Source organism: Prionailurus viverrinus, chromosome A1 (assembly GCF_022837055.1).
Source record: "Prionailurus viverrinus isolate Anna chromosome A1, UM_Priviv_1.0, whole genome shotgun sequence".
Lineage (NCBI taxonomy): Eukaryota > Metazoa > Chordata > Mammalia > Carnivora > Felidae > Prionailurus > Prionailurus viverrinus.
Window position 1 is genome coordinate 189,147,480 of NC_062561.1, and position 114,603 is coordinate 189,262,082.

The 114,603-nt window shown below is 40.4% G+C and overlaps 2 protein-coding genes across 13 annotated transcripts; one reads left to right on the top strand and one right to left on the bottom strand.

The window, feature by feature from the left end:
* The first annotated feature begins 23,997 nt into the window (after nucleotides 1–23,997).
* PWWP2A (PWWP domain containing 2A) lies at nucleotides 23,998–59,720 on the top strand. 11 transcript variants are annotated; one of them, XM_047848875.1, is made up of 5 exons: nucleotides 23,998–24,652; nucleotides 42,724–43,688; nucleotides 48,463–48,550; nucleotides 55,036–55,221; nucleotides 57,559–59,720. In XM_047848875.1, exons 1-5 carry the CDS (start codon nucleotides 24,069–24,071, stop codon nucleotides 57,605–57,607), a joined length of 1,872 nt encoding a protein of 623 aa, XP_047704831.1. In that variant the 5' UTR covers nucleotides 23,998–24,068; the 3' UTR covers nucleotides 57,608–59,720. The 11 variants fall into 11 exon arrangements, with proteins under 11 accessions (XP_047704831.1, XP_047704848.1, XP_047704878.1 ...); XM_047848892.1 differs by having other exon boundaries at nucleotides 55,036–55,155; XM_047848922.1 differs by lacking the exon at nucleotides 48,463–48,550.
* Nucleotides 59,721–67,763: 8,043 nt separating this feature from the next.
* TTC1 (tetratricopeptide repeat domain 1) lies at nucleotides 67,764–114,307 on the bottom strand. Of its 2 annotated transcripts, none has more exons than XM_047848973.1 (8): nucleotides 114,253–114,307; nucleotides 112,486–112,850; nucleotides 87,910–87,970; nucleotides 86,382–86,494; nucleotides 81,501–81,537; nucleotides 78,587–78,735; nucleotides 76,020–76,074; nucleotides 67,764–68,387 (listed from the first exon to the last, which is right to left on the bottom strand). In XM_047848973.1, the coding sequence occupies exons 2-8, from the start codon at nucleotides 112,816–112,818 to the stop codon at nucleotides 68,254–68,256; spliced, it is 882 nt and encodes a 293-aa protein (XP_047704929.1). In that variant the 5' UTR covers nucleotides 112,819–112,850; nucleotides 114,253–114,307; the 3' UTR covers nucleotides 67,764–68,253. The 2 variants fall into 2 exon arrangements, with proteins under 2 accessions (XP_047704929.1, XP_047704920.1); XM_047848964.1 differs by having other exon boundaries at nucleotides 114,227–114,279.
* Between the last annotated feature and the right edge of the window lie 296 nt (nucleotides 114,308–114,603).

Here is a 114,603-nt window from a genome sequence, read left to right on the forward strand (position 1 = left end):
CCGCATCAGCTACTGATAGTGCAGAGCCTGCTTGAGATTCTCTGTCTCCCTCTCTCTCTCTCTGTCCCTCCCCCACTCACACACACTCTCTCTCCCTCTCAAAAATAAATAAATAAGCATTTAAAAATAAAGAAATGAAATAGCTCACTTCCTCTTTATCCCAGTCACTTTCTATCTTAAAACTCCCATTAATTTCTTTATAGCATGTATCAATATCTCTAAAATTTATTTGTTTATATTTTGCCTTTCTTCATTAGAATATAAGCCTTCCAAGGTCAGGGCCCTTGTCTACCTTATAAACCACTGTATCCTCAGTGGCCAGAACAGTGCCTGGCACATGGTAGGTTTTTAATAAATATTTGTTGAAGGTATGACTGAATAAGGAACTAAGTCCCTGAGAAGCCATGTGGTAACACATACCTCCTTATTATTTTTTATAACAGCTCTATTGAGATATAATTCAAGTACCACTTATCCATTTAAAGTATACAGGTTAGTGCTTTTTAGTATATTCATAAAGCTATGTGACTATCACCAAAATCAATTTTAGAATATTTTCATCTTAGAAAGAAACCTCAACTCATTAGCAGTTACTAGCCTTTTCACCCCAACCCCCCCCCCCCCCCCCCCCCCGACCTAGGTAACCATTAATCTGCTTTGTCTCTATGCATTTGCCTATTCTGGACACTTCATATAAATGAAGCCTTTCTATATGTGGTCCTTTGTGACTAACTTCTTTCAGTCAGCATAATGTGTTCAAGGTCCATCCAGGTTATAGCATGTATCAGTACTTTATGTATTAATGTGTGAATGTATATATGTTAAATTCCAGGATAGTTAACATACAGTGTTATATTAATTTCAGGTGTATAATACGGTGATTCAACAATTCCATACATCACTCACTGCTCATCAAGGAGCAGTGCCCTCCTTAATCCCCATCACCTATTTCATCTATCCCCCAACCCACCTCCCCACTGGTAACCATCAGTGTGTTCTCTATCTATGGTTAAGTGCTAGCATCTTGATTTGTCTCTTTTTATTTCCTTTGCTCATTTTTTTGTTTGTTTCTTAAGTTCCACATATGAGTGAAATCACATGGTATTTATCTTTCTTTGATTGACTTGTTTTGCCTAGCATTATACCCTCTAGTTCTATCCATGTCGCTGCAAATGGAATACTTCATTTATTTTTATTGCCAAATAGTATTCCATTGTATAGATATACCACATTTTATTTATTCATTCTTCAGTTGATAGACATTTGAGTTGTTTCCACTTTTTGGAGATTAGGAATAGTGCTGCTATGATCTTTCACATACAAACGTTTGTGTAGACATATGTTTCCATTTCTCCTGGGTATTTACCTAGGCTTGGAATTGCTGTGTCATATGGTAACTCATGTTTTAACTTTTGAGGTATGGCCGGATTGTTTTCGGAAGCAGCTGTACTTTGTTACATTCCCATGAAGAGTGTATGAAGGTTCCAGTGTTGCCACATCCTGACCAAAACCTATTATTCTGTGTGTGTGTGTGTGTGTGTGTGTGAGCCAGGTGCCTCATATTCTGTGTCTTTTAAGTATTAAAGCCATTCTAGTGGGTATCAGTGTTATCTTGTAGTTTCACTTTGCATTTACCTGATGGCTGATGGCATTGAGCATCTTTTCTGTGCTTATTGACCATGTGCATAACCCTTTCGGAGAAATGTTTACTCAGTGTCTTTGCCCATTTTTAAATTGGGTTGTCTTTTTACTGTTGAGTTCTAAGAGTCTGTTATATATTCTAGATACAACTCCCTAATCAGACATGTGATTTACAAAAATTTTCTTCTCTTCTGTGGGTTGTTTTTCACTTTCAACATGAGCTTTAAAATCAGAAAGAGTGGGTTCAAAATTTGGGTCTCCTCTTAGGCAAGTTACTTAATTTCTCTCATCTTCAATGTCCTTATTAGTAAAATAGGCATAAAAGTACTTCCCTTGCAGGCGTACTGTGAAGATAAAAAGAGATGAATAGTGCAAAGTAATTGGCACATGCTGGACACCGTACATGGAAACTTCTAGCATCATTAATTATAAACTAGCATCAACAAATAAATCAGAAAAGCAACAATACACCAAACTCCCAAAGGCTTCTGGTGCAATGGTTCCCAAATTTGTTTTGGGGACACCTAGCGAATTGTGTAAATATCTCTTAGCAGAGTTAAAATACATTTGTTTTAGATAAATGTAAACCTACTCCTGCATGCTCTAAAGGAGTCAGAGGAGGGGAACAGCAATGTGTTGGGAATAAGTAGTGGGGAAGAGAGAGGTGATAATTAGAAATCAAGCAAATCCACTTTCTGTCGGTGGCCACTGCCCAGTGAGCATCCTTAAAGGCTCCCCTCCTGCTGCTGTTTAGTCAGAGGCTCCTGAGAGCAGAACAGCGGCAGCTGCAGAAGCTCTTAAGGGGAGGTAGGGTTTTGAAACAACTCAGAAGGGTGTGAGGAGCCATTTTGAGCTGTGGGGACCATGCAGGGACTCGGTGGTAGGGCAAGGCCCATTCAGGAAGCGCTCGGGGAGCGTTGGGTTTGACACCTGCATTGCCGCTGTAAAGAGGTGAATGCGGATATGAATGTGAGGCCACACGAGGTGGACGGAAGTGTTGTAGAACCAAAATGGACTGTCTCAAGAGAAGGTTCTCAAAGGCAAGGTGCCCACTTAACTGAGAAAAAGATTTTCATTGGCAGCACTCAAAAAGACACTGAAGACCATCACCTAAGAGATGTTTTTTAAACAGAATGGGAAAATCAGGGCGTCTGGGTGGCTTAGTTGGTTAAGTGTCAGACTCTTGATCTTGGCTCAGGTCATGATTTCAGGTTCCTGGGATCAAGCCCTGCATCGAGCTCTTTGGAGACCGTGTGGCGCCTGCTTGGGATTCTCTCTCTCTCCCTCTCTCTCTGCCCCTCCTCTGCACTCTCTGTCTCTGTGTCTGTCTCTCCCAAAATAAATAAATAAACTGTTTTTTGAGAGAGAGAGACAGAGAGAGGGCACAGGTGAGCAGGGGCAGAGAGAGAGAGAGAGAGAGAGAAGTGGGGCTCATGGGGTTCATGTTTGACCAGAAGCAGGGCTCATGCTTACCCAAATAAATAAACTTAAAAGAAAAAAAAAATAATGGGAAAATCAAAGTGATTGAAATCATGACTGACCAAGGCAGTGGCAAGAAGAGGGGCTTTGCTTTTGAACTTTTGAGGACCATAACTAACTGCAAGGTTGTCATTCAGGAGCACCATACTGTGAAAGGGACACAAACTTTCAGTCATAAGATGAATAAATTCAGGGGGTCTAATGTGCAGCGTGGTGACTTTAGTTTACAAAACTGTGTTATATATTTGAAATTGAAATTAAATGTTCTTGCACACACACACACACACTTGGGGTGATGGATGTGGTAACCAACCTTAATGTGGTAAATATATATTTCACAGTATATATGTATATCAAATCATCACATAGTACACCTTAAACTTACACAATGTTATTTTTCGATTATGTCTCAAGAAAGCTGGAAGAAAAAGAGAAATACCATACTGTGAATGGTCACAACTATGAAGTAAGGTAACCCTATATAATCAAGAAATGGCTAGTGTTTCCTTCAGCCAAAGAGCTTGAAGTGTGGGAACTTTGATGGTGGTTGTAGTGGTGGTTTTTCTGTTTCTGGTTTTGTCGTTTTTTTTGTTGTTGTTGTTGTTTTTTTTTTTTTTTTTTTTTACATTTTTAAATGTTTATTTATTTTTGAGAGAGAGAGAGAGCACAAACAGGAGAAGGGCAGAGAGAGAGGGAGACACAGAATCTGAAGCAGGCTCGAGGCTCTGAGCTGTCAGCACAGACCCTGATGCAGGGCTTGAACTCAAGAACCGTGAGATCATAACCTGAGCTGAAGTCAGACGCTTAACCGGCTGAGCTACCTAGGCGCCCCAGTCTGTTTTTTCTTTTTTTAAGTTTATTTATTTATTTTGAGAGAGACAGAGACAGAGCAAGTCGGGGAGTGGCAGAGAGAGAGAGAGACAGAGACAGAGACAGAGACAGAGAATCCCAAGGAGGCTCCGAACTTGCAATGCGGGGCTCGAACCCACAAAACCGCGAGATCATGTCCTGAGCCAAAACCAAGAGTTGGATGCTTAGCCGACTGAGACTCCCAGGCGCCCTGACCCAGTGGTGGTTTTGATAGGCATTAAGCTTCGGTCATGAAGGAAATTTCAGTGGCTGAGGTGGCTTTGGTAGCAGTCATGGCGGTGGTGGTGGATATGGTGGCAGTGTGGATAGCTACAACATATTTGGTAATACTGGAAGGAATTTGGGAGGTGGCAGAAGCTGAAATGATTTTGACCATTACAATTAATCATCACATTTTGGTCCCATGAGAGAAGGAAACTTTGGAAGTAAAAGCTTGGTAGAGGCCAATAGTTTGCCAAACCACAAAACCAAGGTGACTATGGTAGCTCCAGCAGCAGCAATAGCTGTGACAGTGGCAGAAGGTTTTAATTTCAGCCAAGAAGTAAACTTCAGCAGCGAAGCCAGAGAAGTGACAGGGAAGCTACAGGTTACAACAGATTTGTGAACGCAGCCAACCATCGTGGTGACAGGGCTGCTACAAAGAAGAAGACGTGTTTTAGACAATACTCATGTGCATGGGCAAAAAAAAATCAAGCGCTATTTGTGACTAAGTATAAAACAGGTTATTTTAGTCTCTGCTCTGTGGAGCATTGCAATGAAGGGTTTTAATGTAGATTTTTTTTTTTTTTGGCATCCATTGATCCAACCAATCTATTGATTGCTAAATGTAAATAGCCTGATCATGACTCTGAATAAATGTGTCTTATAAAAAGTCAAGCAAATCTAACAGAGATTCATAGGTTAAAAAATGAACTTCATTGTAAACCTCATAGCTTATACCAAAGTTAAATCAAAATGGGTCATAGACTTAACTGTAAAATGTAAAACCATAAAACTTTTAGAACAAAAATAGGTGAGAATTCAGTATCTAGGGTGAGACAAGGAGTTCTTAGACTTGACATAAAAAAGTGTGATTCATGGGGTGCCTGCTGGCTCAGTCAGTAGAGAATGTGACTCTTGATCTCAGGGTTGTGAGTTCTAGTCCCATGTTGGATGTAGAAATTATTTACAAATAAAACTTTAGGAAAAAGAAAAGCATGATTCATAATAAGAAAAACTGGCACATTAGATCTCATTAGAATATAAAACTTCTGCTATATAAAAGCCCATGTGAAGACAATGAAAAGACAAAATACCCAGTAGAAGAAAATATTTGCAACCACGTATCTGACAAAGGACTAATACCTAAAATATAGAAGGAACTCTCAAACTCAGTAGTGAAAAAATAAGCAATCTGCCAATGAGAATAGAGGTAAAAGCTGTAAAGAAAAATCTCATCAAAAGTATATACAAGGGGACAAGTACATTTCATATTTAACATCATTAACTATTAAGAAATGCAAATTGAAATTGCTATGAGATGTCACTACACACCTATCAGAATGGCTACAATAAAAACTAGTGATGACATCAGATGCTGGTGAGGATACAGGGCATCCCGGTGACTCTTGCATTAGTGGTGGGAATGTAAATGGTATACTGACTGTGGAAAACAGTTTAGCAGATTCATAAAAATATAATAAAAACATTCAACTACCATATAACCCAGTGATAGCACTCCCAAACATTTATCCCTAAGAAATAAAACCTTTTGTTTACACAAAAAGCCAATATACAAGTGCTCATGGCAACATTATCCGTAATAGACAAAAACTGGAATCAACCTAGATGTCCTTCAATGGGGTGAACAGTCAAACAAACTGAAGTACAAACCCATCATGGAATACTATGTAATAACATAAAGGAATAAATTATTGATCCATGCAACAGCCTGGATGTATTCCAGGGAATTTAGGAGAAAAAAAAATCAATTTCAAAAGATTGCATGCTGCATGATTCTATTTATGTAACATTTTGAAATGATAAAATTTTAGAAATGGAGGACAAATGAATGGAGGGATGAAGAGGGGAGATGAAAAGGAGATGGGTGTGGTTACAATAGGGCAACACAAGGGAACCTTGTGGTGATGGAATGCTTTGCATCTTGACTGTGGTGTGGACACAGGAGTTTATACAAGTGATACACTGTATAGAGTTAATACACATACACAAAATAAGAGTACAAGTAAACCTGGGGAAATCTAAACAAAATGAGCAGATTGTGTCACCATCAGTATCCTGATAGTGATATTATACTATAGGTTTTTTTTTTAATTGTGGTAAAACACATATAAAATTTACCAACTGGGGGTGCCTGGGTGGTTCAGTCAGTTAAGCATCTCACTCTTGATTTCGGCACAGGTCATGATCTCATGGTTCCTGAGTTTGAGCACCTCGTAGGGCTCTGCACTGACAGTACGGAGTCAGTTTGGGATTCTCTCTTCCTCTCTCCCTGAGCCTCCCCTGCTCTCTCTCTCTCTCTCTCTCTCTCAAAATAAATAGGGGCACCTGGGTGGCTCAGTTGAGCATCCAACTCTTGATTTTGGCTCAAGTCACTGTCTTGTGGTTCGTGGGTTTGAGCCCTGCATCAGGCTCTGCGCTGACAGCGTGGACCCTGCTTGGGATTCTCTCTCTCTCCCTGTCTCTCTCTGCTCCTCCCCTGCTCTCTCTTTCTCTCTTTCTCTTTCAAAATAAATAAATTTCAAAAACTTAAAAAAATAAATTTCTCAAAAATAAACTTCAAAAATAAATAGCTTTAAAAAATTTACTGTCTTAACCATGTTTAAGCTTACAGTTCAGTAGTGTTAAGTACATTCATTCACACTGTTATACAACCAATCTCCAGAGCGCTTTGCATCTTGCTGAACCAAAATTCTGTACCTATTAAAGAATAACACCCTATGCCTCCTCTCCCCCAGCCCCTAGCAACCACCATTCTACTTTCTGTCTCTCTGAATTTGACTACTCTAGGAACCTCATATAAGTGGAATCCTATAGTATGTGTCTTTTTTGTGACTCTCTTATTTCACTTAGTATAATGCCCCCTTATTTTTAAGGCTGAATAATATTCCACTGTGTGTGGATGCCACATTTTGTTTATCCATCCATCCATCATTGGACATTTGGATTGCTTCTACTTCTGGGCTATTGTGATTAATGTTGTTACGAACATGGGTGGTACTAATATCTCTTTAAGACCCTTTCAATAGACATCAACAGAAAGCATCAATAGATAAGTAATTGCACATGCATGATTATTCAACTACAATTGTGAAAAGTGCCATAAAGGAAAATTACAGGCATGTAACATGGCTGGCCACAGAAATAGCATTGAAGCTGGTGTCTGAAGAATAAGTAGGAGTCAAAGCAAGAGGAGAAAAAAAATGACAGAAAAGGAAAAACCAAACAAGAGGGAAAATTCTTTTTGTGAGTTTTTCAATTTTGGGGGGTATATACCTATACTATAGTTTTGTAACATGCTACCATTGAAGTGTACAAAGGATTTTTCTATATTATTTCTTAACTGTATGTTAATCTACAGTTATCTCAATAGAAATTTGAATTAAAAAAAATCAAGCAAATTGCTCTCATCGTGTCAGCCCCTATTCCACAACCTCATGATATCTTTGCTTGATTCCAAAACCACATTCCCTCCACTTCCAGCTTCATGAAACCTTCCAGCCCAGCTCCTAGCCCACCTGAGGCCTGTTCTGCCACCTGGCTCCAATTCCAAGGGCTGTTAGCCTTCGTTTCATTTGTCTATATTTTATTTTTTCAGATAATTTCTGGAAGGTGTTTGATTTCTCCAAAGTGCTTGGCACAGGGACTTGTTATGATGACAACTCAGGAAAGCTTTGGGCTGGTTGCCAGAGCTTTTAGATCTTTGGCTGAGCCAGCCCTGCCTGCCCTTTAACCTCACCTCACCTCACACTCTCACTCTGTGAGGCCACACCTGCCTTCTCCCAGTCCCTCCTGCCAAACACCTTCCCTCTGCAGGGCCTTTGCATATGTTGTTTCCACTAGCAGGAACACTTTTTCCCTCTTGTTTTAACTCCTACACATCCTTCTGAAACCAGCTTAAATGCCATTTCCTTGGCCAGTCATATTATATGCTTGTGATTTTCCTTTATGATGCTGCTCACAATTATAGTTCAATAATTATGCATATGCAATTACCTGTCTATTGATGCACTAGCCTGTAGGCTCCCTGAGGCCAGGGACTGTACTTATCATGGTATCCTCAGTGTCTAGTCCAGTGTCTGCCACATGGAAGAAGCTCCATACATATTTGGTGATTGGCATTATTCATGAGAAGTGAAATGCTTGGACTAGGAGATCTGAAGGCATGTAATACACTGGGGGAAAGAAGACAATTATTGTGGGGCACCTGGCTGGCTCAGTTGGTGGAGCATGTGACTGTTGATCTCAGGGTCATGACTTCAATCCCTGCGTTGGGTGTAGTAATTACTTTAAAAAAGATGAAGAAGAAGAAACCAATAGTTGTACCCGAGAACTTGAGAACTGGGATGGAAAGAAGGCATACCTTTCCCTCTATTCTTCTGAGTGGTCTGAATTATTCATTATGTACATGCGTCCTTTAGAAAAATGTTTTAATCAGAAAAGAAAAAGAAGAGGAAACCAGGAGGCCCGCCTATAAGGAGAGGATATTTGAATCTAGGTCCTTGCCTGAGCTCTCTCTATACCCATCCTTCCGTTCTCACTGGTGCTTGGGAGGGACTCCAGAAATAAGTGGTCCATTGCCCTAGTAGGCCAGGTTCTGCTAGTTGTCTTCATTGCCAAGCAGGAAGTTTACTCAAACGAAGACACATGGGGAGTTACTTTTTTAAGTTTATTTATTTTGAGAGAGATCATGAGTGGGGAAGGGGCAGAGAGAGAGAGGGAAAGAAAATCCCAAGCAGGCTCCATGGAGCCTGATGTAGGTCTTGATCCCACAAACCTCGAGATCATGAACTGAGCTGAAATCTAGAGTCAGGTGCTTAACCTACGGAGCCACTCAGGCACCCCGGGGAGTTACTTTTGATTCTGATGTTTCCTTATGCTCACACATGCCCTAATAACCTGCTCCTCCCGAGACACTGTTCTTCCTAGTTTGTCATGGGTCCTCGTCAATATCAGGTCATCTGGAGTCCCAAACCTTCAGTCCTTTTAAAAACACTGACCTTTATCTAGAAAGAAAGGAAGGGAGGAAGGGAAGGAGGAAGAAGAAAAGGAAGGATGGAAGGAAGGACAGAATGAAGAAAGGAAGGAAGCAAGGAATGGAGAAAGGGAGGAAGGAATGGAAAAAGGGAGGGAGGGAGGAAGGAGGAAGGGAAGAAGAAAGAGAGAAAGAAGACCTTTTTCTCCCCGTTCTGATTCTGAGATGCTGTCAAAGCAAAGGGCATGGTGGGCCTTGCACTTATTGTCAGGACAAATTTGTTTCTATTGATTCTGTCCTTTTCAGCTTCCCCATGTGGCCACCTGCCCAAAGGCCCTGCACCAGCCTCCGCAGGGAATTCAGGGCCAGGCCTAACAAGTCTGTATCCTAGCTACCTTGGAAAACGGGAAAGGACCTTGATGAGAAAGGAGCTAGAAATAGCAGGGGAGTGTTCTTTGAGGGAGCAGGCAGACAGGAGCAGAGGACACAGCTGCCTCTGAATCTCAGCTGGAGAATGTGTGTTGGAAAAAGCTAGAGCCTTATTAGAATAGGTTTTAGACTGAGATGACAGAAAGAGAGATTGATTCAGGAAAGGAAACAAATGTGTGGTGGACCCTCTGCTGGGTATGATGCATCATGGTAGGCTGTTTCATGTATACTAGGTCATCTCATCTTCATAAGATTCTTGAGGGCAGCAATTATTAACCTATGCAGCAGATGGGAGAACTGGGGCCCAGAGAGGCAAGTAATGCAACTAGGATGCAATCTCAAGGCTGCTCCCAAAGCCTGTTCTCTCCCAGCGTACCTTGCACCTCTGAGGGCTGGTACTCTGGCCACGTTGCTGGGATACTCAGATCAGCCCTGTGGGGTCAGGCATTAGCTCTGGTCTCCAGCAGATGAATTGTGGGTGTGGTGGCTCCAGAGGCCGTTAATGAACCATCAATCAGTCAACCACCAGAACATGAATTAATCAAGAGTTTCAGCTTGGGAGTTTTACTGCTTAGGTTTGAATCTGGGCTTTGCCACAGACTAATTTGGTGTATTTCAGCCATTTAGACATTTAAGTGACCACTTAGTCTTTCCATACCTTTGTTTGTTCATCTATGAAGTGGGCATCAGGGTGTTGTAAGGATTCATATATACGAAGTGCTCACTACAGAGCTTGGTACATGGTAGGAGACCTGTAAAGGTCAGCTCTTATTTACTGAGTGCCTACTGCATGCTAGGCTAGGGATAGTGTTTGAAGGTGAGCAAAACAAGGCCTGGTCCCTGCTTTCTTTGGTCTCATGCAAGGGGAAACAAGTAAATAATCACACAAATAAACAGAAAGAGCTGTGTGTGAGGTACATAGTTCATATGATCAGGCAGGAAGTTGCCATCCGAAAGATGAATGGATGGAAACAAAGAGGCAAGGAGGAGGGCACAGGGCTCCGGGGTAAGTGAAAGACATGTACCTGGGCTGAGAAGATACTAGATTGCCTGACTTTTTGAAACCCTTTTGTTAGAATCCTCTGAGCCTGTGTGCTTTTGTCTATACTCTGCGGACAAAGTCTCATCCTGAAAGCTGATCATTGGACCAAAGCCTTCACAAAGACCATCAGTGGTTCTCCCAAGTAAAGATTCTTCTGGGGCAGACTGATTAGTACTGGATCCAAGGCAAGTGAGAAGTTAAAAGGTGGGTTTTGGGTTAAGACTGAACTAGGTCTAGGTCTTTAACTTTTGGTAGGTTTCAGGTCATCTGTGGAAACTTTTCAATACATCCCAGGGCCACACTCCAGGAAGTCCCAAGTTGGTGACTTTAGGGGAGGTCTAGAAATCTCCATTTTCTCATGCTTAGCCAGGAATGAAAACTCTAGTACTGGCTGAATCCTGGCTCCATCACCGACCCTCTGGGTGGCTCTGGGCAATTTATTTAACCTCTCTGAGACCCAGTTTCTTCAATGAAAATAATACTATCTATCTATAAGGCTATTATGAAGACGAAATGATATTAATACAAGAGTCCTTGGCATATAAACATTCCAAATATGGTAATTATTTTTATTAGCATTTTTGGCTAACAGTGGAATATTCTTTTGGTAAGATTGGCAGTGAGAATGATCTATTATGGGTGTACTGACCCTTTGTTGGCTGGCAATGATTCTTATACTGGCTGCCAGGCGGATCAAACATAATCTCAAATTAAGTTCTTGTCCTTCCCTTCTCCATTTCTCTTCTTTGGATTTACTGATTTTAAGTGAACCTAACAGCACTTTGGCCTTAGGGGAATGTCAGGGTAAGAGTGAATTTATTCCTTCTACAAATCTTTATTGAGGACTACCGACTGTCAGAGACTGTTCTAAGTGCAGGGGTGGGGGCAATACATAAAAAAGAAAAATTAAGGTCCTTGTATAATTATCAAATTGCTTTTCAAAAGGGAAATATCAAATTGCAGAGGTTTGAGTGCTTGAAAGAATGCTCATCTCACCTCACCTTGACTCATTTTTGGTATTATCTTTTTTTAAATCTCTACAGGATTGCTGGGAAGGGCATGTTCTCTCATTTTTATCTTCACTGGAATTTTGGCTCTATCACTTACCAGCTATGATGTGAACTTGAGCAAACTAACCACATGTTTTTTGTTTTTTTTTCTTTTTTAAAGTTTATTTATTTTGAGAGAGAGTCGGAAGGGAAGGGCAGAGAGAGAATCCCAAGCAGGCTCTGCATTATCAGTGCAAAGCCCCATGCGGGGCTCACAAACCGTGAGATCATGACCTGAGCTGCAGTCAGATGCTTAACTGACTGAGTCACCCAGGTGCCCCAAACTAGTCCACAGTTCTAACCTAGAGTCTGACAGACCAGGTTTGGGGTCTTAGGGCTCAGCCATTAGCAACTGTGTGACCTTGAGCAAGTCACTTCACTTCTTTTAGCCTCCGTTTTACCCTTTGTAGGGTGATTAAGATGGACCTTGTAGGTTGCTATGAGGACTGAGTGATACCATGTCTGCAAAGCTCCTAGCAAGTAATAGTCAGTATAGTCACAAAGCCCAACATGACTGAAAGACGTGATTATTATGGCCTCCCCTTATCCTGTAGCTTCAAAATGTCAGCTTCCCTAATCCCCCACCCTGCAAATCTACAACTTAGGGATTTGAATTTCGACTTGGAGAAGGTTAATGCTGAGAAGGTTTCCCCTCAGTTTTAGAAGTCAGGCGTGATCTCCAGGAGGGCTGTGCTACTGAAAGCTGAAAGGTGGGAGGTGACCAAGTCAGAAATGAATTGTAACTCACCCATGGGAAACTCGGTTCTAAATCCCCTCTCAGGTGGAAAATTGGTGGAGTAGAGCGATGACCCCCTCGCAGCATCTGGTGTAGATCAAGCTGTGGATGAGAAGGAGTCAAGCAGCCCAACTACAGCCTGGTCCTCACTGGACGTGGGGCACCAGGGCCTTCCCAGCGGGCTCAATTTGGTCTCCGGAGCTTGCTGACATTTTCCATTGAAAGAGAACATGAGAAGGGCTGGCTAGATAGAAATCCTCTTCCATATTCATGAAGGATGAAGGCAGATGTGTTGATTTCCTTTTAAATACCTGTGTCACTTCAACTGTAATTATCTTTTCCCAAATTCAAGTACAGACTGGGGTGGAGTTGAAAGGGAGAGGGTATGAATGTATAATAGAATTCTAAAAACAAAAACAAAAACACCTCATCAAATTTATAGCCAAATGCAAACTTCAATCACTTCCTGGGACTATTATGGGCAGGCACAACTGATGGAGAACAGGCTTTAGAGTTTATCGTATGTGAGTTCAAATCCTACAGTCCCCACTTATTAGTCGGTGGCTCTCAGAGCCTTGGTCTCCTTATCTTTTTTTTTAATGTTTATTTATTTATTTTGAGGGGGGAGGGCGGGGGGAGAGAGAGAATCCCAAGCAGGTTCAGTGCTGTTAGCATGGAGCCCGTCGTGGGTCTCGATCTCACCAACCATGGGGCTCCATCTCACTAACCACGACATCATCACCTGAGTCCAAATCAAGAGTCTTTGATTTTGTGGTGCCTGACTGAGCCACCCAGGTGCCCCATCACTCACTTTATCTTTTAAATGGGGATGATAATGGAACTGACCTCGTGGGTTTTACAGAACTGAAAAAGCTAAAGCATATATTAGCTCAGTGCCTTTAAAATAATAAGCTCTTAAGAAATGCCAGCTACTTTTATTACTGAGGGGGCAATGTACTGTTTGATGCAGTTGAAACACTGCACTGATGTTCAGTGTTGTTGGTATTACAAAGTCCCTCTCTTGTGGAATGATATTAGTACATAGTAATAGTGGGTTTGGTGACCTTACCTGGTAAAACGAAGGGTTGGCATCCCTAAATTTGCCCTTCAGGAGTGAAGTGTAAATAACAATATCTTCCAGACAATATTGTTGTAAGAATTAAAGGAGAGAGACACGGGAGGTGCCCTACACAGGTGGCCTGAGCTGGGATTCCGTGTTCTACCTGTAGCAGCTCTGTCTTACAGAAGCATAATGTTGAGCCACATACAGAACTGAAAAATTTCTGATAGCCATATTAGAAACATCAAAAGACATGGGTGAAATTAATTCTAAAAGTGTTTTACCATTTTTCCCACTAAGTCTTTAAGATCCGGGATGCATTTTATACTTACAGCACATCTCAATCTGGAGCAGGTGTATTTAATGTGTTCAATAACCACAAGAGGCTGGGGGCCCACCCTGTTGGGCAGCATAGTTCTGGAGAGTATTGGAAGCAAAGCTATAGAGAGACACTGAATCCAATTCCTCCCTTCCCTTCCCAAGTCTGAATCTTTTAGAAATGCAAAATCAAGCTATGAAAAACATCTTTCAAATTCATTTCCTCTCTTTGGGATGTCTTTTTTTCAAGTACTCAGTTCCTTGGCTGACACAAAGGAAGGTATTGGGCTCTGGGTGAGCCTGGATGTGGGATGTAGATTTTTTTCTTTTTGTCTGTGACCAGCAGTTCTAGTAGGAGAGTACTTTCTAATTTTGGAATAATAGAAACCACTTATTAAGTATCCAGTACAGTGCTAAGTGATTTCCGTGTATTGCTTTATTTGATCCTCACAAAGACACTGTGAAATAGGTGCTATTACGCTGTTTTTACAGATGGAAAATAGAAGCTCAGAGAAGTTAAGTAACTTGCCTAAAGTCACACAGCAGGGAAATGACAGGGACACTGGATCTCATTGAATTTGAACTCAGGGTCTATATTGATGAGCTTTTATGTTATTCTTTATCATTAGCAAATTGCAGAGTTAGGACTCAAATTCACCTCTGACTCCCTAGTTGATTCATACTACCACTCTGAAGCCACAAGTTTCTCAATTTAAAAGGGAATAATAGTAGTCACTTTGCAGGGTAATCCGGAGTATCAAATGAGCTAATTTACTTGCAAATCTGTACTGGAAATGGAAGTGCTTTGTCTCACTATCAGAGCTCTAGTTTTGGCCTTTCACTAGAGAGGTTCACGATCTGGTTATCACAAATTTTTGGATCCTTTAGTGACGGTGTCAGGAAGTGTGACTCCAGTGCTTGGCACAAAAGGCCAAGAAGTTAGAAAATCTGGGATGAGCCCGTGGGCCTTGCACGTCCCTGTGTGATGGAGTGCAGTGAGCACTGGGCCAGGAGTCAGGACACTTCTGTTCTAGTGGGGGCGTCTCTCGCAAGGCTAGGAAACTTTGGGCAGGTCCTTTCTCTGTAAACAATGAGAACAAGACCAGAGGGGATCTGAATTCCTTCCCAGCTCTGACCCTTCCCTTCGCAGAGAAGAGGACCTCGCAGTGCGCGCGCGCGCCTGCCCCCCCCCCGCGCGCGCGCGCGCGCGCGCGCACACACACACACACACACACACACGCAGAGTTTAAAGGCCCAGCGCATGAGCCACGTGACTACAAATGCACGTGGCGCTCTATTCCCCAGTGGGCGGAAAACGCAGGGGTGGCCTTATTATGAATGAATATCGAGCAAAACCCACAGAATTGAGGCTTCAGAGAGAAGTCACTATGGTGACCAAAGCAGAGAAAACGAGTGTGGGCTCCGAGAGCCCTCCAAGGTCTCCTGCCTTTCATTCCAGAACTCTGCCGGGCTCCCGGCACGGCAGGCTCTGCTGCGTTAGATGCCTCAAGGTCAAGGGAACAAAGAGAGAACAACTAAATTGGCTTGTCTATTCCCGTCTTCGTCAGCAACCACGGACCAGGGTGGGAGTGGGCTAAGCCTGCAAGGAATTCGGATTTGGATACAGGGGCCAAAAACTCCTACAGAAGGGGGTCACCTCTGAAGGTTCACTGCCTGGTGGAGTGGGGAGGGGTCAGGAGCTATGCCACCTCCAATTCAGTGCACCCAACACCCAGGTCTCCGCTTCCCGAGGAGAACTCCTTATGAATCATTTAGAGTCCCTGAAAAACTCTTCTGGGACTTGCTTCTCGCCTTCACCCAGCACGCACACCAAAGTAAAATATGTTGTGTGTTGTGACCCAACGGAGAAGGGCAGGCTGCTGACGCCTCTGGGATCTAGGATGCGGACTTTCTTATCCCTCCTCCCCATTAGCTCCTGGGCAACCCACTCAGGCCTGCTGCTCTGCACACCCTGTCCAGAGATTCCGTGTTTGGAATCCTCCTATTGGGAGGATGGCTCAGGTCATCCTGGGTGGCCCAGGTCCTGATTCCCCAGTTGGTGAGTTTCAGACCACCTAAGGCTCTGTGCTGACAGCTGGGAGCCTGGAACCTACTTCAGATTCTGTGCCAGTCTCTCTCTCTGCCCCTCCCCCGCTTGCTCTCTCTCTCTCTCTCTCTCTCTCTCAAAAATAAATAAATAAACATTAAAACAAACAAAAAAAGGAATCCTCCTATTAAAAGGCTACCCTAGGCTTTTTTAAAAAAATTCACTTAGTTATATATTTATTTGCTGAAGTAAGGATTTAAACATTTCTTAAATACATGTGCATTATAGAAAAATGAGAAAATTAGGATAACTGGGACATGCAGATGAGCAAAAAGAAAAGAAAACCCACATTGATTCTACCCCCTGGAAATAACTATTCACTTGCCTAGTCATTTGTTTATGAATTCTACAAATGTTTTTTGAAAGCCTGCCATGTGCCAGGCACTGTGCTACACATGCGAGAGATGCAGTGATGAACAAGACAGACATCACAAGGGTCTTTTTTTTCCCCCTAGGTATAGCTAGACACGCATTCCTTCCTAAACCATGTGAGCTGTTTTTAAAACAAACAAATACAAATAAAACAGAGTAGGAATTTGGCATAAGAATGTACCAAAGCAGTTTAGACCTATATTTGCATATGTAGTCAGAGCACTGGCTGAAGGTAAACACTGGAATAGCCCTAAAATAAATGCTAACACTAGTGCCTGGTCCCTGGCTTCTGGCTCAGAATTTACTTCGGATGAACCAAATGACTTCCATGCTCCCACCCAGGCCTCCAGACCTCTGGGAGGGATAATAAGAACTGTTACCACCTATAGACATGATCCAATTTAATGTAACCTTCACAGCAGCTATTTGAGGTAGAGATGATGATGATCATTCCTGTATTACAAACGAGGAAACTGAAACAGAGGTAAATAATGATGACAGAGGAGTAATTCTATCAAAATGATCTGGGGGTTGTGGTTTCTCAAGATTGGCCCTCGTATCACATGTACCTCTTTAGCTGACGTTTCCACCTATTTTTCAGAAATCTTCACATAAGGTCAGGGGCTCCTTGTAATCAATGAGCAAATAGGTATTGATCTCTGATGCCTATTTTTATTTTTTATTCTTTTTTATTTTTTTAGTGATCTCTGCACCCAATGTGGGGCTCAAACTCACAACCCCAAGATCAAGAGTTGCATGCTCTTCTGACTGAGCCATCCAGGCACCCCATCCGATACCTAGATGTGCCTCAGTTTCCTAATCTGTAATGGTGATAATTATGGAATGTACCTAATTAGGATATAATATGGTTTAAGTGATTTCATGCCGGATGAGAAGTAAGCACATGATAGAGACTAAATACCATTACTTGGATAAGCACTAGTCTAAGGAAGCTATAAAATGAAATCTTTTTAAGAGTCTCATAATCTAAGGGGCACCTAGATGGCTCAGTCTGTTAAGTGTCTGACTTCAGCCCTGGTCATGATCTTGTGGCTTGTGGGTTTGAGCCCCGCGTCGGGCTCTCTGCTGATAGCTCAGAGCCTAGAGCCTGCTTCGATTCCCTCTCTCTCTCTCTCTCTCTCTCTCTCCCCCTCCCCCGCTCATGCTCTGTCTCTCTCTGTCAAAAATAAATAAACACTTAAAAAAAATTTTTAAATAAACATTGAAAAAAAGAGAGTCTCATAATCTAAGACCTGCTACCTTTAAAATGATAGAAGAACCCAACTGAGAGAAATAATCAAATACATAAATGTTCTTAGAATTTTTTTTGAGAGGGTGGATACAATCAAGGTAGAATCTAAGGTCAGGTTTAACTTGTGGGCTTGCAACTAGAAGGCTGGACAAAAAATGCACACCGATATGCCTTTTATCCAAAAATCCTGTCCTGGAGGATGGTGAAGGAAATAGAAGAAATAGCCAAGAGATCAAAGTTGCCAAGAGCACATCTTTGGAGACTCAGAGACCTGGTGCCCATCCTAATCCCATTTTCCAGCTTTAGAAGTTTTCTTTGACCTCTCCGAGGCTCCCTTTCCTTCTGGGTTGTTGCAAGGATCAGCATTCATTTCTGCAAGACACCCAGCATGAATCCTGGCCAACTATCACCATTTGCCCAGGACTGTCCCACTTTTAAGCTGAATGTCCTACATTCCAGAAAACCCTTCAGTCCAGGCAAACCAAGATGGTCAACATAGAACGACTCCCTCTAAAGCAGTGTCCTTGAAGTGCAATTTTAAGGAACTATGTTGACATGGCCGCTGTTGAAAATATACAAAGAAGGGAGGGGGAGCATGTGAAAAAACACCCAAGACTGTAGAGGAAGATGTCTCAGGACAGTACCCATCTTTGATGTACTTATCGTCCCCAGGCTTACCTGGCTGCTGTCTACACCTGGCACATAGGAGGTACTCACAGATCAATGATGGCTCTCCTTATAGGGATTGTTCTCAATATTAGGATTGACCTTTGTAATATGATGGCCTCTTCCACCTGCCTATCTGAGGTGTGCATCTGTTACTAAGGGGCTGGTGGTATGGGATGTACAGCATCTACATAGAACAAGAGGCTTTAACACAGTCTGTGGATGAGTATGTGGGGTGAGGGAAGATTTAGGGAAATATATCAAATATTTTTCATTTTAATTTTTTTAAATCTTAAAAAAATTTTTTTAATGTTTAATTATTTTTTGAGAGAGAGAGAGAGACAGAGACAGAGAGAGACAGAGTGCCAGCAGGGGAGGGACAGAGGGAGAGGGAGACACAGAATCTGAAGCAGGCTCCAGGCTCGGAGCTGTCAGCACAGAGCCTGATGCGGGGCTTGAACTCACAAACCGTGAGATCATGACCTGAGCTGAAGTCAGACACTTAACCAACCGAGCCACCCGGGCACCTGTCATTTTTAAAAATCTTTAAATTGTGTGGTAATCAGCTCCCAATGATCCTTGCCTCTTGATACTCATGCTCTTGCATAATCTTCTCTCTTAGTGTTTGGGCTCAACCTACTGACTCGCTTCTTTTTTTTTTTTTTTAACACTTATTCATTTTTGGAGACACAGAGTGAGATAGGGCGTGAGAGGGGGTGGGACAGAGAGAGGGTGGGGAGACACAGAATCCGAAGCAGACTCCAGACCCTGAATTGTCAGCACGGAGCCCGACACGGGGCTCAAACCCATGAACCACAAGATCATGATCTGAGCCAAAGTTGGATGCTTAACCCACTGAGTCACCCAAGCACCCCTTGACCTATTGACTTGCTTCTGAATAAACCATAGCACAAGTGATGAAATGCCTATTCTGAGATTAGGCTATAAATGACTGTGACTTCTCTATTGCTTGCTCCATTTTTCTCTGATGAAGCAAACTGTAAATCATGAACTGTCATATGGACAGGCCCATGTGACAAAGAGGTGAAGGCAGCCTCTAGCCAGCAGCAATGAAGGAATTGACTCCTGCCAAGAATCATGTTAGTGAGCTTGGAAGTAGGCCCTTCCCTAATCTAGCTTTCAGGTGAGATTGCAGCCCCTGTTGGCATCTTGATTACGTTTTAAGAGAGACCCTAAACAAAGGATCCAACTAAGCTATGTCTGAATTTCTGCCCAGAGGCACTGTGATAAAATACATGTATGATGTTTAAGACACTAGCAGTAATAGATAACTAATATAAATCTATATACCGAAAAGCACACATAAGTGCATGGCTTGATGAACTTTTATAAACTGAACATTCCTGTGAAACAAGTAGGTAGATGAAGAAACAGAAAATTATCAGAATCCTAGAAAACCCTACTCATATTAGCTTGTAGTAGTCATTAGCTGAACTGTCCTGTTCCCCTTCCCTGGTCAAAAATAACCTCTATCCTGACTTCTGAGAGCATACATTTGCTTTGCTTGTTTTGGTACCTTATGTGAATGGAGTCATACAATATGTAAAATATCTTTTTTTGAGCAGATTCTCAGAGAGATCCCTTGATACATTTAGAACCACTGAGATGCATGGAGAGAGAGCCAATGATTGATATGTTTGTCAGTAGTTATCAATCACTGTCTTGATCTGAGAGTAGGTGATTTGATTTTAGAAGAGAAATATTGGTTACTGGACAGAAATTGTTCTAGAACAGGAGGAGCAATTCATTCAGTGACCATGGTTTTGCAGCCATGTGCAGTGAGTTAGTTCCTTTTGTGGTGGGTCTCTGCTCCCCATGCTATTTTTTGTCTATAATTTGATTTCCTGAGAAACCAAGCCCAGAAAAAAATAACCACAATTAGCCATATTTAAAACTCTCCATGAACCAACACCCCAGTGTTTGGGGTTTTATTTAGTCTTTCACAAGGTTGGTTAGTGGGAGTCAGAGCCCCTAGAATATGATTAACACCAGATGTAATAAGACTGAATATCTAAGGGCACCTGGCTGGCTCAGTTGGAAGAGCATCCAACTCTTAATCTTGGGGTTGTAAATTTGAGTCCCACATTGTGTACAGAGATTACTAAAGAAAATAAATAATAGTTTAAAAAAAAGACTGAATTTCTAGATCTAGTTGCTAACAATAATGGCAGTGTGCTTACTATAATTTAGGTTCTATGTTAAACACTTTACATATATCACTTAAAAACAAGCACACCCTTATGTAGTTATTATTTAGATATTTTGTAAATGAGGAAACAGAGATTAATCAACTAGTCTAAGATCATGCCCAGATCATATAGCTAGCCAGAGGCCAATGGGGGAGTCACATACAGTTTCATACACTTCCACGTTGAGTTTTTAGCTACTGAACTATAGTACCCCACAGAGCTCAAGATCAAAGTCTTCTTGTGACAGTGAAGATCCACTTGAGTAGTCAGCTATATTCCTTATCCCTGCCATTTATCTGTCCATCCATTCAGTGATCTGTTTAATCACCATTTATCTACTGCTATGGTCTGAATGTTTGTGTCCCTCCAAAATTCATATGTTGAAATCCTAAACCCTCATGTTGATGGTATTAACAGATGGGGGTCTTTGGAAGGTGATTAGGTCATGAGGGTGGGGCCCTCATGAATGAGATAAATGCCCTTGTAAAAGAGGCCCAAGAGAGCTCCCTTGTCCCTTCCTACCATGCTAGTATATCAGAAGTCTGCAACCTGGAAGAGGGCTATCACCCAAACCATGGTGGCACCCTGATCTTGTACTTCCAGTCTCCAGAACTGTAGGAGATACATTTCTGTTGTTTGTAAGCCACCCAGTCTGTGGCATTTTGTTCTAGAAGACTGAATGGATTAAGACATCATCCAACCTTTCAACCATCCATCCAACCCTCATCCATTCATCTAACCATCCATCTAATCTCAGATACCATGTGGCTATCCATTCCATAAACACCAAGGGCTTCTTCTATGCTGATTCTATGCCAGGAAGAGGCTGAATGCAGGGTTGACTAGGATACAACAGCTTAGGTTCCCAATAGACTTGAAACTCCCTGAGGGTAGAATCTCTTGTTTTTATATCTTCAGTAGATAAAATATGATTTGGCTCTGTATTCCTTTCCAGTCTTATTTCACCAAGCTATGTTCTTGCTCATTTCTCTTCAACAACACTGGTCTCTTTCTGTTTCTGGAATGAACTAAGCCCCCTTTGGCCTAAGGACTTCAGCAATTGCTGAAGTCATACAACAGTCAATAACTGGCTCTGTCTTATCCTTTGCATTTTAGCTAAAATGTTTTATCACCAGAGGGACTTTTTCTGACCACCTTATCTAAAGAAGACACTCTCTGCCCCTCTGCTAGAAATGATTGCTTATCACTCATCCTGTTTTTTTTTATGGCATTTCTCACAATCTGTAATCATCTTGTTTACTCATTGCTTATTTTCTAACTCCCTAATTAGAAAAATAAGCCCCAGGAGGCCAGGCATTAAGTTTCTTATGTTCTTTCTACATGCCTTCAGCCTGGTAAGCCCAGTAACTGGCACATAGTAGGTCTTCAATATTTATTTGTTGAATAAATGGATGAAAGATGCATGATTAGATCTTCCCAGTATTAACAAGCTTGAGGAGTACTACAAAACAAACCTGAAAGATAGAGGAGGAACAGAGAGGGCCTCGACAGAAAAGCAGAAGGGGTTACGCTTGATGTGAACATAGAGACCCAGTAGAGGCTCTTGGGTTGCAGGATGAAAACAGTGATTTAGAGGGAAGACTTGGTATGCAGCAGTCTGCCATAAATGCTTAATTTAAGCGATTCACTGCAGTATCTTGCGATGAATTACTGTAAGAGTTAATCAGGTTCTAGGACCTGAGCTGTATTTTTTTCCTTCTGAGAGGTTATACAGTGTGGGAACTCAGCATGGATCTAGGAGTTTTATAGAATTATATGTAATAATTAATTGACTATAGTGAATTATAGACCAAGTGATCATGGTGAAAACCCTGTAAGGTGGGATCCATGTCTGTTTACTGCAGGCATCTGGCCTGCAGGAGATAAATTATTTGTTCAATGAATGAGTGAGTGGAATAGTTGTGCACCTTGGCAGAGGTGTGTTAGATTGGACCTGCTGTTAGGTGTGTGACCTCTGAGATCTTTAACCTGGCTAAGGGTCAGTTTTCTCATCTGGAAAAGAGGGAGAGGATTTAATTCACAGGATTTTAAATGAGAGCTTATGGGAAAAATCTCTGACACAGACTGGACAGTCAGTAATTTCATTTCCTTCTGCTACTTTGGAGATGCTAAACCTGCCCTGACTAGGATTTCCTATTGGCTTTTCCCAAGAGCCCCGTGACTTGAAATAGTCAGAACATATGGTGATATTTAGTTTTTTCCATTTTTGGTCCTTTTCAATGTAAAATTGGAATTTTGTCTCTGAAATTTACTAGCTGAGTGACCTCTTTGTGCTTCAATTTATCTCTAAAATGGGTGTAATAGTACCTACTTCATAGAAGTAGCATAAGGATTAAATGAGATGCTATACTAAGGGTTTGTACTAGGGCCTGGTACACAGGTGCTCAATAATTGTTAGCCATGATTATTTAGAATTTCATTTTTTTACTCTCCTTAATACTGTCAACTTTTCTCTCCTCCCTCTGTTGGCAATCGCAGTGCCTACAACCTCTTCTGGAGAATAGGCTGATTCTGAGGTGCAATCTGAAATAAATGGCTTCAGTAGGCTCTTCTAGACGTAACAAATGAAGAGACTTAAAACGGGAAGAGCGTTAAGGTGGGAGCATTAGGACACTGAAAAGAGTTTTTGAGCCTGTGGCAGAGAGCCCAGGAAAGAAAAAGGTTTAAGCAAGGAACCAGGTGCGTCCACTTTCCAGTGAATTTGGAGACAGCAAACAATGTTCACATGTAAGCCCCTAAATGCCTCAGGACTGCTCTTTGGAACATTCATCAGCTGAACACAGTATGCATGGTGTCCCTCCTCTTTTCATCAGCATTTTCCTACTTTGAAAAAAGTAGGTGCATTGTTCCTAGAAAGTGGAGAGAAGTCAAGGAAAACACTCCTGTGTGTGGGCTGGAGTGTCTGTCACGGGGTTATGGAGAATGTCTTGCACATCATTCTATCTCCAACACCTAGCACGGTTCCTACCCTAGTAGGAGCTCAAAACATGTTTGAAGAATTATTTTCAAACTTTAGATGGCCTTCCAAAGAAGCTTGTCGTGCCTACACGCGGCCGCAAGCAGGTCCGCGCCTAGAAATAACATTTATTCTAAGGGCCTCCGCGCAGGGATTCTTGGGAAGCTGTTCCCCTCGCATACTCCCCTTACTCCTCCCCTCGGTCGCCTTTGAAAGAACTAGCACGCTACGTGATTCTCTCCTTTATCCCACCTCTGAAAGCCTGACTGATAATGGGCAAGAGCGTAGACCAACCATAAAACTTTATTTCCTCTTTCAGCCAATAGAAAGAGGCGACAAGAATGTGGCTCAGCTTTTGTGACTTCCCTCGTCCCCTCACTCCTCCTCTAAGATTCAACATTTGACAACTCATCCCGCCAATGAGAAGTTCCTACTCTGCATGGGAGGGAGGGACTGACTGGGTGATAGACGCCCGCACCTGGCCAATGGAGTATCACAAGTGCGGGAGGGGTATAGGGCGCAACCAATGGCGCGGTGCCAATAACGAGCAGCAGGGAAAGGGCGGGACGAAACTGTTCAAGGCAGGGAGGGGAAGGCCCAGGGAACCAAGCAGCGCTGCTGCCGCCGCTGCAGCCCGAGCTGGAGGAGGGAGAAGCCAGGAAGAAAATGGCGGCCGTGGCTGCAGAGGCGGCAGCGACTGCAGCGTCCCCCGGGGAGGGGGGCGCCGGCGAGGCCGAGCCGGAGATGGAGCCCATCCCCGGCAGCGAGGCTGGCACTGACCCCCTCCCGGTCACGGCGACTGAAGCATCTGTGCCGGACGGCGAGGCCGACGGGCAGCAGTCTTCTCCCCAGGCCGACGAGCCGCCGCTCCCGCCGCCACCGCCGCCGCCGGGGGAGCTCTCCCGCAGCCCGGAGGCGGCGGGGCCAGAGCTGGAAGCTGAGGAGAAGCTGCCTGTTCGGGTGGCGGAGCCGGCGGCAGCCGCGCCTCAGGGAGGGCCCGAGCTTCCACCTTCCCCTGCACCGCAGCCCGAGCAGCCCCCCGCTCCCGAGGAGCTCCAGGAACCGCCGCTGCCCCAGCCCGCAGCCCCGGCGCTCGTGCCGCCGGCGGGCGGGGACTCCGCGGTGTCGCAGCTGATTCCCGGCTCGGAGGTGCGGGTCACGCTGGACCACATCATTGAGGACGCGCTCGTCGTGTCGTTCCGTCTAGGGGAGAAGCTCTTCTCCGGTGTCCTCATGGATCTGTCCAAAAGGTACTGCGCCCGCCCCAGCACGCCCCCAGGCCCGCTTGGTCCCTAGGGAGGGAGCGAGCCGGGACGACCCCTGCATCCCCGGCTCCCGCCGCCTGCACGCCCTCGGGTCCCGTGCGGCGCGGGGCGCGCGCTCCGAGTGGGGCATCAGCGCGAGCCCGGGAGAGGGCGGTCCCTGCCCCAGGTGGGCGCCTGCGAGGGCAGGTGTGTCACCAGGTGGGGGACGCGGGTGCCTGACGGGCTCGCGGAGCTCATCCCTCACCCCTGAGCCCCGTCCCTGACGTGGCCCTGGTGTACCCCCTCTGGGGGCTGGTGGGTTAACGCGAAATGCGGGAGTTTTGCGGAGAACCTGGTGCGGGGGTGGGGGGACGTTGCTTGTGGGGCACTTTTCTTCTTAACCTTTAACGAGGTTTAAGAAAGGGGTTGTGCGTTGGGGTCCCCAGAAGGTTAACTGTCACTCCTTATAGGGGGAAGAGTATTTGTTAGAAATGAACCTCCAGACTGTTTTTCTTACTGTTAGAACTAATTCTCACTAGATAACTGTGCAATAGGGAAGCACATTTGTCTAATTGAAGTGATGGTTTTAAGAAAAGCCTAAAGAAGAGAGATTTTTTTTTTTATACCCTGTAATATCAAGATGGTGTGGTATAAAACTGTTCAAATATTGACTTCTAATACTGTAGATATAGTATAAATTTATGTATTAAGGGCAAGAAGGTTGAGTTCACCCATAAGCCTTTGTCTTAGTCATTTTCATCTCTGATTTAAAATGTTTAAGGGCATTGCTTTAAACAGGTAAAGAAGGTGTTCTAAGTCTAGAGTAAAGTTAATCTTTCTATTCTCTTCTTTTGCAGATATGAAGTGCAGAGACTCCCATTCACGGCTCTCCATTCTGTTTCCTGCAACAGCACACACTCTGATGGGTGTCTCACCTGTTTGGAAATGGCTTATTTTAATATGTTTTATTTTAAATTTCTTGTCCTCCCATCAAGATACCAGAGTCCTTTTCCTATTTGGGAGAAAAAAAAAACATTTAAAATACTGAAAGCGCTTGTAAAAAAAAAAAAGAAATGTTGAAGTAGAGTGTTTGGGCAGGGGGGAAGATGGGAGCTGGAGCCTTTACAATTAATTACTTCTGTACATTGTGTAATCTCAAAAAAACATTTTTTTTTTTTTTTGGTTTTTCTTTTTTCTTTTTTTTTTTTTTTTTTTTTTGAGAATTTTGGATTAGGACTTTTTGCACTTTTGTTTTCATAGTTAGAAAGCAGAATAAGACCATTGTGCTTTCTACTGATGCGTTTAATAGTGAAGGAGAGAGACTCAGTAGTGTGTATGCTATTGAATCAAACAGAAATGAAGGCCAGTGATTGTGTGAGAATCTGGATTTCAAATCTGCAAAAGGAAGGTGCAAAAAGGTAAGTTGTTCCTGGCAATGGAATGGATAGTGCTTTTCTCTGTTGAGGTGCTCATGGTGTTGGTGTTTTATTTTATTTTAAAAAATTTTCTTTGATAGGAAATTGCAATTTGTTGTTTGAGTTCTACTTTGCTAACCATGCTTCTTATAGACAGCAATTTCTTTGCTTGAAGGAGGTATTTTTATTGCAAACCTTTTGCATTTTAATGTTTTAAAGTGAAAGGATTCTGTCATTAAAGTTTTTTTTAAAAGGTCGTTAAGGAAACCATATCAACCTTTCAACAAATACTTATTGAACACATCTGTGACTAAGGCACCACTTAGTGTTTTGAATGTTATGAGATACAGTCCCTGCCTTCTGGAAGCTTATATATGGGAGGTAGCCGTTGTGGAATTGGTGAGGAAATAACAGAGTTTTTAAAATTTAGCACTTGAAGGAATTATTATTGGACAAATGATTGACTAGTTGGGTATCTCTTTTTCATAATATAATTTGGAAAAATGGATCTGTCCATATATTTTGTAATCTGTGCTTTACCTTGATTGCATACTTGCATGTGCAGTTTGGGGTTAACTGATGATCCAGGAGATAGTCTTCATAGATTATACCATGACTATAGTAATCAGCTGCTTTAAAAACAGTTTGTATCCTATTTGAATTGGCTGTTTAATTAAACCTTTGGCTAAAAATAACAAGAACTTCCTATTGAGTGCTTATTATGTACCAGGCATTGTACCACTTGTTTTAGTCTTTATAACTCTGGTGGTATTTTTCATTTATATAGGAAGAAATTGAAGTTCATTTAATTTGGCCAGTCACTGCGCCTATGGCAAAGTAAGGATTCAAGTGTAGGTTGATCTGATTCTGAAGCCTATACATTTTCTATTTTCATATTAGAAAGTTGGGCTGGCAAATTTTCTTTTAAACAGTAAGTAAAGAATTGCAGATTTCTGAAATTTAGTGCCTATCTTGATTTCAGTAGTTATATGGGATAATACAGAGGGTATGAGTGTTGGAGCCAAGCAGATTCTTCAGTCAGGTAATAACCATGAGACCCTTCTGCTCTGCACCTTCCCCATTTCCTTAGCTGTAAATTGCAGAACACAAAGCAGTCTCTGAAGTCTTGGTTCTTGTTCAAGGAGACAGGAAAGAATTACATTTGGGAGACTCCTAAGTGCCTCAATGTATGTGCATGGTTTTCTTCAATCTTTAAAAGGGCCAGTTAATGCTTTTGATTATTTTATTCTGACATTATGAATGGTACAGAAATGTCTTTTAACGTTGGAAACATAGTTGTTCACTATGTAGAAAAGTGTTCAGTTCTAGTGTACAGCTTTTCATATATATGGATTGATCCGGAGTCTGCTTTTGTTGTAAGCATTTGATGTTCTTCACCCTCCTGTCATTGTATTATTTTTTGCCTTATTTTTAGTTATTTGATTGAAGAACACATTTTTGAGGAGAATCTTTTTTGTGGAGAAAAGGAATAGGACACATGTGATTGAAAAAGAAAAAAGAAAGTGGTAGTACCACTTACTGAAAAGTAGATTGATCTGGGCAGAGTGTCAGAGTAATTGGGGTCTGACTCCTGGCGCCAGGCTTTCTAGTTAACACTGTAACTTTGGGCAAATCTTTGTGCTTCTTTGGGCTCCAGTCTGTAGTCTGTGAGGATAATTCATTTTTACTTTAGGCAGTTCACAAACCCAAACATTAAACAAACTTCATCCCTCAGTTTATGTATTTGTGTAAAATAAATAGGGTGACCAGGAGGTCTGGTTTTCCTGTACCACCCCGGTTTGATTACTTCCTCCTCATATCTTCAAAGTAGCTTGCTTTGGCTACTATTTAAATGACATGGTCACCTAAAAATGAAGATACTTGAATATCTGGTTAAAAACTGCTTTTATGTAGCTTAGGATTTATGAAACTGAATACCCTTTCAGGCATTCTTTAGTTTATTCTAGGTTCCTCCACTGTTGTTTTATACCCAGCTCTCTTAGGTAGTTTAAATTACATGCCTACTCCTGATTTCATTAGCAATATGTAATGACAATAATACTAGCAGATAAAAATAATCAACTAACCCACAAATTCAGTTTGGTTTTCTTACTCCCTTTTCTTCCTTAATCTTAAGCTTTTGAAATTTTGACATAAATACATTTGTTTCATTTAGCATTATATAATAAGCATTCCTTCAGGTTGCTAAACTATCTTAGTGATTATTTTAGAATAATCAGTGGTTGAACCATAATTTTCTTTTGTATTTTATTATGGGAAATGAACCTCCTTGTATGTATCATTCTTGCTTTGACGTTCATCAATTCTTAGTCACACTCCTTTCATCATATGCCCACCTCCACTGGATTATTTTGAAGCAAATTCTAAACCTGTTTCTTTACCATAAGAATTTTGGTATAGATCTCTGAAAAGATAAGAACTTTAAAACCATAATTGTACTGTTGTTACCATAGCCCAAATAATGGCAGCAGTTCCTTTCTATTATCCTGTGGCCAGTCAGTGTAAAAATTTCATAGTGCATCTCAAAATTAACATCTCAGTCAGTATCTAAGTTTTGTTCAAATTAGGATCCAAATAAAGTTTATACTTAGTAATTGGTTGATGAGTTTCATAAGTTTTTCTTTGGTAGTTCTCTTGCTGTTACATTTATTCCCTTGCAGTTTATTTGTTAAACCGTTGACTTTGGCAGAACTTTCCACATTCTGGATTTTTTTCCAGTTGCATCCCATTGGATGAATTTTCATGATTTTTACAAGTAGTTCTTTTCCTTCAGGAGCAAACTGAAGGTGCAACAGCCACAGTCCCCTCAGGACCTCTTTTGAAAGCCTCTCTTCCCTAGTTTGGGTCAGTAGAAATGATACAGGTATCACTTGCCTGCTTGCACACTGTAGACCTATCGCTTAAACACATTTTCAACTTTAATAATTCCAAATATAGAAAAATTTAACCAGTGAAGATTTTCTGCAGAGGGCAAAAGGCTGCAGCCCCAGTTTCTGAAAACGTAGTTTCAGCCTTCTCAATCCCTACCTGAAGGAACAGTATATACCGGGACCTATGGTTTCTGACTACACAGAGGGATCATTTAAATTGTTTATTACTGCTCTCCACATCTTAAAAAGTAGTTCTAAAGCTACTTTGAAATCCTGAAAAATCTCTCTGAATTCCATTTTATTTGATCTGATATGAATTAAGGAGTCATGAAGTAAATGTTTATGCTTAAAAACCCTGTGCATTTTAATTTTGTGGTACATGCTTATTACAAGTTGCAGCTAGTTACATTTTAGACTTGACCTTTTACAAATATTGACTTGTGTGTGTCTATGGGGTACTGTTGCATTAAAAAGAATTGAGGTGATTTCTTTAAAAAACTTCAGATTTCACTAAGTTCTTAAAACAGTTTGTAGAAAATTTATTTGTTTTTTTTAAGGAAATATAAACCAAGACAATGATTTTCTTTCTTTACAGAGACCATGAAACGTATGGTGCAATAGCTCTACTTTTGGTGGGAAAAATATACAGCCATTCTGGTGAAGCAGTGAGTAGTGGTATTAGTAGCTTATATTAAGCATCCAGGTTGAGAATTTAGGTCCTGAAGTAGTATGCTTGAATGCTTGTGTTGAGTTGTACGTATTTAAAACACTTAAATTTTTATTTTATTTATTTTTTTTTGGTGATTATACTGCTTATATCCCAAGGTGTTGATAAAAGGTTCCCATAGTAAGATAGCACAGAGGCAAGTGCCAACTACTTTCTGACCCAGACAGTTTTAGGACACCCACTACTAAATCAATATATATGTTGTATTGAGAGTGCGCTCTTCCATAGCATGTTGGACTGCAAGGATTTTCTTTTTAAGAGGTGATAATTGTTGGACATTAAAAACCTAGTTTGAGTGTAAAGAATCCTGTAACATCATGCTATTAAAAACAGATTTTAAAGCTAAATTTTATAAACTAGATAAACTAGATGTAGACACAAACTATGCCAGGCGTGTTTTATTGGACTTGGGATTTCTAATGAGGCTAATTTTCAGCCTTTTATATGTAAGACAGACCATACTTCACTATATACTGTTTTAAAGCAAAGTTGTTGATGAAAATCGGCTTAATCTTCCTAAGATCTGTTTTTCTGTGGGGAGCTATTAAAGAGTTTGTGTAGTATGTGCTCATCTTCTCTGTTATGGCTGAGTTGATGTCACATTGATTAAAAAAAAAAGTTCTTCATAGTTATTTGTGCCTATGAAGTACATCCTTATTTCTTGATATTGGCCGTGTTCTTCCTAAATTCCGGATTGACTCAGGAACACATTACCAGCAGAACAGAGCTTGCTCTAGTTAGTGTCTGATCTTGCAAGAGAGTAAGTGGAGGTTAAGTTACACTGGGTGGATTTAACAGAATGTTTTTGCTAAACATGTTGGGCAGTGGTTCTCCAAACAAATGTGCTTAAGCTCCAATTTGCAGTTTTAACCAAGATGATTCTGATGCAGGTGATTCTTGTACCATATTTGGAGATAACTAATATTTAAGGAGTGGTTTTGCCAAAATAGTAGGACCATAAATTTGTTAAACCTGTTTTAAAAGTTACTGGTTAATTTTGATTGGGATGTAATTACAAAGTAAGCAGTACATGTGGAGATGGGCCACTTGGGTGGCAAATCTAGATCCTTAGTATAGAACTGGCAAATAGGTATCCTAAATCTGGTTACCCACTAGAAATTTAGTAGTCTATAACTTTTATCTTTTTTCCTTGGACCAGTTTTATATAGTCACCTTAAAATAGAATAGTGGTTTTTAGCCTTTTAAAACTCATACCTCCAAAATATTTGATTTCACTGTCTGCATATTCCCATCTTCTAGGAAGGTTGCCAATCTTTACTTTCTGTAATTAACAGTAGCCACTATGTATTTCCCACTCTTAAACTAGGTCCTAGGCCAAGCACTTTGTATACATTGTTTTCACTTGACTCTCTGGAAAATCCAATGAAGTAAATTCCGCTAATCCCCATTTCACAGATAAAGACACTAAGGCTCAGAGAGATTAAATAAATTGCCTGAAATTCTAAGTGGTAGATATTAGTAGGTAGTTTACAGATGTCCTTTTTGAACAATATGCAATTCGCTAAGATCGGAAAACAATCATGGTCTAAATCTAATACACTTCACTGTTTTTATCATTACCATTTAGCTTATGATTTTGATGGGGTGGGTAGAAATGATAGATTCCTTGTTCTTCTCTCAACCGGGCAATAGTTGCTTGCTTTTAAAATATGAATTGCTCGGGGGGTGGGTGGTGCCAGGTGGCTCAGTCAGTTAAGCATCTGACTCTTGATTTAGGCTCAGGTCACGATTTCAGTTCAGGTTTGTGAGTTCGAGCCCCGTATCGGGGCTCGGTGCTGACAGCGCAGGGCCTGCTTGGGATTCTCTCTCCGTCTTGCTCTGCCCTTCTCCTGCTTGTGTGTGTGTGCTCTCTCTCTCAAATAAGTAAACTTAAAAAAAAAAAAATGAATTGCTTGGAGCGCCTGGGTGGTTTGGTTGAGTGTTTGACTCTTGGTTTCGCCTGGGGTTGTGATCTTAGGGTTGTGGGTTCGAGGGCTTCACATCAGGCTGCGAGCTGAGGGTGGAGTGGAGCCTTCTTGAAATTACATCTCTCCTGCGCCTCTCCCTGGCTTGCTCTGTCTCTTAAAAGAAAAAAAAGGGGGGGGGGATTGCTCTTCACTCCAATTTAGTGAATACTTTGGGCATTTTTGGAAATGGGGTTGGTTCATATATGGTCCTGGGATGTTTTGCCAACTACTGAATAGCTTAATTGGAAAATAATTTGAAGACTAAAATATTGTAAGTTGTTGAACAGCCAGTTTTTGGTAAAATACGAATAGAAAAATAAATTGAATAAATTGTCTTAAAAAGTCTGAGAAATCATTTAGGCCTCTGTGTGGTGGACCCCATTAGACATAATACAAAAGAGATATTAAAAGTACTTAGAATTCATAATAGAAAGTTTGCAAACTGATGAGTGTTCACATTAATGAAAAGGATCCTTTGATACCAGTGTTCATTTTCTTGGGAAAGTGTCAACTGTGTTGCTCCACGTGATGTATAAAAGTGAAGTCAAGATTTGTCTGCTCTTGACTGGTGTTGAGCAGCCGACTTGACACATGCTTCCTGAGTTCCGAGCCCTTCACTGGGCTCCCTGCTGTCAGCACAGAGCCTGCTTCGAATCCTCTGTCCCTCTGTCTCCCCAGCTTGTGCACGCTCTCTCAAAAATAAACATTTAAAAAAAAATCAAGAGTTTACTATTAAGGAGTTAAATAATTTGACTACCATACAGATGTTATTACTATTTTTACTTTGAAAAAGACTGAAGCATATGGGCGCCCGGATGGCTCAGTCAGTTAAGCTTCTGACTTCAGCTCAGGTCATGATCTCACAGTTTGTGGGTTCGAGCCCTGCATCAGGCCCTGTGCTGACAGCTCAGAGCCTGGAGCCTGCTTGGGATTCTGTGTCTCCCTCTCTTTGCTGCTCCCCTGTTTGCACTATGTGTCTCTCTCTCTCTCTCTCTCAAAAATAAATAAACATTAAAAAAAATTAAAAAAAAAGACTGAAGCATAAGTTTATCCATAGTTCTCTCCATCTTTATTTCCAAACTTAGTTATCCAGGTAGGTTTTTAGAGGATTGGTTGAAGGTACATGATTGGGAGCTTAAAATCAAAATTTTTAGTGTTTAACTCCCTGACCCCTCCAAAAGCTATCCATATTTTATAAGAGGGTTGAATAGACTTTTCAAAGATTGAGTATATTTTTTTTAATTTAGATGTTATTTAAAAATTTTTATGCAGCCTCCCTCCCTACCAGTTAATTTTAAAAGATATTTCCTGGGATTCTAGTTCATAATTGGTGCATGTTTTGTTTTTCTGTTGCTAAAGTCATCCTCCCTCCCTCCTTGCCCATTTGGGTACCCATAGTTCCTGCAGATTGCTCTTTTAATACTTGTAGTTTTTAATTAAAAACATGATCCATATTCACTTATATTTAATAAAATGAATACATTTTAACTTTAATAGTTACCATATATTGTGCCTACTTATTATGTTCTAGGCCCTAAGGTGAGCGATTATGCATATTCTCAATTAATCTAGATGACAGTTCTTTGAAGTTACTTAACTGCAGTTCCAGTGTCGAAAAAGCTCTTAAAACTGAACTTTTTTGTTACTTTTTTGGTGACTATTTCATCTATTTATCTATCAAACCTTTACATCTACTTATCCCATTTAGTGTGAATTTTCTTTCATTTCATTGCTGAAGTATTAATATGCTTGATGATAGGCTGCTTGTTATCTCAAAAACCAGAAAAATTCTGAACTGGGAAGGGTGTCTATCTCCACAGGGTTCTGAAAAGAGCGTATAGAGCTGTCAGCTCCTCCTCTCCCTTAGTGGGGAGTGGAGGTGGAAGAAAGAGGATAAGTAACTTGATGAAACGGAGGTAGTGGTCGTAGCAGCAGCAGTGAGGAACCTGACTTTGGTTAACTGCACGGATTCATGTGCTGGCTCTACTACGTACCAGCCGTGTGATCGTGGGAAGATTACTTAACCCTGTCTAAAATGGGGACAGGTCTAACACTTCACTAAAAGCGTTGTGGTGATGAAATCAATTAATGAAAATAAGTATATATTAGAATAGTTGTTAGCATATAGTGAGTGCTATATGTATTAACTAAGTGGCAGATGTAAGCAATATGGTTTCACTTGACTAGACACTCACCGTAAATCCTGTTATGTTGCAGTGTAATCTTTACCTTTAAAACACCTTAAAAGGACCGTAGAAGCTTCAGGTGATATCTGTGACGTATAACTTGGCCTTTTAATAAAGAAGAGTGACAGTTACATTTTACTAGGGAATGAGTAGGAGATGCTTGCAAAATATATGGTGTGGTGTATTTTTTTTTTTTTTTTTACGCACTGCCGCTTGGGGCAGATGGCTTTTGAGGAAATTTTGGGCTTTGTCATGAAGAAAAAGATACAGTCTCAGAGAAATTTAGTCCTTCTAGTGTTTCTACTTACTATATGCTTTTAAAACATTGAATAGGGCTTAGCTTTGAGAATGACATATTTCAGTGATGGAAAAGAATATAATTTTGTGCTTTTCTTTACACTTATTAAATGATAGAACAAGACTAGCATGGCTGAGCCTGTTTTTATTTTTTTAAATTTGTTTGAGAGAGGGAAAGCACAAGCAGGGGAAGAGCAGAGGTGGGGTGGGGGGGGGGCAGGGAGAGCTGGACCTTGGTCCTGTGACTGTGAGATCATTACCCTAGCTGAAACCAACAGTCAGTTACTTAACTGACTGAGCCACCCAGGTGTCTCTGAGCTAAAGTTTTATCAAAATGATGGAGACACTTCCGATCCCATCACTGTACAATCAGAAGCCTTCATTGGTCTTGTCCTTTTTGCGGGGGGGGGGGGGGGGGGCAATTAAAAAAAATGTTTAGTTTTGAGAGTGTGAGTGGGGGAGTGGCAGAGAGCAAGAGAGAGGGGCAGAGAGAGAGAGAGAGAGAGAGGATCCAAAACAGGCTCTATGCTGACAGCAGAAAGCCCAACTCAGGGCTGGAACTCAGGAACCTCAAGATCATGACCTGAGCCAAAGTCAGATGCTTAGTGAGTGGACTGAGCCATCCAGGTGCCCCTTTCTTGGTTTTGTTTTAAGTGCCTAGTTTTCTCCCTTCACCATCCTCTCACCGAACTTTCATAGCAGTGCCCTCCCTCATGCACAGTGTCTCCGGCATGTGTTCTCTTTCCGCCAGATGGATTATCTTTGTTATTGCCTGTGTAAGCTGAATTCTTACCTCTCTCCTATGGAATAGGGAATCAGGTTGCTCTGTGGTGACTCCTAGTGCATCTGGTCATCTGCTGATTTTTTTGTGACACCTGTTCACTGTTTCTCTTTTCTTTCTTTTTCTTTTCTTTCTTTTTTTTTTTTTTTTTTTTTTTTTTTTTTTTTTTAACATTTATTTATTTTGGGGACAGAGAGAGAGACAGAGCATGAACGGGGGAGGGGCAGAGCGAGAGGGAGACACAGAATCGGAAACAGGCTCCAGGCTCTGAGCCATCAGCCCAGAGCCCGACGCGGGGCTCGAACTCACGGGCCGCGAGATCGTGACCTGGCTGAAGTCCGGACGCTTAACCGACTGCGCCACCAGGCGCCCCTTTCTTTTTTCTTTTTTCTTTTTCCCTTTTCTTTTCTTTCTTTTCTTTCATTTTTGAGAGATAGAACAAGTGTGGGAGAGGCAAAGAGAGAAAGAGGGAGACATAGAATCTGATGCAGGCTCCAGGCTCTGAGTTGTCAGCACAGAGCCTGGCCTGGGGCTCAAACCCACCAGCTGTGAGATCATGACCTGAGCCGAAGTTGGACACTTAACTGACTGAGCCACCCAGTCGCCCCAGTGTTTCACTTTTTTAAACCAGCTTAAATTGGTTACCAGCATTCACAAATGGGTAACCGCTTTTTACCACTCCCTGTTTCACTCTTCAGTAAATCTGTCTAGGTCCTTCTCGGTGTAGGCCATTTCCTACAAAGCTCATTGCCTGGTCACTAATCCACTGTGATTTCTTCCCTCTCAAGTGTGTAGTTTTTTGGCAACAAGTATTACATTCTGGTCTTGCCTACTGAAGTTGGGTTCTAGGACTGAGGCTTGGTTTTATACTGTGAATAATTAGCATAGTTGTATCTGAATATAGATTTTGTGCTTAGTGGTACTTGAAGTGCATTTGTTGGCATTTCTGCTTAAGTAAGACAAATTTTTGTTTTAAGTAGGCTCCGCATCAGTGTGAGGCTTGAACTTATGACCCTGAGATCGAGAGTTGCGTGCTCTACTGACTGAGCCAGCCAGGTGCCTCCAATTTTTCTTTTTTATGTACCTTCTTTGCTTAAATGTTTTGGTGGAGTTGAGGTGAACTAAATTTAAGATTATACCTTTTAAAAACTAATTAAAAAATTTTTTTTAATGTATCTTTATTTTTGAGAGACAGAGCTCAAGTGGGGAAGGGGCAGAGAGAGGGAGACACAGAAGCCGAAGCAGGCTCCAGGCTCTGAGCTGTCTGCACACAGCCCGATGCGGGGCTCGAACTCACAAACTGCGAGATCATGACCTAAGCCGGAGTCGGGAGCTTAACCGACTGAGCCACCCAGGTGCCCCAATTAATTTTTAAAACCTTTTTATCTTAAAATAATTTCAAACACAGCAGAGAACTCTTATAATAAGCCCTTTATCTAGATTCACTAATTTTTTAGCATTTTGCCATGTTTGCTTTATTATTCTTTAAATGTATTTTTTTCTTGAACTATTTTGAGAGTAGGTTGCATACATCATTGTCCTTTACCTCTTAATACTTGTGCATTTATTTCTTAAATCAATATAGTTTTCAAATCCAGGAAACATTCACAGAGGACTTTTAATTTGCAGCCCATATTTCATTTTGTCAATTTTCCCAATAATGTCCTTTAAAGCTTTTTTCCTCCTCCAGTAAATGACCATGTATTGCATTTAGTTGCCATATAATATAGTCTACATGTAATAGGGACTTTTCCTCAATATTGGTTTGTCTGATAGTTGCTTACGTGAGGTTCAAGCTATACAGGCAGGGCGGTGTTCTCAGGGCACCACGTCTGCAGGCACATAATCCTTATTTGCCCTCATTGGTGCTGTTCACTTGGATTGTCCTCAGGTCAAGGTATTGTTCTGTTATTCCTCAGTGTAGTGACTCTTTCCCTTGCACTAATCATTCCATTACTACCATGAAAATATACTGCTCATCAAACTTTTCCCTTCTGTATTAGGTAGATATATAATTAAAAATTCTTTTTAAATTTTAAAAGGCGCATATTGTGTTCCATCCTAACCAGTTTTAAGTGTGTAGTTCCGTAACTAGTGTTAAGTAGGTTCACGTTGTTGTGAAACAGATCTCCAGAACTTTTCAGTCTTCTAAAACTAAAACTCTAGACCCATGAAATAACTCCCCATTTCCCCTTCCCCCAGCCCCTGACAACCACCATTCTACTTTGTTTCTCTGAATTTGACTGACTTAGATGTCTTATAGTGGAATCATATGGTATCTGTTTTGACTTATTGCACTTAGCATAATGTCAAGGTTTATCTTTATGTTGTAACATGTGACAATTTACATTTTAAGGCTGAATAATATTCCATTGTATGTACATACCACATTTTATTTACCCATCTGTCTTTTGATGGGCACTTGGATTGTTTCCACTTCTTAGCTATTGTGAATAATGCTGCTATGAACACGGGTGTGCAATTATCTCTTTGAGACCCTGTTTTCAGTTATTTTGGATATATACCCAGAACTGTGTGTACAGGCGTGAAGTTTTAATTTTGGGGGGCTTAGAGGCACATTTTTATTTTGTAAAATTTTCTGTTGTGTACAGCTTATTAATTTCATTTGTCCTAAGATTAAATTTTGACATGCTAACCAATCTCCAGAGATGTAATGTGAACCAAAATCGTGCTTTACGGTTTCCTCCTTTATGAGTTAGCCTGTTGCTAATTTAAGGAAGAAGTGATTTCTGAAAACATCTACTTGACTTGAAATAAATCAGGATTATTATTTTTCAAGTGGTTAACTGCATATAATTTTTTCCTACTGTAGATTCTTTAAGAGAACATAATTCTGGGAAGGAAAAGTTTATTTTTGTTTTCTGTTTATTGGAGGGAGGTCTGGTTCAGCCAGAACACTGGGGTCTGTCTCAGCTAACCTCCTGAATTATTTTCTGAGTGTTGAATTCCTCGGGACCCCTGTTTGCTTGCCTAAAATAGTAATACCTTAGTTTTTTGTTTCTTTATTTTTACTGTACAATATTTTTAAAAGAATTTCCTCCTACAGTTGGAGCTTGGCAACCAGAATTTGAAGGAAGAAAATGAGAATCAGTTGTGCACTGTTAAACTGTTGTAAACAGGAAGGAAAAGAGTATAATCCTAGGTCAGAGATGAGGTGATTGAGGTTGCTGTGAAGTTAATGCAGATAAACAAAATACCGGCATTTAAAAAACACTTTCAGAATAAGAGGTAAGAGTTGTTGGTAAACATTTTTTGCTTTGTTTGAAGTGTTCCTGTGGAAAGGGAATTTGAATGATAATTTTTACTCTAAGAAGTGATGCCTAATTTAGGTATAGGATTGATTGGTAATGCTAGAAATCTTAAGCAAATATCATAATTTTATTACTGGGTGATTAAGAGCTTCATTTAGTCAAAGCTAGAATCCTCCATGGAATTCAGACCTCTAAAGTAGAACCCAAATATTAGAAAACATTCTTATCATTCCTCTAATAGTCACATTTTGAATTTTGCTGTATTAAATACTTTATATTACATTGGTTTCACCTTTACATTAGCTGAGGATACTTTTCCTTTCTTTCTTGCCTTGACACAAAATAACAAGCACCAGTATTCTCCCTCCTCAAGATTTTGGCATTCATTACTCCAAAATTATTAAGAAGATAACTAGTTTTAAAACTTAATTTTATAGATTCACAGGAATTTGCCAAGATAGTTCAGAGAGGTCTCTGGTGTACTTCACCTGGTTTTCCTCGGAAGCTATTTTTATTTTTTAAAAAAGTTTTTAAAAGATTAAAAAACAAATTTTTTTTTAAGTTTATTTTGAGAGAGCGAGCTTAGGTGGGGAAGGGGCAGAGGGAGAGAGAGAATCCCAAGCAGACTCTGATAGTGCAGAGCCCGATGCGGGACTCAAACTCACAAACCACGAGGTCATGACCTGAGCTGAAGTTAGGTGCTGAACCGACTGAGCCACCGAGGCACCTCTTTAAAAGATTTTTTTTGTTTTTATTATTAATTTCTTTAAAAGATTTTTAAAGTAATCTCTGTACCCAACATGAGGCTCAAACTCACAATCCTGAGATCCAAAGTCACATATTCCAGCAACTGAGCCTGCCAGGTGCCCCAGTAGCTTTTTTTTTTTTTTTCTTAATTTTTTTTAAAGGTTTACTTATTTTTGAGAGCGAGAGAGAGCGAGTGAGCAGGGGAGGGGTAGAGAGAGAGGGAGACACAGAACCTGAAGCAGAATCCAGGCTGTCAGCTGTCAGCACAGAGCCCACTGCAGGGGCTTGAACTCACAGGCCATGAGATCATGAGCTGAGCCAAAGTTGGGATACTTTACTGACTGAACTAGCCAAGGTACCCAGGAGCTATTTTTAATTAAGCTATAATACCTGAATATTTTTCCTTTAGAGTTTTTGGGTAGTGGTTAAAGATTACTGAAAATAGGTAAGGGTTAGGATGAGTCCCTGATACATTAATACCTTTGTGCTGCACAAAGAAGGGGTGAGGAAAAGAGGAAAGATGCTTTGTGTCTTATTTATTACTCAAGTATTTGTGAAAAGTTCTTTTAGAAAAAGCTCAGGCAAGTGATGTTAGTCAGCCTTCCACCTCTCCGTGATTGAAGTCTTCCTCTGCTGAGGTCACCCTTTGAACACTCAAAGGAGACCTAAATACCTTCACCTTAGAAAAAGCGAAAGCAAAAGTTCTTGTTAAAAATTTAAATTCTGCCTTCCACCCTAGGGGAGGGTCTTAGGATTGTCTTGTGGCAAGGGCTTAGGAATCTCCATTTTCAACCACCACAGAGTATTATGTTGCAGATTTTGAGAAATTAGATTTTGTGATTTTTTTTTTTTTAAGACCTTTTTTTTTTTTTTTTTTTTTTTAAATCCATGCCCAACCTGAGGTTTGAACTCATGACTCTGACTGAGATCAAGAGTCACATGCTCTACTGACTGAGCCAGCCAGGTGCCCCAAGAGGGTATAGTTTTGTAGCTACTTTATATTCTTACTAAGGTTACAGTATCGTAAATTAGTGGTTTTCAAACTTTTGAGCATAGTTACAAATATATTTTATGTGAGCATCTGTATATACATACATAGATGAAACGGATTCATTGCAGTTTCATATATTTACACTCTGATTTTAAAAATTTAAATCATAGTTGTGATCCTAGAAATTGATATCTCAACCAGCATCTCCACCCTTAGTTACTAAGTGTTGCCCATGTTAGGGAGACATAGTAGGGAGACAACTGAGATGGAGTGGTACGTTGATACCCCTTTTCTTCTTAAAGTGATTTAATCTTTCTGGTCCTTTGAGAAAGTTTCCTTAACAAATATTTTTCTGCTTTTGCCAGTCATGCACCACTCACAGTTATCAGCTTGGCTCCCCCCACCCCCACCCCCTCTTTCGGTGCCATATTACACAATGAAGTGCCTTCCTGTGTTAGTAAAAAAAAAAAAAAACAAAAACATTTAATGCTTGTATTTTATATGCTTAAGAGGGAAAGGCGAGGGAAAAACCCCAGGTATGAAATTAATGTTTTTATTAAACTCTCTGAGCAAAAATATCAGATTCCACAGCTTATTTGATATAAAGTTCTAAAATAATTGGCTAGATCATCCCACTTTGAGATTATAAATTAAGGTTATAGAAATGTTCCTTAAGTCTAGTAAATTAGTTGAAAATAGGATCAAATTAATTAAATGAAGTAAATTTTAGTCAAGAAAAATGGCTGACCTTTTCCTGTTAATCCTTACCTGAATCCTTAGTGGTAGGAAATAGTGTTACCCATTTACACAAAAACTATTATCTAGTGAGGTTTAGTAACACCTATGGATATAGAGTTGGTAAGAACAGGTGTGAAAGTTTACCTCAAACATTAGGATGATTATGGTTTTAGTTATGCCTAATAAAGGAATGGCATGTTTTTTTTGTTCCACTGTGAAAACACCATGTGAGAGTGCAGGGGGGCAAAATGATAGTTTCTTAAATGGTAGAAATTTTATTGCTAATACCAGTTGTGGTTCTCACCATAGATAAGTTACATTGTTTTATATAGCTCTATGTTAAAATCCAAGAATCACCTGTCTTGTTCTGTCATCTTGAAAAAGTGGTCATTGAGCATATAAGAGAACAGGCTAAATGCCCAGAGTGCCTTGCAAGTAAATAGCAAGCCAACATTAAGTACTAGATACTAGAATAGAAAGCCACTTGGCAGAGTCTGATAGAGGAGAGTGTCCTTTGTGGATTAGCCCAGATTCAAATTTGCCCCACCCTAGGTAAAAGCTTTCCTCTTCCTTTGTAGTTTGTAAGTATTTCTCTCAAACTGTTGGTTTGTGGTCACCAAATAGAAGACTTCAGGAAGAAAATGATTTGGGTGTTAGAACCAGATAGAACTTAGTGGTGTTGGCTCTTACTATATCCCTGTCCGCGTTTGAGTGTGTTTATAGTCCTAAGAATGTAATCTCAACATTTCTTCCCAACAGAGATATTCTGAACCCTTTGGGGGACATAAGGACATTTTAGAGAGTAGAGAGTATGAGAACTAAGACTCATTCTCATGAAAAACAGACATGTAAAACATTCGCATCTTATGAGTTCAGGCTGCCTGAAGCCGGTCTGTGGGTTCTAAGCACCTCTGCCTTAAAGGATTGACATTAGAATTGTATTCACTGGTATTCAAACAGCATCAAATAGTGCTTAAAAGTAATGTGTTAACATGTATATGATGACATTTTTTTGGTAGTGTGACTTTATTTTTATGTGCAGGAATCTGAGTGTGGCAAGTTTAGCTTTAAGAGTTCTTGATGTTTAGCCCAGGAGGATTAAACCACAGTGATTTCTAAGTCTACATGAGAAACAAGGTTATGTTGACCCCTGTTTTATTAGAAACGGAGAATTGTAAAGATTCGTGTTCTGTACCAGTGCTTTGCAAATTTGGTCGGGACCAGTTTTAAAATCCATGTAATGTGTCATATTACATAATATGAGGTTAAAAGTATTTAGTGAAACTGTGGCGTAAGTGTCTATTTATATATGTATACATGCATGTATACATAAATGTTTTAGATTGCAGTGTGAAAATATTTTTTTAATGTGTGATGTGTGTTTTAAACAGTTAGAAAGCCACAGCTCTATACCTGTCTGCTTGTGTGCTAACTTGAGCATCTGAATGTCTCATATTTTTATGATTTTGCGGGGCAGGAGGTAGATGAAGGGCTGAAGAGTTAGGGTGCAAGATGAGTTAAGGGAGCACAGCTGTCTTTGAGTCTTTAGTGATTAAACAAAGTTGAGATGGGGTTTTACTGATTCAGTGTTTTGGGATAGTTAAGGCTGAATTTGTTTTGTGAAGCTTTTGAAAGCTCATATAACCAGAGAGAGATATGTATGTTGCAGATTCATAGTCGCATTTACTAGATTTGCCCGTAGTCCAGCGAATGTAATATCAAATGTCATTTCATATTAAGCTACCTGATAGAATGAATGCCTTTCTGATCCAAGACTGAAAGGTCTGTTTTAAATAATCTCAGTTATTCTGGCACTGCTTAGAACAATCGTTTGAGTTTATACCTAGACATATAATCTGTTTAGCCCTAAGATATGGGACCAATGAAAAATTGAAGGGCTTTGGGATTTTGGGGGTGAGGTGGTCAGTTGGTATTTTTTATTCTTTAATATGAAATAGTTTTCAGGAAAGCCATACAAACAAACATTAGGTGTTGTTGCAGTTTAAGAAACTGAATCTTAGACACTTACTTAACGACTTCTTTTTTTCTTTCATTTCTTTCCAAGGTTTGGGCCCCATGGGATCCCTGTGACAGTATTTCCCAAAAGGGAATATAAGGACAAACCTGAAGCCATGCAGCTCCAAAGTAATACATTCCAAGAAGGGACGGGAGTCAAGCGTGAAGTGAACGGTGCTGTTCCTGATGACCCTTCTCCAGTCTCGCCTCCCGAGCCGAGCCTGGCTGAAAGCCTGTGGACTTGCAAACCACCACCTCTCTTCCATGAAGGAGCACCTTATCCTCCCCCTTTGTTTATCAGGGACACATATAACCAGTCAATACCTCAGCCACCTCCTCGGAAAATCAAGCGACCCAAACGAAAAATGTACAGGGAAGAGCCTACTTCAATAATGAATGCTATTAAACTACGACCCAGGCAAGTCCTGTGTGACAAATGTAAAAACAGTGTTGTTGCTGAAAAAAAGGAAATTAGAAAAGGTAGCAGTGCAAGTGACTCTTCTAAATACGAAGACAAGAAACGGAAAAATGAAAGTGTAACTACTGTGAACAAAAAACTGAAAACTGACCATAAAGTGGATGGGAAAAACCAAAATGAAAGCCAGAGAAGAAATACTGTGGTTAAGGTTTCCAGTATTGCTCACAGCAGAGGCAGAGTAGTCAAAGTTTCTGCTCAGGCAAATACATCAAAAGCTCAGTTAAGTACTAAAAAAGTGCTCCAGAGTAAGAACATGGATCATGCAAAAGCTCGGGAAGTGTTGAAAATTGCCAAAGAAAAGGCACAGAAGAAGCAGAGCGAAACCTCTACATCCAAAAATGCACACTCAAAAGTCCATTTCACACGTCGATATCAGAGTCCTAGCTCAGGTTCCCTTCCACCCCGGGTTCGTTTAAAACCACAGAGGTACAGGAATGAAGAGAATGACTCTTCTTTGAAGACAGGACTTGAGAAAATGCGGAGTGGCAAGATGGCACCCAAGCCCCAGTCTCGCTGCACCTCCACCCGCTCAGCAGGTGAGGCCCCTTCAGAAAATCAGAGTCCCTCAGAAGGCCCCGAAGAGGCCAGCAGTGAGGTTCAGGACACCAATGACGTGCTTGTGCCTGGTGAGCGGGATGAACCACAGACACTGGGCAAAAAGGGCAGCAAAAGCAGTATCTCTGTTTACATGACCCTAAATCAAAAGAAACCTGACTCTTCCAGTGCTTCCGTGTGTAGCATTGATAGCACAGATGATTTGAAATCCTCCAACTCTGAGTGTAGTTCTTCTGAAAGCTTTGATTTTCCTCCAGGCAGTATGCATGCACCTTCCACCTCCTCCACTTCCTCCTCTTCAAAGGAAGAGAAAAAGCTCAGTAATTCCTTGAAAATGAAAGTCTTTTCCAAAAACGTCTCTAAATGCGTCACACCAGATGGCAGGACCATATGTGTAGGGGACATTGTTTGGGCCAAGATCTATGGCTTTCCTTGGTGGCCAGCCCGTATTCTTACTATAACTGTGAGCCGGAAAGATAGCGGCCTTTTAGTCCGACAGGAGGCCCGTATTTCATGGTTTGGGTCTCCAACAACCTCTTTTCTTGCTCTTTCGCAACTCTCCCCCTTTTTAGAAAACTTCCAGTCACGCTTTAATAAGAAGAGAAAGGGCCTGTATCGCAAGGCTATCACAGAGGCGGCTAAGGCTGCCAAGCAGCTGACCCCTGAAGTGCGGGCTCTGTTGACACAGTTTGAAACGTGAACATGGACAGTAAGGTAGGCAAGAACCATCGGAAGGCGCCACAGATTTTCTAGTCTAGTTAGGAGTAACTTCTACAAAATAGCTTGGCCAAATCGGAGAGAGAAATTGTACTCAGTTGGCTGCTTTTTTATACTTACCTTATAGCCATTTTTAGACTGAGAAGCTAAAATTGAACAAGCAATCAATTTGTCTTAAGGAAGTGAGATTTCAGCAGTATTTTTCAGTTTTGAAGTCAAACCATCCCAAGGCATAGGAGCCATAGCCTCAACTGAAAATGAATTTTTGCAGGGACTGTTAATTGCCATTTGTACCTTGTACTGTATGTGTGTATATTTATATATATATACACACACATACATATATGTGTGTATATGCATACATACATATATACATACATACACACATACACATATATATGTATGTGTGTATATATATATATATATATATATATAAGATAGAGCCTGTCACTATGTGACACAGGTTGCATATTTGGGATTGCAGTAAGGGCTGGTGAGCTGGGGGCGGGGGGTGGTAATAGTGTGGATATTTAATGACGTCTTGTTTTTAATTAATGAACACTTAGCCTTTCTATGTGCATAATGGCGCAAGAGTTTGATACTTAGGTGTTTGACAGACTGAGATGCTTGCTATTCAGTTGCAGACTGGGCAAAGAGCCCGGTATTTGGGGTTAAGACTTTCAAGGCTGACTAGGTTTTTGAATCATCACTCTCTTTTGTCCAATGGGGATTTAACAAAAACTTTCAAATTCCTGGTTTGGGAGTTTAGGTAGGTTTGTCTTTGGATGTGTAAATAGTTGATTGCTAAATTTGGTCAGATTTCTCCTGACTGGCTGTTCCTAAATTCTTAGGATACGTCCTGGTAAATTACACTTTGTGAATTAATTGTCATATGTGTAATTGTTGCATTTTGGATGTACCTAATTTGATAATTTTTAAAAGATATTTCCGTTTAAGGTATCTGTTTGCAGGTCAGAAAATGAGAAAATGTAATTGTGTAATGCTCTGAAATGTAAAAAAAAAAAAAAAGCTGTAAATAAAATCGACTAAATCCAAATTATTTGTGTGTGTTTCTCAAAAAGCTTTGAAAAATTTCAAGATGGTAGAAAATTATTTGTTAGTGTGTAGAGGAGATGAAAAAAATCAAACTTTTATTTTCCTATTTGTCCTATCAGAGAAAATATCTGAGTATAGATGAAATTCAAGTAAGTGATCCTCATAATCTTAAAATGAAGTTTTATAGCATATAGGTCTGATGTGCTTCTAGATTTGAGACACTCTTCCCGCCAATTTCTCATAAACGTGTGGGGTTAATTTTCCTCATTTTTAGCCTTAATATTTCATCACATGGTTCTTGTAATTACAACCAGTCTCTCTTCCACCTGGTCTTCTGCCTCAGGTATCCTTGCTTTTGGGGCTAGTAATTTAGATCACTATTTTTCTACATGGTCCATGTAGATTTAACTTTCCATTTTTAGCTTTTCATTGTTAGTGAAAAGTAGATCTGATTGCCTGTGGAGGCAAGTTTATCCCAAGACTTTTCAAGTTGCTTTCATTTTTTTGTGTGTGTCTAACTTTTAAATTTGATGCAATATCAATTTGACATGGAAAATTGAAAATTTTAAGTAGAGCAACTTTTTGTGTAATTCTAAGTAATCCAATTTGAAATCTCTTAGTTACCTATGGAATTAATGGAGATTAAAACCCATAATCTGTCAGCTTCCTTAAGGTTATGGACTTCTATGATTTATGCACTGATTTCTGCAAAAGCAAGTAGAATTTCTTCTGGGGAACTCAGTCAATGCTTTTTGATTATAATAAACACACAATTGAAAAAAACAATGTTGCACTTGAGTAGAACATATTCTTTCCTGCAAACAGAAACAACTATACTATTTTTAAAATTCTTTGATTATAACAGGTTGAAAGACGTTCACAGCGTGATTGAGGGGTTTTAAGGAATTAAAATATTTTTTTGGGTATTTGTTTCAGATTAATGAACTTGTTCATTCAGATATTTTTGAAAGTTTGAAATCTAAGGTTCAGAAAGATTTAAACAGGGCAAAGCAAAAAGTCCCTAAAAATATGTAATTTCAAGGCTTCATGTAATGATCCAGGTGAGTTTTATCTTAACGCAGTGGGTTTGACTGTGGATATTGCTAATAAGTAGTCAGAAGCTTTGGCAAATGTGCTCTGGTTGCATAAACCGAATTTGATTTATTTCAGAAGCCATGGAGAAAAAGAGTAACAAAGTCCTGGTTGTTGAGTAAAATAACATCCAATTTTATGTAGTCCATACCACTGAGGGAAAGGTTGAAATATAATCAGTAATGTGCATGATCTCTAATTATCTTGCCAAATACTCCCTCTGTTTTAAACTGTGGCACATTTCATTTGAAGTTTCCATAGGGGAAGAAACTTTAAAGAACTGCTTAATCTTAAAATCTGTATATTCTAAACACTAACCCAACAGCTGCATAGTAGTGTTTCATTCAAATGGAGATTAAAAAAAATTTGAGTATAGTTGACACACAGTGTTACATTAGTTTCAGGTGTATAGCATAGTGATTCATTTTCTCTGTACGTTATACCAAATAGAAATTTCTTAAACAGCTTAATGTATCCAGTAGAGATGGAGATAGAGTTGAATTGGATCATTGTAGCCATTTTCCTTTTACATTTTTCTTTAAAGTGGTCAAGAAGGAGGCATGTACTCTTTGTATGGAGATAACCAAAAGTGGTTTTTTTCCCCTGGCAGAGAGAAAACTAGGCTTAGACATCTCCAGTGGTCTAAAAGTGGCTTAGAATAAAGGATTGACAAGGGGAGAAACCAAGTAAAAAAGAGGTGTAACAGCGAAAGATGTCTTTATTTCTAGAATTGGTCAGAAATTTAAAGCATCAGAGTATCTTTCTCTAGTTTCCCAGAACAGCCAAGTGTTAATCTAAAAGGGGTATCTTTTCGACTCATTTATAGATGTGGAACCAGAGATCAGCAAAATAGGGAAAGTAGAATTCATTAGTCTGGAGCCCACTCATATGACTTGATGGACATGTATGTCCTATGTGCTTTTGATGGGAAAAATCTGTGAATAGTAACTAAGTTCATACTAAGTAGAATAGACAAGAATATAGGTATGAAGACAGACTGAAGGCAAAGAAAATGAAAGTGCTACCAAAATCAATTAAACGTGTATCTTCTTTAGTGGGTTTGAGTTTCTAACTTACAAAATATTGACTTGCACCCCTATTTTGAACAGGTCATACTTAACGTTGGTTATGTTGAAGGAAAGATAGACATTTGCATTCCTTTACCTACATATACAAGTCCTTTATATAGAATAACTGAATTGGGAATTAGAAAACAGGCCTACCTCAGATACTGGGTTCAGTTCAGACCACCCAATAAAGTGAGTCATGAATTTTTTAGTTTCTTAGTGCATATACAAATTATTTCTATTCCGTTACAGTCTGTTACGTGTTCAATAGCATTGTGTCTAAATAATGTGTATCTTAATTTAAAAAATAGCTTTATTGCCAAAAATTGCTAACCGTCTGAGCTTTCAGTGGGTCTTTTTCCTGGTGTGGAGGGTCTGGCTTCAATGTGGATAGCTGCTGACCGATCAGGGTGGTGGTTGCTGAAGGTTGGGGTGGCTGTGGCAATTTTCTTAAAATAAGAAAATAGTGAAGTTTGCCACATCGATTGACTGCTTTTCATGAACGATTTATCTCTTTGTGGCATGTGATGTTGTTAGATGGCATTTTACCCACAGAAGAACTTTCGAAACTGGAGTCAGTCCTCTCAAAGTCCGTTTATCAGCTACGTTGATGTCATAGTCTAAATCTTTTGTTGTCGTGTCCACACTCTTCACAGCGTCTCCACCAGGAGTAGATTCCATCTCAAGAAACACTTTCTTTGCTCATCCATAAGAAGCACCTCCTCATCTGTTAAAGTTTTATCACGAGATTGCAGCAACTCAGTCCCATCTTCAGGCTCCACTTCTAATTCTAGTTCTTTTGCTATTTCTGCCACATCTGCAGTTACTTCCTCCACTGAAGTCTTGAACCTTCAATTTGTAAAAAAACCAGTATCTGCGAAGCGTAGTAAAGTGAAGCGCAATAAAACGAGGTATGCCTGTACCTTAAGAAATCTATAATTTGGATCTAAAATTAGATTTTTCCTTTTAACTTACGGATTTTTCTATGGTTTCTGCTGTATTGGTTCATTTTTGTTTAGTACTCCTAGCAGAGAAGGGACTGGCAAATGTCTAGAAAAGTTGATAATGTTTTGATTCAGGATATTTGGATTTGGGCCCAGTGAAGGCCTCCATAGGGGATTTGCTAGAAGAGAATGAAGACCCTCAGTTGGGGCAAATTTAGCGTTTGCTTTGGGATGGTATTAGGATGGTGGCAGTGAAGATCATCTCTGATTGAGATGCCTGATACAGGGAATTCAGAAATAGAACCAGAAAGAGCTGGTGCCATGCCAACTGCCAGGAGAAAATAAAAACAGCTAAGCTGAATTACTTACCTTTACCTGGTTCTGACTGAGTTAATAGGCCCTTCATATTCTGTGTTTACAGTTCGTGTATGCCCTCACTAAACAGAGTGCATAGAATTTAAAGAAAGAAAGCTTTAGCAATTTATGTGCTCTGTTGTGCTATTCTGAATAAAGGAATAGAAGGTTTAAAGTCATAGTGATATAGATGGTCTCTGTAGGGTTAGTTTTCCAGGATGTCTTAGTGTCTCTCCCATGGATAGTTGGTACCAAGAAGAGAAGCAAGTCTTCTTGTTTAGTCTCTACTCAAGAGACTTCATATTTATAGACTCAAGGATTTTTTTTTTTTTTGAACATTTACTTATTTTTGAGAGAGCATGAGTGGGAGAGGGGCAGAGAGAGAGGGAGACACAGAATCCAAAGTAGGCTCCAGGCTCTGAGCTGTCAGCACAGAGCCCGATGCGAGGCTCGAACCCATGGACTATGAGATCATGACCTGAGCTGAAGTTGGATGCTTAACCAACTGAGCCACCCAGGCGCCCCAGTATAGACTCAAGGATTTTTTCCCTTTCCTTGTGACTTTAGGTGGAAATTATTTTCTTCCTTCATATACATACACAGAACACTATAATTTGTTAGGGTTTTTTTTTTGTTTTGTTTTGTATTTTAAAAATTAAGTACACCTCACATAAAATTTATTTTAACCATTTTTTTAAAAAGTGTATGGCTCTGTGTCATTAAGTACATTCACATTGTGTACCCATCACCATCTTTCCACTTGTAATTTGGATTTTGATCGAAATCTTTTACATCTGGACTGATAATTTCCAAATAGCTTCTAGAACAGTAAGTCACGGGAGTGTTTTTCTTGGTCAAGCACCATGACTGGAACATGCACCTTGGTGCCTGGCTTCCAGGATTCCTTCCTGATCAGCCTGGTCAGTGCTAGAGCTGTAATTGCCTCGTGGCAAAATTTTTAGATGAGTTAGTGTGACTGCATTTGCCTATTAAAATCACTTAAGGGTAGGTTTTAAGTTAAAACCATTCCCTCCCAGTGACAAAAACAGTTGTTTTGGACAATTTTATCAATATGGAAATCATTGAAATTATTTTACTAATGGAATTAATTAGCTTCCAAAACTTAAATTATTATTTTTTTTTTAACATTTATTTATTTTTGAGACAGCATGAACAGGGAGGGTCAGAGAAAGAGGGAGACATAGAGTCTGAAACAGGCTCCAGGCTCCGAGCTGTCAGCACAGAGCCCGACGTGGGACCCTGAACCCACGGACCGCGAGATCATGACCTGAGCCAAAGTCGGACGCTCAACCGACTGAGCCACCCAGGCGCCCCCAAAACTTACTTACTTACCATCACACTTTTTGCCATATTTTCAAATTTGTTTACTGTTACTCCCTTTGACACTTAAAAAAAATTTTTTTTTGAATCTTTATTTGTGAGAGAGAGAGAGAGCGTGAGCAGGGGAGGAGCAGAGAGAGGGAGACACACAATCCAAAGGAGGCTCCAGGCTTGGAGCTGTCAGCACAGAGACCGATGCAGGGCTCAAACTTGCAAACTGTGAGATCATGACCTGAGCCGAAGTTGGACGCTCAACCGACAGAGCCACCCAGGCACCCCCACTTTTACACTTTTTATGTCAGTACAGTTAATGAAAAACACATACTCCTTGACAACATACTATTAAAATTCTAAAATTCTAAGATGATTTTGTGTACCACACTCTGGTAGGAAATGCTAAAGTAAATTAGTTTTTATATCCTGCCTTTAAGTCCAGTTTGGGATGGATTGAGTCAAATTTTAATGCATCTAATTTCTGAAAAAAGCAATTGCTGAACTTGAATTTTTCTTAAAGATTTCTGTGTTATTGTGGCACAAGTTAAGATTGGATACAGGGAGGTATAAAGGAAAAGAAACCATAGAATCAAAAATCACAAGGATTTATCAAAATACTGAATTTCTGAGTCAGATTCTTATTTTCTAACTGAATAAGTTCGATAGCTTACAGTGTATGTTGTCCAATTTATAGCCTTCTACTCTTGGACACTTTGGTTTATAAAATGATGTTCGAAATAGACCAGTTAAAAAATACGTAGTCTTAAAACTTGGTTTAAATGTGAATTAAAACTTTTTTCTTTAAATTCCTGACATTTGTATAAAGCCTCATTAAAAATACATTGAAAACACAGCCATAATTTATATTTTCCTTGTAATCATAAGAATGTGACAGGTAGCTGCTCTTTACTACTTTAGAAATCTAAGTCTTAACCAGAAATTATGATTTAAAACTGATAATTTTTTCTATCCTAGTGCCTGTATCTAGAAGGAAAACCACCTATGCCATAGCTAAAGCATTAGGCTGTTATTATAACACTTTTTCCCTGTTCATTTAAACTAAAAAAAATTGTGGGGCACCTAGGTGGCTCACTCTGTTAAGCATCTGACTTTGGCTCAGGTCATGATCTCACGGTTTGTGCTGTCAGCACAGAACCTTCTTCAGACCCTCTATCCCCCTTTCTCTCTGCCCCCCCCCCCCCCCCCGCTCATTCCTTCTTTCTTCCTCAAAAATAAATAAACTAAAAAAGTTGTAATTATAATGTATATCATTATACACATGTATTCATTATAACACAAAGATTCACTTAAAAGTTACTGAAAAAGTCTAGAAGGGATATAATTTTCCCCTAGTAAAACAGTTTTTTGCTTGCCTGAAGAGAATGTTTTTATAAGAATGTGAGGGTTATCCTGTTGAGTGTAAAATATAGAAATGGATACTTGTGAGTATATAACTTGCCAGTGACCAGCAGTGCTCTATCCCAGGCTTGTATTGAGCAAAGAATCATTCTTTTTTTAAGTTTTATTTGATTTTAAGTAACCTTCACACCCAACATGGGGTTCGAACTTACAACCCTGAGATCAAGAGTTGCACGCTCCTGACTGAGCCGGTCAGACCCCCAGAGCCAAGAAGCATTCTTTCTCACTTTTCAGGGACATGGCTGAAAGTACAGGGTCTTGAGCCAGATTTCTTCCTGGATTCAATGGCAGGCATGGATCTGTCCCTTAGAAGCTAGCTGTGTGATCTTAGGTTACCTTACTGTCATCCTCTGTGATATGGGGAGAATAAATAGTACCTCCTCAGAAGGTAATTGTGAGAATTTAAAGCCATAAAGTGCCTAGCACAAGACCTATAGAAATAACTTGCTGTCATTTCCACAACCACTGCTTTCTGTGTATGGCATAGAAATTTCATTTCTGGTAGCTTTTGAAATAAGCTTTGTGTGACATACATTCATTTATAAACTGTTATAATAACAGTGTTATTACCTGAGATTTCAACAAACATAGCATGATCATCCATAAATATCTAGAAGTAGGCTGAACTATTTCCAACAGGCATTTGTGGGGAGCAACAGGGCTTTATAGTGAAGGGAAAACTGCATTAACCTTGCATTTCAACTCTCCCCTTATTCACTTACGTACTGCATAAATTCCAGTCTGTTCCTTTCCCACTTCTCTCCTTTATGCCAAGCACAGGGCTTGACAAAAGAGAAATGATGTCTACTTGTGAATGAATGAGGAAAAGTAATTCTGGTTCTGACAGGTATATACTAATGACCAATCACCATCTCAGAAGCCTGGCACATCCCAAATCATTTCAAAGACGTGTGGGAACTATCTGCCCTGGTGGGGCTCAGTGGAGTGAGTAGAGGTCCTCCTAGGAGAGCTTTATAAAGGCATCAGAACCACAAAGCTTTGCCTGTCAGCTTTTAAGTGAGTCAGTTAGCTGATTTGCACAAATGCCATATTCCCTTGGGACCCTGGTGTTTTAATATTTTTTGCCAAATGGTAAAAAGTGGCTATTAATTTGAAAATTTCTTTTTATTGTTTATTGCTACTGGTATGACTGAGTGGATAGTTTCCACTTTTTAGGAGGGAAATACCACACATTCCAAGGCCTTGATCTGCATGTGCTGTGGCCATATTTTCCAGAAGGTAGTTATCTTTACCCATGGCTCAATTTTGAGATGTTAATTACAAACCTATGATTGCCCGCCCCCCCCCCCCCCCCCGGTTTAGTTTTTAGCAGGGAATCTGGCTGGGAGTGGCATCTTAGTGTGAGTCCTGGTATGCTGGGAAGAACTGTGTGCAGTTTGTCTAAAACCCTATTATAACTGATTAGAAAAACAGCACCAAGGCTAGAAAAACAGAATGTCTACTGTAAAATGAGACACTGTGCTTTTCCTATTTGTTCATGTTGCATGATTTTACAGTGTTTTTTTGTTGTTGTTTTTGGGGGTGGGGAGCGAGAGAGAATGAATGAGTGGGTGAGGGGCAGAGAGAGAGAGAATCCTAAGGAGGCTGTGTGCTGTCAGCATAGAGCCCAATGCGGGGCTTGCTCTCTCTCACAAACCATGAGATTATGACCTGAGCCAAGATCAAGAGTCAGACACTTAACCGACTGAGCCACCCAGGCGCCCTGATACTACACTATATTCAAAGAAAACTTATATTGAGTGTTCAGCAAGATAACAGGTACAAGTATATAATCTTAATTCTTTAGTTTTTAATGCTGAACTTTGCTCTAAGAGCATGACCTCTACTTCCTTCTTTCATGACTTCCCCCCGTTCTGATCTGCCCATTTATAGTTCTGCCTCCCAGGAATAGTTGCCATTGTTGCAAATAAGCTTTTTCTTAAAGGACAAAATAAGTAATTTCAAGTGAAATTGCTGCCTTTCATGCGGGTATCACTGCTAGGGCTCCGTGGCTCTTTCTAATGGATCATGTATGTGTGGTCCGTTTCTAAAGAGAAACCCAAGGCCCTAAAGGCACTGAGGGGAAACTCATCTTAAATATTAGGACAAAAGACTTATTAGCCAGGTTCTGTGGACTGGGACTGGCATGTTGATATTTTATATGGTGTTTCAGGGGGTGGGAAGGGCAAATGCACAGCAAGAGATCATTTTTTGATAGAGCTTCTTGACTCTCTTAACTAGAATCCAAGAGATTTAGAATGATGGTTGAAAACCTAACAAGTTTTACTTCTGGAGGGAGAGTTTCAAAGTTAAATTCTTTTGTGCACTCAAGATTCCTTTTTTTCTTCTGTGATTGCTGTTGGATTACAATTAATAATATATAAAACATAGTGTATTTGTTTCCCATGAACAAAAGGGCACATAACCTTATTAAATCTCATTTAAGAAAATTGTTCTCCTTTGAGTAAAAATTCAGAAGTAATTATAGATCAGGTGTATGAGGTTTCTCCTTTTCAATGTCAGAAAAGCCTTTTTAAAAGTTTTGATTATTTGTTACTGTTTCTGATGTACCTTAGTATTCTAAAAATCATTTTATTATAAGGACTGAAAATCATCTAAATAAGTGATCCCAGAGTTGACTTTATGGATGCGATGAATTTATACTTAAAATAGGGAAGTAAGCAGACAAACAAATATGTTAAAAATAAGGCTTAGAAGAGCAATCCTTCATTTGAATTATTCTTTGTATTTGAAATCTCTGTTCTAAAAGCCCCAGGGAGAAAGCTTATTTTGTCAGACTTCTTTCGAGCAGGTATTCACTCACACAGGAATGCCAGGTCCTGAGTAGTATGCATAGGAGGTCACAGACATTAAAAGGACAAAAGGATTCAGGTAGTTTTTGGTCATTCTGCAAAATAGGGTCTCTGAACTCATTAACGAAGTTAACATGGACAAGGATGACAAGTTCGGCCCTCGCCGATCAGGACTACTCCAGCCCTAGGTTAGTGGTAGGCTAGAAGAAATTTTTTAGCAGGAACATTACACGGGAGCTAGTATTGGAGGGCAGCATCTTAGTGTGTGCGCCCAAGGCGTCTTGCTGCTGAATTGACTTGTTCTGGAGAGTGCCCTCTCCTGGCCAATACTGGTGTGTACACACCTCAAATCTGTTTTCTTTTAGTATCCAAGCTTCACTTCCTGTGAAGTCAGCAAGTTATCCAGAATACATTCATGATGAAAATTCAACTGAATTTTGGTCTTATTTTTAAAATTTTTTTTTGTAAAATGGATTTAAAAGAACTCAAATGACTGCTCTATTTTTGTTAACTTGGTTTTTTCTACCATAGGTCTCAACAAATGGCAGCTATTACATCAGACAGTGACGAGTCCTGCTGCTCCCTTACAGTGTCTGACAGACCACTGTGGATTCAGACTGGGAGCATTGAAGTTAACAGTGAAACGGGCAGGTCTGTCTGTGCTAAGCCCTGCCACAAAGTGAAGAGGGCATCATGTCACCACTTGATCATTCTGAAGTAGGTTAGGCTAGACATAAAAGAGTTCATTAGTTCTTTTTCCTGAGTTTTCATTGACCTTTGTAGCTGGGTGTATCTCATATAGGTGACCGTTTTACTGAATGAAAGTAACTTTCAATTGGTATTACCAGCTGTGCTAAAAACAAGTAGAGCCAGCGTCCTGTGAGCTTCCATGAAATGAGTTTCTCCTAGGGCAGTAAAAGTTGAGTATCAGGTTGTAGAATTCTGTCAACTAGCAACAGAGTCTTCGTGGAAAGTCAAGTAGTGGATTTCTCTATCTTTTCACTATCTCAGTCTTTGTCACTTTTATATTCATTTAACTTCTTAGTCATTCTTAGTGTATATATAAGAATATATATATATACATCTATGAACATATATATATTCTTAGCGAACTAACCTCAGAACCATTGTCATTTACGTAAGGAAAGTCAAAATTCAGAGGGGGGCAAAAGATAATCCTGAAATGTGGCCATAATCTTTTTAAGTGCGTTTATTGAAACTTCTCTGGATAACGCCTTAAAGGCTTATTTGGGACTCTTCTACAGCTGGAAAGGTTTAAGGATTTCTGATGTACTGCTTCTGAACTTACAATCTCTTTTTGCTTCCTTGAATTAAGGCTATTTAACCCTCTGGTGTGTGCAGCTGGTGGTGAGCTGTAATTGGGCTGTATCATTGCAGATAAGCTATAATTTGCAAGCTGAGTCACAATGGCACATTTTGGATCAGAGATGGAGGCTGGGATATTTTGGACTCTTACCTGGATTGCAGGGATGGTAGCTACCCTTATGGTGATTTCTTGAGGAAAAATCATGTTTTAATTTTCTGTACATCTCATAGGAATCATAAGACATGCTTCAATCCTTGGCTTTCCTGTCAACCTGATTAGGCCTAAGGTTGAAGCCAAACATTGAGTCATAAATAGAAGGAAATGAAATTGTACATGGGATTGACTGTTTACTTTTTTCTTCTCTTTCATATTACTTCCAGAGTTCTGTGTGGGTCTAAATAGTATTACGATTGTTAGTTTTAACAGATGAACTTTTCTTAGTTCAGTGTCAGTTCTAAAAGTGTTAATCATTCTGTTTCTTTAGAAGCAAAGACTACATTCACCTTCCATTCTGATGTGTGCAGTGTAGAAGCCATTTTTCATTGCTTGCGAAAAAGCATGATAGAATGCCCTGTAAGTTTATTTTATAGGCCTTGATCCAGTAAGTCAGTGAGGCAGCACTGGGAGGCTTAACATAAGAGCAAGAGTGCTAGCAAAGAATGGGAAAGACACCTACTTTGAAATATCTGGAAGTTAAACACTGGGAAGGATGGGGGTGGTTTTTCTTTTCTTTCCTGCATTCTGTGTTTGTTTTGTCAGTTATTATTCCACTGAAAACACCATAGATCTTTGGCTTAAAAGTACATTTGACCAAAAAGTCGTCATTCTCTCCACAATCACCTCTTTTGGAATTGAGGCTCTTATTGGTACTAGTCTCCCAGGCTTGAGAGGCGATAACCAGGGATTATAGAGGGCTTCAATGGGGTTCTTACCACTTGGTATTAAAGGGAAGTTGATAATGTTGGGCAGAAATTCTGGTCATGCTTCCTGGCAATCATTTTTATAAGCTTTGCCCTTTATAAATGTTTTGCTCAGGCTTGGTTTTTTTTGGAGGTATGGTGAAGAGGGCCTCTGCTCATGATCTGGTGTGATAAGGGACGCTGTATCTAATGAGTGTACATAAGTGGCCTTTGAGTAGCGAAATGGCGCTCTTGATGCCTTCTGATGTGCTGTGTGTAGCTCTGGGAAGGCACCCTCCACCCCCCTTTTTTGCTCTTTATACATATGTAGATAGTATGCTGTGCAGCTGACTTGCACGTAGCTTGATTTGTTATATAAATTTGCTCCCATGTGTAGGCAGCCTGTGCTAGAGGAAGGCCTCTGGTGCTTCAGAGTGGTCCACAGCAGCTGAGGATTCACAGAGTTTAGTATTGTTTCTGGTGAGGTAAAGAACATAAAGCCGCACAAAGAACAAAGCTAAAATCCCCCCTTTATTAGGCAAATGTTCATCAGGTATTTTAAAAAATATACCCAAGTGCAGATTGTGTGAAGGTGACAAGTTTTGTGTTGGAATTTGGCCAGATGTACCTCGGAAATAAAATGAACGCTTCTGGTTTAAAGTGGAAGTAAATTGTTTTCTCAAATATTGGTTAAGTTTAGCTGATTTAAAAGAAAAAAGTATGATCCTATAATCTATGCAGGGCTGAATTTAAACAACAAGGACATAATTTTTCTCCTATTTACTTGTGCTTAACTACCTTTTCTTCCTTTTCTTTACTGTATTTCAGCACAAAGACATTAGCAGGCTGCTGGTTTCATGGACCTGTACCACAGTGACACAGAACACCAGAGCATCAGGACTGAATGAAATTGGAGATTCAGATTTTTAAAGCTGCACTAAGAAGTAAATGTTAAGGCAGTGGTTAAAACCAACAGTCTATAAAGGGGCACTTGCAAATTGTGCTATATTAAACCGAAGACAAGGCATTAGGGGAATGTTTTATAAAAAAATAAACCATTGCAATAAGTTATGCATGAGAGGAGGAGAAAAGTGATACGAAACACGCAAGGAAATCACTTGAATTTTATGTATGAAGAATCACTGACCGTAACTTTTTTTGAATGTGAAGTTCTTACCAGTACAGTTTGGACAGGCCTAAGAAGGCAAGGGATGATGACAGAGAAGCTGCATTATTTTTTGAACTAAAACTTTGTGCTTTCTTCAAGGTTTTGTTAATCAGTTCAGCTATGAGCAAAGGCATTTCTAGAATGGATCTCCTGTGAAACAGCAATAGTCACATATGCCGAGGTGAGGCCAAGGTTTCCTTCAGGTGCTGGTGGAAACAACAGAAAAGATGATCTAACATCCTGCTAAAAGGATGGCAAAGTGCCCCACTCCACCCAGCAAAGAGATTTCGGACCTTTTTCTTTCTTTAATAAAGCAGGGCTGTATTATCTTGAATATACGTTTGCTTGTTAGAACATATTAAGATGTATTTATTTGCCACCAGTATTTAACATTTGTGCACATTTTCATAACAGCATTCTTACCTTTTAAATTCTGACTCAAAGTGGATAGGCTAGTGTTGATCTTAGAGTGAAAATGTATACTCTAAGAGCTAGTTCTTAATCCTACTGAGGTGGAAAGGCTTTTGCCCTGAATTGTGATGTGGCCCTCTCTCATGGAGAGCCCTTCCTTCTAAGTGCAAGATACTCATTCTCCCAGGTGTCAGGTGGGACTTGACCCTGGGAACACGTAGTAGGAACAGACCCATCAAGAGCTTTCACGCATGGAGAATGAATTCTTATTAATGGAGACCATACTGTTGTTTTGGTCTTTGGAAAATACATATTATGAAAAACTTTAATTTTTCTTTTTAATGAATAGAGAAAACATGAGAAAAACAGATGGACCTATTACTACTACATTTTTAAGGCATTTTATATTTGATGGTGCCGTACTTTTAATAATAATACTGAAGTTTTTTAGTGGCAATGCTGATTTATTTTTGACAAAATAATCCATATTGATTACTTAATACAAAAAAAAGGGAAAAATGCCAAAAAATAAAATACAAAATTCATTTGAAGCAACATAACTGAACATTTGGCTCCAGTGTTCAGACTTTCCATAATCTTACTGTATAGGTTTGGAATTAACCCCACACTCAGGATTAAGAAAAGGGTCTGGGTAAGAGTTGGGAAACATTTAATATACTTGACTAGGACTTGTTTTACGACTCAAGAAGAAAAGGTGAACAGTCTTCTAGTGAGCTTAAACAAATTTTGATTACACTGCAAATAATTAAGTTTGGAGTGCATTCTAAAGTCTTTTTGGAAAGTTCTTCATGAAGTCATTACACACGTTTGATCAAATCTGAAAAAGCTCAGGAACTAGCAGCAGGGAGTTCTAAAGATTACATGTACTTCTGTGGCGCCCTCTTAGACTTGGGTCCATCTTGTTCTTTCAGATGTTGAACACCAGCAGTACCTTTCAGGCTCACTTTAAGAACCAGAGAACTCTAAGCCATGGTGGGTTGTACAATAAGGATTTGTAATTAAGCTTTAGAATTCTTTGCGCAGTGATGGAAATGACCAAGAAATAATACAAAGGCAAAACCTGATCTCTCCCAATTCTTTTTGAGTATTTTTTCTCATGACAAAACTCTCAAAGGCATTTTGTTATAAACCACATTTTCATTTTTTAATAAATGAAATTTGGTGGTGTTTAAAACCTAGACATACCATGTTGCTATTTCACTTTTCATTGCTTTAGTTGCTTAATATTTAAGCTTTGCTTCATGCTACCTTTGTATTTCAAATCTTCACAAGCCTATTTCATTTTGTAGACTTGAATGACAAAAATTGTTTCTCATCTAAAGTATGCTAAGACTTCAATGTTAAAGAATGTTGTGTAACATTTATCCAATAAAGTCTTGATTTTTAAAAATTTAGTTATCTAAAAACTTTTGTTTACTTTTTAGGAGTTAGATTTTTTTTTTTTAACTATTAGGACTCAACCACTGTTGTTCTTTAGGGAGCCGTTTTAAGTAACACTGCCTCCTTAGGCGAACAGCCTGTAAGTTTTTATTTAATCACCGGGAGATTTTATGGGACCCTCTATGATCAAAGGATAGAAGAAGGGTGAATGGTTTAATTAGGACCCTGTACACAGACATTACTGTTTTCTTCAAATTCTAGTTAACATATACTGTAATATTGTTTTCAGGAGTATACGGTTTTCTTTTCTGATGGAAACAAATTTACTACCATTCAGAGTTGGATGTGATTAAGTATCTACTGGTAGGTTTAATTTTAAGAAGTCCTGCCCCTTATGGATAAATGGTTGCTTCTTTAAAAGCCCAGCATGTCTGGGGCACCTGGATGGCGCAGTCGGTTAAGCGTCCGACTCTTGATCTCGGTTCAGGTCATGATCTCACACTTTGTGGGTTCGGGCCCCGCATCGGGCTCTGCACTGATGGTGCAGAGCCTGCTTGAGATTCCGTCTCTCCTTCTCTCTGACCCTACCCCACTTGTGATCTCTCTTTCTCTCTCAAAATAAATAAAAAAAATGCCTAGCATGTCCAATGTGAGCAGAAACACTCGTTTTCAGGAAAAAATTAGCCTTTTAAAGCTTACCAGAGAGCTGAGATTTTTCAGACCCAAAAACTTAAGTTACTGTGTCTCACCCCCAAACCAGCTCATTTGAGATAAGCAATTCTTTAGAAGGCTGCCTGTTATTCCAGAGTATATGCAGAATCTTTAAGCTCAAATATTCTCCCATTTCAGTTTATCTATGTAAGTGTAAAGACGAGGCCACTGGATTATGGCTCTGTTTATATTTTGTATCCCCCCTGAAGTTTCCTACTAATGGAAATGGAACTAGAGAGAACCAAGGTAAAGAAGCCATGCACACATCATCTGGAAGGCCGCCACATGACATCCACCCCGCCCCCATACAGTCCAGAGCATGTTATATACATGTGTCAGTGTGTTTACAGACACCCCTCTTAACAAAGGAGAGGGGATGAGTGATGAAACCCACGGATACAACTCAGGACCTTTCTGGTCTTCATATAAGGAAATGTAAGTTTGGATTCATGCCCTGGAATCCTGTATGGAATGTACCAGTACCTCCATGGACATGCCGGGTATGTCACTGCAAATATGCCCTACAGATAAAATTAAGCTGTTTTCCTGCTTTTATATCTAAGAACTCATTTTTCTTCTTTCAAGTAATGATTCTTCCCTCAGTGCTTTGAATAGAGCTGTGTTTTCTTTAAGCATACCTTGCTCTAGTGGTGAACATCCTGCCAAATCTTTGCTTATTCACAGTGAAATTTCATGGCCTAAACAAGTAGGTATCATATCAAGAAGGTAATGAACCTGGAAGGAAAGGGTATACGTCAGGAATACTATGTCAGAGGAAGAAAGAGCTGGCCAAACCCAAGCTGCTAGGTCACCATACTTAAGCATACTTCTGGGATTAGCCCTTTCCCGATTCCCTTGTGAAACACGTTTGTAGAAGCAACCTTCTGACGCAAGGGAGGCAAAGTGAGTTGGTGACATTAAGAGGATGTTTCTATAGAGATAACCTGCTTTACAGGTATGGATTCTAATCTAAGGTCTACCAGTCACCTTCCTGACAGAAGAATCACACGGTAACCTCACTGGCCAAAACCATGGAAGATGGAATTTTTTTCCCTTGAGTGAACTAGTCTATAATTTTGTGCTTCTGAATTCTAAGCTCAGTGCATGATTCCTGAGTGGACAGCTCAGATCTGTGATCTAAAGCAGGTGAACCATATCATCAGTCTGAAGTACCTTGAGGTAAAGGAGTTGTCTGCTGTGTCACTGTTCCAGAAAAGCACAGCCAGGGGCTTCAGTAAGACACAAAGCAACCTTGTGGAAGACAGGGATAGGGCCGGGGATCCTTCACATGTTTAAATGAAGCTGCTCTAACACCTGTAGAAAACAAGGCAGTTACTCTTGACCTCTGATGTCAGCGCTGCCAACGGCAGGACCTCATCAGTGTCACACTGCCTCAGGAAATCACCCGACCTTCTCTCCCAGTTAACTTCGTGAGGAAAAGTTGCAAATAGCGTATTCTATTTTGGGCTAGTCAAACTATTCCACAAAACAATGTTGTGTACGTCAGACCAAGTACCAGAGACCGTCCACCAAAGCCTACATTCTTTGAGATGTCAACACTGTTCTCCCTACTTCACTCCATTCCCTTGCTTCCCATTCCTGGCCTCCCTGAGGACTTCTGTCTTTAGTCCGCCTGAAGACTTTACCATCTGTGGATTTCTAACTTGTTAACATTTGGGGAATTGGAGGGCACTTGGGTGCTCAGGTGGCTGCCAGGTGGGTGTTCAGGTGGGGTGCCTGATGTAGACATCCACCTAACACAGCATCCCACAGGGGGACAACAAGCTTCCAGTATCTTCGTATCTAGCTCCTCACCTTTGGCACTAAGGATTTCCCGGAGAGGCTTCTGAGTTGGTTCCCTTCACATCCGCCATGATGCCTGATGGCTTAGAAGCCCCAGTACCAGGCAGGAGTTCCCATCTGGTTGGGCTGTATTTTTTCAGCAAGCCAGAGCTCTAGGAGCTGGGACCAAATCGTGGCTGAGAGTGGTTAGCTATGCGCTTCCTGGGCAATGAGACAGCAGGCCGTGCCGTGCTTTAGCTAAGAGGGAAGTGTGGGCTTCCAAAGTTGCCTCCTGAGTGAAAGCAAAAAGAAGGTAAAGAGTCATATTTCTAGTTCTGGCTGATAAAGCTTAACTCCTATGTGATGGAGTTTATTCCTAGTTTGCAGACCTCACAGAGTTGGAAAATTCTTATTATAGAATATTCTAAACATCTGTAAAGTAGACTAGCATAACTAACAAACCCCATGTATCCAACCCTAGCTTCAACAATTAGCAGCTTGTTGCCAGGAGGACTGAAACGTTTAATGCCCTGAAGTATGAGGGCCATGCTCACTAATTTTCATATACTCATGTTACTAGTTTTTTGACTGCCCCTTGAAGGGTTTGAAGCAATTGTTCTGATACTCTAGGGTTATTTTAGCCCACCTCTCGGGTTGACTGGTAGCAAGCAGTCCATTGCTCACTTTCAGAAGCACTAATGGGCTTGGTCTAGTGGGGACTCAGGCCAGCTCTTGGCAGACAGCAGGAGGCAAATGGAAATGATCACCTTTTTCTGTCCGGCTTTTAACTGTACAGTTTCCTGAAGGTACAGACTTCCTAGCCCCTTCTGGTACAATGTGCACATGCTTCCTCTTTTAAAGGAAATGCAGGTGACGGAAGGACTAACTAAGCTCATAACTATCGAAATGGGGGGGGGGGGGGCCGCGGGGGGGGGGGAGTGGGTTGCAGGGTGAAAAGGAGCATACACACTTCACTAAAAGTGTTCCAAGATTTTTACCAGGGTTTGGGGGTATCAAGCACACAGTACACCCCAAAAGACGTATTAGAGGAAGAGTTCAATGCCTTCAGAAATGAGGGGGCGATGAAGGGAAAGGCTGGCTTATGACAGGAAGTGATCACAGCAACACAGACACAGAAAAGGCAACAGCCGAGCTGGCAGTGACCCCGGGGCTGCCCCTGGAAGACTGAGCTCCAGCAACTCTATGCTGCCTTGTAGGCCAACAGCAAGCTTAAGGGAAGTTCAGATAACAGAGGAAAAGGGACAGAGGCTTAAAGCACTGATTCTTCCTGTCCTAGGAGGTTTCTCAGATTGGCACCCTGGTCTTAGAGGGTTACTGGACCTTGCCCTTTAAAGACCTTAAGGATATTAAAGCAGCCATTCACCTGCACAGCTGTTCCCATCCTCTTTGATCTTCCCCTTTGACATTTCAATTTTTGCTAAACAGGTTGTAAAAGACAGGATTCACAGGTCTGGTTAGCTCTTAGGATCAGACAGACAACTCGGCAAATACATCTCCCAATCAGGTTTACATTTAATACCTGCTGCCAGTTCTCTAGCCCATGACATTTTACTCAGTAAAATCCCTCCCTCTGTCTTTCTAAATCAGTCTGGATTCCAGCTTCAGAGCTGTGTAAAAGGAATTCAATTACATTTCCAATAGGCCTGGAGGCCAGCTCAGCGACCCACAGCACCAGAAATAATCACCAGGCCCAACAACATTTCCAAGAGCAGTTCCCTACTTTTAATGCCACAAAATGTTGCGAGAAATAGGGACTTTCGTCATTTAAGACTGAACAAGCATTCATGCCTTTGACTATACCTGAGTTAACTCTGAAGGTCCAATGTGTGAGGTCTTGCCATTTTATGAAGTTCAAATGTAGGCCCAGTGCCACGATGTTCAGGTCATTAGCTAGTAGGCTCAGCCACTCCCCAGCCTCCACATCTCGGCATGGTGTAATATTTTCTATTCCTACAAGCACAATAACTTGTAATAAGATATGGAGTTCTGGGGGGTGAGACAAGGGGCAAAAGGGTGGGGGGAAGGGAACCCAGGGGCAGTGTTTCTGATGGAAGGGAATCATATACGGAAAGTCAGAGTTCTTAAGAAAAGAGGTTGGATCTTAAGAATAGAATATAACCATAACTCAGATGCATGACATGAGGAAAAGGAACTAATCTACAGTGCACTCCACAGAAAAAGCACTAGATGAGTAGGACTTTGTTGTAGGAATAGTCCCAGTTTCCTGGGTGAACCTCCTGTGAACAGAAAAGTCGCTCATGTCAAAGTTAGAGGGGTGGTTAAGACATAGTATGGAAATACAGAGAACACAAGATTCAGTGGAAATGTGATCTGGGAGAGGGTGGGGAGGCTGAAACTACAGAACAAGGTGGGGATTTCTGAAAGTCTCAAGACAAACCCTTACAAGTCTCTAAGATGCAAAAATGAAAATTTACAGATGAGAAGACATATGCTTACAAGCCAGATTGAATGCTCAACATCTCAGGACATTTTACATGGCTGCACAAGATGGGCTCCCCACTGGCTTAAAGTGACTTTCTTTACAAAGTGTCTTTTTAAGCTTCACAGTGTATAAGTACTGGATTCACTGTTGAGAAATCCTAGCTGAGCCCTCTAAATTAGCCAGAACTGCACACCTATCCAAATAAAAACACTACTGTAGAAAGTTCTGGGACCATTAACTGTAGGGTGTTAAGGCCATTCTGGGCAATACACAGGGAAGTTCCAGATCAATCCCCTGGTCTCGACTAGGTGAAACCAAGCTATTATCTTTCATTGCCTCCCACCATATTCTTTGGAAGGTGAAAAATAGCACATAAACCTGGCTGACATTAAAAACACTTGCCAGATCTTAAGATTTTGAGGAAATGACTAGTTTCTACTTACCTTGGGATAACATATAACGGTTAGTAAAGGAGACATTTTAAAAATCAGGTACTAATCAAAGGGTACAGATACTGGAGACTTCTGGATTGTGATGGTTATTCACATTGAAAACACTTCTTGCAGAATGCTCTTTAATACCAATTAACTGGGTTTCTGGTAGAGCAGTAGGTGTTGGTGCTATTAAAAAAATAAACATGGCCCTTACCTTCCAGGAGCTCATGGAGGCAGGGAATAGATCATATTATTTAAATAATATGTATCTTAATAGTCTTCAAGGAAACTGTTGAAGGAGATCCCAAATTATTTTGATCATCACATCATGATATTGTCGGAGTAAGAACATATACAATATCAAATGCTTCAATTCTATTCCATTCATTCTAATGTCAACCATTTTCAAAAGGTTGAATCTATTTTTTCTTCCAGATTTGTAAACAGAGAAATAATTGTGGTTGATTAAAAACAAAAAAACAAAAAAAAAACCTCCTTGGCTTAAGAAATTTCACACTTAGGGGTGCGTGGGTGGCTTAGTCAGTTGAGTGTCTGACTTTGGCTCAGGTCATGATCTCACAGTTCGTGGGTTTGAGTCCTGCATCGGGCTCTGCACTGACAGCTCAGCCTGGAGCCTGCTTTGGATTCTGTGTCTCCCTCTCTCTCTGTCCCTCCCCTGCTCGCACTCTCTCAAAAATAAACGTTAAAACAATTAAAAAAAAAATTCACACCTAGTTAGATTCTTTTTCTTTCAAGATTCATTGTGAGATTTCAGCAGGGTGGAGGTGGTGAAGGGAGAGGAAGCAGAGAGGAAGGCCTAAGAAGCAAAACCTGGGCACCTGAGTAGCTCAGTCAGTTGAGTGTCCGGCTCTTGATTTCAGCTCAGGTCATGATCTCATGGTTTGTGAGTTCAAGCCCTGCGTCTGGTTCTGTGCTGACAGTGCGGAGCCTGCTTGGGATTCTCTCTCTCCCTCTTTCCCTGCCCCTCCATTGCTCATGCTCGTGCTCTTTGAAAATAGACTAAAAAAAAAAAAAAAAAAAAAAAAAAGCATAACCTCTGGAGCCTGTGGCAATGACAATGTCTTAAGGAAGGCTGTATCTAGGCAAACATGTCTATTTCCTCACTCCCTGGAGGTTCAGACAGGTGCTCAGGAAATCTCAGCTCCGACCTTGGCTGAGTCTCAGCTGTTGAGCCCAAAGTCAGAATCTGGCAAAGTAGCTCTCAAAATGTGATCTGAGGGGAGCCTGGCTGGCTCAGTTGGTAGAGCATGCGACTCTTGATCTTGGGGTTGTGATTCAAACCCCATGTTGGGTGTAGAGCTCTATTAAAGAAGAAAAAAAGTGCCCTGAGGCCTGCCAGGAATTCCTGAGACCCTTTCAGGTCTCCAAGAAGTCAAAGCTATTTTCGCTAATACTAAGAGGTAGGTCAACTGCTTTTCTCACTGTCACACTGTCATGGGTGTGCCCGGTGTAGGATTCGCCAGGCTACACGACAGGATACTGTGACAACCTGAGTGCAGAAGCAGATCTGAATCCTGCTAGCCTCTACTAAGCCACACGTGAAAGAGATTTACAGAAATGTAAAATGATGTCATTCTTCTTACTGAAATGTTTTTGTTTTGGAAGACGTTTTTCTAAAACTATTGTTTTTTAAAAAATATATATATAAACAAGAAATATATTTGCTATTTTTAAAGGAATTAACTAAGTAAGGGACTTCTCAGTTTTAATTTCTCATCTGGTAAACATCAATGGATAAAATCCACATAACCCCAAACACTCTTCAAACGCTCTGGAGTGTGAGGGTCCTGAGGTGAGCGACCTGGGAATCGCTGCTCTGGCAAAACGGCTGCACACGACGTCATCACCACCGAGAGCTGGACACAGGCCTTTTGGCCAAAGCTCGTGCACAATCGCTGTGATTCCTCACACACACTTTTTTGAGAACTTCAGATGCCAGATTTATCATAAAGACAGCAAAGCAAAAGTAACCACGTGCTTTCTCCCTCTCCTTTTCCCCTTAATTCCATTTCAAAATCTGGAAGAGAGGCTTAGCATAGCACAGAATTAACACTGCACATCATTCTGCGACCGACCAACGCACTGCACTCTAAGGGGCTCTGAGGAACAGATCAGAGCCGTGGCACATCTGGACACGGGGCAGGACTGCTGCAATGTCACTTACAGAATTATATGGGCACTTCAGTTCTGAGATGAAACCTGCAAGTCACTGCCTTTGACACTCAAACCAGAACTGAAAGCTTTCACCAACAATCAGTGATGACTAAGAAAGCCCAAACCTACCTTTGAAACCTCTGGGTTTGTGTAGTCTAAAAGAATATGGTTTTGTCTGGGATTCACATACCGCTCTTCTTGAATGGAGCTACTTTAAGTTGAAACTGTTAAGACTGATGCTTGGGCAAAAACACTGATCTCATCATGATCTGCACAAACCTGAAGAGGCCCAAGACACTGTGTGAGGTGGTTTCTGCATTCTAGTACCTGGCGGAATGGTCAGTTCTTCAAGATCATCTTCGAGGTGGCAACTAAGACTGTGGGCAGATCTGTGGATGCTGGTAACATTCAGCAACACTGAGCCTGAAGCCAGAGGAGCCTTCCGCTTTAGCTGTCATTATGGGGACAAAATTCACAAGCCAGCTCAGACCGTCAAAGAAAGCGTTTATTACCACAGAGGAAACCAGGAGACGCTGGAGCCCATGCCCGGCGGCCTGAGCAATGTGAGTAATCAGGGAGAGGGGGCAGCAGGCGGGAGCCTCATGAATCATGTCTGGGTAGTCTCTGAACCTGGCTTGGGCCAGGAGACACTTTGGCTGGGCTTGTGTGTATAGCTCAGGGAGGTCAGCTTTGACAAGCAGGCTTCTGCCCGGACAAAGCAAAGGTCAGCCAGAATCAAGGGTAACAGATGCATAGACACCACCTTAAAACGGAAATCAAATTAGGCTTATTACATCAGAAGTGCATTTGACCTGGATCATAAAACAAGAGGGAGAAGGGAGCACTGGGCCCTAGCAGATAGCCTGTCTTTGAGATAAGATGCTTTTGAAAGTTAAATATTGGCAGGGCCTTCCCCCTTGCTAACAGCGAGCAGCATACAATCTCCAAGCCAGCTTCAAAAGCTACTGTAAACTTTGTTATCTGTTATTATTTGGATTTTGAACAAAATTGATGGAGTAGGAACCAGTAGAGGAATCCTGTTTGATCTGGAAATTTTCGGTGGAGAGTCCAAAAGGTCGAAGAACCAAGTTCCCAAGATCTTTTAGTTTACCTGCAATGTAAAAGTGGAAATTCAAATAAATATGGGGAATAAACAGATGTAGGAAGACCTCGACTGATCCTGCCTTCCTATCTGATTACAAAATATAAAGGACATCTCTCTTCAGTTAAAGAAACTCCTGCTTTTAAAATTATGAAAACTTTAGCCCCCTCAGCAGTGTGGTCACACTTTAGGGCCACCCATCCCCAAGCCTTTTTTTTTTTTATTTGGAGAGAGCAAGTGGGGGAGGGGGGGAGAGAGAGAGAGAGAGAGAGAGAGAGAGAGAGAGAGACACACACACACAGAGACACACAGATTCCAGAGCAGGATCCAGGCTCTGAGCTGTCAGTGCAGAGCCTGATGTGGGGTTTGAACTCATGAACCGTGACATCGTGACCTGAGCCGAAGTTGGACACTTAACCAACTGAGCCACCCAGGCACCACCCCCAATCCTGTACTTTGTAGATGATCTTCCTGTCCCAACAGGCCCGGACCAACAAAGGACACAGGCCCTGGGATGAGTGATGGCCAAAGCGACTGTTGCTCCCAGGGGGGCTGAAAGCATACTGCCGAGCCTCAGGGCCTGGTGCTAAGGGCAGTGGACCCTCCAAGTCTGTTCTTTGTGGAAAAAGCAGCAGCCACCTGCTGCATCCAATTCTACTCAGCAGACTTCTACTGAGCCTGGGTTCACACTGAAGAGCTTCCTGCTTTACTAGGGAAAGCCTTAGCTTCTACACCAAACTCGTTGCTTCTCAGGAAACAGGCGTTCTTATTCCTTTGATGGCACCACCCACCTCAATAGTCCAGTCTCTTCTCCCCAAGATTTGGGCTTTACTCATTAATCACAGGTGCATTCACGTTTCAAAAACCAAAATTGAGACACGTGGTATAAACAAGGAATTTTATGTGGGTTCTACATATAAGAGTGCCACAGAGTTTGTATGTCAACAGCTGGAGATTTATAGGGACTTATGGGGCAATGGGATGGAATATTTGAAGGTAGGAGCATTTTGGAAAATCTTTGGCTGGAACAGGTGAATACACAGTTTCAACTCTTTCTGAACAATTGTTCTTGCAGGTACGCTTCCAATGGAGAGGAGCATGGGGGTAAAGGGGAAGAAACCCCTAACTGTCAGAGCTACGGGTTCCTTCCCACCGTCCCACTTGTTAGCAGCTTTCTCTCTCTGAGGCCTCCCACCTTGAAGCAAAGCCCCAGCAGAGAACTTACAGATGCATGGCCTTCACATGTCAAGGTCTTTTCTAGTAACTCGTTGCAAGAGCTTTTGGTCTCAGTCTAAGACTTATCCCCCGGAAGCTCCCAGACCCAGGCTAACCAGTCTCCAGACAGGCTTCCCAAACTTAAACCTGGATCACACGTGCTGAGTGTGCCTGTTTGAGGAGAGGCGCTGGCAGCCCATCCCCACACCCAGGTGCCGCCCAGAGCACAGCCTCAAGTGGATGGATGCCCAGGTAGGGGCCACAACAAACAAAGAAAGGAGGGGGCATCCTCAGGTAAGCATGAGTCACCCAGGACCTTGGCGGTCTGTCCTGGGGTTGAGGAAGGAGGGCAGGGGGGAAACACACATTTAAAGAAGCCAACTAAAAGGTCACTGCTGGCACAACCCTTGGCTCTTCTGACATGGAGCGAATGAAAGGAGAATGAATCTCAAGGGATGTTCACACCACGCTTCCCAAGAGCAGCAGCGCCATCTGGCAGCCTCCTCTGTTTGAGGGCCACTCTGGACTGGCGACTGAGCCCTGGGTGCCCCCTGGATGGAGGTCTTGCTGCGAGCCCATCTCACTGCACAGCAACCCATGAAAGCGCCAACCGTACAGGCTCTGCCATTTGATGCAATGGGAGCTACAGACTTCGGAGATGCTCTCGGTCTAGCGGGGAGGCAGACACAGGAGCGAGGTGTGCCCTGAGCCCCGGAGAGGAGCTCTCCGCCTGTGCAGGGGTGAGAGGCACCTCAGGAGAGACTACACTGCAGCGCGCTGAGGAACTGAGAGGGGCAGGACGCTGGCATGCCACTGTGTTCCGTGGATGGCAAGGGGACAGGACTTTAAACTGCAGATGGAGAGGGACAATTAGGGCCTTCTGCAGGTTCTCACTTTGCTTGCCCTGCTGAAGAAGGTGCCCACCACAGTGAGCCTTGCACTTTTAGCTTAACTGATTCTCTGGATGGCACTCATTAAAACGTGCTTCCCCAGAAGCCCTCTGCCGACACCTGCATGTCCCAGTCAATGACCGACTGAGCTCGGTAGGGGCAGACCAGGTGCTTTGACAGGTGAGTGGGGCTCCCCGATGGCTTTGCTGGAACTTTCTGAGCACTACATGCTGGGTGAGACTTCCTACTCCGCTTCCCTCTATCCTCCACAGCCATCTGACAGCTCCCACCCCTCTGCCCCACTTCCCCTTCCAGGTGTTTCCCCGATGGGTTTCTTGTACATCTAATCTGATCCTGCTTCTGTTTCTCTGAGGACTCAGCCTGCACACAGGCTATCATTCTCCTTCCTTCCATTCTCGGCCTTTCTAACATTCCGCAATAGTTTTACTATGTGATCTCCAGATCAAAATGTGGGAAGTTCTGCCTGCTACGTGAGACAATGCACACAAAGTGCCTGAGACACCTGATAAAGACACGATGAAAAAGTCTCCATGTTAGAGACGACCTGAGGTTCCCAGACTTGAATCTGACCAACAGTCCTAAGTTCACATGTGTGGCATCTTGCTGTGTGGTAGGGAGGCAGAGACAGGAGACAGTCACTTCACCAGAATAAGCTGAGATAGGATGGGGAAGACAAGACACACACACACACACACACACACACACACACAAGCCAGTTCACGGGGAAGCTGAGATATGAGTGCCAGGAGAGTCAGTAAGAAGATTCCTTCCTGGGGGTGGGGAGGGGGGAGCCCTGCCAGAGTTTCTCGTGTAAGAGTGTCCATGCGAATCATCATCAGAGGACAGACAGGACTGTAGTCATTTGAGACAGAGGGAGCGGGCAGGGCTGGCAAAAATGGTTTGGATAAATGTATAGAGAGGGGTGGGCAAGGGCAAGCAATGTGTCCAGTGGGCTCGGGCATGTTCTTATGAGCCAGGCCAGAGTCTATGGCTCTTGTGCCACGGGGAAGGCCACTGAAGATTTGAGAACTGAGCTTTAAGGGTTAATAATGCTGTGGCAAAGGAAGAATGAAAAGGAGAGGCTGGAGGTGGTCCTGACAGAAAGTTAGTGCAACATTCTGGGAAAGCAGCCATTTATTTATTCACTGAACAAATATCTGAATGCCTATAATGCTGGGTAAAGAAGTTCTGAGGGGTGCAAGGCTGGCTCAGTTGGTGGAGCGTACAACTCTTGATCTCGGGGTTGTGAGTTTGAGACCCACACTGGGTGTACAGATTACTTAAAAATAAAATCTTAAAAAGGAGGAAGAAGAAAAGCTCTGAAATCAGACTGAGGCCAGTGAGAATATAAGGGAACAGAGTAAAACATTATGGTAGAACCAATGATTTTTTGGTTGAAAGATGATTGAAAAATTCATCTTTTGCTGTTTATGGTTACAGCAGAGAAGCACCTTCGGTAGAGATCATGCTCATAAATATACTCACACTCACCCTCAGGAGTTTCCCTGCTGCTGTTTAGAGTCCGGTTGGATGCTCAGAGACTAATGCAGCTTCCTGGCCCCTCGGACAGGATCTGCCACATTAGCCTATCTGCCACCCTTTCCACTCGCTGCCAAATTGTACGCCTTCCCTATCTAGGCAGTAATCGGTCAGATTTTCTTATTTCCACTTGGAGCAGATCTGGCACCATCACTCAGCTGGGACGTGTCAACATGTCCGTGTTAGGATCTCATCTATTAGACTAACTGCAGGCAAAGAGAAGAGTCCCAAATTGCTTGTGCTCAGACAGGAATGTTTATGACCAGAGATCAACGCTTGTCACTGGATCCAGATCTGATAAGTGTTAGTTTCTATGCCTCCAAGCAACACTGTGTCACAATAACCCAATGGACTCTTACACGTAACTTCTCCTTGGAGATACTGTGTGGCAGTCCATTCACCCTGGGGACGGCCAGGAATGCCATTTGTTTTCACTTCCTTAAGACAGCTGGGGTTTGGGCCCAGCAGGACACAACTGAATCCCGACTCACTGCATTTCCTCTTATGAGGCAGGAAAACTAAGCCATGCAGCTGCCTCTTGCTTTCCTTTGAGCAAAAGGCAAATCAAGCAGAGAATATGGAAGATAAAATAATTCACAGCCAAATCAAATGCCTACATTAGCTTTTGGGTGAAAGTGGAGGCTGAAATAAGCCTTCCCAAGAACTGTCAAAGAAGCAGGAGTGACTTTTTTTTTTCTTTAAAGTTTACTTATTTAAAGAGACAGAGAGAATGCAAGTGGGGGAGGGGCAGAACAAGAAGGGGACAGAGGACCTGAAGTGGGCTCTGTGCTAACAGCAGAAGGCTGGATGGGGGGCTCGTACTCACAAACCGTGAGATCATGACCTGAGCTGAAGTCAGACACTTAACCGACTGGGCCAGCCAGGCGCCCCAGGAGTGACTCTCTTGAGAGGAGCTGGAGAAGCAGCAACCAGGGAATGAGGCAGAAAGCAGGGCAGTGAAAATCTACAAACTGATACTCTCTGAGGGAATAATGACAGCAAGGGATTGGTTTAGAGACACTCATGTGGCCAGAGCACACTGCATGTGGAGTCTCTAACAAGCATCAGGCAGAGTGGCATGAAAAGAAATATGAAAAAAAGACCCTGGATTTCCATACTCACATGTATGACTTCAGAAGGTTTTTTTTTTTTTTTTTAATGTTTATTCATTTTTGACAGAGCGAGACAGAGCATAAGCAGGGGTGGGGTGGAAAGGGGGACACAGAATCCGAAGCAGGCTCCAGGCTCTGAGCTGTCAGTACCAGAGCCTGACGTGGTGCTCAAACTCACAAACCATGAAATCATGACCTGAGCCGAAGTCGGACACTCAACCAATTGAGCCACCCAGGCGCCCCTATGACTTCAGCAGTTTTAAGAGACAGTGACAACGTCAAGGCTTTCTTATGACGTTGGGTGAGGGAGCTGGTTCTAGGACCCTCTACTATGCAGCGCAGAGAAGCACCTAATGCACGGAAAGAGCCAAAAGAACGTGTCAAATCTTTGCAAAGACAACGGACAGGTTACTTCCAAGTGACCTTATGTAGCTCTTGATCACGGCATCATACAAGATGGTGTTCTTAATTCAGTTCACAAATGTGTACTCGTTAGGTTGCTAGTGGCCAGGAGTGAACACCTGAGAAACTTCAGGAATCAGGAGAGCAGAAATATGTTCCAAGAGGGTGTAAGGAGGTGATGGTATGAGTGGAAGAGCTGGGCTGGATGGGAACAAGGCCCAGGCGTGTGCCACAGTGGCTGGGCAGGAAACAGCCGCAGGTGCCTATGAGAGGGAAGCATTACTGGGGTTGTTCTAATGATTTATGTAATTTTTTTTCTAATAATTTTCTCAATAACAGGCTAGAAAGGGAGAAGCAAGGATGTTCACCCTTTCATTAGTCCAACTAGGATTTTTTCCTTCACGGAGGCAGCTTTATCGCTCTTTTTTCTAACAAAAAGGAAGTCAACTTACTGAGAAAAGAAAAAGAAAAAGTCAGAGATAACGGAGCAAACTTAAATAAAAAAGCTCATTTTGTTAAATAATGACCTCACTTTGTAAATGCCAATGACAAGTGGTATTGAGCAGGCTTTTAAAATCTTTAACTGCCAGTTTTTAGCAGAAGCCAGCATTCCAGAGAAACCAGCACTAAAAATTGTGTGGTCCACTGCAGAAGGCTTGCTCAGAATGTCTAGGGGTGAGATTATTCTGCCGTGAGTGGCCCCCAAGGACCCCCCCAGCAGAGGAAGCACAGCCATGGCACCTGTAAGGGGGAGGGAAGAAGTCCGGAATGCTCTTGTGGGGCTGTGATTCCACCTCAAGAATGCTCTCTCCCTTTTAGGCTCTCCTACAGTGGGGAACACCTAGAGGCAGTATCTTATTCATGATCCTTCTACTGAGTAAGAATGTAAAGGAGTCTAGTTATTCATACTTTTTATGTTTAACAACAAACTGACATATGATTTACCAAGCAACTTAAACTGCTGAAATCCAATGAGGGGAGAAGTCATTACAGAAGAAACTGAGAATGAATTCAACTTGAATATTTCAAACGAAGGGGACAATATAAGTAAAACCCAAAGCTACAGAGACAGAAATTCTGGCTCATGAGAATTTAGAGGGACTCAGCCAGCCAGGCAAGGAGAAATGGAAGTTTTGATTCCATCGGGAGTTGACAATGGCTATAAGATTCTGTCTACATCCATCCCTTCACAGTTTCAAACTGGCTCAAAGAAACAGACCCGGAGAACAACAAGGGTCTTTTCCAAGAGCACTGTGGCCACCCCAAATCTCCTCCAGCCTGAATCTGGCTCAGCTAAGTACAGATACTAGCTTTTTTCTAAAACAAAGAGTCACTGTTAGAATAGGTGAAAAATTCTCTTTTCCCTTTTCTTTGAAGAAAGAGTACCTCTAAAATAATTTTTTTTTTGCTCAAACAAGGTGTCAATTAGGGAAAACTGTCAAGTAGGTGTAAATTAGGGAAAGAAAGAGCCTTTTTTGGAAAAACTGGGGAATGCTCCAGAAGTGTCCCCAACTCTAAAACAGTTCTTAGCAGGAGCAAGAGGTTTTGGATTGTCCAGGTTTAATGGCTTGTTCTCAATCAGTTCTGCTATCAGACTGATCCTTTGGAAAATATGTTCTCATTCTCTGGATACTGACACCTATGCGGTGGCCATAAATGGCCAAGTCCAATTTATTTTAAGATTTTTTGTTTAGGCCCACCTGATGGCAATATATTAAATTCAATTCACATAGTAGATTTAGAAAATATTCATAAGGTAAAACACAAAGCAGATCTTGAGCAGGGAAATACGAGACAGGTTATAAGCAGAATGTGCTGGAGAGCTCTCTGTCTAGGAAACTTGACTCCCTTGAGTCAAACAGGCTGTTCATGGGAAGGCTTCTCTGACCCCAACTATAAAATGCTTCAGCAAATAAGAGAAATAAACCATGAATCCATTTGACGTATGCTTCACTCACACTCCTTTGTTCTCCTCACCATTTATTCCTCATTCCTGACTTCTCATGTCTTCTCAAACACTGAAGGGACTCTCATGCCATTTTCAAAACAAAAATTCCCTTAGTTCTGACACAGTATCGGCTGGTAGTGACTATACTCTAATGAAATGAAAAACATAAGTCATTTACTTCATGAAGAAACTCAACTCTTTTCATGAAATTCATGACCTGAAATAGTTGTTAGTGGGATCCCAGGTTGAATCACATTTTGCATTCTTGAAGGCAGGAAAAACTAAATAGAAGTTTAGTTTTTAAAAAGCTGACACCTCTCTAAACCACTCTAAACCTCCTGGAGTCCAAAACAGCTCAAACTCACTAGGGCCATGGTTTGGCTCACACAACAAATGAAGGGCCCCAGAGCTATTTCTCACTGTTGTATTTTCCTCCAGCAAGTACCAAATCCTGCTGTCTGCATCCTGCCTCCCAGCTACCAGGGCCATGGGAAAGTAAGGGGCGCAAACTTACCTAACATCTCTGCCTTTAGCTTTTCATTACGTTCTTCAATCTGCTTAGGTAATCTCTGAGGGGAAAAGAGGAGAAACAAGAAGAGCTGGTGAAAAATCTTCTGGCTTTGTTTTGAAATTGGGCAACACACACTTAATGTGAAAGTCAGAGCAGGTGATGTACATATATATGATCCTGTTAAATACAGAAAAAAAACCCACAAATATTTGTGGGTGAGCTACACAAAGGAGTTTTGTCTGGTTCACTGCTATACTTCCAGTTCTTGGCCCAGTGGCCTGGGAAGAATCTCAATAAAAATTTGGTGAATATACACATAAAAAAATTTCTGAAAGAATACATACCAGATGTTTACAGTGGTAATATTTAGGTGGTAGGATTATAGTTTATATATTAAAAAAATTTTTTTTGGCTCATTTATATTTTTTAACTTGAAGTCCCTTATTAATATAATCTAATTTGCTAAGAAGGGGTCAGATCAATATTGGATGTTCCTAAATGATCACCTAGCTCAGGGTTTTTCAATCTTGGCAACATGATATCCTGGACTACGTAATTCTTTGTTGTGGGGGTTGTCTTGTGCATCTTGTGCAGGATGTTTAGAGCATCCCTGGCCACTAGATGCCAAGAGTACCATGCTGGTCATGACAACCAAAGTGTCTTCAGACATTGCCACATGTCCCTGGCAACCCATCCCAAATCATGCCAGCTGAAAATCACTGATCTAGATCAGAGTCTCAGATGGCTGCTTTTAGCTCTATGATCGGCCCTAAGTACTCTGCGATAACCCAGTTATAATAATTCAAAATAAAATAAATTCTTCATGCATATGACAACTAATATAAAAGGCTTCCTTTTACAAACGGTTTAAACCTAATTTGCCAAGGATAAAGGCTACCAAGAATTTAGCCAAGATTTTAAGAACTCTATTCCTTTTCTCCATGTCAAATTAAGTCAATACTACCACCAGAGATGTCAAAAGTCACATAAAGCACTAAAACTGGTGTCAAATTTACTTATGTATTTAATGATCCGAATCAGTCTTTTTCTCATTGCTCCATTTTTAGATAAATAAAAAATTTGTTATTACTGAAGGAATTCATCTCGAGGGTGCAAAAACACAAAGCAAAACAAAACCCAAACCACCTAGGACATTAATGCAGGGAGACCGGTCAACATCTCTCAGGTCTGCTTGGTGGAATAATGATCTCGTGAAATGAGTGGGAAGTCCTACATGGCGGGGCCCTGCTCAAATGCTCTCAAGCATCCAGACAGGAAATGTAACCTAGGAAATCAATCAGTGTAAGGCAATAGAGAGCAGCATAGTCAGCAAGGAACTGAAGAGTTCCAGCCGAATGCCAAGACACAGGAATTCAAGAAAGATCCAGTATGTCCACACCTCCCAATTTTTAAGAGGGGTCTGACTTAGATTTTCATCTAAACCTTTCCATTTTAAAATGCTGCCTTCAATGAAAAAAACGTCCCCGCCGTCTCATCTCCTGGAGGCCTGTAACCTGTGCTGTGTGCTGGTGCACACGACAGACCTCTCTGTCCTCATGGCCAGCTGGGAAGTTTGGCAGCGAAGAAGACTGTTTAATGAAGTCAGTGTTTCTCAAACGTATCTGAACATCTGTTATCTGGGAGGGCGATAATACAGACACATCCAACTCTGCAGCACGTGTGTTAGAGGGTGTACTGCTCTGCACATTAGAGACCAAGAGCAGTGCTAAAGGTAAAGGCACAGATCCAAGGTTATTTTTAAGGGGACAACTCCAGTAATATGTAGCTAATTGACAACTGACCTAAAAATACTGTGATGTTTATTAGAAGCAAAAGGATCTACGGTGCCATGGACAAGAATAAGAGTCATTTTAAGAAAGATAAGGAGGCTAATTTGGAATATATTTAATTGGAAACATGCTGGCCATATAATAACTAGAAACTCGGTGACTGAAAAAGATGGACAGAAAACCAGAGTTTATGATCTATAACACTAAGATTCATTTTGGACTAAACTGTACAACTACAGTGGACAAGATCTGCCTAGTCCAACAATGAAACTGAGTTCTTATTAACTCTACAGATGAACAGAATGGGGATTAAATGGCATATGGTCACAAAGTTAGATCTCCCATATATTTTCTTCCAGGTGCTAGTCCATTATTCGTGATCACTTTGACTCCTTAGACCGTATTTGTGATTGGTGAATAAAATGACAAAAGTGTGAAAAAAAAATTATAATATAAATATATAAAAAACAGAACGTAGTTGGGTCCCAAAGGATTATTTAAGATTCAGTGAGTAGCAATACATGGAACAGAAAAAAAAAAAACACTTAAAAAAATTAGGTTTACCAGGATACCTGGGTGGCTCAGTCACTTAAGCGTCTGACTCCTGACTTTGGCTCAGGTCATGATCTCATGGTTCGTGAGTTTGAACCCCGCACTGGGCTCTGCGCTGACAGCACAGAGCCTGCCTGGGATTCCCTCTCTCTCCCTCCCTCTCTGTCCCTCCCCCACTTGCTATCTCTCTCTCAAAATAAATAAAATAAATAAAAAAAATTGGTTTACCATGCAAGCTTCTCTTGCTTGATGTATTGATGGATCTTTTTCTAATATGGATTTATAGTCCTCCAGGGCTTCATCTAGCTTATCAGTCTTCTCATACAACTCCGCTCTCCTCAATATTGCCCTGATATAGCTGGGGTTTAACTGAATAGCTGTAAAAAGAGAAGAAATCTTTGTTACCATGAGGAAAAAGGGCCTGCACATCCTCAGCTATATCATGTTTCTTTATTAACCATCCTCTGAAGGTCTAAAAGGAAGAATCATTTGTCAAAGGCTACACCTGGCACAGGCAAACTTTTTCTTATAAAGGGCAAGACAGTAAATATCTCAGGCTCTATGGGACAGACCATCTCTTTTGCAACTATTCAACTCTGTGACTGTAGTACAAAAGAAACGACAATGTATAAATATATTTATTATAAATAAATAGATGGCTGTGTTCCCATAAACCTTTGTTTATGGACATTGAAATTTGCATTTCATAATTTTCATATATCACAAAATATTTCCCTTCTGATTTCTAACCACTTAAGAATGTAAAAGCCATTCTTAGCTCATGGGCTGTACACACGCAGGTGGCAGGCTGGATTTGGCTTGATGATTATAGTTTACTAAACCCTGGTCTATACCCAAAGTCCTGTTTTCACACACTTGTCCTTCATCTAGTTCACAACAGGCCAGAACACAGAGCCCATGTGCACAGTGCCAAAGTGAACAAGAATCTGAAGGTACAAATGAAAGAGTTGAAGGAACAGTTTGGTGGCAGATTCTGCTATGATCCTTTTTTCTAGGCCTCAATGACTGAGGTTATGCCTTAACTACTGAGGCTACATGTTTAGCTAAACCCCCATTGTTCCTTCAAACTTGTGTTCCAACACCTTTAGGTCACTGGTGCATAACACCCTTTTTTTTTTTCTTAATTTTTTTTAAATGTTTATTTTTGAGAGAGACAGAGACAGAATGTGAGTGGGTTAGGGGCAGAGAGAGAGGGAGACACAGAATCCGAAGCAGGCTCCAGGCTCCGAGCTGTCAGCACAGAGTTCAACATGGGGCTCCAACTCACAAGCTGTGAGATCATGACCTGAGCTGAAGTCGGACGCTCAACCAACTGTGCCACCCAGGTGCCCCATAACACCCTTTCCTTTATCCAACAACAATTGCCCTTTGAAAAATCCTCTGCCCATGTTTTGGATCAACTATATACTGTCTTTCTCCTATTCGTTTGTTTCTTTTTCTGTTAGAAAGCAATGTCATGGCTCTAGAACTTTTTTCTCTTCAAGTAATATACTCAACTTTTACTCATTCATGCTTTTAGTAACTATTTCTTTAGTAACAAATATATGTACTTCATGTAGTATTATCTCTAGAGTATAGTGGTAAACAAGCAGACAAGATCCTTCACATGAAGCTTTAAGCTATTCTAGTAGATCAGTGAAGGGAGGAAAATAAGGTAACTTCAGAGAGTGCTCAAAGACTACGAAAAGGGAATATCTGAGGGAAGCCAGCCATTTGAAAGGTGGAGTGGTTACAGAAAAAGGAGATCTGAACATCAGCAAACTGTTCCTAATTTAAATTCTTCTAACCCACACATCTCACACAAATTAAGGTTAAATACCTTCCTCCAAACAAAACAGTATATTCAGAATTAGTTCTAGCCCAACACAGTAATAGATCGAAAGTACTTTGCTAGATTCAAAGTAGTAACACTTTCCTTCAGTACATTAAGAAGGAAATACTAAGTATACAGAAATACTAAGCATAAAGAAAAGAAAGCCAGTAAAGAAGGTGATTAATTAATGTGAAGAAAAAAAAGAGAGGAGTTCATGCTGAGCATGAGTGGGACTAGATAACATACAAGCTTCCTTCTAACTCTTCAATTCTCTAAAAGAAAATACTATCCAAATATGGAAAACTGAAAAAATTTCCCAAATTATTAATTACCTAGAAATTCATGAGAGTAGTAGGATGCAAGGAAAAGTGATCATGTGTATTCTCCAAACCAACTGTCTGGACTATTAGGAAATTTTTGAAACAAAAACAAAAACCAACCAACCAACCAACCAACCAACAACCCAATAGTGATCCTATGGCTGGGAGTGTGTCTATATGTTGGTGAGATGAAAAGACCATAATGGAACTCAGGTAGCAGACAGTAAAGTCTCGGTTCACTGTGTAGAATCTGAAAATGTAATTAAAATGATGGCAAGTAGATTTGGAGGAATTATTACAAGTGAAAAGAGTACCAGTTCCCCAATAGAAGCTGCCCCTCACTGTGCTGCTTCTCTCTCCACAAATACACAGATCCAGATGCCCTAGCAGCAGTTAAAATCTTCAATTTCAATCTCCTCAGAAAGTAATTCAGACACTACAGAAGTGAATCCTGTTCCATGGGTTTCTGTTGCCAAGGTAGCTTTGAATTTTTCTTCACATATTTACTAACACAGGATAAACTGACAGAACTATCTATTCAAAAGCATGTATACTAAGGTGACTGTTATACAGTACCTCCAAGAAGGCTGAACTATAAAGCTTCTTCTTTTAAAGGTTCCAGAATAAGGGTACACACATGTACAAGTACAGTTGACCTTTGAACAACGTGGGGGTCAGGGGTGCTGACCTGTTTACCAGAAGCCTTACCAGTAACAGATGATTAACACATACTATGTATATATGTTATATACTGTATTCTCATAGCAATGGAAAGCTAAACAGAAAAAAATATTAAGATATCATAAGAGAAAATACATATAGAGCACTTTAATGTATTTATTGAAAAAACTCCACGTATAAGTAGACCCATGCAGTTCAAACCTGTGTTGTTCAAGGGTCAACTACACATATCTGACTGACTCTATTTGTTCAGCTGAGGTAATTAATGCTCTCATATGTTAACATACAACAAGACTAAAAAGTTTACCTTTGTTGCAGTCACTGATGGCCATCTCTTTCTTGTCCTAAAAGGAAACAAAACATTAATATGTGTCACTCTAGTTCTATCTTAATAGTTCAAAGAGTCAATAACATACACTGATCATTAATAACTGGTTGTGGAGATGCACAATACTCTTCAAAGACATCACATGAAAACATGCATGATATTTCCAAGCTAAAATTCAAACTAATGGTGACAGCTCTGATGTAAAAGCCTTCTAGCAACAAATTATTCATAGTTTCTTCCTAACACCTTTAAAGATTGTTGCAATTGACCTATTATATTTGCAAGGCACTTCACATTAGAATGCTGATATTGAGAAAAGGTTGTGATCAATGAGCAGGGCAAATGATTGATATATGAATAACTATTAATAACCCTCCTCTTTGGCTAGCTGTTGTATTCTCACACCCAAAGTGGTATCTTCCAGAAAGTATGCATTATGGACACACACTGTGGCTTATCATTAGTCTCGGTTATAAATCTTAATTTATCCACTGATGAAATAAAAATACAAAACAATGCATGAAATAAGATATCTAATTAAACTTGCTGAATCTAGAAGAATGGCATAGTGGAAAGAACACTGGATGTCAAAAGAACTAGACTGGAAATCCAGCTCTGACACTAACCTATTTAACTCTTCAAGCAATGTCTATTTTCCCCAAATCAGAAGTTTTCTACAATATTTCAGAAATTTTAATTCATTTTTTTTTTTTAATTTTTTTTTTTTTCAACGTTTATTTATTTTTGGGACAGAGAGAGACAGAGCATGAACGGGGGAGGGGCAGAGAGAGAGGGAGACACAGAATCGGAAACAGGCTCCAGGCTCTGAGCCATCAGCCCAGAGCCCGACGCGGGGCTCGAACCCACGGACCGCGAGATCGTGACCTGGCTGAAGTCAGACGCTTAACCAACTGCGCCACCCAGGCGCCCCTCAGAAATTTTAATTCAAATAAATGTTCAATACTTCCTATAATGGCTATTGGAGAAAACACTAAATATTTTACACAATATTTCAGAGCAATGTCTATCAAACTGGGTTTCAGAATTCAGTCAAAAACAATTCCAGGAGTGGGGAGTGACTGCCTAATCGGTACAGGATTTCCTTTTGGGGTCACAAAAAAGTTCTGGAACCAGACAGTGGTGATGGTTACATAATGTTGTGTATATATTTAATCATACTGAATTGTACAGTTTAAAATGGTTAAAATGGTCAGTTTTATGTTATTTTGCATTTTACCCACAACAAACAAAAAAGGTTTCAGAGTCATCTGGGAGTCACTAACTATATTATCTCTCTTCCAATGTTCATCGTAACAATTTACATATTAAAAGCTCTATGAAGTCCCGTAGTAAAGATATCTGTATACTTTTGTGTAAGTCAGTATTTCCCTAACTCACCATATTTGCATAAATCTAAAACACACAATTTCATATTAAATTCTTTTTTTTTAATCTTAAATGTTTCTTTATTTTTGAGAGAGACAGAGACAGGCTGTGAGTGGGTTAGGGGCAGAGAGAGAGGGAGACACAGAATCCGAAGCAGGCTCCAGGCTCCGAGCCATCAGCACAGAGCCCAACGCAGGGCTCGAACTCACAGACTGTGAGATCATGACCTGAATTGAAGTCGGAAGCTCAATCGACTGAGCCACCCAGGCACTCCTTAAAAAAAATTTTTTTTAATGTTTTTATTTTTTTTTTGAGACAAAGGGAGACAGAACATGAGCAGGGGAGGGGCAGAGAGAGAGGGAGACACAGAATCTGAAGCAGGCTCCAGGCTCAGCACAGAGCCCGACGCGGGGCTCGAACTCACAGACTGTGAGATCATGACCTGAGCTGAAGTCGGACGCTTAACCAACTGAGCCATCCAGGCGCCCCTACAATTTCATATTTTAAAGTTTCTAAAATAGGAGTAAATCTTTACAACTTATGTGTATATTGGTGGTGGTGGTATTCTTTGTGCCCCTAAAAAACCGCTAAGTGGCAATGCATCTTATCAATAACCAGCCCCTGCAGATCAAGGAATTATGGCATTTTACTCTGGAATCCTTTGTTTGAGGCTTATAGTCTACTAACACCTCAGGGCACTCAGGTATTGTCTGCTGCTAAGAGTGGCAGTCCAAGGTGCTGTGTATTAGGGGTGCCTGGGTAGCTTAGTCAGTTAAGCATCTGACTTCAGATCACGATCTCACGGTTTGTGGGTTCAGGCCCCACATGGGGCTCTGTGCTGACAGCTCAGAGCCTGGAGCCTATTTCAGATTCTGTGTCTCCATCTCTTTGCCCCTCCTCCAATCACAATTTGTCTCTGTCTCTCTCAAAAATAAAATATACATTAAAAAAAAATTTTGTTTTAAGTGCCATGCAATTAAAAACTCAGAACCTATTTGCCATCGTTTCATAACTTACATAAGTCACACACACACACACACACACACACACACACACACACCACATTGTATATAAGGACAGTTTTAAAAATTTAGGGCTTTGTCTGCTCTTGTGTAGCCAGGCCTAGAGCTGAAACTCTGCCCTAACTCCAGTTGGCCTTTACTCACCAGATGTGAAATGTAAAGCCTGGTCAGTGTTGTTCAGTCAGGGATGGTGAGCCTACCTTTCAGAAATCCTAAAAGCAGTTAACCCACCACTTCTTGAAAAACTCAGAATATGCTCCTTATATCACTTCCAGTGCATTAATCCTGGAAGTTTTCATGTTTCTAATTTTAGAATCGTAAAATATTAAGAGTACAACTTAAAAGAATAAACAACTGTGCTAACAAAGCTATCCCTTGTACAGGAAACAGTCACAGAACAACTCTCTTTTGAGTTCTTCTCAGATGTGACAGACAAAAGACTAGCAAGACCATACCTTTTCCTAATTCCAAGAACCTGGTCAATGATACTAGTTCAACGTAGGCAGTATTAGTAACTTGGCAACTGTGGAAACAAAGAATTCCAAATCTCAGGAGCCAAATGGGTATGATGCCTTTTCTCTGAAATTCAAGATAACCCTGATGTCATTTCACAATGACAATTTCCAGTCTGAGAATGTGGCAAGATGTCTCCAGGAAGCAAAAGCAAAAGCAAAAGATTTTTCCAGCTAAGCGTAAAAACTGTTAGGTGTGAATTCAGGTCAATGGTAGAAATATATGAATGAATATTGTTCTAAGTAAACTAAATTATTTTGTTTCTTCGAACAAAAAATGTCTGCGTACTCTAGAATTCTTTCTTTTCCCATGCCACATGAATCACTCTAAAAACACTTCACCTTGGAAATTGAATCCACTAATCAAACATACAGGTTTAAACATACCAAAACCCCCTCACCTTTTTTCATGTCTAATTACTGAAATAATCCCCACCCTACCCCCTTAAAAAAAAAAAAAAAAACACCCTTACTCATCCGAAGTGACTTTGGTAGAGGTACTGGAGAATTTCTGGCAACAAGATAAAGTGACATAGATACCTGATCTAAACAAACAAAAAACTACTTAAGCCAATCCTGACCATGTTTTGTGGTTGCTTAAAGGTATGCTAAATAACCCACTCTTTGAGCTTTGGATATAAATAGCCAGAATTTTAAATAATTGGTATGGCTTTTTTCAAAACTCTCACATCATTTCAATCCACTAAAATAGACTATGTTGACTAAACAGGAATAGCAGATAAATCAACAAGAAATCTAACTTTTAATACCAATATAACACAAAACAAATACAACTGTACTCTTCTCTACACTCTTGTGGTTCGAAGTTCTCAAACCGTTGGGAGATACAAAATGCATTTGAACTTTCCCGGACACTTACTTTACACTTTAGGGGCCTCTCATCTTAACTGTTGGATTTCTGCCTGTGTCCATACTTTTGACAGAAAATCAGAATCCTAGGAATAAGCATTTTGAAGTCTAGAGTTTTAATCAGTGTTTCCCTGTCCCTTTGAGTCTTTATCTAGAATTCCAGAGGCCTAAAATAAACAGCTGCAGCTATTCCAGGATATATATTACTTGGTTTTTTGCTTGATGCAGAATTTGTCAGTGTTCCTCCCATGAAAGCATTTGATCAACCTCTCCAACAAGGAATGTTAAGAGTAATCTGACTCAAGTTTTTTCCTTTAAACAAACAAAAACATTTATTTTGAGAGAGAGGGAGAGGGAGGGAGGGAGGGAGGGAGGGAGGGAGAGAGAGAGAGAGAGAATGAACACATGGGAGCAGGGGAGGGGCAGAAAGGGGGAGAGAGAAACCCAAGCAGGCTCCATGCTAAGCATAGAGCTGGACACGTGGCTCGATCCCATGACCATGAGATCATGACCTGAACCGAAATCAAGAGTCGGATGCTCAACTGACTGAGCCTCCCAGGCACTCCCAGATACTTTTCTATCTTCCCTGTGCCCTTTACATCAGGGAAATACATGGGCAGGACAAGGGAGGCAACTTTAAGCCCCTGTGCTAGTTGTTCTTTTTTTTTTTTTAAAGATTTTATTTTTAAGTAATCTCTCCATCCAAGGTGGGGTTCGAACTCACAACCCTGAGATCAAGAGTTGTAGCCCTCATGCTAGTTTCGGAACAAAAGCTATCCTATGAAACACTGCAAGTTCATGTACTTCTTAAAAAGAAATGGTCAGGGGGCAGCTGGGGGGCTCAGTTGGTTAAGTGTCCAACTCTTTATCTCGATTCAAGTCATGATCTCATGGTTACTGAGTTCGAGCCCCATGCTGGGTCGGGCTCCACACTGATAGTGCAGTGCCTGCTTGGCATTCTCTTTCCTTCTCTCTGCCCCATCCTTGTGTGCATATGCTCTCTCTCCCAAAATAAATAAATAAAAACTTTTAAAAAGAAAAAAGAAAAAAAAAGGGTTAAAAACACATACCTGTTTCATCCTTGCAGCAGCTCTATTTGAAAACAGAATAGACCTGTCTTTCTGGTAGCAGGATGGGCACATCTGAAGGGCTTGACTGTAAGAACTCTCAGCTTCTATATAATCTGAAGATAAGGTAAAAGAGGTCATTAAGATTTTGTCCCTGCTATTATTGTATGCCATAGTATCTCAGAATGCATAGCTTTCCATTCACAAAAGTCTCAAACAGAATGTTTTGTATGTTTAACTTTCATTTGGCTTACCCATTTAGTAAGGAATGTTGAAAGGGGATTAGAGAACTGGACAGATGAAAGAGACTAAAGTTGGGATTAATGGCTTAAGATAAAAAAAATTCTCTGTATGTATTTTCATTAAAGATATTATGCTTTTATGGGAGTCACCAGCCAAAACTGCTTCTCTGAAATGCTTGGAGACACATTTTATGGATCTAAAAGCAACAATGTAAAAATCAGTGGTTGACTAAAGACCTAAAGAGAAAATGATGATAAATTTACTTATTCACTGCTATGCACAGAATTACATGGTCAGGGCACTAAAAGAAAATTGCCTGTTCACTCCTTTCTCAGGTTGGAAATATTTAACACTAAAATACAAAGAGATATGCTTTCAAAATCAGAAACATTAGTTCTCTTAGGAAAAAAAAAGTGATGATGACTAAACAGAAAGAAAAAAAATTAACTTTAAAAATAACTAGAGAGGAAAATGTTACTACTCCTAGTTTTCTAAAGCATACACATTTTACATATGTGATAGAATACTACTGTAAGATCACATAGTTCCCCCAAAATATCCGAATGAACCCAAGTTATTCCTAAGCAAATGTAAAAAATGCAGAAGGAAATGGAGAACATCTCTCTACTTAAGGCAGCCAAAGAAAAGGGCACATGAAAGACCAGCCAAAGTATGAGCAAAATACTTCCCTAGGCCACACTGGAACCACGGGGCCAGTTTTTACAGCATCATTACAACTGAGGAACAGGGATCCTGTTTTTACATTAATGAAGACAGCAGCCTTTTAACCTTGCAGGATAGTTTTCCAATGCATCACTTGAAGAGTCTGCCCTCCTAACTTTTAGATCTATAGTGGATTACAGAAAAGAAAAAGTATGCCTGTGCCAAGAGACATGTGGTAATTGATCACCATCAGGTGAGAATGATCTGGACCTGGTGAAAAACACAATTTCAAGGTGCTGGGAAGCAACACTGTATTGTTAGTTTAGGTCTGCTAGTTGTTCCCAAATGTTCTCTGGTGTTTCTTCACACTCTAAAACAGAATGAGGATGCAAATGATTAGACATTGGTGCCTTACCTCCTTTTTTTTTTTTTTTTTTTTAAATGTTTATTATTTATTTTGAAAAGGAGAAAGAGGGAGGGGGTTGAGAAAATCCAAAGGAAGCTCTGTGCTATCAGTGCAGAGCCCAACACAGGGCTCAATCCCATGAACTGTGAGATCATGACCTGAACCAAAACCAAGAGTCAGATTCTTAACCGACTGAGCCACCCAGGCACCCGACCTTACCTCCTTTCTTAAACTGCGCGTTCCCCTCCTCCTTTAGTCTAGTGCTCTCTTCTCTTCTCTTCTGCAAGAGATCAATTACATCATTTCTCACAATGTTATAAGTGAGCAAAAAGGTTAGTTTTCATTAGGCTTTTAACAGGAAGTAACTGATTTTGTTTTTTCAGCTTGACTTTTGAGAACTGGGTCAGTTTTATCTAAATCTCAAACAGATAGAGAAACACCTGACCATCTGGCAAATCATCAATTGCATTCTTGATGTTTAAAACACAAAGCCTGGGTTTCTGGTGTTTAAATATTTTGCATGGAATAGTAATTTAGGTATCATTTAATTTCTCTTTACTCAAAATAAAACTAAACAACATACCCACTGGCATGCACACCTCTGCAAATTCAAATTCTGAATCTGCTACTTGTTAAATGTATTTTGGACAAGTTCCCGATCCTTCTAAGCCTTAGTTTCTTCCTCTAAAAAATGAGGCTTTATAGTTGTATGGATTAAAGTAATAAGGTGCATAAAGCACCCAATACACTGCTGGGTAAATAAGGGCACAATAAATACGAGCTATTACTTTTCTGTAAAATAAGTGATTTAATATATACTGAACTACAAGCGTGGTTTACATGATAAAGATGACCTACAGAATGCTGGTAGAGTGTGTTACAGGGAACAAAGCCCATCTGCAGGGTCAGGGCAATATTCTGTTAACAGGATAACACAAGGAAGTCTGAAGAAACCGAGATAAATAAATCTTTAGTTTCTGAGCTGCTTCTAACAACTCAGAAATTCACACAGATGGCCAAGCACCCATCATACTCAAAGGCAGAGTGAATGTTATTCTGCAAAGATGCACATGCTATCCCCGTGTGGTTTGCTTCCAGACCTAAACATCTTAGTAATACGGTCGGCTCAAGCAGAGTTGGCAGAAGTGCCTGCCTGCCACCTTCTGAAAGAGCTTGAGAGAGAGAGAGAGAGAGAGAGAGAGAGCAAGCGCACACATGCAAGTGAGGGAGAGGGGCAGAGGGAGAGAAAGAACCTTAAGCAGGCTCTCTGCTCAGCACAAAGCCTGACACAGAGCTTGAACCCATGACTCTAGGATCATGACGAGAGCTCCCGACTAAATAAAAACTTCAAAGGGAGGAAATACAGTTAGCAGCTTATTTCATGCACAGGAAAAGCATGGAGCCTAAACAACTAGGACTCTTCAGATTAGGAACCAAAGAGGGGTGCCTGGCTGGCTCAGTCAGTTAAGTGTCTAGCTCTGTATTTCGTCGCAGGTCATGATCTCACGGTTCATGAGATGGAGCCCCGTGTTGGGCTGTGTGCTGCAGCGTGAAGCCTGCTTGGGATACCCATTCTCTCTCATTCCCCCCCCCGGCCCTCACAATAAATACACACATACATACATACATACATACATACATACATAAATGCTTTAAAAAATGTATATATAAAAAAAGATTAGGAACCAAAGTAAAAATATGTCTATAGATTTGTAAATACACTGTTGAGACCAGGGTGCTTCCCAAATGCATTATTATACTCTAGATGATGAAGCTCAGTAAAGAAACTAAAAGGTGAGTATAAAATCAATCTCATTTTTATGGTATCTACTATGTGTCAGATATACGACAGATACAATAATTCATTCTAAAATATAACATATCTGGAACAGGGCTATTCTAAGGGAATACAAGAAAATAATATGGGTGATGGTGATGGGAATCAAAATATAAGAATATGGTGACACTTTGTTACCTAGTATTACCTAGGAGAGAGGTCGTAATGTTCTCTATGGAATCACAATTTATGGATGCAAGCAAAAAAGACTGTATCTTAGGTAAAAAAAAATTTAATGTTTCTATTTATTTTTGAGAGAGAGAGAGACAGAGCATGAGCAGGGGGCAGGGGTAGAGAGAGGGGGTGACACAGAATCTGAAGCGGGCTCCAGGTTCTGAGCTGTCAGCACAGAGCCTGATGCGGGGCTCGAACTCACAGAATGTGAGATCATGACCTGAGCTGAAGTCGGACGCTCAACCAACTAAGCCACCCAGGCGCCCCAGGTAAAAAAATTTTAAAGAGGGAAGATTCACTGGAAAGATACTGGTACTCACAGAATCACTGGGAGGCCTAAAAACACAGGCTTAGAAAATGGGCAGGATTCAAGGCAGCTCTGTTAAGTCAAGAAGCAAGAAAGCATTAACTGTCTTTTTATTTATTTATTTATTTATTTATTTTCTGGGGGGGGGGGGGGGGCGGGGGAGCACAGAGCGAGAGCGAGAGTGAGAGAGAGAATCCCAAGCAGGCTCCACATCATCAGCACAGAGCCCGATGTGGGCCTGAACCCACGAACCACAAGACCATGACCCGAGCCGAAAGCAAGAGCCAGATGCTTAACTGTCTGAGCCACCCAGGCTCAGTTAGGCTTCCCTAACTATCTTTTAGTGGAAGGGCTGTAATAGGAGCAAATAAATCCTAACTATTTCCTTTTCTTTGCCCCAATCGAAATTCAAAGTCTTGCTTAGGAGCATCCAATAAGCCAAGCATAGCTCACATGCCTTGGCTGTCAGAGAATGGAATGAGGAACATGGGGTAAGACCCCTGAACAAGACTACAATGCAGAAGAATTCTTCCAGCTAGGAAGGGGAGTTGGATGCTGGAAGCAAAGAAAACTCCATAACAAGTTCAGCTAAAAGTCTTTTCAAGAAGACATACAGATGGCCAACAGACACATAAAAGATGCTCAACATTACTAATCATCAGGGAAATGTAAATCAAAACGAGACATCATCTTACACCTGCTAGAATGGCTAAAATCAAAAAGATAAGAAATAACATGTGAAGAAAAGGAACCCTTGTACACTGTTGGTGGGAATGTAAACTGGTACAGCCAGTGTGGAGGTTTTCAAAAAACAGCCATGATATGGAAGCAACCTAAATGAATAGATAAGGAAGATATGTTATATATACACAGTGGAATATTATGCAGCCATAAAAAGGATGAAATAGTGCCATTTGAGACAATATGGATGGACCTAGCACGTATTATGCTAAGTGGTATAAGTCAGACAGAGGAAGACAAATACCATATGATTTCAGTCATAAGTGGAACCTAAACAAAAACAAATGAATCAACAAACAAAAAGCAGAATCAGACCTATAAATACAGAGAACTGGCAGCTACCAGTGAGGAGGGGTGTAGGGGGTTGGGCAAAACAGGTCAAGGGCAGAGGGAAATACAGGCTTCCAGTTATGGAATGAATAACTCACAGGATTAAAAGGCACAGCATAAGGAACATAGTCAATGATATTATAATAGCAATATATGGAGACAGATGGTAGCTACAATCGTGGTGAACATAGATAGCATAATGTATAAACTTGGTGGATCACTATGTTGTACACCTGAAACTAATGTAACATAGTGTGTCAACTGTACTCAAAAAAAGTTATTTCAACCCTGAAGAGCCAAAGCAACCCTGACAAAGAAGAACAAAGCTGGAGGCATCATGGTCCGATTTCAAGCTATATTACAAAGCTATACTAATTAAAATAGTATGGTATTAGCATAAAAACTGACGCATAGGTCAATGGAAAACAGAGGCAAGAAATAAATGCATGCATATGCAGTTAATTAATTTATGACAAAAGAGCCAAGAATATACAATGGGGAAAGGACAGTCTCTTCGATAGATGGTGTTGGGAAAACTGGACAGCCACATTGTGAAAGAATCAAACTGGACCACTGTCTCACAGGCTACACAAAAATTAACTCACAATGGATTAAGACTTTAATGTAACACCTGAAACCATAAAAAATTTCTAGAAGAGCATACAGGCAGTAAGTTCCTTGACATAGATCTTGCTGATGATTTTCTGAATCTGACACCAAAAGCGAAGGCAAAAAAGGCAAAGATAAACAAGTGGGGCTATATCAAACTGAAAAATCTTCTGCTCAGCAAAGGAAACCATGAACAAAATGAAAAGGCAACCTACTGAATGGGAGAAAATGTTGGCAAATCATATATCTAATAAAGGGTTAATATCCAAACTATATAAACAACTCATACAACTTAACAGCAAAAAAACCAATCAGATTAAAAAATGGGCAGAAGATGTGAACAGACTTTTTTCCAAAGACCTACAGATGGCCAATAAGTACATGAAAAGATGTTCAACATCATTAATCATCAGGGAAATGCAAATAAAAACCACAATGAAATAACACTCACACTTGCTAGAATGGTTATTACTTAAAAAAACAAAAACAAAAACAAGAAACAAATGTTGAGGATGTGGAGAAAAGAACCCTTATGCACTGTTGGTGGGAATGTAAATTGGCACAATCACTATGGAAAATTGTATGGAGTTTCCTTAAAAAAATAAAAATGGAATTACCATATGACCATATGACCCAGGAATTACCATAGGACCCATATTCCACTTCGGGGTATTTAGCCAAAGAAAATGAAAGCACTAACTTGAAGAGATATATGCACCCTTATGCTCACTGCAGCATTATTTACAATAGCCAAGATACGGAAACCTAAGTGTCAGTCAACGGATGAAGAGATAAATTGTGGACTGGGCCTCATTCCAGTCTCCTTCTAGCTACCACCTTGCACCCCCACGTGTGACCACCTTAGCTCAGTTGCTCTGCCCAAGACTCCCTGAGCGCTAACCCTAGTCCCCTGCTCGGTTCCATTTCTGCCCCCAAAAGATGAAAGAAACTATCACGAACCAGGGTAAACTTGCCAAACTGCAAGCAGAGTGTGCAGCTCACTGAAAGAAGGGGGATCACGGAATGGCGACATGATAAAAAACTTCAGTTCTCCTTAAAGAAGTTGGGGGTAAACAGTATCTCTGGTATTGAAGAAGCGAATACGTTCACAAACCGAGGTATAGTGATCCACTTTAACAACCCTAAAGTCCAGCCATTCTTGGCAGTGAACACTTTTCAACATCACAGGGCATGCTGAGACAAAGGAGCTGACAGAAATGCTCCCCAGGATCTTAAACCAGCGCGGTGCAGATGGTCTGACTAGTTTAAGAAGAGACGGGCTAAAGCTTTGCCCGCACAATCTGCGGATGCAGAAGAACCACTAGCTACCAGAGAGGAGGAGGAGGATGAAGTTCCAGATCCTGTGGAAAGTTTTTGATGAAGCTTCCAAGAATGAAGCAAACTGAACTGAGTCAGCTTCTGGAGAAGATAAAACTTGAAGAAGTTACTGGGAGCTGCTATTTTATGACTGCTTTTTAAAATTCTGTTCATGGATCTCTAATATTTTTAAGCCCAAGCCTCTGGGACAATGCAGCTCTTTAGTTTTTGCTTATATGCAATTCATTCTTTGCAGTGAATTAAGCTGAAGAAGCCTGGGGATAAAGTTTGAAACAAGGTTAATAAAGTTCTTTGCCTAGTAAAAACAAAACAAACAAAAAAACAAGAAGAAAAAGAAATTGTGATGTATATATACACACAACTGAATATTATTCAGCCATAAAAAGATGGAATCTTGCCATTTGCAATAACATAAATTGATCTCGAAGGGCATTACCCTAAATGAAGGAAAAGATAAATATGATTTTTCTTATATGTGGAACCTAAACAATAAAACACAAAAAAATCCCAAGCTCATAGAAACAGAGAATAGATTGGCAATTGCCAGAGGGTGGGGTTAGGGGGTGGGAGACATGAGTGAAGGGGGTATGAAAAAAAGATTATAAAACAATTTTAATTAAGGTAAAATTACAGCCCTATAAATAATAGCAAATTCATGGTCGGTTTTTAATTCATACACACAAAATGCATAATTGGCCAATTAGGTTCTAACGGTGAAAAGTTTGACATTAGAATACATATTAATGTAAGGTAGCATATTAATAAGTTAAAAGAGAAAATTACATAATCATACGAATAAATGCATCACAGGTCCTAAAGGTCTTTAATATATTTTAAAAGGCTATTGCAAAAACAAAAATTCTTTAGAGAAGAACAAGTCATCAAGTTACTAGAGTTTAATATCCATTCTGAACTTTCAGTCTCTGTTTTAACTCTAATTTCAAGCTACTTTGTAAGCTATAATCTGTTCTCCATTGCAAACTCATCAGGAATGTTTTATGAACACAGATGAATCATTCAGACTGCCAGATCAGACTCGTGTGGGGTGTTGTGTGTGTGCATGTGTGTGCACTCGCACGCACGCATATGTTAAGAGTTTAATCACTCTTTGGTAAATTTAGAACACTGACTGACATACCAGTAGGCAAAACTTAGATCCAAGGTATACCAGAAGGAATTAATGATGATGGCCAGCCTGAGCAGGCAGTCTGGGAAAAGCTCACAGTGTCTTTTTTCAAACTATATTTTTTTACTTGAGTGTAGCTAACACATAATGTTACATTAAGTTTCAGGTGTACAACATAGTGATTCCACAAGTTTAAACATTATGCTATCTATGCTCAGTGTCTCTGTAACCAGGACTAAAGGTTGAACTGGCAGAGGGAAGAGATCCAGATCATATTTCTGAAGCCAATTATTCAAAGGAAGGCATTTTATTTTTTCAGCTGACAAATCACAACTCAGTGACCCATTAAGTAGTAAACACTGGAAAAGAGCTGCTGTTTCCACAGATTGTGTAAATTGAGGATTAATGCAATTATCACTATCATGCTGAATATCTCCTTGGAAACAGCTAAAAATAGTACATTTAGGAGAAAGCTGCACTACTCCCAGCTGTGCCAAGGGACTATCTTGATCCCAGTACAAAGACCAGGGTTTATGCTGCTGCCAGAACATTCTCTTTCTCCAAAAGACGGCACGCATACTGTGTAATATTACTGGAATCCAAGCACAGATTGTATCATGAGTCTTATTTAGCATGCTAAATGCCAAGAACATACACACATAAATGAGCTGGTGGTGTTGACATTCAGCAGCATTATCAGGTTCAAATTGTTCCAGGTTCTGGTATAACGTATAATGTGGTTAGGAGCCCTGTCATATGTCTCTACAATGTCCTTTTTTTTTTTTTTTTTTTTTTTTGAGAGAGAGACAGACAGACAGCAAGACAGACAGACAGAATCCAAAGCAGGTTCCCGGCTCTGAACTATCAGTGCAGAGCCCAAAGCGGAGGGGATCGAACTCACAAAATGTGAGATCACCACCTAACTGAAGTTGGACGCTTAACTAACTGAACCACCCAGGGGTCCCTTAAAGTAAACTTTATATTCAATGTGGGGCTTACATTCACGACCCCAGAGACCAAGAGTTGCATACTCTACTGACTGAGCCAGCCAGGTAGGTGCCCTTCCACAAGGTCTTTTAACACATTCCAGAGGCTTCACAGAGAAATATCTGCTCTAGAATTTTATTTCCATAACAATGGAAACCAAAGAAATTTTACAGAGCTCTTTACTCAGTACTCCTCCCCATCATGGAAAACTCAGGAAGAAACAGTGACATTATTCTGCATTGTAAATCATCACAGGAGCTGTCAAGGAAAACCCCAAAGAGATAATGCTCGTGATGAATGGAGTTTATTTCAGCAGTTATTACCCCAACTGCAAACTTTTCAGCCTGGTGTTCAAAATTTAATATAACTTGTATCAGGATATAGCACGTTACTTCTTAAAATCTGCAGTCACATACATTAGCTCATTTGCTTTTTGCAGGGCAATTCTCAGATGTGAGCATGAAAGTATTAAATGACCCATTTTACAGGTAAGAAAATCAAGATCAGATATCTCTTAGTTTTCTTTTTTTTTTTTTTAACTACATCAAACTTGTATTCCCATCTACTCCACCTTACCTCTCATTACCACCCAACACAAGTCCTTCCTTTAGACAGTCTGATCTCTTCACTGTCTCTCAACACCTACCATGCTTATCTTTTATCCTTCATTCCATTCCTTTGTATATGCATCCCCACCTTGGAATGCACTTGTTTCTCTTCCGTATTTTCTTCCCAACTGTTTTCCCAAAAACAAAATTTTCTGGGTTTTCAAAGTCACACAAACCATATGTCCTCCCCAGAGCCACCTTTCACTTCTTTCCCTGCGTGACCTTTCTGTGACTGCACTGTACCTTGTCACCTCTAATTTGGTATATATTACATAGCTATATAATTATAACTATATAATACATATGTGTACAAACACTGCAGAATGTTTGGAATGTTACTTAATGCTTCAATGGGTAATACAACATTGTGTAGCCTTCAGACCAAGGCAAGAGGGGCCCCTGTCCAGGCCCTTGGCTGATTGCACCTTTCCTCCCAAGGGGCTCCAGGATTTAGACCAGGCTCCTGAATCTCCCAGCTCACTTCCAGGGGTTCCTATGGGCAGACTTTGCTGCCAGTGCATACCGTGTTCCAGATATGATACTTTGTACTACGCCTGCTCCAGCCTTGGAATCAGCCATTTTTCCAAGGAGTCCTGGATCCTTTTGATGGGGAATGGTATTTAGAAACCAAGATCTGGATGCTAGTATGTTCCCTGTTACTAGCAAGTCATTGTTTTTAGGTCCTCTCAGTAAGAAATCCAGGAGATACAACTTTAAAAAATAAAAAAACAAAAATGCCACAAGTCAAAGAATACATAAACATGAAATCTTGTATGCAGTCAGACAAGTGAACACCACCAGATTCTTCCTCACTTTCTCCCACACTGAAAACTCTGGTTCCCAGTAACAGCAATATATTTACTCATTTGCTCTATCCTAAAATTAACAGAAAAGTTCTGAAGTTACTATATGAATATCAGTACCTATGATGAACCTACTATGTAAAGTTCAAGATTTCATTGTAGTTCTTTAAAACAATTTTTTAAATTAATTTTTTATCTTAGAGAGAGAAAGAAAGAGCACGTGCACAAGCAGGGAAGGGGCAGAGAGGGAGAGACAGAATCCCAAACAGGCTCCGAGCTCAGCGCAGAGCCTGACACAGGGCTCGATCTCACAACCATGAGAGAAATCAAGACTTGCATGCTGAACCTACTGAGCCACCCAGGCACCCCTCATTGCAGTTCTTTGTAACTTTAAAATATATCCTACTAAGGGTAAACAGCCAGAGTACCGTGCTTAAAGTTACTGGAATTATCTTTTCTATGTGATCAATTTGATCACATTAATTTCATTCTATTTGTAATCAATTTTAAGGCTTAATTTTTGCCTCATCCTTTCTGGTTTAATTTTAATGTATAAATATTTGAACAGATCAAAACTCAATACTGGATGGGACTTCTGATGTGGCAAACGTAAAAAATAACTATAAATTGGACAAAATGATTAACACCAGCTGTTTCAGTGTCCTAAAAATTGACTAAAAGCTTACAGCAAAGTGAGTAACACTTGTGAAAAACTACTGAACTTCAGAAAACAGCCGTGAAATCTGTGGCTTCCTTGCAAGGACCTGCTCCCCTTCTTCCTCCCATCATTTGACACCGTAGTTCTAATAGAGCAAGGAAGGCCATGAAGAACCAGCAGCACCACTGCTTGAGGAGTCTGAGCTGATTCAAACCGGAGGTGAAATAATCCATGCCCAGTGGTACTGTCAAAAATAAGCAGCAATCTGAGTGGTAAGCAAACAGGGAAAGTCAGGGGTCCTACTAATCTGTGGTTGTGGCCCTGGCTGGGCAAATAAGGGACCCATGGACCAAGCAGAAATGTAACAGGGAGACAGAAGAGGCAGTCACAGAGGTACCTGATAAGCTCTCCTTGTACCCCTAATGGACTGGAGATGGTGCGCAAGCCTGGTAGCAATGAAGAGGACCAAAGCTATTCATGCACGCTTGTCCTATCAGGAACCTGTGCACCTATGCTGAGGAGACACAAGAGGGTCCAGCTGGGCTGACCTGAAAATTCCCTAAAATTGTAATACACTTCTAAATCCACACACAGATCAGTAGGTGGAAGCCTTGTTGGTTTGAGCTGTTTGAACATAATCTCTGACCAGTTATCGGCTGACCACTAAGCTGTACAGAAACAAGAGCAACCCCAAGAAAGCCATACTTAAAAATATCAGCAAGAAAAGGACAAAAACAAAACCCAGCTGAGCAGAGCTGTCAGTGGCCACACAGACACCAGGAGAAATGGACTGTACAGCTTGAGACTAGGTAAAAAGCAACAGTTGCAAAAAAGCAACAGGAAAAATAATGCAAGCAGGGAAGGTGGTGGTAGAGGACAGAATCCAGGGCTGTTACATCTCTACTTAAAACGTCCAGTTTTAACAAAAAATTGTAAGGTATACAAAGAGACAGAAAAATTTGACCCACAACCAGGAAAAAAAAAACAAAACAAAAAGAGCAGTAAACAGAAATATCTGAATATCACCGATTTTAGATCTAGCAAAGACTTGAAAGCAGCTATAAACATGTTCAAAGAACTAAAGAAAATTGTGTTTAAAGACTTAAATGAAAGCAAGACAATGATTAAAAAAAGAGAACCATTAGCACAAAAACAGACACATAGACCAATGGAATAGAATAGAAACCCCAGAACTAGACCCACAAACGTATGGCCAACTCACCTTTGACAAAGCAGGAAAGAACATCCAATGGAAAAAAGACAGTCTCTTTAACAAATGGTGCTGGGAGAACTGGACAGCAACATGCAGAAGGTTGAAACTAGACCACTTTCTCACACCATTCACAAAAATAAACTCAAATGGATAAAGGACCTGAATGTGAGACAGGAAACCACCAAAACCCTAGAGGAGAAAGCAGGAAAAGACCTCTCTGACCTCAGCCGTAGCAATTTCTTACTTGACACATCCCCAAAGGCAAGGGAATTAAAAGCAAAAATGAACTACTGGGACCTTATGAAGATAAAAAGCTTCTGCACAGCAAAGGAAACAACCAACAAAACTAAAAGGCAACCAACGGAATGGGAAAAGATATTTGCAAATGACATATAGGACAAAGGGCTAGTATCCAAAATCTATAAAGAGCTCACCAAACTCCACACTTGAAAAACAAATAACCCAGTGAAGAAATGGGCAGAAAACATGAATAGACACTTCTCTAAAGAAGACATCCATATGGCCAAAAGGCACATGAAAAGATGCTCAATGTCGCTCCTCATCAGGGAAATACAAATCAAAACCACACTCAGATATCATCTCACGCCAGTCAGAGTGGCCAAAATGAACAAATCAGGAGACTATAGATGCTGGAGAGGATGTGGAGAAACAGGAACCCTCTTGCACTGTTGGTGGGAATGCAAACTGGTGCAGCTGCTCTGGAAAACAGTGTGGAGGTTCCTCAAAACATTAAAAATAGATCTACCCTATGACCCAGCAATAGCACTGCTAGGAATTTACCCAAGGGATACAGGAGTACTGATGCATAGGGGCACTTGTACCCCAATGTTTATAGCAGCACTCTCAACAATAGCCAAACTATGGAAAGAGCCTAAATGTTCATCAACTGATGAATGGATAAAGAAATTGTGGTTTATATACACAATGGAGTACTACGTGGCAATGAGAAAGAATGAAGTATGGCCCTTTGTAGCAACGTGGATGGAACTGGAAAGTGTGATGCTAAGAGAAATAAGCAATACAGAGAAAGACAGACACCATATGTTTTCACTCTTATGTGGATCCTGAGAAACTTAACAGAAACCCATGGGGGAGGGGAAGGAAAAAAAAAAAAAAAGAGGTTAGAGTGGGAGAGAGCCAAAGCATAAGAGACTCTTAAAAACTGAGAACAAACTGAGGGTTGATGGGGGGTGGGAGGGACAGGAGGGTGGGTGATGGGTATTGAGGAAGGCACCTTTTGGGATGAGCACTGGGTGTTGTATGGAAACCAATTTGACAATAAGTTTCATATATTTAAAATAAAATAAAATAAAATAATAAAATAAAATAAAATATAAAAAAAAATAAAAAAAGAGAACCATGACAAAAGGACAAAAATTATTTAAAAGGAAAAAGTTGAAAAGTCCAATAACTGAAATGAAAAATTCATAGAAAAGAGATTTGAACTGGCATGAAAATTAAATAAAATTCAAGGTAGAGCAATAGACACCCAATCTGAAGAACTGAGAGCAGAAAAAAGATGGTGAAAAATGAAGAGCCCTCACAATATGTGTTGAGAGTCCCAGAAAGGGGAGAGAAGAAATAGTTGAAGAAATATGGCTGAAATCTTCAAAATGTTGATGAAAAATGTTAATCTAAAGATCCAAGCAGCTCAATGAACCCCAAGTACATAGATCCATATCTAGAACCACCAGAGTCAAAATGTTGAAAGACAAAGAGAAAATCTGAACGAACAGAAGGAAAACAACTTATCAGGTTCAGAACAACAACAGTATTATTATTATCTGATTTCTCGCCAAAGAAATCAGTGTGATGACATACTCAAAATGTTGAAAGAAAAAAACTGTCAACCAAGAATTAGATATGCAGCAAGACCGTACCTCAAAATGAAGGCAAAATAAAGACATTCACAGATAAAGATAGAAAAAGTGCTACCAAACCTCCCTTACAAGACATACTAAAGGAAATCCTTTGGACTGGAAGGAAATGATACCAGACGGTAACTCAAATCGACATGGAGAAATGAAAAGCTTTAGAAATGGTTCTATAGGGAGACCTGGGTGGCTGGCTCAGTCAGTTAAGCTTCCAACTTTGGCTCAGGTCATGATCTCACAGTCTGTGAGTTCGAGCCCCACGTTGGGCTCTGTGCTGACAGTTCACAGCCTGGAGCCTGCTTTGGATTCTGTTCTGTGTCTCCCTCTCTCTCTGCCCCTCCCCTGCTCGTGCTCTCTCTCGAAAATAAATGTTAAAAAAATTTAGAAATGGTTCTATAAATACATTATTTTCTCAATTTCTTTAAAAGACAAAAAAGACTAATTACAATACTTTGTGGATGAGTTTACAACATATAATTGATATAATGTATATGACAATGGTGGCACCAAGGAAGAAGAAACAGTTATCCTGAAGCAAAATTTCTATATTTTACTGGAATTACAAAGTATTAAACTAAACTAGACTCTAATAGGATGCATAATATAAATCTATACAGCAACCACTAAATACATTTAGCTAAGAAACAGTTTAAATATTAGAAATATTACAACGGTACACTAAAAAATTATCTAACATAAAAGGCACTAATTTTAATTTTTAAAAATTAAATTTAAATTTTAAAATATTTTTAATCCCCTTGCTATCAAGAATTAAGACACTTGTAAAGAGGATGACAGTGCTTTAGAACATGTCATGCAGTCCCAGAGAACTCACTTCGAGTTGTTTTGAGAACTATGTTAAAAATAAACCTTTACTGGGCACCTAGGTGGCTGTTGGTTGAGCATCTGACTCTTGATTCTGGATCAGGCCACGATGTCATGGTTCATGAGTTTGGGCCCAGTGACAGGTTCTACATTGACAGCAGGAGTCAGCTTGGAAGTTCTCTCTCTCCTCTCTCTGCCCCTCCCCCTGCTCATAGGCATGTGCTCTCTTTCAAAATAAACATTAAAAACAAACAAACAAACAAACAAACAAACAATAAATCTTCACCTCACTGAATCAGGGACTCGCACCACAGATCTTCAGTTGTTTTTCTATAGGTAACCCAAGGCCATTTTCCACTGAATTAGCAAAATGAGTTCTTTGCAGACAGACTAATTCAGTTTGCAAATGTTTAAAATCTATTCTTTGCCTTCACAAATATAGGTATGCTAGGATCTTATTTTATTCTATTTTCCAGGGAACAATGTTCTTGGATTATAGGGTAAAAGAATTTCACAGAATAGAGAGAACTGTATTTTCTTAAAGACAAAACAACTTTGAAGTATTATATTGCAAAACACGATCCCAACAAACATTCTATACTTTTAAACTAATCAATTATCTAGTTATTTCTTATTTTTTGAGGTGGGGAGGAGCAGAGGGAGAAGGAGAGAGAGAATCTTAAGCAGGCTCCACGCCTATCACAGAGCCCGACACAGGGCTCGATCTCATGATCATGAGATCATGACCTGAGCCAAAAATCAAGTCAGACAGTTCACAGACTGAGCCACCCAGGTGCTGCTCTGCAGTTATTTTTAAATTTCATCACCACTGAGGGGCACCCGGGTGGCTCAGTCCATGAAGCGTCTGACTTCAGCTCAGGTCATGATCTCATGGTTCGTGGGTTCGAGCCCCGCGTCGGGCTCTGTGCTGACAGCTAAGAGCCTGGAGCCTGCTTTGGATTCTGTGTCTCCCTCTCTCTCTACCACTCCCCTGCTCTCTCTCTCCCAAAAATAAACATACATTAAAAAAATTAAAAAAAAATTTCATTGCTACTGAGATCTTTCAACGGTGATCTAACCCATGTCTAAATGTGGTTACTTTGATTAATGATACCACTATAAACCAAGTTAGGTTTTAACTGATAATTTAACAGGTGGAAGGTGAGCATTTGGAAAAAAAAAATACAAACTCAGTCTGAGTTGATATTAAAATTTAATCAAATCACTGAGGCAAGAGTAGACTTTTAAAAATGGTGCTGGGACAACTTGGTAGTCATTTGGAAAAAGACAAAACTAGAATATATGTTGCATCTTACACAAGAGCAAACTCCAAGTAGACTGGAGATCTAAATATAAAAAGTGAAACCATATAAGTATTGGAAGAAGATACAGGTGAATTCCTCTTTAATCTCAGTGTGAGGAATAGCTTTCCAACTGTAACTCAAATCCTAGAGAATTTAAGTTGATACAACTTTAATTTTGGTGTAAACTGGCAAATGTCAGAAGGTGCTCCTTAATTCCCTTATTAATCATGAAACAACCACCTTTTCAGTGCTAGCTAGGAATATTCCCTATTCTTAAGATCAGTGAATACAAAAGAAACAATTTGGAGCTTATATATACTCCTTCTATCATTAAATGATAAAAAAACTTGCATTAAATACATTTAAAAAATTCATTTAACGATCCTGCAATGATCATAGATTTAATAGATAACAAGGAGAAAATCAAGAGATTCACACCAGCAGGTTAATTTCCATATTGTAAATCTATCAGCAGGTCTCTGCTTCCCCCTGCAGTTTTGTAAAGTAATTGTTATAAAATAAACTTTTAAGTCAAGCACTGTGTTCAAAGATCACATAATGGTCAAAGAGAAGGTTAAAAAAGCCACACACTTACTAAAGGGTTGGAAAATGGAGGCACAAGTACCATTGCTGCTTCAGTCTTATCTAGGTGGGGTGGAACAACTACACACTGAAAGGACTGGAGACACCCATCCTACAAATGATCCTGAAGGGAATTCCTTTATCATTAAAAAGAAAGACCAGCTTCAGTTTTGTTTTCTTTGAAATCAGACATCATTTGCTTCACACATACAGACATATTTGTTTTTTCCACAAGTTACTTTTAGAAGTCTTCTAGGGAGTCTGGAGGGAGGTTCTCTGGATTTGAGCTGTAGTGAGAATCTGACCTCTCACTAAGTCTTATCTTTCTCAGGATAGATGACTGACCTATAAGGAACTAATCTTGGAAATATTTCCTTGTTTCTTAGTTCAGAAAGTTCTATTTCCCAAAATTCAATTTAATAGAAATAAATTTCCTTATTTTAGTACTGTTTAAATTCAGCCCAACAAACCTTTTATAGAACCTGAGCAAAGAGGAAGATAAAAGAAAAACATCCCATGAGTCAACTCTTCTGATGTGAGATGCAGTCAGTATATACTTGCGTTTTGGAAGCCTGGTCGTATTTGTCAATCTGGCTTTCTGTCTCCCAAAGAGTGACCACAGTTCTACCTATAACAAAATGACCTGGAGATGTTTGTTAAAGCAGATTCCTGGCTGCCACCTCACAAGTCTGTGCTATCACACACTTCTCAGGGCTTTGCACGATTAATAAATTTCCTGTGACTCTTAGGCACTATACAGTTTGAGAACCATTGATCTACATAAAGTGATCTTCCTTAATAAACACAAGGAACGCTGAATGCCACTTTGTTTCATCAGCAAACAATCTAAAATTATCCCACTAACTTCCAAATGTTTTGGGGGTAAAAATTTTGGAAAAGTTATTTCCCCTGACTTAAACTCAGGATCAGAAATCTAAGGTCTTTCCAATTCTTAAATTCTAGGATTTCATTTAATCATTTGTTAACAGTGTTCGTTAAATCCAATACTAGTAAACTTTAAGAAATTAATAAATATGGCAACCTTAATTCAAAAGGATGCCCATTAAAAAGGAAAAAACAAATCAGAAAGAGTTTTGTCATAAGGTTAACAGAATATGCAGGCCACTATAGAAAAGTTACTGAAAACTTTCTGGAAGCAACCAGAAGAATGTTCCCTGCAAACAGGCCCACTGCTACAGCACCATTGATAACAATTATGAAAATAATGCAATGAGAAGGCAGAAACATGGAAATCAAAAGGATTAAGTACTGTGAGATTAAGGAAAAATGAGAGGGAAATAACTGATGAAGAACTTCTGCTCCAAACAATACTTCAATAATGGTCTCTGGCTAGAGATAAAGTCTTGAAGGAAAGAATAATCCTTTATGTCTTCAGAGACTAAGGAAAATGTTTTAAAATGCCAGAAATCTTGGGGTGCCTGGGTGGCTCAGTTGGTTAAGCACCCGACTCTTGGTTTTAGCTCAGGCCATGATCTCATGGTTCGTGAGTTCAAGCCCCATGTCAGGCAGCATGGAGCCTGCTTCGTATTCTCTCTCTGCCCCACCCCCATCCCCCAAGAGCTCTCTCGCTCACTCTCTTTCTCTTCCTCTCAAAATACACTTTAAAATCCCAGAAATCTTGTGCTCTGAGTCCACATTTACCAAACACAAGACTTCTGTACTTAAATGGATCTATGGGTGTACCTATTTACAAATGAATACCATGGGCAAACAACTGGTAGGAGGGAGCCAACCCATTAAAGTAACTACCTCTGCACTTTGGCTTACAAATAAACTTTTCATTTATAGCAAGAATTACATCACTAGAGCCCTAATGAACTCTAAGTCCCTCCATCTTCTCCATATTTGTAAATGGAATCACCATCCACCCAGTAGCTGAAGCTAAGAAATCATGCTGTATACTACTTTGCCCCATTGCATGGAACATTTCCCTGATTGTCACACATTTGACTTTTTCCCTCCAAGTCTTTGCTGATCTACAACCTTTCCAGAGAAGGCTTTTCCTGACCAGCCAAACTAAAGTAGTCCTCCCCATCCTTCCAACCCCACCCCTACATCACTTCATCTTAAAAATTTTTTATACCTCTCAACTAGCATATAGCAGCTAGGAGAGAAGAGAAACCCTCTCATCCTGTTTACCACTGTATCCCTAAGGGCTTCAAACAATTCGTGGCATGTGGAAGAAATCCAAGTATTTCTGGAATAAATAAATGAATGAGATAAACTCTCTGTAACTCGTAAGATCAATTACTGACCTTCACAGGAGAGATAATCATAGTATTTATTCAACAGCTATTGAGTGAAGGAAGATGATGTGCAAGGCCTTAAGACAGTGGTCTTCAAACTTCAGTGAGCGCATAAGAATTATCTAGGGAATTTACATACGACTAAACTCCACTGTGACAAGTAGCCCATAAAAGGTGATTTTCTCACAGGATCAGCCCTATGCAGTATGTTCTATAGGTTCTGATACTATAAAGCATCTTTGTATCATAATATCATAGCAACAATTCTCATCTGCTACCAGATTTGTCCTTTACATCAGCCACACCTTTGAGAAGCACTTATTTGCTTCACAGTTCCAGTACATCTCAAATGTGTGCTAAAATCCCATTCCTCTGGATAGTCATGTCAACATTTAGGTTTTCACAAATACTTAAGATATACTGCTGGAACACACACACACACACACACACACACACACACACACACACACAAATACTTAAGATATACTGCTGGAACACACACACACACACACACACACAAATACTTAAGATATACTGCTGGAACACACACACACACACACACACACACACACACACACACATACACACACAGTGCTTTCCTTAAAAGATTTTGCCTGTTTTTAAAAATCTTAGCTGCCTTCTTCCTCCATTACTCTTGTTTTTGTTTTTGCCTCCTCTCCCTCCCCTTCTCCATTACTGATTTAGGAGTTCTGCTGAGAACTGGAACTCCAATTGAGCTTGGATTATCTTCTCAGCCACAGGGCAAGTCAAGTCAGCTTGAATAACAGGCTTTAGCTATTGATACTTGATTCTACCTGAAGAAAAACATACACAGATCCTATAATAGCATTTCTTTCCAAATCCTCAAAGGTCAGCTTTCTGTGCTCTGGTAAAAAGTCCATGCTGGTGGTAAAGAATCAATTTTTATTTATATTCTCAAAATGGAATTACTTGTGTTGTTGATTATAAATGTGATGCACACTTACCGTATAAAAAAAAAAAAGTAGAGAATAAAACAGATGAAGGGGATTAAGAGGTTCAAACTTCCAGTTATAAAATAAGTCACAGGGATGAAAAGCACAGCATAGGGAATACAGTCAATAATACTGTAATAACTTTGTATGCTGACAGACTTACCGGTAAGCACTACCATGGCAAGAACTGAGAAATGTATGGAACTGTTAAATCACCATGTTGTCCACCTAAACCTAATAGAACTCTGTATGTCAACTATACTTCAAAAAAGTATATTAAACATAAATGAAAATTTCCCAATAATCACACCCTGTATCTTTCCAAACTTTCACGTCTGAACACATTTTTACACAGGTTTTTAACTCAAAAGGAATCATCATGGACTATTCTATAACCTGCTGTAAAGGGAAAACACCTCTTGCGTGTCTCCTCTCCTGCCAACACACCGAACACTTCTGTGACCAGACGTGTGGGAGTTTCCCCTGCACCAACAACTCCAACTCTACAGCAGACACCAGATGCTGCCCTGCGTTTTCACTCACTTTGGACACACTCCACCTGGAGATGCATCAGATCCCACAAATTAAGGACTTGCTCCCAACCCCACCCCTACTTCAGATGCCAACTGCCAGTCAAGGTTGTCACCTCTGCTTTTGACCCTTGGGCTATAAACTGGAAGTTCCCATGACTTCCTCCTCAGCTGCAATTAATTTGCTAAAGAGACTCCCAGAACTCAAGAAAACAGTTCACTTACTAGATTACTGTTTTATTCTAAAGACTGTAACTCTGGGGCCCCTGGGTGGCTCAGTCGGTTAAGCGTCCAACTTCGGCTCAGGTCATGATCTCACGGCTCGTGAGTTCAAGCCCCACGTTGGTCTCTGTGCTGACAGCTCACAGCCTGGAGCCTGCTTTGAATTCTGTGTCTCCCTCCTCTCTCTGCTGCTCATGCTCTCTCTCCCCTTCAAAAATAAACAAACATTAAAAAAAAATAAAAAAAAAAACATTAAAAAAATTAAAAAAAAAAAAGACTAACTCTGGGCACAGGCAGACAGAAGAGACGGTATGCAGGAAGGGGCACTGAGCTTCCATGCTGAGTATGTCACCCTCCTTGCACCTCTACATGTTCACCCAATTCAGAAGCTCTCTGAACCCTTTTGTTTAAATTTTTTTTTTCATTGAGTACTTTTGTTTTATTCAAATGCCAAAGCATAAGTTTCAAGTACAAATTGTAGTTATACTCAGTTTGTTTATTTTTTAATGTTATTTATTTTTGACAGAGTGAGAAACAGAGCATGAGCGGGAGAGGGGCAGAGAGAGAGGGAGACAGAATCCGAAGCAGGCTCCAAGCTCTGAGCTGTCAGCACAGACCCCGACGTGGGGCTCAAACTCACAGACCGCGAGATCATGACCTGAGCCGAAGTTGGATGCTCAACCGACTGAGCCATCCAGGTGCCCCATCAGTTTGTTTGATTTAAAAACATCGATTATGCTATGTTAACAACTTCCAAAACCAAATGGAAGTTGTTGTGACTAAAACATCTCCTAGTGCCTTTCTGGAGGATTACCCTTAATATATTTAGTAGCTACTCCAATTTTCACTCCACTAAAAGGAAAATGATGATGCTATAAGAAAAAGATAGTGAACAGTTATAATATGAAAGACTTCCTGAGAAAAACTTTAACCAGTGCTAGACAGACTAAGAAGGATACCTGTTTCTGTTCCATATTATAGCAAACAGGTTTAAACATTCTGCAAAAGTGCATTTCTGGTCCTACCCAGCCATAAATAGATATCTCATATCTCTTATTACATCATAGAAAGCCCAACTTTTCATCAATAGGATTTAGAATTTGCTAATTGCTTGAGGTTCTTTTCCTAAGAAAAAGGGGGTAAGAAGAAAACTCAAGTGTCTATGAACCAAATAACGAAAATAAATATTTAAATGTACTCTGATTTAAATACTTTCAAATGAGGTTGAACTGAGTGAACAGCATAGAAAGTTGTATCATCATTAAGCTTAAGAGATACCCAAATATTTTAATATTTATAAAATCAAATGAAATAACTTCCATTGTTAAGTCCCTCCAAATTTCCCCCACTGTTTAGTTTTGTTATATAATGAAGGTTAGTAACTTATATTTTAGTGTGAACACATTCATTTCTGCTGACAGCAAAACATAGATTTTCTTTAATGTTCTATGAAGACAAGAATTAGATACCTAGGATCAAAGAACAAAACAAAACAGGAGCCCTTGGGTGGCTCAGTCAGTTAGGCGTCTGACTTCAGCTCAGGTCATGATCTTATGGTTTGGGGATTTGAGCCCTGTGCCGGGCTCTGTGCTGACAGCTCTGAGCCTGGAGTCTGCTTCGGATTCCGTGTGTCCCTCCCTCTCTGCCCTCCCCTGCTTGTGCTCTGTCTTTCTCAAAAGTATAAACATTAAAAAAAAAAAAAAAAAAAAAAAAAAAAGAACAAAACAAAACTAGCTGAGTACTTTGGTAAGTGCACAATATTAGGGTATTTTATTTAGTTTAGCACACGGCTGTTACTATGACTGATACTGCATGCTACTTTTAGAATTAGATGGTCTTTTCCTGAAGATTTAAGGCAGACTTCAATTCTATCTGCACACTCATAGTACTAAAATGGATTTTTTAATTTTTAAAAAATATTTACTTTTGAGAGAGAGAGAGAGAGGATGACAGAGGGCAGAGAAAGAGGGAGACACAGAACTCGAAGTGGGCTCCAGGCTTTGCAATGTCAGCACAGAGCCCGACACAGGGCTCGAACTCACCACCTGTGAGATCATGACCTGAGCGCTTAACTGAGCCACCCAGGTGCCCCTGGGGTTTTAATGTAGGTTTCAGTACATAAGCACCACTCACTGGTCAAATCATTGGTCACTAGTGATTAACTCAACCTCCAGCCTCTGTCCCCTCCCCAGAGGTGGGGCTGAAAGCTCCAAACTCTGACAACCAGACCTCATTCTTGAGGTGATTTTTGGAAAGCTCCTATGTGTGTGGTTGAAAGGGGCTGGTTATAAACAACAAAACACACCCTTATTTCTTATTAGGAAATTCCAAGGGTTTAGGAACTCTGCTAGGAACTGGGACAAACCCAAGTACATAATTGTTATTATAAGCCATATTATCACACCTGCTTAATTCAATTAACAGGTATTTTTTCCACATCAATATTAAGATTTATCCTTCTTTTTAATGACTGCATTACATGCTACTGCATAAAAATGGCAAAACTGTTTAAAGTAATACCCTCTGTTGAACATCATTTCTAATGTTCAAAATTATGAATGATGTTGTGATACATCTTTATGTATACATCTGTACACATCTCTAATGACTTCCTTAAAATAAATGACTAAAAATTGTAAAATTCAGTTCCTCATCTCTACTAGCCACATTTCAAATGCTCCACAGCTGATGACTATTAAAATGTGGTTGATCATGGCCAGTAGCTACCATACTGAACAGAGTATACATAGAACATTCCCATCATTGCAAAAGGTTCTATTGATAGCCTTAGTCTAAAGAAATATTCATATTAAAAATGTGATACCTATATCCCACAGAAATGACATAGCACTTTAAACTCCCAAAATTAGCACAAGCACTCTTTATGTCCTCTCATTGCTGACATCAGATAAATCGAGACGTAATGTTTTAATCTGCACTTAAACACTATTAGTGAGGCTAAAAATCTGTTCACATTTTTTGGCAATTTGTGTTTATTTTGTTGTCGTTGAATTATCTCAACTCTATTTTAAAAGAATCAAGTTTAAAGGTATCCTGTTCCTAGTGACCTATAAAAGCAAACCATGTGTGCAGTGAAGAGAGATTTCTTCATCTGTTTTGCTGGTTTCCTAATAATTTCATAAAGATATTTATCAAAACACCAGAAAAATACCCAAGAGAGTAGTACCACAATTAGGTAAAGGTAGTCTGCACTCTTGGAGGTTGTTTCCTTAGTGGAATTAATGGTTTACATTTCTATAAAATAACAATGGCTATCACCACAGCATGTTGTTTCTAAGAGATATTGTTACAAATTTTCAAATTAAGCTACAAAAACATACAAGTTGATACACAAATATAAAATACAAAATGTTTATATCTGAAAAGTGATTATATTTACACAAAAGTCTAGAGTAGGAAAAAACCAACCTATGGAATAGGAATCAGAGCAGTGGGTCCCTGGGTTGGTGGGGGTGCAGGGACAGAATGAGTGGTGATGCACACAATGGGAGTTTCTGGAATGATGGTTATGTTCTGAATCCTAATAAGGGTGTGAGTTACACAGATGCATACAGTTGTCAAGACTCACTGAACTGTACACAGAATGTAAACAGTTTCACTATATGTAAGTTATATCTTAACTTTTAAAAGGAAGAAAAAAGTTTAAGTCATTGTGTCATTTAGAATATTCAACTTAGAGGCAATAAAAGTAATTGTTTTAAATATTTATAGAACTTAAAATGTGATTCCTGGCCAGGAGACACAAAGTTTTACTAAATTGGGAATGGGAGGCAGAGTATGTAACATCTCGAGTCAAATCACACAACTGTCAAACCAATGGCACCGTAGAAAATTCACCATCAGGGTAAAACACATTAAGGTACCAGAAAGGCATTGCTAACATTTTAACAGACATTTAATCAACGCTTCTAAAAAGCCTGCACCTGTGATATGAATCAAACACTTTCTGGAAAATCATTTCCCTAATTATTGAACAGTATGTGATTTAATTTACTGAGCCATTTCTGCTGAGGTAGTTTATGAAATTGGTTCATTTTGCCCTTTGTCCTTCTCTTCTAAGCCATTGTTATTTTATCCTATCACACTAGCACAAAAGCTAACACATGCATCTTAAAACTAATAGACTTGGGGTGTGTGGCTGGCTCAGGCGGGTAAGCGTCTGACTCTTGATTTTGGCTCAGGTCACAATCTCACGGTTGTGGGATGGAACCCCATATCAGGCTCTGACAGCATGGAGCCTGCTTAAGATTCTCTCTGCCCTTTTCCCCACTTGCATGGGTGTGCACATGCTCTCTCTCAAAAAAAATAAAAAATAAAATAAAACCAATAGACTTAATAATGAAAAATGCCCAAGGAGAGACAAGATGCTCCATGTCACATTACTTCTCAATTCCCACCGTTACAGTGCACATTCAGAATCCCTGCCCATTACCAATGTATCATAACCTGTTCAGTGAGTTGTTCAGAAGCCTAAGCTACAAGTCTCATTCAAGTTCCTTGCAGACAAGGAACTCAGATATTATGGTAACTCTTCAGATGACCTCGATTAGGAGATGAGAAGGAAGGATATGTGGAGGATACCAAGACTTCTGCCTCCAAAAGGGAAGGCTTGCCCAGTTAAGGATGTGGCCCAGGGGCAAAGAAGCAGGAAAATGCACACTGTATTAGTGTATTTGCTTTGTAGAAAGACAGCTGTTTTTGCTTTAAATGCTACATTATACTTTGGAATCAGACTGGGTTTGAGAATCAGTTCTGCAATTTATTACATGTGTGATCTTGGGCAAGTTACTAAGTTCTGTTCTCTTATGGGAAATGCTAACAGTATATGTTTCATAGGTGTGTTGTAAAGATCACATGAAAACACAACTTTTTAAGTTTAGTGGCTGGCAAATTATAGGTGCTTAACAAATAACTACTATCATATACAAGTCTATTTCTCAAGAATGTTATGTAAACAATACAGGGCCGAGTCACTGCCCTCTGCAACCAAACCACCACCAGAATATTCAGGCAGTCATTTTTTTTTTTTTTTTTTTTTTTTGCTATCAAGGGATTAATACAAATAAACAGCATACCATAATTCTAAAGTCTAACCAAAAAACGTCCCTTACAGGAATTTCAGCAGCCAACCACCAATAAGGCCATTTTTTTAAAAAAAAAAGCTAAAAGGTATATACAGATGTTATAAAATTATATGAGGCAAACAGAAGAACTCAAAGTTGACCAAAAAAAAAAAAAAAAGGAAAAAAAAAAGGAAATCTGTTAAGCAGACACACTCCATGATACTGATTTATCTCAGCTCCGTCACTACTAAAGCAATAAGGACACAGATGGGCAAGTAACTCTTTCAGCACAGATGACCCAATTTGTGATAGAGTATCAAACACATTTATTCATTTTAAAAAGCAGTTTATCGTGGCAGATAGTGCACAATAAATATTTACCTGTTTCTCTTCATCTGGCATGTTTTTTTCCAGTTCTATTAGGTATTCTTCATCTAGTTCAGAGGAATTCACATTATCATCAGGTTTGTTCTCAACCCTGTCCACTCCTGGCTCCTCCTTTTCAAATGAGGTGCTAGGGTCATGAAAACACTCCTCTTCTCCCTGGTCCTCTTGGGGATGGGCTTCAACATCCTTGAGCAACTTGCTCTGGAAATGGTGATCTTTGGTATTAGAAACTGGAGGGCTAGCACACTCTGCTTCCTGGGGATCTGTAACTTTCAAACCATTGAAAAGATCCTCTGGAACCCTACAGTTTTCTGACTTCTCCCCCATGCTGGATCAGTGAGGAAGGTGAAGCTGAAGTTCTGGGAAAAGAGAAAATATGTTAGGTAATGGTGCTTATACAGGTATCCACCACTTTCCAAAAGTATGCCTTATGCCACTTCGCTTTTAACATTAGCATGGTACATTAGCATGGCAATAGCTCTTTTTGTAAAAGTGAAAATCCCCTTCAGATTTCTTTTAGTGAAAACATGTAAATATTACTGCAGGCCTTTGTAAAAGCAAACTGGTATAACTCGACCTTTTGGAAAGCAGGGGGTGGTGGGTGTGTGGATAATCTTTATTTTATGCCATTTTGGCTCAGGAAAGGTTTGATAAACTCTCAACTTTTGAGACAGCAGGGGAAACCTGTATTAAAAAAAGATCCTACCTATTACACCTAAAGAAATTTATACATCAAAACCCCAAAACACACCTTAACTTCCTTTCATTGAAATTATTATAAAGAAAAATTTGGTTATAAACCCATAAATAATCCCAAACATCATTTTAACTGACACCCCTTTCAGAACTTCAGATAAGCAACAAAAGAGAACGATTTTAATGTGACTCTTCCTTTTTCCACTGCTCAAATTTTGTCAGGGTTGTAAAAAATAGGCATAAGCTAAAACAAAAGTAAGAAAAATGAAACGCCCCTAACCTTTATTCAGAACGAATAGCCAGGTCGTAATAAAATAAAATAAAATAAAATAAAATAAAATAAAATAAAATAATAAAAATAAAAATACGTGCCTTTCCAGCACCACGATACGAAGCTCAAGAATAAGTATCTGACGGTGCTTAAAATGCAATCAGTGCCAAAACAGCGATTGTCAAATTCACCCAAGTGCGCGCTGTAGAGCCCACGCAGGTTATAGTGTAAAGGAAATCGTGGCGCAGCTGGTCCTAATCAGGACTCAGGCACGAAAAGAGTGGTTCTCAACCTTGGCTAAACACAATACTTGGGACACTTTAGCAAGTACTGCTACCCAGATCTTATCCTCCACAGATTGTGATTTTGGCGTCTGGCGTAGGCCCAGGATACTCGTATTTTTAAAAAAAGGCATCCCAGGTGATTCTAATGTACAGCCAATTGAGAACCACTGCTGTAGAAGCTGAGTCAGACCGTCAGCAGCTCCACCCCTCACCCCTCTGGTCACAGCAAAATCACGCCAACGCCCCTTGTGTCGCGACAAGAGCCCGAATTCGTCCCAGCTCGTCCCAAGAAAACTTCAAAAAACAAGACCTTAATACTAAGACTTAGCCTCCACACACAGTTTTGTTTCCCCTGCTTCCAGGTCTAGTGGAAGAATGCAGGAGTTTGAGTCCCCAGGGTTAAGAAGAGGCCACCCTACGCTTCACAACAGTTTGTTCTCTGAGTCCCCCACGCCTTAAGCGGACAGCCCCAGGTGGCACTCACAGCTCCCCAGCTCCTCTCGTCCTCACCTTCCCAGCCTCTAAAATCTTCTATTTCCGTTCAGCCAAGTGCACTTCCGTCGGCGCCAACCAATGGCATCACTGTTAGCAAAGCATCCTGGGAAATGTAGTGGCACCCTCAGGGAGAAAGCACGTCGCTGTCGCGGTGTGTGACGCCACTGTACGGACTGAAATGCAGGCGGAAGTTACCATCTTGGGTTACGGCGAGAGGCCGCATTACTCAGCACCTGCGGCAAAAAGGTCGTCTCCAAGCTGTTCCATTTACTCCGTCACTCTGACCTCTTATGCTAACAATGTATAAAGGAATCCTGAAGCATAAACCCTGTCCAAAATAAAATTTTCTCTCCAATGATTCTCAAA

What these genes read in the sequence shown, in the direction of transcription:
- PWWP2A (XM_047848871.1), top strand. Translation starts at nt 24,069, where the DNA reads ATGGCGGCCGTGGCTGCAGAGGCGGCAGCGACTGCAGCGTCCCCCGGG. An exon ending in CTCATGGATCTGTCCAAAAG is followed by an intron (nt 24,653 to 42,723) that starts GTACTGCGCCCG and finishes TTTCTTTCCAAG; the next exon opens with GTTTGGGCCCCATGGGATCC.
- TTC1 (XM_047848973.1), bottom strand. Translation starts at nt 112,818, where the DNA reads ATGGGGGAGAAGTCAGAAAACTGTAGGGTTCCAGAGGATCTTTTCAAT. An exon ending in TGCCAGATGAAGAGAAACAG is followed by an intron (nt 87,971 to 112,485) that starts GTAAATATTTAT and finishes GATCTCTTGCAG; the next exon opens with AAGAGAAGAGAAGAGAGCAC. An exon ending in CATCAGTGACTGCAACAAAG is followed by an intron (nt 78,736 to 81,500) that starts GTAAACTTTTTA and finishes CTCTTTTTACAG; the next exon opens with CTATTCAGTTAAACCCCAGC.